The 133,982-nt window shown below is 34.2% G+C and overlaps 2 protein-coding genes across 2 annotated transcripts; one reads left to right on the plus strand and one right to left on the minus strand.

The window, feature by feature from the left end:
* Positions 1 to 938: 938 nt before the first annotated feature.
* LOC125075018 lies at positions 939 to 43,791 on the minus strand. The gene is made up of 50 exons (XM_047686559.1): positions 43,658 to 43,791; positions 42,572 to 42,691; positions 41,528 to 41,654; positions 41,175 to 41,312; positions 39,670 to 39,763; positions 38,441 to 38,590; positions 37,890 to 38,031; positions 37,391 to 37,561; positions 36,800 to 36,932; positions 35,871 to 35,999; positions 35,379 to 35,480; positions 34,431 to 34,558; positions 33,825 to 33,968; positions 31,263 to 31,398; positions 30,318 to 30,413; positions 29,603 to 29,713; positions 28,905 to 28,994; positions 27,930 to 28,101; positions 27,287 to 27,450; positions 25,897 to 26,107; positions 24,688 to 24,858; positions 24,062 to 24,249; positions 23,048 to 23,152; positions 22,398 to 22,512; positions 21,751 to 21,914; positions 21,219 to 21,300; positions 20,854 to 21,033; positions 20,045 to 20,137; positions 19,522 to 19,623; positions 19,040 to 19,186; positions 18,204 to 18,346; positions 17,623 to 17,814; positions 17,051 to 17,155; positions 16,487 to 16,704; positions 15,798 to 15,897; positions 15,298 to 15,371; positions 14,593 to 14,791; positions 13,494 to 13,597; positions 12,289 to 12,442; positions 12,121 to 12,176; positions 11,567 to 11,723; positions 10,973 to 11,099; positions 9,427 to 9,536; positions 8,847 to 9,008; positions 6,566 to 6,664; positions 3,429 to 3,516; positions 2,338 to 2,438; positions 2,175 to 2,249; positions 1,693 to 1,749; positions 939 to 1,189 (listed from the first exon to the last, which is right to left on the minus strand). The coding sequence occupies exons 1-50, from the start codon at positions 43,672 to 43,674 to the stop codon at positions 1,106 to 1,108; spliced, it is 6,327 nt and encodes a 2,108-aa protein (XP_047542515.1). The 5' UTR covers positions 43,675 to 43,791; the 3' UTR covers positions 939 to 1,105.
* A 2,478-nt stretch (positions 43,792 to 46,269) lies between these two features.
* On the plus strand, positions 46,270 to 71,943 carry LOC125074930. Its single transcript, XM_047686413.1, has 3 exons — positions 46,270 to 48,244; positions 67,857 to 67,978; positions 68,428 to 71,943. Exons 1-3 carry the CDS (start codon positions 46,607 to 46,609, stop codon positions 69,014 to 69,016), a joined length of 2,349 nt encoding a protein of 782 aa, XP_047542369.1. The 5' UTR covers positions 46,270 to 46,606; the 3' UTR covers positions 69,017 to 71,943.
* The last annotated feature ends 62,039 nt before the right edge of the window (positions 71,944 to 133,982 follow it).

The raw sequence follows: 133,982 nt of genomic DNA on the forward strand, positions 1-133,982 counted from the left end.
AATAAAAATTGTTCAAATTGTAAACAAAGTAGGTGGTTAATGATTATGTATGTATGTATGCATTACACAATTCCGGTAATCACATGTAACCTACAAAAGTTTTTTTATTTTATCGTTGTCATACGTATAATATCAGCCTTTAATAAAAAAATTAAACATTCGATTTAATTTTTTTTTTTATTAATATCAAATAATAATATTTGATATAAAAAACGTGGTATCTTTGATATGGAGTGCAAATTTTTTTTTTATGTACGTTGTCAATTTAATTTCCGAATCAACATTATAATATAATATGTATTATAAATATGTTTAACAATTCGTGAATCGGTTAATGGGATATAAATTACCAAAAATATATTATATCTAAAAATCAACTCGAAACCAATTACATTTTCACGTTGAAATTAAGCATCCGTCTACTGTACAAGACTAACTTGTTGATTTAGGATACGATCAAAATAATATCACAAGCTTTTAATTAACTTGCAACACTTGTTAGTATATGTCAAATATTCCGAGCTGAATTAAGAACCGTATCATAATATCGTATAAAAATCGTATCCTACATAATTGAACTATCCACATATATTCAGCTCCGATAAAAATGTTTTTTATTTTTTTATGATATGCGCGACCTGATTGTAATTCTACGTGCAGGATTGGCTCCAGACGAAAGGACTCCTCATCGATCAACGGCAGAAACGACTTTTGACGTTTAACATTCAGTTTACAATCGTACCTTTGTTTACATTTTGTACAGTTTAATATAGTAAATCACGTGACGTGACAAGTCTGTGATCTTCACAGATTACATCGATAATAATTATTGTAACCTTTGTTAACAAAATTAGATTTCGTTCAAAGACAGATGCTAAACAGTGTCTTTATGTTCACGATAAGGTAAATCCTTACATCCGTCTGGTGTTACAAATTAACTAGTTTTAAATATGTTTTTTCTATAAGACAGGATATGAATCAATATTACGTCACAAAGCGTTGTTAGGACAGACATTTTACAAGACAAACTATCCAGAACGGTACGAGTACGTTATATATACGTATGTATACATAGAAACGTCTAGAATCCTGTCCGTTTATTTCATTATTTCTCATATTTATTAAGCCTTCTCAGACTTGTAACTTCCATTCCGTATATGGTGAATGAGGCCGGTTCTTCAAACCTCACCTAAAATTAATATTCAACATAAATTAATTAGATACATATATTCGTAACATCCTGCAAATATTCCAAACCTAGGCTAAGTTGAAGGTTAACGCAGTCTCTCCTTTTGAGCTGCTCCAATTTCGACACGAGATGAATTATAAACTCAAATTCAGCATATCGCACCCCCGGTGCGAGACCGTCACTTTTGCAAAAACTTAAAAAATGAGTTAAATGCGTAATAAGTGTCCTGGAGCAACCGTTTACTTGGAGCAATAACCTTACTTTTGTAGTAGACATAGGTTTTGGCGCGAATCACGGCGACGCTTGGAGAATGTCAAAATTTTGAATGCTTCTCCTGAAAAATTGCATTGCAAAAGTGACGGTCTCGCACCGGCGCGGGGGCGCGATATGAAAAGTACTGCTTGCACGAAATTGAAAACACGACATTCGATTCAGATCTAATCACTAGCAAATCTCGATAAATAATTAATCTTGTAGTTTTCGCAATAAACATGGCTACCAACCTCCTTATCTTCATCTTTCTGCGCTTCGCCTTTCGATTTATCAGCTACTACAGTTACCTATAATAAAACAAATTAAATTAATTAATTAATGTCAAAGACAAATACAGATAGAAATAGAGACAGATATTTAAAGGAATATTACTGATTCAGTTAACTAAGAGAGACAGAACTGTGTACATATATAAATTCAGACAAAGCCATTTCTTTCATCGTTTAACGAAATGTACCATATTAAATCATCCATGTAAAAGTATGAACCATAAAATATGGGAATAAGGCATTCTCTCATTGTTAAGCTTATTTCACAACGCTGCTCCAATGGACTGGACTGGTGGATTCAATTGAAATTCTATGAAATTAACCAAGTGCTGCCCAATATAACAAAAATATGCCATAGTTTCAATTATAATTGGCATAAATGTTGGAACATTGGTGTACCAACTTGAAACGTCAAATATAAACCCTAGTATTGTGTTACATACGTCTTTTGCATCGTCGTCCGTTTCTTTTACAAGTGGCGGTATATTCGAACCTAATTTCTCAACCAACGATGGTACCTGAAATATATCAAATGGCATTTGATAAGTATCCTAGTTATCTAAACTATATGAAAGATACAAAAAAAACCTTGAAAATTATACTAACGTTCGAATATTGAGAGAAGCAAGCGCGAGCGTGTCCGATGCAAGGTGGTGCCACCGCGCGACCGTAGCGGTCACGATCAGCCGCGTCGAACATATAATACCCTAATAATGGTCAGATTAAGTTAACGCTTGAAAGACATCTACTTATCCCTTATTTACTCGTCCATCTCTTGAACACCACTCAAGTTGCTAAGCAAGTGAGCTTTTGAAGAGAAAATTTGACTACTCAAAAAAGTTGGATCAAGAAGTCAAACGATATATTACCCATATAAATAAACCTTTACTTCGTGTTCTTTTTTATGTTCTGACATTCTGAGGTTATAAGACTTTGGGAATTCTCATTGAGGCAAGAAAAAGGTTATAAAAAGGTTACAAGACTCATGCTCCTACGTATATAACCATATCTGTGTGCACAATTCATGATACAGGCATTTCCTTAAGTAGATTCCACTACGCTACCAATCCAATGAAGGTTGGAGGGTTCTTGAGATAAATGTAATGGAATTCCATGAACATTTCATGAAAGTTACGATAGTTTACTACCAAGCACGAGAATCATTTTGATTTCAGAATCTTCGGTAAGGATTCTAATCGTGGAAGATATAACCTCCATTTTGTCTTTAATAATAATGTGTACTGTCATACATATTTTCCTCAGCTGTAATATCGAGCCAACATTAACAGCCGGTAAATTTTCAACAGCTTTGAGGAGAAGGTTTGAAGCATGTTCCACCGCGCTGCTCCAATGCCGGTTGGTGGATAATCGAGCCATTTGCAAGATATTGGTTTAAAAATAAATATAAAAATACATCAATATATTAACACATAAACAAATTAAGGTGCACAGAGACTTTTCATGGCATAGGTAGGCCAACGGGAAATCGATTATCTGATGATAAGCGATCCACTGTCCAAAGACATCAGCGCCGTATGTAATTTGAAACATTCCTTTTCAACCTTGCATAATCAATGCACCACCAGCCTTGGGAACTGAGATGTTACACTCGGTCTTTCCCAAGTTCACTACACTCACTCACCAAAACGGAATACAACAACACTAAGTCACTACAAGTATTGCTGTTCGACACTTACCTCGTGGTGTCCTAAAGAGTGCTACAGCAAAATCACCTTTACCAGCAACGAGAACACCAGATTTCTCCTCGCGGAAGAACTGCATCATCTATAAATCAAAACCATTTTCTTACCACACACTATACCCTGTTCAAGTTAGCTTGATCTTTGTGACAGACGGGCTAGTGATGAGAAACAGAAGATATAACATATATAACAGTCGATGGAATGATGGAATGCGTAATTCAAATTAGAATTCAATTTTTTTTTTCAACTTATTTTTCTAAAAAGAGTTATATCAGCTAAAGAGACCCCAAACACTAGCCAAAGAGACCCTGACCAGAAGGTTCGTAGCAATAACTTATCAATGATCTTTAATAAGGATTTTTGTAATCGATATTTGTAGCAGTCACTGCCTGTTATCCGCGTCCCTACCGTCCGACCGATGTAACATTGTGCAAGCGTCTATTATTTTCAGCGTTTCTATTTAATTTTAACTTTGAAGCAATAATTTATAATAGAAAAAGTCTTAAAATTTTCGGATAACGCTTTAATCCTTAGGAACTTTTGTATCATAAGTATTTTTAAAAATGTTTTTACAATTTTTAAAATGATTAAATTAATAAAATAATATATTCGTCATTGCAAAGTTGTGTCGATCAAAAAAATTTACATCTGTCAAAAAGATCGAGCTATCTTGTGTACAAGATAATGCTGTACCCTGTAGGGTATGGCACACATACAACCAGCACAGTAAAGTATTGCATTACATATAGTTAACACAATATGCCACATTAAATATTTAAATGCAAATAACGTCAAAGGTTAACGATAATAAATAATGATAAGTTGAACATAAATAAGTCAATCCCAATCGATTTTTTAAAACAATGATGTTATGATGTTCGCGGAACAGACAACAGAGTTCGTAAGCGGACTGAAGTGGAGAATCGCGGAGAGAGGTGAGGCGAGAAGAAGAGATAAAAGAATATACAACTGTATTTAACCAACATGACTGTATTTATAGATGTTGAAAAAGAGTAACTACTGACTTTCTTGCCGGTTATTCTCGGTAGAATCTGCATTCCGAACAGGTGGTAGATCCACTTATACTCATATAGTTTGTTAAATGACGATTCAAAAGTGCTCGTAACAGCCTACTTGAATAAAGTCTATTTTTATTTTGATTTTTGATTGGAACTGTGATCAATGTAATGTGTTAGCGAAGATGGCAATTGATAACTATAAATTTAAGCGTCAATAGCGCAATAGTTTACGGGCCACCTAGAGATATAAAAAGTCGCAGGATACTGCAAGGCGTCAGTAGGGGGCTACTGACATCCCCACTCCTAACACAAGCGATAAGCTTAAATAGGAATATTAGTAATTCCTTTATATAGGGCAGTATCCTTTAAAAAAAAGAGAGTAGTTAAACAATCGACAATCAAGATCAAATTTTCTTCACTGGCTGAACCTGATTATAACTTAGCTAAATTTCACCCATTTCACACACTTCACCCTCAATTTTACCCACTCGATGGGTGGTTTAAAAAGTAGCCTATGGCCTTCCCACTCAAACTGTCTTAATACCAAATTTCATCTAAATCGGTTCAGCGGTTTAAGCGTGAAGAGGTAACAGACAGAGTTACCTTCGCATTTATAATATTACTATAGATTCAAGTACTTGGTGGTAGGGCCTTGTGCAAGTCCGTCTGGGTTGGCACCACCCCCACTCATCGATATTCTACCGCTAAACAACAGTAATCAGTATTGTTGTGTTCCGGTTTGTAGAGTGAGCCAGTGTAACTAGAGGCACAAGGAATATAACATCATAGTTCCCAAGGTTGGTGGCGCATTGCAGATGTGGCGTCCGACAACCTATGCCATAAAAAGGTAGGCTAGGAATAGTACCGAATTAAATGTAAAACTAAGATCGGTTTGGAAAAATTCTAAATGAAAAAATAAAATTCTACCATGAAGAAGCGGCAAGAAAATCAGTAGTTACTAATTTACCTAGATTACTAGAATTATTTTATTTTTAATTTATTTGATATTCAATGACAATACAGGTTACAGTTTAAGGATCGCCGCCTTGAATTAACCATTTTGTAATGAATTGATTTGTTTTGAAACTGTATAATTCTCCTTAATGTTTGTCTAGACTATTTTAGCTTCGATTTAATATTGAAACTAACCTCTTTGTGTTTTTTAATAGCAATCCACCCCAGCTTCGCACAGGTGCAATAATGCTCAGGGTCATATTGATCCATATTAAATACACAATGTATTTAAAGTACTTAATTGGATATGGATTCATGCTGTATTGCTTTGAAATCAATTCGTAAATAAGTCATTATTTCTCATAAAAAGTAAAGAATAAAAAATTGTTGTTGTGGGCTATTCCTACGGGATAGACATTTACCATCGCGGACTTTTTGCAGACCTCTTAAAGGTGTACAATACTGTATTACATTATTTTGATCTATCTCGTAGGGTTCAACCAGCGTTTACAATGTAAGCGCAAAAAATGTGTTTGTTTACAACGTCACATTTGAAAACTCTAAAATCATCAGTGTTCTCTACTAAATTATGCATGTATTATACGTAAAAACCTTCCTCTGGAATCACTCTATCAATTTAATAAATATGCATCAAAATCTATGCGTCAACTCTAAATCACAATCGCGAAATATACCGTCATTCACCTATTTTTTGTAAAAAATATTTCCATAAACCAATCCAAAAGGGTACTTCTTGACGACCGCATAAAATAATTCATAATAAAATAAATAATAATAATTAAAAAAATATAAAATATAATGAATTAATTTTAATTAAATAATAATTCATTTTATTTAAACACCTAAAATACCCCTCCCATGCCTACGGCTACATGAGCAAACGAAACCGCACCACAACTTAACCTCGCGCGATAATTTCAATGAGCACCGACTAATGTAGCCATGATCTGCGACATGTCTCTGGGGACCTTCCACGTATATTTTATGTCATTTTCCGAATATTATCACGGGAATTGTTCCTTTAATTTCATGAAGATCGTTCAGTGCTTCAGTCGTATTGGGATAGCAAACACAAAACTTTACATTTTTAAATTATTAGTCCGATTAAACTTAATTTAAATAGAATATCATTAGTACCATTTGCTCCAGATCATTATCGACGATCCCCTTCTGTCTCGGCTGGTACACGACGACGCGACACACGCAGTTACCAGGCGTATAGAACTTCCGCAAAACCTGGGAAGAATAATGCCACTATCATCACAGGAGTCAGGAATCCCGTTACTGTTCCGAGTCAAGAGTCTTAGAAAACAAACATAATTAGTGGAAATCACAATATATTTTGTTCAAATATAGTTAAGAGCGTAGTTTGTAAGCGTGGGAATTTATTTTAGAACACACACACATAGGTACTTTCCAATAATACAGTTGCATTATGCCGTGTATCGTACGCATCCCCGGAGACAATTAGTTGCTTGTTTTAGGTGCAACGAATAAATTAAATTTTCATTGCGCGTTCATGACGTAGGATTTATAAAAATACATTTAATTACGAGTAATGTATTAGCTATAAGGTTGTCACTCGCAAACACAATTATAAATTATTTGTTAGCATAGGGTGCGGTCAGAGTGCATTAAGATGCTTAATATACATTATGATTTTTATTGTTTCAACCGCATTTGTCTAACTAAACAATTAATATTTTCTGGATATTTTAAGGTTGGAAGGTATACCGAATTAGGGCGTAAAGAACATAAATTTTATAAATAAAAATAGGTAAATATGAATCAAATATTTTTTTTAACTAACAAAAAACTAAAGACAAAATACTTTTTCTTGGTTAAACAAGTCTTTATTATTAAAAATTTAACTACGTATTTTTATGAAATAATTCAATTAAAATTATTTTATATTACACAAAAATCAGGGGGGGTGGGCCGTTAATGGTATCTGGTCATGAAACGAACTAACTAAGTATAGCATCAATACACAATGGAATGTATATTAACCGTTTTTTCTAAGTACTATGCACTATTTTAATAAAGCATTTAAATAATTAGAAATTAACCAGACGAACTAAACGACATGATTAATGGTATGAGTTGGCGTTTGTTTTAAATTTAGAATTTAGAGATTTTTCTCTTCTATCCTGCTAATTTTTTAATAAGCAGGATAGTGCAAACATTACATTACATTCAGGTATATTCAGGTAATGTTCATCCTTACAATTTTGTACTTTTAATTCGACATTAGGGGAAAGAGGTTACCCTTCGTACACTTTTTAGATTTGATTTTCTTACTATGTGATTAATTGTCGTATTTACCTAGTTTATGTACTTAAGTGTAACAAATATATTATAGTTTGTTACAAAAAAGTCCAAAACTATTATAAAAGTAAAAATTAACAATTGCATCAAACGACACTCGCGTAGGGTGGGGCCCTTATGCTAACTTATCTATGTGTGCGTAGACGTTTCGCGAAATTATAAGACTCGGCTCCAAATAAAAACTGACGTGCTCTCATCTTGGGCTCTGGGGAGGGACTGAAAAATTATTGACAGAAATGTCGAATAATAAGTCAAAACCGTCAAATTATTTTCTCCATACTAAAAAGTATGGACGACGAATGCCATAAAGTAAGCAATATTTAAATAAAAATTACTATAATATTGTGTGATATAATAGAAATTGAACATGGTGAATATATTATTAACACTTTTGTGTCCCCATTTAACCAAAAATACATGTATAAACTAGCCGCTAAATAGCTTATAAATGTTAATAGAAAAGGTCGATTTTAGTATTTGGAGTGATGTTGACGATGAATTTACTAAGATATTGATATATATTTTATAAATATGATCCGGTGAAACTTGAGATATATCTATTCAGATACTGAATGTATTTTTTTATCCATAATCAATGCTTCAGTTTTAAGATATTTTGAAAATAGTAAGCGCTATTTTGGCGTTCCGCAAGGACTGTCCTCTTAAGCTTAAATGGTCAGTGAACTTGTGTAACTGCGAGGGACAATAAATCTCATCTATAAATAAATGTCTATGGGCGGTGGTGACTACCATCAGCAGGTCCATATGCCCGTCAGATTATTTATTTTTGAATAAAAAAATATAAAAAAATTACTTCCGTTATTGTATCAGAAACCAATTTGTATTGCTTTTATGACTTTTACTGTTTTTTACTTACTTTTTTTATTGCTTTTTCATTATGGGATAGGGGTATAGGGATATCGCCATGTATGGTACGATTTTGGTTATTGGACAAAAAGTCGAAAACAAATTTGAATGTATAGAATTTCAATTAAAACTGATTCAACATTCGTAGCTAAGATAACCTAACCAAAATCAGGGTGCCTTATAGCTGTGTATTATATATTATTTACTATATTATAATTTATACCTGTTCAATGGCGAGGATCTTTCCAGAGGGTCGGAAGTGTAGATAACTGTCCTGGTAGAGCTGATCTCCGCTTTCCAGTATTTGATCCAGAGTTGAGGAACACCAGCGACAGACATCCTCGACCCGGGACATAGCTACAGCCATTATCGAGCACGCCAGAGCCTTGGAGGAAATCAAATAAATATTAAACAAATGCAATTCATACCAAAATAAAATATATCAAAACTTTTATTTAATATTAGCATACGAATTAATATTTGGGTCAAAATTATTATATACTATACTACTTAACCGATGATTTCGGGTTCAAACCCAGACATGCACCGCTGAATTTTCATGTGCGGTGAAGGAAAACATCGTGAGGAAACCTGCATGTGTCTAATTCCAACGAAATTCTGCCACATATGTATTCCACAAACCCGCATTGGAGCAGCGCGGTGGAATATGCTCCAAACCTTCTCCTCAAGGGAGAGGAGGCCTTAGCCCAGGCTACTAATGATCCAAGTTAAACATATTCTAAATAAAGTTGTAACAAAAGTTAGGTAAGTAATTCGAGTTAAGTGAGAAAATTCAAACTAACTTGATTCCCCCTTGAAGCGTATGGGAACTTCCGACAGCTCATCGAGTGCTGTGCCGACAGGAACTGCGTGCCATCATTGAGCACCAACCATCCACTGGTGTTCCGTTGACCTTAAACATTTTCATGAGACGTTTGATATACTACCAATTATATACCTACTGTATAGTCTATTCCAACCAAAACAGGAGAAAAGCCAAATAAACAACATTTGACAGCAAATTGATATCTTGATTAATCTATGATATTTAATAACGATTTGCGAAAAAAATAACGTTTTGAACGTTAACGAAACTGTTATCGGAATTTTGGAAGTAAAAATAAAGTGGAAAAAAGTAGTTAAGTGTAATAATGTTTATAAAGTATAAATAAAGATATATTGATAATAAACTCTTAGTAGTGCACAATATACCTCAGTTATTAGCGAATCGCATGAAAAACCTAAAACTAAGATTTGTTTATCTTTTTTCCTACTTCCTTTGGAACAGGCTATACAAATGTTTCTTTACTAACTGCCTCGTTGATCCAAAGACATGATATGAGATCAGAGATTCCGAGGATCTGGACTCAAATACCAAGTCGGACCGATAAAAGATATTAAGTTTTTCCGTCGAAATATTCTCAGTAACATAGCCAAGTCTGGAAATTCGAAGTATGTACATTCCTGCGCCTGAACACTTTTCGACATTGACGTGTCGGTTTTGCCATCCCATCGGAGTATTAGAGTGAGGGAATAGAGTGTCCCTGTGCTTGGACGCACATTTCTGCACTATAAACCTATATATCCTGCGTAGTTGGTTGGTCATCCATGAGTCTGGCAGTAACCGAAATCGGTCAGACGACATCATATATTATTTAAAAAATATATCTAAATGCAAGATGCATGATAAATAATAATTCAATTGTACTCAATAATCTTAGTTGAATATCGGAAAAATGATTTTGTCTTAACTACCGAGATTTTTCGATACTACGGAAAGCATCCGAAAAATCTTACAATTCGAACCGGCAGTAAGTCTTAAAGAAAAAGTAGTAGTAGTTTAATCTAAAAATAATGACTATTCAATGGTGCTCACAAGATCCTAGTCGAATAAAGTATAGTTAGATTTTTCGATATAACAAAAACTAAAATTGAAACTAAACGAAACACTGAGACGTAACGTAGCCTGTGAGAATTTATGGAGCAATTTCCCATTCCTATATAACAATACGTTTAAATCCACTCTTTCCACAACAAATTTAGAACCTTTACTTTCCTAATGAGATTGTAAAGTTAATAAATTTGATTACAATAAATAAAAAAACAGTTCCTCAAAGTTCTCAATCAATTTATCTTTTGTAGTGTTGTACGGCTTATATAGTCAATTATTTTAGAAAAACTATTGAAGATGATATTATAAATTCGAAATAAACTATGTCTGTCCGCCTATCGCTCAATCACGATCAATCATTTGGGGACCCCTTGGGAAATGCGAGCGAAGCCACAGTATATGCAACTAGTTCATACAATAAATTTGGAACGAAGAATTTGTCATTGACATCATCTAACCTTTCAACTTCCCTTCTTCCTGATCCTTCTTCTCGGCGGCTCGTTGCGCGTCGACGCAGGTGGCGCTCCCTGGAGGATGCTTTCTATCGCCCTCGGATGCGCGACGCTTACTTCCGTCGATACCAATCTTCAAAATTTTCAATAATATTTACATATTTACTCGTCAAAATTATATACCTAAGTCGTTTATTGTATTTTATTATTGATATAATCACCACACATTTGACCTTTCAGTACTTTAAAGCCTAGGTCAAAAAGAAGCAAATTATTTTACTAATTTCTTTCTTATCTCGAATGAAAAACACATTTATGCATGCACGTATACATAATATTATAATATGTGGGGTATGAGATTCGGACGCCAGCCACTCATGCTGAAATACAATCCAAAAATCAACGGCACCCTTTCCGTCTCTTCGTAGGATGTCACGAGACCGCTAGCACGTACTAGCGTGTCATAAATTCTGGTAAAGGGAATCCCCTAGATCTGGCCGCACCTAAAGCGGTGGAATTCCTGTAGTAACTAATAGTATACCTTCTGTTACGAAGAGCACTGACCAAAGAATCCACGCAGTTAATACTTTTTTACGTTACCTTACTCGTTGCCGGTACAAGTTTGACTCCCGGCGGCGCTCGAACTAGAGGCGGATCGACTCCGCCCAGTTTCTTGATCGGCTGAATCGTGACCGCCATTGCGTATAATTGAAAGTCGTATTTAGGTCGCTCTGTGACCGGTACGTTTTGTAGATATCTATAAACACAAAAAAATTACTTGCTGTAATCCAACGGGAAAGTGAACCAATTCAGAGAATTCAAGTACAGGACGAGCAACTTTCCATGCGTTCTAACTCATGGGAGCGTCAATACTGCCAACTTACAAAAATCTACCATAACATTTTTATAAGCTAGCTTAACCCAAGATGAGTTAAAATTGGTTGCAATTCTATTGCTAAATGTCAATATATTTTTAGAGGTGTTTTCAATTCTTACATAACAGCCGAGATGCTGTAGCTGGCGTCGCATTGATGGAATATGAAGTGATTTATATTTTAAGTGGTACCAGTGTCAAAGATCAAAAGTTAAAACTCACGAGCTCACGTGACTCGTTTCGATCACAAAATAAATAAAACAAATGTGCTTTTACTCACGCAAACGCCATCATCTTTGCCGATGTGAACGTCAAAACGCAAGCAGCGCCATCGTCCTAAAAATTAGTCAACTACTATTATAACATAAACAAAAATACAAAACATACAATGTTAAGTGCCAGGCAGGAACGCTCTAGATAGAAACTAGAAGTAAGTAAGTAGGTTTACCTGCGCGTCGACACGCAGACCGGTGGGTCCGCAGGCGTGCGGCTCCAGCATGTAGTAGGGCGGCGCGCCCGCCACGCGCCACAGCGACACGGCGCGCCCGCACGCCCACAGCACGCCGTGCGTGTGACGCTCGAAGAAGCGCTCCAGCGCACATCTGCGACCCCCGACAGGCAAGTTACATTATTTATTTAGATAGGTAGGTGGACTGGTTTTTAATGTCCATGCTGCTAAGGGTTTTGGCTTAAATTTTACGCGAATGGATAGAGTAAGGAATGAGTACATAAGGGGAAGTTTGAATGTGGCACCGGTAACCGAGAAGCTATCTGGAAACCGGCTGTCATAGTATGGGTATGTTATGCGGAGGAATGAGGACAATGTTGTGAGAAAGGTTTTGAGAGTGGATGGATATACAGGTAGGGAACAACCAAAGAAACGATGGATGGATTGTGTGAAAGACGATATAGTTTGAAAGAATGTTACTTGTGATGATGACGTCCGACAGATAAATATGGAAGAGGAACACATGCTGCGCGATCCCAAGTAAAATTGGGATAAGGGCAGAAGGATATTATGAAGTAGTTGGACTGGCGAATATGACACCTGATCGTAAATGGTCACAACTGTCCATATAAATTGACGCAGTAAAAAGTGATAACCATTCATTAGCGGTTTATCTCTTGTGCATGTAGTTACAGTGGCTCATTAAACCATTCTAATCGTAACAAAACAGTACTAAGTACTGCTACTTGGCGGTAAATGAGTGGGTGGTTTCTACCCAGACAAACTTGCACAAAGCCCTACCACCAATCGCAAAACCCTACCACCAAATAGTATATTTAAAATATTCGTGACATATTTATATCGTAAGTCTATAGATTTAAATAAATAACAATTTAACAGATACAAGTATAATTTGCTATTGAATTATACCCTGTTCAAGTTAGCTCGATCTTTTTGACAGATGTAAATTTTCCTGATCGACATAACTTTGCAACGACGAACATATTATTTTCTTAATTTAATTAAAAATTGTAAAAATATTATAAAAAATACATATAATACAAAAGTTCCTAAAGATTCAAGCGTTATCCGAAAATTTTAAGACTCTTTCTATTATATATCATTGCTTGTGCAGGGTATAGTCAGAAAATTATCCTCAACCTGCTTACTGCACCATTACACTCGTTATAATGAATAAACATTACCTGACAGTCATCTCAGTGGGTTCTCTCTGCTCGAGTTTACCAGAATAAACCAGCTGCAAGTCATAACGCACATAGTTGACCCCTAAGATAAAGCGTTTCAAGACCTGAAACGGAGACATGGTCATCGAAAACGTCCAAATGCTTTACTGTACTTACTGCACTGTACTGTACTGTGTACTGAACAATAGTTCATCTAAACACAAGAGAACAAAAGCCAAATAATCAACATTTGACAGTGAATCGACAAATATAATTGGTCGAGGGCTTAAATAAAATCTATGATATTCATTGAGCCGAGATGGCCCAGTGGTTAGAACGCGAACTTCTTAACCGATGATTGCGCGTTCAAACCCAGGCAAGCACCACTGAATTTTCATGTGCTTAATTTGTATTTACAATTCATCTCGTGCTCGGAGGAAACCTGTATGTGTCTAATTTTAACGAAATTCTGCTACTTGTGTAACCACCAACCCAAAAATATGCTCCAAACCTTCTTCTCAAAGGGAGAGGAGGCCTTAGCCCAGCAGTGGGAAATTTACAGGCTCTTAATGTAATGTAATGTAAAGGATATTCATTATGAATTAAAAAATGCAGTTTTGAACGTCGACGAAACTGCTATCGGAATTTTTGGAAATAACATTAAAGTTGATTGGAATTCGTTTTGTATTATAAATAAATATGTATTAGTCGAGACCTGTTAGTAGCGCACAATATAATTGAGTTACTAACAAATCGCATGGAATACGGTTCGTTTATCTTCAGTCCTAAACAAGATTACAATATAACTAAAAATAATGCATTAAATTGCAATCATATTTCACGGTTCACAATATTTCGACAGTTTACAATCTGACAAGATAGATTATAATCTTACGATATTTGTAATCTTACGATGTTTGTAATCTAACAGTGACATATACATTTAAATTACTTTTACCGTCTTGAGTATTGGAAAGCTCTTTAAGGGATAAACATGTTTTCTAACCACAGCTAACCATATTTCCTAAATGTTTACATCACGACTGTGCATTTACAATAAAGCTTCAATACACCGACCTTTATTATCCAGTTACAAAATACATAATATTTTTAAACTTGCCTGTAACGGAGACAGCAAATCTTCACCAGGTCTAAACTCATAGCCCAGGGCACACAACGAGGCGGAGAACAACTGTCCAGCCACGACCATGACCTCGTCCACTGTGTTCCTGGTCCAGAGATGAGGTCTCCTCACATGCGACATACAGACGCCGACAATCGCCCCACAGGACGATTGGAGGATGGCATCCCGTGTAAATCTAGTATTATTGGTAATCAAAGAATTATTTAGTCCATTTATTTAATAATTTCACTTGGTGGTAGGACTTTTTGCAAGGCGATATGGATCGGTACTGTCTACTCTTTAGATATCCTACCACCAAAACGATAATACTTAGTATTCTTAAGTTTGAAGTGTGAGTTAGCTAGTGTATACAGGCACAAGGGTACTTGACATCTTAGTTCGGAAGTTGCGTTGTGCATTGGCAATGTAGACCAATGTCTATGGGCAAAGGTGATCACTTCCCATCAGGAAGTCCACTTGCAAATCAAATCAAATCAAAAAATACTTTATTCAAGTTGGCTTTTACAAGCACTTTTGAATATTCATTTAACAAACTATTTAAAGTAAAGCTACCACCGGAGTAAAACCGGTTCGGAATGTAGATTCTACCGAGAAGAACCGGCAAGAAACTTAGTAGTTACTCTTTTTTTTATGCAAGTTAACCTACCCATTTTAAATAAAGTAATTATGACATCCACTCACTTCACTAGGTCGGGAGGTCGTGTTCCTCGAAGTATTGTACGTCCGCGAGCCGTCTCTACAAACGCAGTCAACACCTACTCGACAGAGAATCACCATCGTTGGAATATCATTTTGTATTTATTTAAGATATTAGATAAGTCTGAGTAGATCTTCCTCCCAAACATCACATACTCCTAGTACCACCAAACGGTGAAGAAGAGTATTGGTATGATTTATGGTATCATTTATGGGAACGAACGACTTAGTTTAAACATTTCTTACAGTGTCCATGTCTAGTGGTGGGCTGTGGTGGTATTTATTTATTACGAGGCGAGGGTGACGTAGTTGTATGCGTGTATGTGTCTCTGTATCTATGTATGTATGTGTATGTATAAATGATTAACGTGCATGTGATGTGTGTATTTTTATTGCACCAGATGATCCAATTTTAAATGCCTTCCAAGTGGAAAAAAATGGTATTCATGAAATTAAATCAAAGTAAAGTAAATTCCTTATAGTACCTTCCACTCATAACCTTCATCGGGCACGGCTCCCTGCTGAGTGACAGCTCCGGGAGACTTGGCCAGCTCCCAGAATACTTTCACCGCCGATATCGAATATCTGGTGAATGAATTCAATTAAAACAATTTCAATTACTAAACAATTACTACAATATTAGACGATACGTTGTTGATATGAAGTAGAGAAGAATTAAGTAACAAGAATTAAGTATATTGGTTAAAAACATCAAAAACGACCCAAGAGAAGCATTTTGAGTTCAAATAATTTACACCGACTTTTACGTGTGCTTCATAATTTCAAGTTGAGTAAAGTCGAACTAAGGTAAACATTTACATATTCATATGTGTACTGAAAAAATCTCTCAATCCTTATACCTACGGTTGTGATTTAACTCACGCACAAGGCAATCATTTAACTCGCTTAGAGCTACAGAACAAACACTTCATGACATCGTACACGGGACGATATTTTAAAATAAACTAGATATAGTCCTGGTATCGGGGCCGCATCAAGTGTTTACGGTAGTACTTATTTATCTGTGGCGTGGTAGATCGGTGATTGAATCTCCAAATTTTGAACCATGTACTAACTAATCCCATTTAGAGGGTACTAACTAATCCCTCTAAATGGGATTAGTTAGTACAGAGGTGCCTGTAAGCCCCAAATACCCCTACGTAAAGTCACTCACTTATTGGGCCCCGGACGGGCGAGGCGCTCGAGGCTGGTGGCGAAGGTCTGGGCGAGCTGGTCGGGCGTGGCGAACAGCACGAGCGCGGCGGCGCCGCCGGGCGCGCTGACGCCGGCCGGCCCCACCGCGTGCGCGTCCCACAGGCACAGCGCGCGCTCGTCCGCCGCGCGCCACACGCCCGCGCAGTAGCCCTTCGCGCACACCACGCCGTACTTGTGCTGCGGACACGGGTAGCGGTTCGGATGAAGTAATTACTCTGTGCGATAGCTTTGCGAGGCTTGTTGGGTTAGAGTCGTCAAATTTATACTGTAACTACAGTAACTGGTAACTACTTCAAACTTATTTTATCTTGTGCATTCCAAACTCTTATAAAAATATATTGTACTGTTCTAACTGGGTTATGGTTTACTACGTAATGGTGTAAGTCACCAAAATCCGTCATGTAAACTACACGAGTAGTTCAAAAGAAGCGAGGAAACAAACATGCAGACATAGAAGGCAACGTCATTCATACGAAATAAAGACTACAAACATATGAAAGAACAAAAAGATGAATAGTCTTACCGACTCAAAGAATTTTATGATTCCCCTTCGAAGATTCAGAAGAGTTCCACTTTCGCCAGCCTTGATATCACCTGTCACTACATCACTCTCTACTTCCAACCTGACCTGTAGGTATTAAATTAAAAATTGGTACCTTAAAATTAATCTAACCTAAAAAAAATGGAAACTAAATTATAACTAACTAAACGAAAATCATATTGAAATCTAAGCTTTATTCATCTTTACCCTTTCCGCCATTGGAATATAGTTTAGAACCTTATGCCCCACTCTTAGTTACAGCATATAAATTTTCCACAGCTGGGCTAAGGCCTCTTCTCCCTTTGAAGAGAAGGTTTGGAGCATACTCCACCACGCTGCTCTAATGCGGGTTGGGATACAAATGTGGCAGAATTTCGTTGAAATTATACACGCAGGTTTCCTCACGATGTTTTTCTTCACCGCACAGAGCACGAGATGAATTATAAACACAAATTAAGCACATGAAAATTCAGTGATTATTGCCTGGGTTTGAACTCGCAATCATCGGTTAAGACGTTCAATTATACCAATAAATATAAAATCACTTTACTTACATTGAACGTAGTAACATGAAACTCCTTCTGTACTTCGTCAGGAGTTAGTCTGGGCGGAGCCGAAGCTCGGGGTAAGGACATCGTGTAAAGACGATCTCCGTACTTCAGTATTGCATCTAAGAGCTTCGGTTTCCAATATATGTAAGGCTCAATGTGCTCCACCACGATGCCCATTATGGCGTTAGCTGCATCCTGTGTAGGATATTATTGCTTAAAAGAGGACTAGTAATATTTTCAGCTGCTGTAAAATTTTGAATATAACATTTAAGAGCGTCGCTTTTATTTTAAACTGCCTATCCATCACAAGCTCACAGAGCAAGATATAATAAGGTTAAATGTAAAACGGATACATCCAGTAACCTTCGCATCGTACGCAGTAGAACCCACTAAATTTTCTTAATTTCGATTCGATTTCGAATTTTCTAAATTTTCTCCATTACAATGAAAGTCGTAACTACAAATTAACAACAACCTGTAAATTTCCCACTAATATTTTTAGGACTGAAGCAGATGTTTTATGACAAGAGACTATACCTCTTTAGAGGGCTTTAAATGATGATGACGATGATGATAATAACTACCTGATTATCTCTGTTTGGTTGATCCAAGAAGTAATCCTCATTTTGCGCGACACGACCTCGAACCGACGCAACCGCTCGTCCGATCCTCGTAAAATACTTGCCAATGGCTGCGTCGTCCAAAGGCTCAATGAGCAATTCTCCCTCTTGAAAAGAATTGTTAAAATTGAGAGAAAAATCAACGCTGACACACTCATCTCTCGAATAAAACCGACGAATCTATTCTTTTAGATGTAAAACATCATCATAAGCCTGTTGTAGTTCTGGATGACCATCATAAGAAACGTTCCCGTTTCACACAAACACGTTAAAGTATCGGTGTGCATTAGTATGAGTGACCTTCGTCATTCGTGCTTGCAAGACATCTTAATATGTGTGTGAAGATTAACATAATGTAACGCCAGCAAAAAAATCCGTAAAAGATTACATGACTAGCTTTGTTTTTAAGTTTAACGTGGTGGGGGGAGGGGTGGTGTTTGTGATAACTAGCCTGAACTATATCAACTGGATCTAGTTAGCAGGTAAGAATTTGAAATGCCTGTAATCGATTTATCCGAAACCTAAAATAAAACCAAGTCTAGATAGTTTTACAACTTCGAGTCGTTGCTGAGTAATTTTTGTTCTCTTGCAAGCTCTTGATAATCAATCACAAGATCAAACATTTAACGATCAGGTGGAGAATATTTTTGTCAGGTGACCTTCATTTAGAACTGTATTACTTAAAATCAGCGAGATTTTTGTCTAAAGCCTGTTTCACTATTATCAAATTCTAAACGACCGAACGAACGAACTTTTTATCTTTTGGACGGCTCTAAATACATATTTATTAGTTATTCTACCTTCTTCATCAGCGACTTCATCATCACCACTTTTGGGTACTGTTCCCTTCCTCTCCTTCAACACTGATGTCAATTCATTCGTAATCTTAACCGGATACAGTTTGTAGGGTGCCAAACATTGTTTCCTATCGAGTCCTCCTTGAAGGGCTGTTTGATAATTATAAAGATTTTAAAAAAGTTAAGATTAAAACACAAACTATTTTCGGTTACGGAGCTCCCTGCTTTACATTCAATCATTTTGTAACACGACAATTCAAAAGCACGTCAAGCCTACTTGAATAATTAATAATTATCTACCGATTTTGTTTTTTATATTAATAATTTGTCATTTGTTATCTTCCACAGATAATATCAAACAAGGGTCTGAAAAACGTGCGGTGTGATTATAAACATAAAATGGGGAAAACAACAAACAACAACTATAACAACAACAATAACAACAGATCAAACACATTGGTAAGTTTTATTATAGATCATCTTACTGAGTTTGTCGATGAACTCTCCGGGGCTGGCAAATACCATCAGAGCTGGACAAGACTCTGGTGGAACGAATTCTGGTTCTGGTTCTGGTTTCTCTTCGCCTTCTGTAAATTAGTCATCCATTTAAGAAGTACGTCAACAACATACAAAAATATATATTTGTATATTAATTCGGCAACAGTTTACAATTTATCAGATATTCTACTGCCAAACAGCAATAATTAGCATTATTGTTTTCCGGTTTGTAGGGTGAGTGAGCTAGTGTACTCCCAAGCTCGGTTGCGCATCGGCGATGTAAGGAATGTTTAATATTTCTTAAACTAATATCTATGGACGATAATAACCACTTACCATCAGGTGGCCCATTTGCCCATCAACATAAACAAAGGCTATTTTCAAGATATTACTTATGTTTGAAATTGCTTGTTAATGGCATACAAGTATGTTTATTAATAGCAAATTTATTAAAACATACACGTACGTACAGACGTACAGTCGATATTTTGTATTTAACACATCTCTCACCTGCTCCAGCTTCTTCATCTCCTTCCTCTTCGCCACCACCGCCACCTTCTCCGGCCATCTCATCTTTAATTCTTTGAATGCGCAGCTCGTCACCTTTGCAATGATTAATAATCTTTATAATAATAATCTGTAATTTTTTCCAAGCGAATCTAAACGAACCTAAAAAGACATTCCCAAAAAGGTGTCAACCCTTTTCGGGAATTGTTTTCAGCAAAGCGATCTACCAAATTATATTTTCATTCATCTTATGCTGTACAAGCAATAATTCATGGGATAAAAGCAAGTGTTTCTTGATTACAATAATCTTGTCATTATTATTAACTGTATTATTTTATGCTACAATTTTATCAAGAAATTATGAATCTAGTCTTATTGATAGATCATAACGCCGCAGAAAGGCGAGACCCTGACTAATGTCTACGTGATTTCAAAACAACACAGAGACACTTATTTCAGGATACGCTCAGTGGCAGGCCAGAGTTCAATCGTTGACAGTGGTCCCTAAACTTTATTCATATGTTGATTGAGGTAAAAGAGAGTGCGTTTGTGTTTGCCTGCCCACTTGTACACAAAATTATATATTTTTTACATTAATTCAACACTGTAAAATGATTATTCAAAGGGTACTTTCACGAATGCATGCTTTTATGAACCTACTAGAATAATTTTGTGTTTAATTTATGTTTGATTGCGTTGTGGTTTTATCTCCCGCAATTGCATACATTTACAATTGAAATTTAAATCGCCTCTTTTCTTTAGATATGTAATTATTTGGAAACTAAAATATAAATATATATTAGGTAACTCACCCTTGTGTATCCGCTGTGCTGTCAACATCCCCTTGGGCAAGGTTGGGGCGGGATCGAATGCAACTACTTTTCCTCCAGCAGACACCCACACTCCCAGCTGATGGTAGTCGCCAACAAGTAACGATACCGATGTAGGCTTAGTCGGATCGTACCACATTTTGAATAAAGCATCTTTAATTTCTGTTGAATTTTATTTTTTTTTAAAACAATCTTCACCGAATATTTTGAGGTTTCAAAACTTATTAAGCAGGCAGCAGAAATTGTAAATGCAATAAAAAATACATTTAAATTTTCCTTATAAAAATATAAAATTAAAAACACAAAATTCTCACGTAAGAACTGCCTGGATAGACAATATAACTTACGTTTCATGGGCGGTTCCTTTTCGTTCTCTTCTTCCTCTTCTCCAAGTTCTTCTTTTTCAGCTGCTTCTTCTTCGCCTCCTTCCTGTAAAGAGTTTTAAGCCGTTAAGAAATCATTTTACCTACATTTAAGGCCAGTTTAACTTATGAATCTATCACTAAGCACAGACAAAATAACTTCCATTTTTTCATAATTTTAGTAAATATAATAAATTACCATCAACGCTAACTACAACTGGTCCTGAGTAATAGAGCAAGCGGCTCCGTCAGCATTATGGATTTTTTTGTCTGTGCGTCCATTCGCAGTCCAGACACTCGAATAATTGATACGTACCTCCTAATGGACACTATGTGCCATGACTCATGACGCAGACCAAAAAAATAATAATTACAACATCACCAAATTCATATTTTTCATTACGAGTTCCTTCGCAAATATATGCTCAACTCGGTAGCTTTTAATAGCTCAATCCTATACACTCACTGCACCCAAACTAACCAAGAAACCTCATACTTGCTCCATCAGACCACTTACCCCTGCTGGTTCATCGGGAAGCCTTAACGGTAGCCGGATAGGGTCGTCAAGTTCAATAGAGAATGTGTTAGCACCCATTTCAAACTTCTCCGTCAGATCATTTGGCTCAATTTCCTTACGGCCAGTTTTCTTAACGTGATTCAAATAATATTCAACACCAGCATCTGGGGTTGACAATTTACATTGAAATTGTGCAATTAATATCATTTATCTGTTTTCTAAAACATCAGAAAAGTATGATAACAATGCACGTGCTTTATACTCCAGAAAAAAACCAGATCCAGAATGGAAACTCATCCTTTCTGATAGCTTTAAACAGTATAATGTTTTTACAAAAGCTCACTCAATAATAATAATTGAAGGTATTATAAGAAAATCAAACGATGAACACGAAAATGAATTTGTTATTTTTATAATTGAAAATTTAATGGAAATATTTAAGATTATTTTGGCAGTTGATTAAAAAATTAACAAATGCAATTTTTAGGCCAAGTATCTTTAAAAGAAATTATTTATGTATCAACGCAAAGCAAATCCAGTGTAATTTTACAATACCAACATAAATTAATACCGTCATTCATGGAAATAGTTCAATTGATGCCTTCGGTAGGTATTTGAGTGCAATTGAACAGTAGAATTTAACCAACCGAGAAAATTGTACATGTGATCCTGATGCATATGCGGTGGCGGAACAGCCTCGGTTGCAGCTGCAAAGGCGGCCACTACTGGCAGCGCTAAAGTGCGACCTGCCATATCTTCGTCCTATTAAATTCAAACAACAAAATCAAATTTATCATCATTATCGACTTTCATACATCTTGAAAACAAGACAATTTCCTTGAGGCCCCACAGATTTTTTTAGTTTTAAAGTACCACAGGCTTTAAATCTACCACTGCTGGGCTAAATCTGTCTCTCCTCCTTTTGAGGATAAGGTTTGCAGCTTATTCCAAGATGTAATTCAAGCATCATAGCGCAATGGTAAACGAACCGGCTTGCGATGTAAAAAGTGATAAAACAAAGTATTTCCTTCATTAATCAGGGGCATTGCTACTATTCTTTTTTTTTTAAATAAAAAGAAGATACGCATGTCTCATAAAGATTTCCTTCACAATAAAACCTTTAGAGGTGCTCTCTATTTTTTATCTTCGGTTAGGATTCACGTATTCTTACGAGTGAGTTCTTCAAATTGAGCAATAAGTGACCTGTTAAATAACCAACGGATTTATTTCCATAAGAAAAAAAGTTACTTATTTAATTCTTTAGATAGTTTTAATAACATTTTATATCACAACTCACGGTGATGCCGGCCTTCTCAGCAGCTTTACCGATTGCTGTGTTCTCCCCCCTCGGTCCCATCATGATGGCGGCGCTGCCTTTCGCTATCCAATTGAATGCTTTACTCTGTAATCAATAACAGTTATCAAACAAACTAGTGGGTTTTTTGCGAAACTGCGTTTATTCAAAATATTCTTTAGGAATTTCAAAATTTATGACAGGTTTTGTTTTGATTTAATTTCATTGTAAACTGCTCACTCATCTAGATTTGGCGCCAAAATGATTTTACCTTGTTTAAATGATTTTTTTAATGTCAAATCGATTATATTAGTTGAGTTAGAATTGGAGTTTGTCTATAATCTTTACTTTAATTTTGTACATATGTACATCCGTAGCACCGCTATCTAACCGGTCAGTAACTTGTTACTCGCTCTCTAAAATTAATTCTTTATTAAATTTCGTCAAAATTGTGTCAAAATAATAAATTACAATCAAGAATCCTATTTATTTTTCTGCACATCTACAGCTGGAATGAATCTTGAATCTCTTCAAAATGAGACCATAACCTTTTATGTGCAGCTATCATCTGATAATCAATGAGACAAAAATCGGCTTACGCTAATAACATATAAGATATCGGTTTCTCTATTTCATATCTCCAAGAGAAAGAAAGAAATAACAGTTTCTGATAGGCACGTCTTACATGAGATCTTGACTGAAACACTAATCATTTCTCTGTGGTAGTATGTTCTGGTTCGAAGCATTTTTTAGGCTTCGTGGAATTGAGAACACGAGAAACATAATTTAATGACTGTAGTTCCGACTAGCTCACTCACCCTTCAAACCAGAACAAATCCATACTGAATATTTACTTTTGGCAGTACAAAATCTGATGAGGTACCACCCAGGTATTCCCCAGATAAACTTACACAAAGCCCTACCACGAAATAAATATAAAAGCAAAATATTATTAACAAGTTCCTAGTCGTTTGTTAAGTAATTTAATTGATCGTCTTCAATCAAACCAACACTCACGTCTAGTTTCGTTTCTGGCGCACCAATTTCCGTATTAAGTTTACTTGCATTAACTGCCACTGGTGATATGTTAAAGCTATCGTCAAGTCCCGGAGCCAAATTGCCCAGAATCACATTGGCTAAGTCATCAGGTGTTCCCTTTACTCTAACCAGGCACGCCGCTGATCTTGGCTCTTCGGACGGATAGCCTAATATTTTCAAAAATTAGCTGTTTACTACGTGATCAGACCAGTTTATTACTCTAATCATATAAAAAATGTATCTATATCTCGACTAAATATTATAAAAGGGGTAAAATTTATTTGTTGGTATGTAGGGGATAATCTCCCGAAATGATGATGCTATCCGATTTTATGCCATATTATTCCTGAGTGCAGTAGGGTATAAATTGTATTTATATATCATTTTCGTTATTAACAAACTACACTCGTGCGAAGCCTGGGCGAATCGCTAGTCAACAATAAAGTACCTCACAACAAAGCGACTATCATATTATCTGGCTTAAGTATAGGTTAAGATTGATTCCTGAATCCTTATAAGAAAAATAATGAACAACATTTTCCCCAATTAAAGTATAATTAACGATCATTGTAATTAAAAAAAAAAAGTCGATCCAAAACACTTACCATTCTCATCACAACCGTGAGGATCAAAGAAGTAGTAGCTGTCATCGAATCTCCAAATAGCCGTTGAACCTCCCCTGGCCGTGATAACGGCGTGAGTGTGTTCTTTGAACAGTTGCCGAATCGAGTCCTTAAGAGCGACGATACCACTACCCGGTTCTGGGTTTAATTGACCTGGAAGATTAACGTAATAAGTCATCTTAGATATCCATGTAAACTATCTATACATAAGGTAAATAAGCATTAAATTTTTCCAAAGTTGATAATCTCTCTAGTAAGTTTTTCAGATAGAGAAAGGTCGATACTACCTACAAAGACCATTCAATATTTTTTTAAGTTCATTTGCGTAAAAAAATATATTGTTCGTCGCAAAGCTGTGTACTGTGTATTCCAATTATGTCATGATGCCCAGAAGAGACAATTTATAATTACCATGTACCCAATAAATGTTAATAATAAATGTAAATGACTTAATTTTTTCTAAGAAGAAACAACTCCCAAATAACCTCGTGGATACAGTCAGACTTAAGTCGGCACTTAAGGTGTTTTGTTAACAATAAATATCATCGAGCATTCAAGAGCCTTAATCATCTGTATGATAAAGGTAAATCAACCCACAAGCATCACCCGGAAACTATCGGGTAAGTTTATCAAATCCTTTTTTATGCAATCAGCGACGATCACAAATAAGCGGAATAAGAGCTAACAAATGATAATGATGAAGGTGATGATGATGATGATAATGATGATGATGATGAAGAAGATGATGATGATATGAAGATGATGATGATGAAGAAGAATATGATGATGATGATGAAGTAGATGATGATGATGATGATGAAGAAGAAGATGATGATGATGAAGAAGAATATGATAATGTTGATGAAGAAGATGATGATGATAAGAAGATGATGATGATGTTGATGAAGAATATGATGATGATAAGAAGATGATGATGATGAAGAAGAATATGATGATGTTGATGAAGAAGATGATGATGATAAGAAGATGATGATGATGAAGAAGAATATGATGATGATAATGAAGATGATGGTGATGATGATGATAATGAAGATTATGTTGATGATGGAGATGATGTTGATGATGGAGATGATGATTATAATGATGATGATGAATATGGTGATGAAGATGTTGATGATGATGATTATGAGGATGATGATAATGATTTTCAAACAAAATAAAATGTCAAACCGCTATACGCGCTGTCCATGACCTCAGTCTCGATACAATCATACTCCGATATCTTGAACCTAGTCAGTACGTCAGCTGCTGCCAACGTCCCCGTTGTACCCTTTTCCTCTTCTTCTGCCCCCTCTTCTCCGCGGGGAGTCTCGAGTGTAATGCCCATACGATCGAGATGTTCCATTGTATTTTGGTAAAGAATGTCGCCACGAACAAGGGTCTATTTCGAAAACATTTAAATTAAATGAACTATACATGTCTTTATTGCTAATCATAGTATATTATGTCGTGATTTATATCCTCAGTCTATGGCATTTATATGTCTGGCTTAATATATATAGTGCTCATGTTCTTGGAAGAAGAATTTATGGACCAAACGCCGCAAGATATTGTTTACGTTAAAAATGTTGCTGAAACATTTAGTGTTTTCTATTGTTTTTAATGCCAAGTCCATATTCATAGCTATTTTATTAGCATTATTAGCATTAGCAGCCTGTAAATTTTCCCACTGCTGGTCTAAAGGCCTCCTCTCCCTTTGAGGAGAAGGTTTGGAGCATATTCCATCACGCTGTTCCAATGCGGGTTGGCGGAATAGACATGTGGCAGAATTTCGTTAAAATTAGACACATGCAGGTTTCCTCACGATGATTTCCTTTACCACCGCAATTATAAATACAAATTAAGCACATGAAAATTCAGTGGTGCCTGCCTGGGTTTGAACCCGAAATCATCGGTTAAGATGCACGCGTTCTAACCACTGGGCCATCTCGGCTTCATATCTATTTATAGTAAGAATATATGCTTGCTAATATGGCTAAAATTTAAGTAAAATTAGGTACATAATCTAAATGCCCTGAACTGAGCCATAGATTTCTTATTTACATTGCGGATTTTAAATTGTTCTGCTTCTGTCACGTGATTTAAATATGTCGAGAGTTTGAGACTTTTGCTTTTAGTCCCATGAAAATGAGAATCAGAATCTATTATTTAAAATATATTTGTAGCAATTAAAACACTTCTTAGATTCTTAGATTATATATAAATATATTAAAATCGGAGTGTCTGTTTGAAATATTAAGATAGCCGCGTTTTACTAAATGCATATGTATGTATACACGGTACATATAACTAAATAATTTTTTTTTTAATTTTTGTCTGTCTGTCTGTTTGTTCCGGCTAAACTCTCGAACGGCTGGACCGATTTTGACGGGACTTTCACTGGCAGATAGCTGATGTAAAAAGGAGTAACTTAGGCTTACTTACTTACTTTTATTTTAGAATTATTTAGATTTATTATATGTAAAATAAAAATAAAGTCACGCTTTTTTATTAAATTCAAACGCGTACGAAGTCGCGGGCACTGCTAGTTAGATCATATAAATATGGAAAAATATCTAACCTCATCAATATCGTCAGCTGTCCAATTCGAAGGTTCTAGAACATGCGCCATAGCGATAGCCGCTATGGATACCGGCGTCGCTTGCTTTCCACGGTGTTCCTCCGGAAATCGAAGGTCCGATTCGTGAAACCTACCACGAATCACCCACCGGTTGGGGGCTACCGCTGTTGAAAAAGAATTTGTCTGGCTTTTAACTTTACGCATATGGGGCCTTTATTTATAATCCCAAATCTTATTCTTCGAGTATCAACGAAGGCGATCTGAATGAGTATGATATTAACTACTTAAATTTAAAATTATAATTCCGAAAAGAGTCAATCTATATTGGAACTAAGACGATCTGATTGTATATGATTTAGATGAGGCCTTTTCTAATATAACCACTATACATCAAAATAATCTTATCAAACATTTGTACATATTCTTGTATTCTATTTTCTTGTGATACACATACAACTGATTAATGGCGACAGCGCTGGATTTGCGATAGGGACACTAATGGCTTAGTACCAAGGACCGTAAAATTAGGAGGGTGACAAAAAAAGGCCTTTACTTATCGAAAATGCTTTACCTTCCAAAAGAACATCAACTAAACAATAACATGACTTTTTTTATCACACTATATTCTAAAATATCGTCTCACGTTTCAACTTATTGACCGGCTCCGGCATGTCACCCCTCTCCGTGACGTAGACATCGGATATACTGAACGGCTTCCTCTTCAAGTCTGCGACGCTATCCAAGAAATGCTCGCAGAGCCGCGAGACACGGTTGAAGTTGAGGATACAGGCCTTACCGCCATCTTGTAGGCCAACCTGTTTTATTACATGATAGAAGATAGGCGACCGAATGTTTATCTAAATTTATAACATTACATTCTGAATAGTTTTTCTATACAAAAATAATCAGTTCATCAATTAAATTTCCTTTATATCTGTTTGCCATATAAAACTAAATATATGTTTCAATATGAAAGAACAAATACAACATTTGTATAAATAACATAAATTACCAATAATGTTTAGATACTTAAATTCCTCTTGTATATTAATAACAAGCTTTTACCCCCGACTACGTATATAACCTATCCTTTGCCCTTCATAGGGTCCCAAAACATCTAAATCAATTCTGCTCCTTAAGCATGAAAAGGTAACAGACAGACTTTTGCATTTATAATATTAATTAGGATTACAGCTTACTAATTTCAGAAAAAAAAAAAAACAAAATGTAAATTTAAAAGGATTCGTTAAGATAAGTCAGATATATTATCAACTACAGAAACAAATTGGAATCAGCAAAATAATAAAAAATACTATTAGATTGTAGACAATAATAAAAGTATTATTTTAAGCAACACAATAAAAATAGCAACAAACCATTAAAGTTAAAGAATATAACAGTTACAGCCTATAAATTTCCAACTGCTGGACACATGCAGATTTCCTCGCGATGATTTCCTTCACGCCGTGTACGAGATGAATTATAAACACAAATTAAGCACATAAAAATTCAGTGGTGCTTGCCTGGGTTTAATCCCGTAATCATCGGTTAAGATGCACGCGTTCTAACCACTGGGCCATCTCGGCTCTCAAGTTATATAAATTAAAGTTAAACTTACCTTATACCCATATCTATCGGCCGGCCAAGGGTGATACACGTAATATTTACCACCCTCGTTCCAGATAGCAACTTCAAACTCCCCAGGAATCTAAATATATCGAAGTCAACATTACACAAATATTTTATAGAATATGAGTGGCAGATAAGTGATCGCCAATGCCCAACTGACCTTGGGAGCTAAGATGTTGTGTCACTTATCATGCACATTAAAGAAAAATATTCTTAAAGTAAGGAACCGTCGATATTTGACACAATAAGTTAGCTAGTTTATTTTCCGTTCGCCACGCAGAACATGCACCACAACTAGAGCATCCACTACATAAGCCTTTTGTATTGAGGTGTGCTTCTAGAGCAGCATAATCATTTATTTATCTTATTTAAAAATCCGATAGGTAGCAGGACTCTCGAGTAATATTCCATCACGCTGCTCCAATGCACCCATACGTATCCAGTGGATATACATCCATATCCGATTTGTGGCAGAGTTCCCTTGAAATGAGGAAACATCCAGGTTGACCATCGAGCACGAGATTAATTTATAACACATTTAACACAATAATTCAGTAGTGCTTGCTTTGGTTAAGATTTATGTACGCGCTCTTACCACTGGGCTATCTTAGCTCCAGATATATAATGTTAATTTTTAAATTAGTTCCGTGACTGTTGGTGATAGCAATTTTAAACCATGAAACATACCTGGAGTATACCGGTATCCGATTCCTTGAAAAAAGCTTCGATCCCCCGACAGAGGTCGAAAACTTTTGTATTGGTAGATATCAATTTACCCCAAACCGCTATTCCTCGCTCCTAAACGGAATTGCAAGTAAATGGATTCCCATAAATTATTTCTTTTTTTAATTGAGATAATTACACCAGATATCCTCTTAAGAATTAATTGAAAATACAAACTCGAAAAAAACTTAATTTATGTTAACTTACATAAAATATAGGAAATCCTCTTCTCCAAAAAAATAATAATATTAAAAGCAATGGCAATTAAGAGAAATAAATATGCAAGTACCCTCTAAATTTGTTATTAAAAGTTTTCTAATAATATTAAGTCGCACAATACTAATAAACCTTCGGTTTATTTTTGCGATTTCTTTAACGATTACTTTACGAAATCGATACGTGGAAATCGCGATGCAACCGCTTTATCACCATGATTTATTAGGAACGGAACGAGACATTGTGTTCAACGGACCAGTGACACTTTTTCTGCAATTACAAGACACAGGGGGTGAGGTTAAAGCCCAATCGAACAAGATCAACGACATATTGGTATAGCCCTGTATATCAATATATATTTTAAGTCACATTTAGCTTTTGTCTGTGGGATAAATTTAACAACTATTCAAACCAAGAAGACTCTAACCAATCCACATTTCATCAAGGTGTAAAGTTCAGTTACCTTATGCATGTAGTCCTTGTCCCTGATCGTGAAACTTTCCTTCAATTCTCCTAAAACGAGCCGCCTTATCGGACCGCCCCTTTCGACCAGTGATTCCTAAAACATCAGTTCAAATATTAAATATTTAAATAATACGTGAGCCCCCTTAAATATTTATTTTATCCTTTTTATTTTTTTAGTATTTTTTGTTATAGCGGCAACAGAAATAAATCATCTGTGAAAATTTTAAATGTAACTATTATGGTTCATGAGATCCTCGTGACTGACGGACGGGCAGTGAAGTCTTAGTAATAGAACATCAAAAAACAGTTCGAACATAGTTTTATATGTTCGCGATGAAACACTAAACATAACCTTTTCTGTTCTGGGTTTCTGTGTTTTCCCAAAACACAGAAACCCAGAATTCCCTCAACATGGAAAGGCAAATGTTACAAAAGTTAAAAAATTTAATAACGACATGTGAAACCTTATTTTTAAAAATAATCTTTATTGCAAACACACATACACAACACACAAAGACAATAGAAGAATACAAAAGAAGCTGTAATTTTCCCAGTGCTGACATAAATCCTCTTCTTCCTGAGACGGTTTGGAACTTATTTCACCACGCTGCTCCAACGTCAGTAATCAGTGAATTAAGACACGTGGTAGTAGACTTTAACAAACTTTGTTACAATGATCACATTACTTCGACCTTATATTGGGAAAATGTCGTACACACACATAGTATTTTTCTATCATATATGAAGGCTCATCATCTTAGCACAGGCCATTTGTGACTTTTTTATAGATTGTCCAGAGTTTCCTAATGATTAGGTATTTTGAGTATCTCTGACCTCCTGTAAACACCCTCTAGTATTCTAACGTTAAATCGTTGAATATTATGTTAATAATAGAGAATAGGATCTGAATTTCTTTCCCTTAAGCTATAAAAGCATGACTAACCCTAAAGAAATTATATCCAATGTCCAAGGTCTCATCTAGGATGTCCTCGTTCCAAGCCCGAGCTCTCAGTCTACGCAACATCGCCAAGGCGGCGACGCAACACGAAACGCCCGTATATGTTTTAAATGTTTGGTATCTGTTTAGTACAATAATTATTAATATGAAAAATCTTATTGTGAAAATTGGTGCTCGTGAATAAATTTAATCCACGGTGATTAATCCTAAAACTAGACATTATAAAAGAATGAGTCTATAAATGTCCCACTGCTGGGCTAGCCTCCTTTCCCTTTGAGGATAAGGTTTAGAGATTATTCCATCACGTTACTCAAATTTTCATTGAATACACATGATTGGTGGATAAACATATCGCGGCCGAATTTTATTGAAATTAGACATATCATATTCCCTGATTCTCATATTCCGATGGACAGCAGACTCAAAATCAAATACTTCAAACATTTTCCGAGGACATGGAATAACAGTGCCAACATCTCTATTAAAAATGTATCGCCGAACAGGAGAACAAATTACTTTTATGACCCTACCCGGTATAATCTTGATCTCCAAATCTGCAGTTAAAATCGCTGTTACACCAACGAAGCTAGAAAGTTATGGTATTCGAATAGTTATTTTAATTCAGTTCAACATTATACTACACCGATCAAAAATATTCTTAAATATCACGTCACCGTACACTTAATTCGAAGCTATAATATATTATAGCCTTCTTTACGAATCTGGGTACTTAGTTGACTTGTCCAGTACTTTTCCCGCAAGCATACTTTACATGCTGTTTTTCTGTTAGAATAATGAATTAACCAGTGTAATGAGTTGGCCAGTGTAATTTTATAAGGTAATGACATTATAATAAGGTATTTATATTGTTAGCAGAACTAATGTCTATGAGCAAAAATCAAAGATCTGCATCCCTAGAAATAAATTGAAAAAATACACGTATATTTTTGTACACTGATAGTCTTATTCATAATAAAACCCTTGTCGAAGGTATAAACCTATATTATTTAAAACGTGATTTAACCCAATCAAACATTCGATAAGATCTTTATTCACAATCGTTCGATAAACCTCCGATAACTATAATGCCGTTATTGTACATAATATTGCCATTTCGTAAAAAAATGGTAAAATGTGAATGGTAGAAAATGGTTTCAACGATTTTTTATCTGTGGACAAGTACAAAATAAACAAAAATTGCATCAAACATAGTGTCTTTCGTTCCCGATTTATTTTTTAAACTTTTAAAGTACATAGTTACGTTAGTTAAATACAATTATATATTTATGTAGTATATCTTGTCTGTAACTAGTATTTAAACACACAGAAATTACTTATTTATCAAACCATTTACATATTTTCAGATAATTATTAATGTGGTCACAGTAGAGGCACCACCTCCTCCAATATATTCGGGATCACCATTGTTAGATCCATCATCGCCTCCAATGCCTTCAAAATCACAACTACGGGGTCCAAATCCTAGTAAAATTAAGAAAAAGGTATATAAAAAATATTTTAATATCAAGAAAAATATGTTGTAATGTTTAACACATGTTTAACTTTATTTTAGTGTGTCAAATCCACGAGAAATATTGCTTCACCTGCAGAAAAAGTTGCCACTTGTGAGCTTAAATGCAGGAGGGAACTTCATGAAATTCAAATTAAAAACGAAAATATTAAAATGGAGAATTTAAAGTTGGAGGCAGAATTGCAAAAATATAAAATAGAGTATTATAAAAAAAAAATTTACTTGATTAAATTTTTATTATTTATAAATTTGTTTTATTTATTCGTTTGCCTGTATATGGAGAAGTTTATTCGTCGAAGTTACTTGCAGTAAAAGTTTGCAAGATTGCAGCTTTTCTACCTCGCCTATGGTTCGAGTCCATCTTAATGAGCTGTTCTGGTAGCCTTCTAGACAGGGCTCATAAATGTCTTCCATCATATGTGTATCTTTATGTGCAATTGTAATATTGTGCTAAACTGCAAGTGCCACAAAATGCCATGGAGCAGGCAACGAAAGTGCTGTTTCCATACGTCAAAGCAATTTTCTACAACATTTCTTGTTGCAATATGTGGCTCGTTATAATTTTCTTGAGCCCGGTTATGTCGATGTAATATCTGTGTAAACAAATATGTCTCTAGTCTGTTTCCAGAGTAACTTAGCATTCTTCTTCTAAATTCCCCTGTTTCAAAGTTTTTGTAATGCTTGCATATTTAAGAAAATACATAAAATTTCTGTTAACACTAAAAATTTGTCATCGCGTCAGCTGACCAAAATCGGCAATGTTTTTTGCTAATCTTCTTAATATATTAAAAGCGTAAGGCGATTTTTGTCCCAGTGATTATGGGATGTTGCATAAACCCTTTATCGGAGAGTTATCGAACGATTATAAATAACACTTTTTGACAATCTACTTGTAGCGAGGTGTTAAACCTCCGACAAATTATTATAAATAAGACCGTGAGAGTATACTGATCCATGATAGCGTACGTACCAACGTTTGCATATCCACCACTACCCTTGGCTACCCCCTTACCTACCTGTAGCTAGCCATGTGTCTCGTAGCTCTCAGGATCCACTTGTCCACGTCCACCTGATGATATTGAGAATGATAATTCTGATCAGCAATCTCCACGACGCTATGCAATACCGTCTCGGATTTTGGTCGAGGTATCATATCGTCTCTAAAATCAATAAGAACTAATTACAACTGATATTATAAATGCGAAAATATTCTAATAGTCTGTCTGTGTGACGCTCTTTCACGACCAAACCACTGGACCGAATTTGATGAAATTTGCTATGTAGAAAGCTTGGACTTAAAGGAACAACATAGGCAGACATACTTTTTATGCCTAACACCTGACAACAAACCCTTTAAACGCAAGCAAGACCGCAGGCTAAATCTAGTACGATACAAATATTAAATTAAGCTGAATCAAATCATGGTAGTTTTGTAATGTAATTTCAATCCCCATTCAAACCCTACATGTAGATAATACTGCAAACAAATAATGTACATGAGTTTCTTGGGTGTAAAAAAAATATTATTATTCTTGATTTGAAATTGGTAAAATAGAAGTGAGTATTTAAAAAAATAAAAAGTCGGGAATCCGATCGGAACGCAAGTGCACTTTCACGCATACCTGCCATACGCATGTCCGTCTGACTTAGGACAGTACAGGAAAAAGTCCTCGCCTCGCAACTGCATTATCTGTTCCTGAGTCGGAGCTGGAGGAGCTCGCTCCGGCGGAACAGGCAGTTGAGGTGGTGGCTGCGTAAATAGAAATTAAAAGATATTTTTAATAAAATACAATTGTATACACATGTTACCCAAATTTATGTTAACGAAGAGGTTACTTTTTTTTTAGCATTAGCAGCCCGTAAATGTCCCACTGCTGGGATAAAGGCCTCCTCTCCCTTTGAGGAGAAGGTTTGGAGCATATTCCACCACGCTGCTCCAATGCGAGTTGGCGGAATACACATGTGGCAGAATTTCGTTGAAATTAGACACATGCAGGTTTCCTCACGATGTTTTCCTTCACCGCCGAGCACGAGATGAATTATAAACACAAATTAAGCACATGAAAATTCAGTGGTGCCTGCCTGGGTTTGAACCCGAAATCATCGGTTAAGATGCACGCGTTCTAACCACTGGGCCATCTCGGCTCTTAATATTTATTAGATAAAACATAATGAGAAAAAAGACGAAGTATTTTACTTATAAGAGAAGTTTATTAAGGAGGATAATGATTTAACGCCATTAATATGATGCTGTTCATACACATTTTAGTTCAAAATTAACTTTAAATTTTAACATTAAATTCTATCTTTTATTGTTTAATTTTATTAGTACTAACAGTATTTAAAACGGGATATTTACCATGTTTTTTTATTTTTATTTGTTGGAGCTCGATATTTCGACATTATCTACGAATGTCTTGTTCACGAGACTGTTCGTAGATAATGTCGAAATATCGAGCTCCAACAAATAAAAATAAAAAACATGGTAAATATCCCGTTTTAAATACTGTTAGTAATAAAAATAACCATGTTAATTTAAAATCTTATTTATTAGTACTACATGTAATAACCTCTTTCGGTGTTTTTTGATAAAAGTCTTGAACCTTCTTCCTGGAAGTGGCTCTTGAAGTTGCTAAACTGACAGCGCTCAACGAACCATGCGGATATTTACCCTGAAATAGACGATCACTCTAATACTCGAAATAATCTTGAAGAATATAATAATTTGTCTATATTCAGTCATATTTTTTTATAAAAGTCCCCATGGATCAGTACCACCCATACATTGCTTATTCAACCCCAAAATAGCAACACGTAATATTTTTCTCGTTAGAATCGTCATTAAAACAGTAACTACAGACAAAGCACTTAACATCTTAGCTCCAAAAATCGGTGGTCTATTTTCCAAAGTATCTACCTTTTTTGATTACAAAAAAAATTAAAATAGCAAACCCCCCTAACATCAGACACTGGGTTTTTATTGTCACTGTCATCTATTTCTAAGACATACAGAGATAGATTCATCTATTATATCTTTGTAATGACGTCATCACTCCACTTACCTCTTTCAACTTCTTCTCAATCAGCGCGTTCCTGTTCATGCTCTCCCATTCGCTCTTACAATGCACCTTTAAAGCCTTCAAATCCAGTTCATAGTTCGGATCACGGAGAAGCGGTTCTTTTTGCACCACCTACGGTTAGTAATGGTCATGAAAATATATAAGTAAGCCATTGGGGTAACATTAAACAATTTTACTACGCGTGTGATCTAAAGTTTTCTTGGACAATATTTGACAAATTTTAAGATATTCTGAGTTTCCTATTCTCCTTTTAAAATTAATATAGTTTCTGATATTCGTGTATCAATCTAGAACATTTTGGAATTATGGTCAGATTATTATCTTTAATTATTTATTTTTTTAATTATTTACACATAATAGTTTACAAAACAAAATACATCAGAAAACCGCCCGGGTTTGTAATAAACGCATTAAATCTAGGTCCGTTATCTACAGAACATTAATGCCAGTTAAACATGTGTAGGTATAAATTATCATACCTTTCTTAAATGATTTTAGTTTCTTCTTAATGTTACGAGGAGTACAAATATGGTCCCGTACATCAGTGAGTAATTCATTAACTAGGCGAGGAACTAGGTAAGTATTCGTACGCTCGCCATATATACATATAATTATATCTATCTGTGTAAAATGACTTTGTTTAATGTGTATTATGAAATTGAATGTGTCTCGGTCTTTTATATCTGTCCTTGTAGTAGTTATTTTAGCGGCAAAAGAACGGCGATTCCTGGACTACTAACACGCAATGATGCCATACCTCTCAGATAAATACGATTGAAAATAAATTGCAAAGTTCTTGAAGACATACAAACAAACCCACGAGTGGCGACAACAAGTTCGAACAAGTATACATACTTTTAAGATCGAACGATAAGTACAATTTTTTTCAGAAACCTTTCCATTATTTTTACCTCGATATTAGTGAGGGTTATAACAGGCTTCGGCGTGCCCTTCTTAGCAGCATCCAAGTCACCGTAATTGGCTAGGAAGTCCAATACAAATGACGTTATCCCTGCGTAACGGAGAAACGCACCAGCTCCGAACCTTCAACATTAATATCAGTCGAATTAATTTCTCAAAAATCTTCACCGTCACCCTTCGACATCTGTTTCATGATAATATTGCAAGAAAAAGGCAATTATTATTGATGTGTTAAGTTTTTAAGGAACGCCAAGGACAAGGGAGCTCAAAATAAATAACTCTTCCTCCTATTTATCATTAAATACTTCACTTATCTGCGTAAAATGAACAAAGCACTTTCTTCGTCAAAACAACCCCTCATCTTTTCCATTTTCTTTCAATAAATCCATTATTTATTATTAACATTATCGCTTTAATACTAGGCTATGAAAAACACCCTTAGGACCAATTGCCATAGTGACGTCAACTATTGGAAATAATTAAGGTTACTAAGCAGACGGTGTACCTTTACCTTTAAAAATAATTATTAATCTACATTTATAAGTAAATCGAAAATAAAACCTGGAATATTAGATACTTACAACTTATGCGGTTGTCCTAATTCATTCAACATGTGCGGGTCTAATATGTAGCAAACGGTTTTCACTTGACTCCCACTCTCCGGTGACGGGGGGTGGCCCCAAATCAGAAAGTGGCGGTCCCCGGCTGACAAAATCATCATATACGAAGTGCCTACACGTTTCTCCATAAATCTGAAGACAAAATCGTTTAAAGTAAGACTAAAAGTGACTTAACATTTAAAATATAATATAAATAGTCACGTATGTCATCTTTAAATAAATCTATATTTATGACATGTCACGTTCCTGTTCTACGGTGAATTCTGTTAACGGAATAGCTCTACAGTTCCGAGCAAGTTTTTACTATTATAACAGATAATTACAACATTGATGATGACCTTCACGCTTCTAAATTTTGGACCAGAACTGAAAAATCTTAGACAATACTTTGGAATCTTAAAGTGATAACTAGATCAACAAGATAATATCAATATCCAATTAGACCATCAAATCTACTAACGCCATCAAATCTGGCTCAGCCTGTATGTTATCCGGATGCTTTGCTAACAAACCCCTCTCTATCTCGACCATCTTGACAGTGTACTTATTGTCGTGGAAGAAGAAAGACGTTAAAAGCTGATTAAGTTGCAATTGAGGTTTTCCTGTAAAAGATGATTGGTTTAAAACAAATCGAACACTGCTCTGATTGGTTCATTTAAAAAAGTATTTGTTCATTTTAAACTAGTGTAACGGTAATATTGTGACGTCACGAAAAACAGGCTTAAAGCTAGCACCGACCAACTAGTCATATATAGACTAGCTTATGCTTAAGGGCTCTACCTTCACACATAACCAGTAGCCTGATACTGAGTGATACTTTTTCCTTATCCCAAACTTTTTTTGGGCTAACCAGCTTCCGTCTATGAGGGTCCAGGGGGTAAATATTAGGTCAGAAACAATTTGAATACAATTGCGTGATGATCGACTAGTCAGTCGATCAGTCAGTAAAGCGTGAAGGCGTCACAAACCAACTCACATTCGCGAGAATATAATAAAAAGAACTAAGGTTACCTTTATAGCACTTAAGAGACAGCATACACTGTCTATAATATCTGTCACCAGATTCAATGAGCTCGTCGACGTCTTGCCTAACGAATTCCGCTGGAGTTTTCTCTTCTAGAAAAGCTCGGCACATAACCGCTATGCAAGCAGTTTGGGCGCCTTTGTATAATAGAGAAAAAATACATATTAATCGATTACATAACTTATTTACCTACTTAAAAATTTGATAACCATTTAAACCCTTTATTTTGTCACATGGTAAACTCCACGCTGCCCTTTACAATTTAAAGAGATAAATACTACTTTATTACTAATGAAAAATACCTACCATTTATGAGATAGACAAGATCATAGACTATTAAAAATCGCGATTATTTTTTGGACGCGATCGCGGTTTTCATGAGCACGCCACACCGAGGTCCCGGGTGTGATTCCCGGCCGAGTCGATGTAGAAAAATTTCATTACTTTTCTATTTTGTCTTGGGTCTGGGCGTATGTGGTACCGTCGTTACTTCTGACTTTCCATAACACAAGTGTTTTAGCTACTTTCGGATTTGAGTAATGTATGTGATATTGTCCAATATTTAAATTTAAAAATAGTGTCCAACAGTTGGCTACTAAACACACACACTAGTAAACTATAATGACGTTCAGCGAGTGTCAAGAATAGCTGTCATGCATTACTAAGATAATAAAGTTGACTCGTTGGTTTTATTTCTTTTGTAGTGCGACTATATCTAGTTTTATAAATAAATAATCTAAGTCTAAAATATCTAACTAAAGAGAAGACTACTAAATCTATAAAAACAAACTAAAGTTGATTAAAAGGCGACGCTGCTGGGACAAGGAATTCGCGGAAATTAACGTTACCGTGAGAAAAATATTGCGTATCGTGATTCAAAAGATATAAATAACTATCAAAATGCAACACCTGAAGAGAATGAAAAACATACGATGGCTCTACTACGGATAGGACATGTGGACCTTAAACCTTAAAGATCTCAGGCAGACGTGACTGAAAAATACATCGTTCGAAAACCTGCATGTATTGAATAAAATTCTATCGAATGTGTATCCACCAAACCGTAAAGAAACGAAAGAGAATTTTACCCAGCATTGGGATATTTAGGAGATAAGCCTTAACTCGCCAATATAATAAATTATCCGAAAGTACCATTTATTTTAAGCATGATTGTGATAGCTAGCGCGTGTTGCTACGTAAATTCTACCGTCCATACCACAAGCAGTCGATGAATATTTCTTCGAGTTACATCCAATGTTCCCTTGAAGTATCATCTTATTCTTCTCCACTTGACTGAAGTTATGCCATATCTGACAAAAATATTCATATATTTGTTTTTATTTTACGATATAGGTTGGCGGACGAGCAAATGGGTAACCTGATTGTAAATGGTCACCATCGCCCATACGCAATGGCGCTGTAAGAAATATTAATCATTCCTTACATCGCCATTGCGTAATCAACCTTGGGAACTAAGTGTTATGTCCCTTGTGCCTGTAGTTACACTGACTCACTCAACCTTCAAACCGGAACACAACAATACTGAGTACTGGTTTAGTTTGGCGGTAGAATATCTGATGAGTGGATGGTACCTCCCCATACGGGCTTGCACAAAGCCCCACCACCATAACATATTGTATAAAAATTTTATATACTATACATACACATATACAGTTAATGTATAGTCTCCTATAAACCAAGTCTGCTCGTAAGACTTCTTGAGCTTGAACTCTTTCCTGACGTGTCATAATTACCATCAGAGAAAAGAGTGCTCTTGCAAAAGTGTTTGCGTATACACTTGTGCACTTTACAAGAGCCGGCTAACCTTGCCATTAAAGCAAAGCTCAGGTAAGGAGCACAGATAACAATGTTTACTAAAACTTATCAACAGTGGATCATAAACGCGTATAATGGACCACGCGAATGCACGGAGCGTATCAGTACCGCAAAAAATATTCTCGTCGACAATGTTGCATAGTGTCGTATTTTTCAAAAATAATCGTGTTTTACTGACACGTTCCAAAAATCGTCGTGGTATGAAAAGATTTAGTGTGGACAAGGAGACTATCCTTGTCAATTGACGTCATAACTGAATCTGAACTGTTGAAGTTTCAGTAGTCCTATCCCTACAAAACATTAGTACTTCTGAGACTTAGGAGAATCCCCATCGTGGCCGAAATCCAGCAGAATAACTGTCTAAACGATATCATCACAGGGTCATATACTGAACCGTCCTTCGGTGAGTACCATAAATTAATTTGCGCCAAACATCCGGTACATTATATTTAGACATTATAATTTTGAAAACTTGGTACGGTATAAAATGACATTTTCCTACAAGTTGGAGTGATCGGCACAGGGTTTAGGATCATAGGTTACATAAAGCACTATTCGGGATGACGTAAGAGAAAAAAAATTGGCAAAAAGTAAATATTTGTAATTTTTCTGATAACTGGTGCGGCATTACCTGTCAGGAAATTTCGGCTTGACGTCGACTTTTGGAACATCCTGTATATAGTATATCAGATACCATGGTCGAAACATATTCCTAGAACTTCAGAACGCGCATTCTAAGTTTCGGATAACTAAGCGGTTGCTAAATAAGAAGCATCAGTAATCTGTTAAACTTTTTCACCCTAAATAATTATTTTTTAAGACTGTTAGGTACTACTAAAGCTTCACTTAAATTTTCAAAATAAGAAGGTACTAGGAACTGGGTACCTTTTTTAATTTAGCTCCTTCGTACAACGGCTGCGTGATCTCCTCGGGCGCTATTCTCGGCAGCTTCCTTCGTCTTCTCCTACGCCTCATATACGGAGGTACCCATTTACGGGTTGTCAGCTCCGGTAGATCGATCATCTGTTTTATATAATACAAGCTGTTAATTAAACGCGTACGTAACATTGATCACGTAATATTTATCAACGAAGGAGATGTTTTGTATTCGCTTTTGTTGATTCACTTCAATGTTAAGCGTGCTCCATCTACATTTTGTTTATCATCTGTGGTCTGAATAAAAACGCACGTATGAAACAGTTACTTATAAAATCAAAATTCACAATTCACATTCTTACAATACGTGGCAATCTCTGTGGTGGTGGTGGTGGTCTCCAGGGTCGTGTTCGAATCGTCACCTTGGTGACCTCCGGCCATCGTCGTTTAAATCGTTGTTTACGTAACATTGATCTGTATTCTGCCTCTCTGTAAGAGATCACATCATTTCAATCGTATAATTCACATCTCGCTAAAACTAACCAACAAAATCAGACGTATACGAATCAGAAATAAAAAAAAACTTAAGATTCTACCCCAGCAGTTACCACTGCACTATTAATAGACTGTTATTTTACATGAAATTTGGAAAAAAATCTATAAACACCATTTTGAAATCACCAAACTGTGACGGTATGACTAATAAATCATCAGTAGAAGGAAGAAAAGCTTAAGCACCAAAATGATACTATTGCGAAATGACTTTTAACTTTAAGTTTGTAAACCACATTTTTCAAAAGTACATTTTAGCACTGCAGCTTTTCTTTTCTTTCTTTCCACTATCGTTTTCATTTTTAACATTCCCCAGACGAAACCACGCAACGGAGCAGTAAGGATAAATTTTTATAATAATTATTTTACATTGATTAAAGTCTTAAACCTTCTCGTTGATAACATTCAATATAAAACAAATCTTCCTCAGCTGATGTGAAATCGATTTGGCTATTTAAATAATTTACAATTAAACTAACTACCCATCCCGATTTATTCCGGGTGAAATAAGAATATCATTTACTTCCTGACGTCGCGACACCTACCGGTTCCAATTTAAACCATCCTTACTTGAGTAAGACGCAAAAAAACTCATTGACATCGGTGCAACCACATAGATGTTCATGACACACACGCATACTAAATATGTATAATAATAAAACCAATAAATAAATATGATTTAATAATAAGTACATATATAGGAACGAATCATAACAAAGTATACACAATTTTACACAAAATGGAGTAGAAAGCGGTGAAAGGCAAAGGGGGTGCCCCCGATGACAAAAGAATCGTTATTACGTGCACCAATAGATGTTACCAGATCAAAATATAGATTAAATAAAATTACATACTCGCGTGCAATTTGCGACGGTGTCTTAGGGAGCTCCTCAGGTTCCGAAAGCGGTTCCTCCCTTATCCTAGTTTTACTTTTATCTCTTTTCTTATCTGGTGCATCGCCAGCTGCTTGTGACCTTGGAAATATAATTTATTTATTTACAATTTTATTTCGAAACACCATCGGCATAATTATAAATAAACATATATACCAAAATACACGGACTCTTGCAATGAGATATACCACTACTGGTAATTACAACACTATAAAATTAAAATAAAGAAATAATACACTCTTAAATTAAATAATTTAAAGGCTTTAAAACAAACACAAAGATTGTAATCGGGACTTACGTAATAATGCCACCTCAGCAAAAAAAAAAGGTTACGTAAGGTTAGTTTTATTTATTTCTCTATGTTTCTAACACATTCCGCATACGCAGTTTTTTTTAATGCCGCGGTCGCGTTAATAAGTAAGTACCTTATAATCCTCTAGAAAAACAAATATAATTAAAATTACCGGTTTATATCTAGGTACTTCAAAATCGTTCAGACAAGTTAATAATGATTAACGTGTTGTTAAAGTGATTACTTTTATACAGAGTAGTAAATCATTTTTATTATTACTATTTAGTACGTAATGTATACGTTTTTTTATAAGTCTTAAATTGACTTTTGTTTTAGGCAAGTAAATTTTAAAAGGCTGTAAATCCTAAGATCGTCGTAACGTTAGAATTTTTTTTATGAAAAAAATCAAACAATAGAAAATTTGAACCTATATCCAGCACTGCTGAACTACCCTGAAATGAAATGAAAAATACTACCTATCCTAAATTTCACGTAAAGAAAATATTATTTAATATTGGATAGCATTCTTCTGTATGCCTTTCTAAAATGCTATGATCTATGTCAAACATCACTAATAAACAACTATACAATTTTAGCGGCACTTATAATAAGCGTCTTTTTCTTTTAAATACATTGCGTCCTTTGCCATGCATCTTTTAGGAATTTTATAAATATTTAAAAAAAAACTATAAATTACAGTACTGTCATAGAGCGAAATAAGATTTATTTTTACATTAAAATAAAAAATATCTTACTTGTTTCTGTCTGCCATTTCGTATTGTTATTTGCTATCAAGACGACAATTAAAACAGAAAGCTAAAGATTTAAATATAATTTAGAAAATAATTATTTTTTATTTTAAGTTACACTTTTATATTAGAATTTTACAATTTTTTTTTGGTTTTTTATATATTTTTAAAATAATAACCACATTTCGTAAAACACGTTCATGGTTTTCAAGTTTTATTTTTGTTTTAACTGTCAAAAAGAATATTATATTTTTTTTAAGTTGCCGGTATTTTAAGATTTCAATTAAATAGTCAATTTGTGTAAAAAACAAAAAGAACTAGACAGAACACAGCTTTTTTATTACTAGAAGACAACACTAGTGGTATGTAATGTAAGCATTTTAAAACTTTATTAACTAATCCACAGAAAAGATTTTTTTTTTACATTTTATATTCGTAGGTATAATAATTTATTATTATATGAATATAATTTAATTATAACTTTGATTCAGCGTTAATAAATGATTGCATCAGAAAAAATAAAAATATGTCTATGGTACAAATGCCCTTGGACTTTGAATGAAATTATTCGTTGAATATAAAAGTAGAATCGAATAAAATTAGTAACGAATTAATACTTAGTTTGAAATATTGATTATCGATTTAAAATTTTTACAATCATTGCGATGGTAAAAATGTATTAAAAGTTTGCAAATAATAAAGACAAAATGAAAATGACTACGAATGATTAAATAAATCTTTATTGAAAACCTAGGATGTATTATCCTGTGAAAAAATCTCGAGACGTGTATCCATACAATTGTATTATGTATAGCATAATACTGTCGGATAGAGCATATTCCAATAGAAGGATAGAAAGTAGATGTTCTTGATATCTATTTAACATATACATATATTTAAAGAAATACTAGTATTAAGGTGCTAACTAAAAAAATATGTTATTGTACAAATCATAACCGCGTAGAATGGTAGCATTCTTGCTACCATTGTAGGTAGCAAGAATGCTAGGCTGCTAGCAGTATCTCTCCGTTGAATGGCAAATTCCAATCTACTAGGCAAAAAATGTTCTGGTCATCTGGCCACCAGTGGAGGCAATAAGGCGAGGTGTTATACTTTTAATGAACGTTTTGACACTACCACTCCAAGTGTTTCAACTGCAAATGGGATAAAGGGATAATTTGAAAAAGTAGACGAAAATTTGGATCGTTTGTTCGTTTCGGCTCCGGTTCTTAACATTTATTTTCTGATATGAGAAATGAAAAATGAAATGAAATGAGGGGACCAGCGTGTCAACGCATTTAGCGTTCCACACTGGGGTCCATTCTCGTTTCCAGGGAACCAAAATTATTGTAACAATAAGATAACCGTGGCGGAAAAGCCTACCTGAACTCCTTGGACAAGAAAGACCATCTAATCCGAAAGAGTCCACCTTCTTTCCAAATGAACATAATATGTGCTCAAACACAGCGGTGTTCTTAGTCGGAGCCTTATTGATATGCGAAAATATTCACTGTCTAAAAGTGTCCCAATAGTAATTAATTTTATATAGTAGCGTATGCAACCAGTTATGTGACTCATCGGTTGATAATATTAGAAGCCAGGCACGCTTTTTGGTACTTGTTACTATTAAGTGCAATGTGGACCAATCGCGAATCCCAAAGTTTTTTTTTTTTAGTTCTATATCCCATCTGTGACATTAGTAATTTTGGCTAAATTTGATTTGCAAATTTGTGAAATGTATAGAAGAGAAAAAGGCTGTAAGTGTTGCCCAACAATTGACATTTTTCTCACGCCGATGCAACCGTATGGAATGGAATGTTTAGCTTGAATCCAAAAATACGCATCAGGCGCAAAATTTAGGATTTCTCTTAATGGTTTTTTAAGAATGGCATCTATTTGATCGGTAATACTAGAAAATTTCTAGATTGGGCCCGCTTACAAAATGTATATTAATTTTAGAACAAAAAAACAGTGTTTTAATGTATATGCGAATTTTAGATCTCCATCATTTAGAATAGGCTCTATGCCTTCATCAAACAGTGGTGTAAACAAGAAGGCAAATCGTATCTTTATAAAGATTTTTATGCTAGGTGCAATTTTATTAAAATATTTCCTTTTGTGAATTAATATCTTTTGTAGACAAATTGTCAAACCATTCGTTCATTTTAATCAAAAAAATCATTAGTTCTTGATTAATATAAATGTATGTATAATACAACGCTCTTTCACAAACCTCCTTAAATTCCAAAGTTCCGATAAAACTTCGCTGATATCATAAAGTCTGAACGCCGTTTTTTCACATGTCCATAACGAATAACATAGATTATTTAAGATCTCGACCAATTATATCGCGTTAATGCAATTTTAAAGTAGTTCATTTGGTTTTATTCTTGTGGCTAGTATAGGCTGATAAGTTGCTTAATTTTGATTGGTGTATAAAATTTATAAGTTTTCCTTTGAATATTATTACTTTCAGAACATGTAGCTAATAAAAGAATAATTTATAGCTAAAAAATAATCGAGTAAATGATATCGACTTTTCACATTAGTTATTAATAATCTGTGCTCACATTTATATCAATTCGCAAAAGTCAAGAAATGGTATTATTTTACAAAATGGCTGAACTGTAAAGACGTGTATTTTCTAAATATCGTTACAATGGAGCTAACAAACGATTATTATTCTCAAGAAATCGAATTTACAAGTTATTCGGACGTTACAGACATCGTCAATTGTGGTGATACAGTGTGTAGCGCGATTAACAAAGTGAATATTTGTGACTCGGGACCGCGGAATCCCCGAAGTGTTGAAGTAAATTACAAGTGCTCTAGAACCACTCACAAGCCTTTCCCTGATTATATTGAGTGTAGATTTTACGTTTTGAACATGTACGCGTGAATTAAAATGGCTTAGCATCCTCTTTGATCTTGTAAAGTTATTGTATTTTTGTAAAAATGGATAATTTTAGTGGTAGTCTTATGCGTAATAGGCGCAACCTTCTAGACATAAAAGGTTTCACTCCGAACCATTTTCCTAGATCTAATTATTCGACTGACGCTCATATAAAGTCAGATATGAAGCATACGTTTGAAGACGATTTGTTTTGCAACTTCCATCTACTATCCGATCCGTTGAAGAAAAATTTGGCCGATTCTGTGATAACAGGCGTGGAAAAAAAGAAAAATATGTTAGAAACAAAGGAGTATGCAACGAAGGAGGCTGTTAAGCCTCCAAACACTCAAAGAACGGATTATTATCCGTCACTGGCTGGAATTACAAATTTCTTTTCTGGAGTTCTCAACATAATGGGTACTATTTTTCATAAACGCGCGAGCTCTCCCGCTTCACAGTACTACGATAGTTTTGATAGTGATTACGATGACCAGCAGTTGGCGCCGTCGATAATATGGCAGACTTCCAACTTTGAGGTTCAAAATAAAAATGAACAACCAGACATGCTGTTTGAAAGTAACAATGATTCTCATACAAATTTGGATTCAGATATGAACGTTGATTGTAGAACAGCAGCCACCCATTGTGAAAAGAAATTAAATGAAGTAAGACTTCTACTTAGCAATGAAAATAAACAAAATGTTCAACATTCGAAAAGCAGTAAGTATTCAAGAAGACCAAAGAAAGTTTTCATAGAAGCCAGTTCCGTTGAAGAAAGCTTTGAAGATGCTTTCTCACCAGAAAACTTTCTACCTCTCCCGAATGATACATTTATAGAATACTACAGTCCGTTTAGTTATCATGATGAATTATTGGTTGTGTCAGATGCCCCACGAATAAAGACTGATTTGAATGTTTTCAATTCTATGGACGTTACTATAAATCTACAAGAAGATACAGAAAATAAACCTTCAGAAATAAAACAAAATTTAAACACTGAAAACTGTTTAAAAGATGAAATCATCCTGACTAAAACAAACGATGAAGTTGTATCGTCATGTGAGGATAAAATTAGTAAACTCAAAGCTTTGTTACAGTCGAAATGTCATAAGTCTACAGCCAAAGAAACAAATAAGGAAGTAGATATAACAGCACCTATTCCCATACCAAGCCCGGAACTTCCAATAGAAACTGTATTTGGTTCTGAAATTAATTCGTCGGACGTACAGAATTCAAACAGTTCTCAAAACAGTGATTATTTCAACGAAGTAACTGGGAAATTTAATTCTTCATCAGTCGAGAGTGACGATTCATTTCAAATAGTCTTTACGGATAGCCCAAAGAATTGCAGAAAGCGGTTATCATCGGATTGTGAGTCCGAAGACTCTTTTATTGTGTTTGAGGAATCGCCAGATAGCTGTTACACATCGAATGAAGTGTTCGGTGATGAAATTGATCTGGATAATGATAGCTCAGATGCCGACTCTAATTACGATGAAGATTCTGGATGTGGTGCTACGTGTAAATTATCACCGAATCTGTCTAGGACGTTTTGTGATTTGACAGACAATAGCTTATATAGCCAGGATGTTGTGGACAGTGTGCAAGTGAGTGTACCCAATGTGGCGACAAAGGAGAAGACAGGGTTACTTCTCGATGAAACAAGAAAGAATCAAAAGAAGAAACTACCAGCTAAGAAGGTGAGATGTTTGAAAAATAACTTTTTGATATTTTTGATGTGTGATACCATAAATATTTTTTTAACATGCTTTTATTAGCTTCGTCTGTATGTATTTTCTAAACAGAATCCTTGAAATATTCACTTACTTCATTGTTAAGGATTAATTTCAAACTTTTCATCTTTATCAAGGACCAATGACAATACAATTATTTAATAAGTTTGTGCTATAATCGTTATCATGATTGTTAGTATATAAAAACATACTGATATTTCACTTGTTATTTTAGTTATTTCAAATTATAGTATTTATACTTGTGTCAAGAAATAGGATTATTAGTAATGTTTTATTTTTTGTGACATACAGTTACAACATATAATTACAATTTTAATTATATGAAATATTATAGTAATTAAAATCTCGTAATATACAGTTCTGTCACATAATAGTTATATAATTCAAAACTTAATTTCTCAACAATTCAATTTCAATTATTTGAAACATATTTTCAGAAGAATTTATAGAAAATTCAATACAAAACACATTTTTTAATTGATATAATAAATAAATAAATTAATAAATTTTGATATAATTATCATGGCATTATGACTTTTATCAATCATTGATAAATATGATTGATACAGAAGTCTTGCTTATTGGCAAAAGTTAAGTGCTTATGGAAAATTATATGCATTTATATCTTTAATTTATTACAACATATTTTTATACTTGAATTATGACATGAACTATAAGATTCACCGAATGCAAAAACGAATGTATTGTATAGTATGGTATATATACTCGAAACACCAACAATTTTGTTCAATATTATCATCTATTCCACACCAAAACCAATATAAAATAGTAAACAAAAAAACAAGATGCACAATATTCCTTTAGGCCTTTATCCCAGCAGTGGGACATTTACGGGCTGCTAATGCACGATATTCAATACACAGGATGTGGAAAAGGTTTTATTGATAAAGTATTGTTTTTGTTTACTCTTCAAACAAGGCAGTAGCATCTTTACCTATAAATATATCAAAGATGAGAAAGAGAAATCATTCTTGTAACTTAACAACGATGTTGTTGTGTATATATTGCTTATCATTATTATATATCTAATGATGATATAAATGGCAATTACATACTTTATTGATTTAACTAATGATGTTATAATTATAAACATTCTTGGGATGTCTATGAGGTTTATTAAAAATCTTTAACGAGGGCGCATTATTTAATATTTAAACACTATTGTAGTTGGCTTTATGTACCTACAGAGATTGGTCATTATTTTTGATTAATATTGTTGGGTGTTATAATTTTGATCTATATGTTTATAACATTAAAACAAAATATATTAATATATAACTCAATAATATATCTATACTTCTATTCTTGTGTTTTTAAATATATTATAATGTTTATTTATCGGGTTCCGTACTCAAAGGGTAAACGGAACCTATTAATAAGAAATCGCTGTCTGTCTATCACCAGCTGTTTCTCAGGTCTAATAGTTATGACACTTGAAATTTTCATAGACGTTGATTTCTGTTTCCGCAATAACGACAAATACTAAAAAACAGAATAAAATAAATATTTAAGGGGACTTCCATACAACATACATGTTTTTTTTGCCGTTTGTATAGATCATGGTAGGTAAACCATTCGTCCGCGAGTCCTACTCGCACTTGTTTATTTAAAAGTAGTAAATAACCTATTATCAAGTCTACGTCTGTCTGTATCTTGACACCTCGGCAGTTGAAATTTTCAATGAACACGTGTATACGTTGCCGCTGTTATGAAAAGATAAAAAATAATAATATGATAACAATTTCAAACCCAGGGGTGATAAGGAAGCGTTAGTACGTTACGGCCTCATTTGCAACTTTTGTTTTTTTAATATACAAAAAAAAAGTTCTCGAACTATAATAAATATTGATAGTACGAATCTTAGATTATTTATATATGTATATAGATAAAGGGTCGCAATGATAAAGAACTAAAACCAACATTATTATCTTGCTTTGTGTGTCAGCTTGACACTCCCAAACGTCCCTGATTTATTAGTGTGTACTGTGTACTTAGTGATCAATTCTTCGACACTATTTTTTTCTTTCGATGTGTTCTCACTCTCTTGTACAATAACTAGTAATAAACATGTACTACAGCTCTCGGTTAACATAGTAATAAAAGTAGTTTTTATATTGTTATGGAAATTAACTGGGTACATTGGCTAATCGGCCTCGTGATGCTGAGGTATATCTTTGAGAAAGTTTGTCTGTGTACCACCAAAAAATCAGATATTCTACCGCCAAACAGCAATGCTAAGTATTGTTCAATGTTTAAAATTTTTCAATTTCTTATGGTGTAGACGTTAAAGCTCAACAGACAGACAGAGTTAATTTCGCATTTTTAATATTAGTATAGATTTTGTGTAAGTACTGACTCGTTGATAACGATTACGATAAACGAAAATTTGATTTCCAAGGTCAAAACTTACAAATTAATTTGTTATGACTTAACTACTCAGCCGATACTCTTGAAATTTGCATATTAGTTATCAGTGCTACAGAAAAAGACATCGGGTTCCATAAAATAGTCACATCGACCCCCCCCCCCCCTTCTCTGCTGATAACAATGTTATCGTAAATATATACGCTAATTGTTTTTCAAGGTCAAAACTTTTAAAATATCTCGATATTGTATCCAAGTGAAATCTGGTTTGGTTGGTACTAGCTAGGAGTGTACATCAATTATTGGGGAGACATGTAAGTACTGGTTTGGAAAGCAGGTTAAATTGATCGTATCTTTGTTACTGTACGATATATTGTGAAGTATGATTATAATGTAGTTAACCATAAAATCAACTCGTATATACCATAGAACTACTAAACCATTATATACATTCCCCTTCACAACTTGTATACTAACTATACTAATATTATAAATGCGAAATTAAGTCTGTCTGTTTGTTGCTTTTTCACGGCCAAACTACTGAATCGAATTTGATGTCATTTCGTATGAAACCAGGTTGAGCTCCAAGGTAGAACATAGGCCTAACTAGAACACAGACAGAAAGAACAGGAAGATACTACTTACTTATGCCAAACAGCTGACGAGTGACGACCAACCCCCTAAAACGAGTAGTATTTTTGTTTGTGGGCTTGAATATTTTTGTTACCAGACAGTATCACATTCAAATTTGAAGGGGTGCTATTTGTCGTCTTGGGATTCTGATCCGGCCAGTCTGTTTATTGGTCGTTGTCGTCGCTGGTCCCGATGATCTGGGTACATCCGACAAAAAAAGGTTTTCCTGTCAAGAAATTATAAGTTGTAAGGGTTAACTTTTCCGTGTCTCAAAAACACGTAAAACCGACGTGGGATTTATCATTGGATTATGATAATGAGGAATGAAATGCACTATCTCTATCTTTGCTTGTGCACAAATTTTTGCACTATAATTTATCCTGTGTTAGGATTAGAATCCTTTAGGCATGACTTTTTTTTTAAATTCTTTTACTCGTATGAAGTAGGGATGAACAACTAGTATATTATAAATGATAAATCTCACAGATTGCTCGTTAAAAATGTTGTCTGTTCGCAATCTAAGTTGCGTGCACAAATTCATTCTACTTTCAATAAAATTAGTAATTATTTATTCTATAATCATTCTTGTTGCTCAATTATAAGGTTCGTATTGCAATGTCAAATTGAAGGTCGTTAGTTAGAACGACCTCAAGATACAAAACAGGACGGAGTTAAGCGTTAACTGTTTCTCGTCAATTTACCTTAATAGTTTTTTTTTTGTATTTCAACTGGAATTCAATGAATACAAATATTCTTATATATAAATGCGAAAGTAACTCAGTATGTCTATCTCTACGCTTTCTCGGCTAAGTTATTAAACCAATTTGGCAAATTTGGTATGAAACAAGTTTGAACCCCCCAAAGAAAGGACATAGGCATAGGATTCTAACATACTAATAATAATGGAAAGTTTGGATAGAAGATTTGGATTTTCCTTACTCAATCACATTAGAACGGCTGAACGGATCTGAATGAAATTTGACACAGGTAGATTATAGTCTAAAATAACACATACCAACCCTACACCTGGACTATCAACACAACCCATGAAACGATTTAAACGCATAATGTTTCTTTTTGAAATGTTTTAATAGGCTATTCCTTCCCGAATTGCACAGATACAAATACTCTGAATTGTACTCTACATTTAAAAAAGCAGTTGTAACTAAAGGTAGACGTACACAAATATATTTAGGAAATAAAAGGTATTTGTACATTAATGTCGTTTCTTTCGTTTTCGTTCTCAAAATGTCTATCGTAATGTTCTCTAAAAAGTTCTATATGCAATTTCTCAGAACATTTGTGTTTCAAACGTTTCGAATTACATTATTTTGTCATATCTTTTACACGTCATCTTTGCTGCGAATCGGGGCTATCTGCCACGTCATTGAGTGCAATGCCATCTATTCGCAAGTTTTGTTTATTGTGGTGTAAGATTTGATTTGTTTGTTGCGTTAACTTAACGCTGGTTGCGTTCTTTACAACCTTGTCATAATCGTCGTACCTCGTTATAATGAACATTATTTCTACGAATAAAATCATTCATCTCTTTCTCTCTCGTTGGATCTATTCGTTTAAATATTTATTATTTCTTTAATTTATATGCAATATTGAAATTATGTCACAGTGACAGAAAAGAGAAAGAAAGTACAAAGGAAGCCGAGACGACCGCGCAGATGTGTCACAATAGTTTTTATACTCTCCCTTTGTCTCTGACGGTATTAGTGTCATTATTGTTATATTGTAGTATATTAAATGGTCATAATTATTGTAATGGTATTTAGTAAGTCGATCAGACAATCATTAGAACAATAACACAACCGATATAAGTTGAAACCTAGAAGAAGATACTTACGTAAAAATGTATGCCCTTTGAAAACTTTATTGTTCTCTGAGAATATTTTTTACAGCATCGATTTTGGCAATTTACTATACAGATATTTTGATCTTTCACGCGCCTTTACACGTGGGAAGAATACCGGGTACGTTGGTTGCGTGCCAATATATCACTAAAAATCAGCGTTATCCGCCGTAATTGGGGGTCGATTGGGTTTTTTTTTTGTATATATATATTCTCAATAGTCAAAACGATTTGTATGTATAGTTCATCTCGTGCTCGGCGGTGAAATAAAACATGGCGAGGAATTCTGGATGTGTCCTAATTTCAATGAGATTCTGCCACTTGTTTAACCATTGCGTGGTGGGATACTCTTCAAATCTTCACAATAGTAGAGGAGCTCGTAGGTGTTACGCTAAATACCTTTAAATTATTTAAAAAAAAAAATGTGATTTTGTTACTAACTACGTGTTGAATTAGTAAAAACTTAATCAATTTACAAAATGTTTCATCATTTGGTTTCCAAATAGCTTGTAGGTACATATGTGCTATACAAAACAACTTTAATTATAATTTTATCTTTCCTTCCCTCATGTTTCACCGATATCGTAATATAGTCGCCATTTTTATTATGTGGTTTTCGTTTGGGAATTATTATCATTATGTTACGCGGTCTAATATGAGGCCTAGTTGGTCCAGCTGGTTCCATGAAGTAGTTAGTCGTGGATTCGGGATTGAAAACTGATGCTTAAAATAAATAGAAGATTTGTATTAAAACTATTTTTTGCTATATTAATTAATTGATTAAAAATGTCGATAGTAATTATAACAAATCTAGTTATTATTATATATTTATTGGAAAACTAACAGTTTTATGGTAATGTATGCAATATTAATTAGACCCAGATGGGTTAACACCAAGCACTACCACCAAGTAAGAATCATATATTAGCGCGGCATGCTGCGTGTGTACTATTTATATGTACTTAGGTACATAGGTTAGTCCTTTGGCGGTTCTAAATGCGCGTAAAAATCGTGCGTGGATCGCCAGCGTGTGTGACCTTCGCGTAGGTGGGTTATGGTCGAAACGAAAGTCGAATGATGCAATAGTTTTACATTAAATATATTATATGTAATACCATAGTAAACATACATGTATATATGCATGTAAACACGTTTAATGTTGTCATTTCAATCACGAGAGCAGTAAAGTAAAATAAACAATATTTGACATTGAGCTGACGCGATATCATCGATCGAGATCTTGAATTGTCTATGATATACATTATAAAGTTGGTCGAAAGAATGGGGTTGATTGAAGGCGAAGTTTTTGTCAGGTGTTTGGAAGTAGAATTTAGTTGATATTAGTGGGTAAGATTAATGGCGTATGCAGTCTTAGATACTTTCGGAACCGCTGATCGTTTTACATTTAATGTAACACTAACATCACGATTCAAAAGTGCTTTTATGAGTCTACTTGAATGAGGTATATTTTGATACGTTTATACTCCAACAAAACATACTGAATATATAATCTTAAAATTAAAGAACATAAGGGTTACGAGTTGTGTGCTTCGTTCGATTGTAGGAGATCACAACAAGAAACGTTTGTAGTGCTTAATGTATCGTATTTACTTATACCCTCATCATTCTATACATAATATAATAAAATTGGAGTGTCTGTTTGTAATATTAAAAAAATAAACATTTTTACTAAATGTGTATGTTTAAAAATATAGTCAAAAAAAAACATTTTTTACAATTTTTGTCCGTCTGTCTCTGTCTGTTTGTTCCGGCTAATCTCTGGAACGGCTGAACCGATTTCGACGGGACTTTCACTTGCAGATGGCGGATGTAATGAGGAGTAACTTAGGCAACTTTTATTTTGTAATTATATATAGATTAAAAATAAAATCACGCTACAATATCCAAATAACGTAAATTCAAACAACGCTCACGAAGTCGCGGGTACAGCTAGTATCATATATACATACATATAAGCAAATTGCATGGAATATGGTCCTATATGTTTTTTTTTAATCTTAACTACTTCAATTACAGTGGGGCTATATTATATATATTATTTGTAAATATATGTGTGTGTGTGTGCGTGCGTGAAGCAAAGTGTATGATATGATTTTTTGTTATTGTCTACTAGTTTTGTTTGTAAACAATTTTATCGATATGAGTCGCTCGGCTCGTATGTCGGATACCTTCACACGATTGTAAACAAATATTATGAAAACTTTGAACTCAAACGGATTAATCACATATATTCGATGAACGAAAAATGAATTGGCTGATGTCATCCAGGTCGCTGGTTGAGCGGTGCCGTTAGTGACTAGGCGTTTCATTGAAAAGCTAATTTAATCAACTGGCTGCGACATATTATAGACTATATATAAACGCCCGTCCCTACATACAGATTAACTTGGTGTTTCGGCTTTCTACTAGCCCAACTGGGTGGGTACCAACCACATAGATGGGCATATATGCAACCACCAATCAATTCTCATTATTGTTGTGTTCTGGTTTTTGATGTGAGTGAGCCAGTGTAACGAGTTACTTGACGTTTCCGTAAGCCAAGCCAAAATTAACGTTTCTATTTACGGAAGTCTTCAATCCATTAAGACTTGAAATTTCCATAAAATCCTTCTTGAAGACGCTGAGCTACGTAACATAAAACATTTTTATTTATACCTTCGATACGCACAATTCATTTACGTTTTTATATAATTTAATCTGACTATGAAAATGTATTACACAGTTCAATTCAATTATAACAAATCCAGTATTGTCTGTCCGTTGATACTAGCAGACATAACATACGATATAACATTTGACAGCAAATTGAAGCGATATCATTGTTCGAGAGCTTGATTAATCTATGATATTCACTATGGTTTTGCGAGAAAATGGCGTTTTGAACGTCGACGAAACTGTTTTCGAAGTAAAATTAATAAAAATATGCCTTGGGGTAATTGCTCAGATATTAGTACTTTACTTAAGTATTGGATAATGCTATTCGAAAACTTTAATTGGATAATTCGTAATAAACAGAATGCATATTTGTATATTTTTCTATATCCGCCATGATTTTGAATATTTTTTACCACAACGTTCGTGGTTTACGTACCAAGACAAAACAATTTTATCTTAATGTATTAAATCATAACTATGACATTATCTGCCTAACAGAAACGTGGCTTTTGGAAGGTATTTTTGACGAGGAATTATTTGATACCCGATATACTGTATATCGTAATGACCGTAAATATGACTGTCTTGATATGGAGAGAGGGGGTGGAACATTAATAGCTATTCGTAAGGAATTTTCTGTAGACATGTGTATTAAAGAATTTTCACCAACTCATCCTCATGTCGATATTACATACTTAAAAATTATATTGCGGCACAATTTACCACATAAGTCAATATTTCTTTTCTGTTGCTATTTTCCACAAAATTGTTACCAGGCTGAGTCACAATTGGAATTTTTCGAGTTTGTTTCTGACTTAATTATTCATCATCCATGTCAAGACATTGTGATGGTGGGTGATTTTAACATAAGTAAATCGGTTTGGTTATATAGTGATGATAACAGCTCTCTTAATATTTCAAATCCTTCTGTGGATGTTATAACATATCAGTTATCTGCATTTATAAATTTTACAAGCTTGCGTCAGTTTAATCACGTTCTTAATGTAAACGGTAGGTTATTGGATTTAATTCTTTCAAATTTACACTGTGATGTATCTCGTACCGCCCCTTTATCTGAACCAGAGGATGCCCACCACCCTGCTCTCTGTCTTATGATAGATATTTGTTCAATTGAAAGGAATTTAAGACCTAATAGGCGTATTGTTCGTTTATATCATAAGGCTGACTATGAGGTTGTTAGTGCTGAATTAGATAAAGTTAATTGGGAGCTTCAGTTAAATAATAAAAATATAACCGAAGCAGTTGATATGTTTTATCAAATCGTGGACCAGATCATACAACATTTTATTCCATCAAAAGTTATTACTGAAAACAATAAATATCCTTGTTGGTACTCTCGGACACTAATTACCTTAATAAATAAAAAATTAAAATGGCATAGGAAGTGGAAAATTTATGGACGAATATATGACTACAATAAATTTTCGGACCTTCGGGCTCAAACAAAAAATATTGAAACGGATTGTTACAACTTATTCGTAGAGAGAGCAGAACAGAATATATATTTTAATTCTAAGCATTTCTGGACTTTCATAAAATCTAAGAAAGGTCATAACAGTCTGCCGGATACTTTATATTATAATAATGAATTCAGTTCTGATGGACAACAAATCTCGAATATGTTTAATCACTTTTTTAATTCTGTTTTTGAATTGGATTCAGGGTCCATGTCGATCATATCGTCTAATAACTCTTGCAATCAGACAATAATAAATTCAATTGAGGTTACTAATAACAAAGTAGAGCATTATCTTTCAAAGCTGAATATATCTAAGGGTAGCGGCCCAGATGGCCTACATCCTATTTTTCTAAAAAATTGCAGCAAGGCACTTTGCACTCCTTTAACTATTCTCTTTACAAAGTCCTTGAACACGGGTTGTATGCCACGGGAGTGGAAGAAATCTTTAATCACACCTATTTTTAAACAAGGCGATAAAAATAATGTTAAAAACTACCGTGGCATTTCAAAATTGTCTGTGATTCCTAAGATGTTTAAAAAAATTAATTTTTGATACCTTGTTTCCGTTATTAAGGCCTTTACTTATACCAAATCAACATGGATTCATCAATAAACGCTCAACTGAGTCAAATCTTTGTGAATTTCTTGATATAGTATTGAAAGCTATGGAAGATGGTCACCAGGTGGATGCCGTGTACACCGATTATTCGAAAGCTTTTGATAAAATTTCTCATAATCTGTTGCAAAAAAAACTAGAAAACATCGGTGTACACGGCGATCTCTTGCGATGGTTGACATCCTACCTTCGTGATCGTACTCAAGCTGTCGCAGTTAAAGGGTTTACTTCTACTTTTGTACCTATAACATCCGGTGTGCCTCAGGGTTCCCACCTTGGTCCCTTATTATTTAACGTCTTTATCAATGACTTAACATGCTGCTTCTTAAACTCACAGTTTTTACTCTATGCCGATGACACAAAAATTTTCAAAGTTATAAGAGATAACCAGGATTGTATCGAACTCCAAAATGATCTAAATAGGTTAGGACAGTACTGCAAATCTAATGGCTTACAACTAAATTTGGCTAAATGTTGTATTATAACATTTTCAAGAAAAAAAATGCAACATTCTTTCAGTTATTCAATGTTTGGTATTAAATTGCGAAGGGTAACTGAGGTACGGGATCTTGGTGTACACCTTGATAGCCAACACGTGTTCGATAAGCATATTGAAAAAATTACTTTAAAATCTTACCAAATGTTGGGCTTCATCTCAAGGCAAGGTATTGACTTTAGGAACCCTAATACACACATTATACTTTATAATGCTTACGTTCGGTCACACTTGGAATATGCATCGACTGTATGGAATCCATGTTATGCTAAGTATATTCAAGAAATCGAAACAATTCAAAATAAATTTCTTAAAAAATTAAAATATAAATTTGGTCACGATTTGCCTACTCTACTGTCCTTGAAAACTAGACGAGAACATAGAGACCAATTGTTTCTATTTAAAATTATTAACAGCCTTATAGATTCGCCTTATCTCCTAAATAAAGTATTATTAAACTGTCCTCGCTTAAGTGCTCGGTACAAAGCCACTTTCGCAACTCCAAATCATAAAACAAATTATTACAAAAATAGTTTTATAGTAAGATCGTGTAGCAACTATAACGATAAATATAACCACATAGACTTGTTCAGCAGCAGTCTCAGTAAGTTTAACTCGATACTTAAAAATAATTAGATTAAGATTTGTTATTAACTTTTTTTTTTTTTCCTTTTTCATATTTCACATGATATAAGTTTGGTTTATATACATTTTTACACTTGTTAGTTTATTTATTTTTTTTGTTTTTTTTTAATTACTATACATTTAATTTTTCTGTTTTATATATATGTTCACTTCCAGATTAATTATTTGTGGAAACTGTATTGGCATGTGTGTTATTTAAGGTTGATTAGTTTTATGTAATATAAAATATGCTGTTTGTTTCACTTACTTACAAATAAATAAATAAATAAATACAAAATTAAATTAGAAATAAGTAGTTAAGTGTGATAGTGTTGTATTATAAATAAAGATATATTAATCATAAATTCTTAGTAGTGCACAATATAGCTGAGTTATTAGCTAATAGCATGAAATACGTAAAAAAAAAATTGTTTATCTTTTTTCTGACTTCCATTGGAATAGGCTATACTTATAAATGTTTTTTTTTTTTTTTACAAACTTTGAACTTTATGAAAGGCAATTTCTGCATGACTTGGGTGTTTTTTAAAAGTGGTTTCCCCAGCTGTCCACGTGGCATTCATTAGTCATACAGTGTGATTAATGTTTACTAACATTTGATAGTAATTTTGTTTAAATATGATGAAATTTTACTACCGCCTTCAAACGAATTCTATAGACATTTTTATACTGATAGTTTTTAGATATATAGGTGGGCCATTACGTAATATATATATATATACCCAAGTCGTTAAGGCGTGAAAGAACTTATGAATAATATTACAAATTAGCGTATTTTAATTAAAATGGTGATAATTTGACATGGAGGGGCGTGTTTTTGTGAATGAAAAGATTCGTAACAGTCTCAGGCCCCACTTAATTTGGAGTTTCTGCTGGTTCACACGTTTCAAATTTCGTCAGACATCCTCATGTTGTTATCACGAGATGAATTACAAACGCATATGCGTAATTAGCGATTTAAGTGCATAGCATAGGTTGCTTGTCCGGGTTTTACTTAAAATATTTTGATTTGATTTACTTAAGATATAGGTATGTGTAACTGATATAATATATATAAAAAATTGAAGCGTTTCGTATGTCATGGACGATGTGACGTCAGAAAGAATTTAAATGGCGGACGGATGTTAGCAGAAATACTAAACCCATTACAAATTGTATATGCGATTGCGTTAGCCTTTTGTTTGTTTGTACATCAGGAAAATTTTATATATGTCTTTGTTATCTTGTTACAAACATTATTGTAATGATCAATGCGCTGTTTACAACAATTGAAGCCTTTGTTGACTGCCGCTGCGAATATTTCCTGTTGTAATATTGAATTGACTGCCTCGTTGGTTAGTGGCTAGATTATGTAGCCGTAAAAACCAGGGTTCTGGGTTCAAACCCCAGAGCGAAGCTATAAAACAATTCCGAGTAGCAGTCCGGAGTCGGACGTAAAATTGTTGGTAAAGCATCGAATTATTGGACTGGGGGAAGAGAGAGTGCATCTCTGTTTGGGCACACTTTTGTGCACTGTAATATGTCTTGCGCAGTTGACTAGCCTCCCTCGAGAACCGACTTCCTCCTGACAGATTGCGGTATCAGTCAGGAGGAACTCGCGTCAAATATAATTTCAAATTCCTGTTTGACATATGACAATCACAATCGTAGGCTACGTTGAAACGACTCTCTTAGGTCCTTTTATAAAATCAAAATATACTTTAATCGAGTAGGGTTTTACAAGCACTTTTGAATCGTCATTTAACAAACTATATCAAGTGAAGCTGTCACCGTTTCGGAATGCAGATTCTACCGAGAAGAACCGACACGAAACTCAGTAGTTACTCGTGTTAGCTAAATATAGTATTACGCACTGGTGCTTACTAATAATCACCATTATGGAACAGACCTTGGTATCTAACATGTTGTGTCTCTTGTGCCTGTAATTATTCTCTACCCTTCAAACCGGAATACGGCAATGCTAAGAATTGCTGTTTAACGAAAGAATACTTGATAGTGGGTGGTACTTACATAGACGGGTCTGCACAACGCTCTACCATTTAGTAATAAATATGTTCAAAAGGAACCAATTGTATCTTATATTAATTAATGGCTTATTTCAGAGCCTATGGCTCAGTTGTTAGAACGCATGCATTTTAACAGAAGATTGCGTTTTCAAACCCAGGCAAGCACCACTGAATTTCCATGTGCTTAATTTGTGTTTATCATCTCGTGCTCGGCGGTGAAGGAAACCTACAAGTGTCTAATTTCAACGAAATTCTGCCACATATGAATCCACAAACCCGCATTGGAGCAACGTGGTGGAATATGCTCCAAACATTATTTTCAAATAGAGGAAAGGCCTTAGCCCAGTAGTGGGACATTTACAGGATGTTAATGTTGTTGGTGTTGTTGTTTATTTCCGACTCTAACGCCGTTGTCCGGTCACAGGTGTCCAACCTTCGGAACTAAGAAGTCATGACCCTCGCCTGTAATTGCTATCACTTTCGTTTACTATTCACAGATCAGGTTTTCAGTAACTTTGTATCAATTTTACTCGTCTATGAGAATTAATATGTTAATTAAGTCATAAATATTCTTTCGACCGACGTAGAGGACGTTTGGCTGATTTTTAATATTCCTTTGAATTTTTAATAGCGTTTTGTGTCAAGTTCTCAACTCGTTCTAAGGTCCGGTTCTGCTGGTTTATTAGCGACAATATTATATAATTCTTGGTGTTGTCATATAGTCCAGGATCCCGTGTCCGTTTTTACTATTGATTACTGTCAAGTTGATTCCGTGGGAGGCTTAATTTTGATGAGACACTTAATCTTTTTCTTCATAAAAATTCTCGGGCAATTTTTTTGTAAGTGGTCACTACCGTCCATAGACAATGGCGTTGTAAGATATATTTACTATTTCATACATCCCCAATACGCCACCGACCTTGGAAACTAAGATGGTATGTCCCGTGTGCCTGTAGTTACACTGGCTCGCTTATCCTTTAAACCGGAACACGGAACACTCAGTACTGCTGTTTGGCAGAATATCTAAGCAGTGAGTATCTAAGTGAGTATCTACGCAGACGGGCTTGCACAAGGCCCTACAACCAAAGCTTTTATGAAATTAGTTGGACATTTTATATGTTTTTAAATTACTAATGAAATTATCCCTTGCCCTCATAAAAGCAGCACGGTGAACGCTCCCTAATTACTTTCAAATATAAATCAATCTGTCCGGTAATAATCTTAATAGCATTGGCGTACAACCAGACACGTTCCTTTATCTCATTTTGCGCACTGAATTCTGTTAATTTACGTTTAGTTTGAATCGTTTAAAGCGTTGTTAGCTGCCAAAATTTTGTACTTATGACAAATTGTATATTCACTTCGCCAATGCAGCTGGGATATATATATACTAGATAAAATCCCGGCTTCGATTAAGTAAAATAATTAAATCTAAACGAATTTAAATATGCTCCTAATGATGAGTAGTTTAGGAATTCTTAGAGAACAAACATACAGACATTTCTTTTCGTAACTGCTTCCCATATGACTTGACGTTAAGTTACTAATATTAAAAATGCGAAAGTTTGGATTGATGGCTACTTGTAACTCAATTACACCGGAAGAGGTGAACGGTTATGAAATACTATAAATTTGGAACAGAGATAGACCATAAGGTAACCATTAATCCCGAAAAAATCTGCACCAACTCCGTCTCTGAAACGCGGACATAGCCGCGTGCAGACTATTAGGTAAAGATATATTATGTATCATTACTCGTATATATACTATATCATTACATTAATAGATCCTTATATTAGCGAGTTCCAACAAGCTGCGACTTTGTAATGTGTGTGTTTTTGTGTTATTTTAATGTGTCCGCACATTTCGTAGTCGTTAATATAAATCTGGTTGGTTACGAACGTTTTCAAGTCATCCGGTGACCTTTAAGGCGTATCGCTATTAATAATACAAGTTGTCTAATAATACTCTCGTGTTTTTTTTATTGAGTCGAATCGGCCTAGTGGTTTTAATGCGTGAATCTTAAACGAAGATTACGAGTTCAAATCCGCGTAAATCAGACGACTTTGGGTTTCTAATTCATTCAACCTTCGAAAACAGGTTCCAAAACCATTAACTAAACACGCTCACACAGCTTAAGCTCCTCTTAAAAGTAAATAAAACAAGAAGAAAAATAGTAAATAAAACAACCATGAGCCATTTATTATTATATGCTAGATGAAAACCCGGCTTCGCTCAGATAAATTAAATAAAACTAAACAACTAAACTTTTCATTTAAAAAAAAAGTTATATATAACTTTATCATAAACATTGTGATTATCAAACATCTAAACATCACCCGTAAACGTAAAACATGGCCGCCCGTTGAAATGTCATGTCATTGAATTTCATGGATTTAATATCGAATTATCTCGATTATTCGAATTTTGCTGATATACGTTATCGACTGAAAAATGATTATTTTTTAACGATCTACAATTGTGGATAGGTTTCGATCAGATCTATCGTAGATCTGTACGAAATTATTATTACATAGGGATGCATCCGATACCGATATATCGGCGATACAGCAGGCTTTCCGATATATCGGTATCGGCGATATTTTTTCTGGCCGATACAACGACACTGTTCAAATTTCATGTTTTAAAAAAGTAATGTAAACGCGCCTCTTGTTTGTCATTTTCGTTGCAAACGAGATAATACTTTGTTTTTTAAACAAAAAATTGATTAATGTATTTTTTAGTTACTAATTCTTATCAACGAACCTTAATTACTGAGCTTAATTACCAATATTCACATTTCAAGTCTGTAACGTTTTATTTTAATATATATTTTTTTTTTAAATAAAAACAATCAATCAGCATGTCTTCTTACATTTATTTTACCTTTATTTAAATTCGATAAGTGTATCGGTATCGGTATCGGTATCGTCGATATTTTTCTAAGAGTATCGGTATCGGTATCGTATCGGCAATAATGCGTATCGATGCATCCCTGTTATTACATATTAAGAGCTACAAAATAAATAGATTATTGTTTCCATTTCGTTTTAGGAATAAATATATGTATATTAGAAGCCAAGTGCCAATTTACCACCAGTTGGTGGCTGATTTCGGTGAATATACTAATACACACACAAGATGGTATACGATATCATTGTTGCGAATATCTCCTTAAACAATCTACTTATGTCAATCATATTTTAACAATTGTAACCCAGTTATAAAATCATCCGTTAGTCACGACTGAGGTTAATGATCTGACGCTCACCAGTTAATTTGGACTAGCTGCTCAGCGGTGACGTCACTGGTGACGTCTCTGATGACTCATTCGTTTTACGATGACGTTCAGCTAGAAATAATTTCGTATTCATCGTATTCTAGGCTATTCTAGTAAACAACATTGCTTTATGTTATTATATGCTCACAGTATATATATATACATAATACATATATTATATTTATAATTGATATGTAGACTGTTGTTGAAGTTGAAGGTCTAACATAAAAACATTCATTTTTATGCGTGTATTTCAAATCACGTGTTCTTAAGTATGTCACACACATACATATGTTTTTATGTGTATTTGTAATGTAAATTGGTATCTATATTTTTTGGCTTACCTACAGACGACCTTTACTGCAATTCCTAATGTCAAACAACGATTTCTTTTTTCATATAGTTAAGCGTGCAAGCTGACCTGATTGTGCGAAATACTAACCTTTGCATCTCTCCTTGGGATAACTTTTTTTTTTTCACTGGCTGTTTGGTGGTAGAACATGAGTCTATGTTTGAGTCAAGTTATTCTTTGTTGAACTTAGGGTTAACTAGAAAAACAAGCATCGGTATTATTGTCTATATTTGTTTAATTTTTGAAAGTAAATAAATATTATTTCCAATAAGCAAAAATCGATTTGACGACGATGTTCTCATGATAAGCAGTACATCAATAATTTGTTACGACGTAATTACGTTACGTACATGGTGGTCGAAAATGTCTGGTGCATTCTTTCGATTGAGTTATTTAAGCGATCATTTATTTCGTACCCGGCATCGTTCGGCTCTTATATCGATACTTTCAATTGTAACTATTGTTTTTATTCTAGTATTTTTAAGCGGCCTTTATAGGCCTACATGCCGGCCCCGGTGAGAAATTAGAATATCTAAAAAATATTCCAACCGAAGAAGGAATTCCATATAAACAAACCTCAGATTTAAGTATTCCATGTGATTTGATTCTATATTGTGCACTACTAAAGTAATAATTCTTGAGCAATATGTCTTTATATATAATATAGAACATTTCAATTTTACTACTAACCACTGTGATTTTACCTCCCAAAGTTCCGATAACAGTTTCGTCGACGTTGAAAACGCAATTTTTCCGAAAATCCATAGTGAATATCATAGATAGAGCTTTCGACCATTGATATCGATCAATTCTATGTCAAATGTTGTTTAGTTGACTTTTGTCTTTTTGTGGTTGGAATAAAATATGTATTGATTGTAATTAACATAGTATATAATTTTATCAAATATTTTTCTAACTCTTAAATTCTATAATATATATTTTTTCGATCTTGTCTTAACAGCCAAGGATCCACGGCCGTATGCCTGCATATATACGTGCAAAAAAATTTCAGTCTACTTCTCGAAAAAAGAAGATAAACCTAGAAAGATTGATGGTTCTCATTTGGGTCCGACGATGCCTTTAAATTATAAATCTTGCCATCATAAAATCACATTTATTACACATTTAAATAAGTAGTAGTTCAAACAAGTATAGCTCAATACAATGAGTCTATCAATTTGAACAATGTACATGTTTACAAATATTCCAACGGCTGATGTCATGTCCAGTATGACCTCACATGGTGGTCCGCCCGGCCTTATTCAAACGGCAATGAACGAGACCTATCAAATTGTACAAGGCGATTGAGATTACTTGGAAAACACGACAGTAACGAAGGCGTGCCCCTCCACGCTAAATTATCGGCGTGCATTAGTGTTCGCGAGATGCCTTAGTGTGCGTGAGATGGACGAAAAAATAAATACACAATGGATTATATTTGGATATATTAGGATATAATTACATATATCCTAATAATTTATGACAACAATATATAAAACACGACGGTAGGCAGTTCGGCAAATGTCCTAAGACATTTCGCAACCACCAAACTTGGGATCTAAGATGGTATGTCCCTTGTGCCTGTAGTTACGCTGGTTTACTTACTCTTCAAATCGGAACCCAACAATTATTGGCGGTGGAGTATGTGGTGATTGGATGGTATCATCCATACCTTAAAGACTAGAACAGGATTCTGTCACCTAGTAAATGAGTTTGTTTTGTGAGAAATTTTAGTATATATTAATAATTGTACATCGAAGGAATTATTAATAAACGATAAGCAACCTAATGTAGGTATAAACTTGTTTATTATGATAAGTTTATAAGTACTTCATTTATGTACAATGATAGAGTATATATCTATTAATACACTGGCCGCTTCGCGTAGTTTCATCCGGTTTAAACGTTCCAACTGAGAGGATCGTAGCGTGATGTCAAACAGCCTGTACCTTCATTACGAATTGGACTATAATTGAAAAAGATTTTTTAAACCCCCTTGGTAGTTCCAAAGATTATCATATTATATTAGTATTTTATTATATTAGAAAAATGACAATTAATATATAAATACATATATTGTTAATAATTAAAATATAACTCTTGGTAAGACCATATACCCGAAAAAAGGCTAGGAATTATTATTTGTTGATTTTTAGCTATTTTACCTATTTGTAAATGTTATCGTTTTTTTATTAAAATTGACATATAATATTTAATTGGTTGGAAAAAGTATTAAGTTCCTCGTCGGTTATTAGTAGAATCTATATTACTAACCGGTGTCTCACTTGTGTTACGTTTTCACGGTCAAACCAGAGAAGCGCATTTGATGAAATCTCCTATGAAACAATCTGGAACTCCAAGGATGGAAATATGCTACTTTTTACACCCAAACATTTACGAACCCCTAAAAAGAGAGGGAATCCGCGAGCGATCAATAGTTTAATATCCTTTAAAATGACTGGTCATAAGTGCCAACTTGAATAAAGTGAATTGTCTACATCATTGATAATTATTATTACTGTAAATGCATCATATATATCTATATACATATACATATAAATGAAACCCTACTTACCTTGGTCACGGCATCACCCGTTAACGGCTGAACCAATTTTGCTAAAACTTCTTTTATTGTGTCAGGAGAAGGTTTTCGTGAAGGGAGAAATTAAAAAAGTTACGAGGAACATTGGAAAGTTGGTTAAACTTTTAACGTTTAAATTGACGATCATATTTATAGATTTTTAAGTAACAGCATAGCGATTGACACAACTGTCAGTTGTTTGACAGAATGCACACTAAAAGAAAACCAAATGTGGAATATTATACCAGGTCTGTGATTACTAGTCGTTTGATATTATATGGATCGATTTGTTGTAGCTTCCAATTGAGTATCTCGTCGATATGACCAGTTTACTTATAAGATATAGAAATCCAGGTATCCCGGGCTCAAACCCTGTATCGTGTCAGTAAAGTATTATGGAGTTATTCTGTCAAGAGTCTAATTTTCAAATTGATTTTGATAACTGGTATACTAGTCATTGGTGCCTGAGCCCGAACTATGGTCGAAAAAATATTTTGTCACAAGATGTTTCGGAGGCTTATCTCTAACTGGTTTAATTTACTTTTTCTAGGTCCACTTTTCAACATTGCCACCAAAGGTGCACGTGATGAGGGTCTGGGCGTTTGCAGCGCGTCAGGCCAGGGCCGGACACTGGGAGAGACACGCGCTTGACCGGGAGAGATTCAAGAGGAGGTAATTTCTATATGAATAAGAGCAGCTACGCTAAGTAGGCTTGGATGAGCACGACAATCTTAAGCAGAGATCGTGGGTTCATGTATCACGTCTTTGGTGAAATACATGCGGAAATTTACATTTGTGTGACGATTTTCTACATGTGTGATGTGTATCCTCCGATCAGCACTGGAACAGCATTGTGGAATGTTCTTCAAACTTTCTCATTAACAGTTTTATGACTATTACTGGCAATAGAATCATTTATGTTGTTTGTATGCTTTGATATAATTTAAACTTTACGTTTAAAACATGTATCACGAGTAACTATAATCACATACATTTATTGAAAATCCTTTATATATTTTTTTCTTTTAAAACTGCAATTTCAATGATTTTAATTACAATTAATAAGTGTCAAATGTCAAATGGTTTCCCTTATTAATTTTCTCTAATCTATTCCGTTACAGGATAGCGGATGTAGAAATGGCAATATCGTGGGTTCTCAAGCCCCAACATCGTGCGAGAGTCATATTCCAAAGATTCAGACCGTGGTGGAATGCGCAGAAGCGGAAAGAATTAGCGGAGAAGAAAGAAATAGAAGAAAGAGAGAAGAGCCTTAAATTGCAAACAGAAGATCAAAAAGAGGCAGATAATTGTAAGTTAATCAATAAATCAGACGATAATGGCAGTAAAGCTAGTTTAGACGAAAACACAGGTTCAGATAAAAAAGATTACGATCAGAACGAAGAACAAATTGTTAAAAATTCTAGTGACATTACAACAGCAAATGTTGACCAAGATTATATTCTAAACAACAACACAACTCAAGAGAAATGTAAAAATACAGATTTGCCTATTGATGGATACATTTTTAAATCACCAAATAATGATAATGATAGGGACCAAAATGATTTAAATACTCAAGCTAATGATAATGATAGCAATGACATTGTTTATTCGAATGAAATAAATAATTCTAATGAAACAACAAATAATGATATGTTATTTATTAAAATAGGTGATTTGTTAATAACAGACGGCCGTGTTGATACTTGACGAATTGTAAACGTTTTAAAGAAGTCATTCTTTCTATAGCAGAAGTTGATATTCTAAATGATAATGGTCCCTAACGTCATATTGATAAAACCATATCAATGCTAAATATCTTTGATAACGGCCAATTACGAACTTCGATCACACAATAATCCTATCCTACCTACGTTATTACAATACAGAGAAATGTGTTTTATGCTATAATAAGGTGTATTGACGGCTTCGCTAGTAAATCTATAATGAAAGAATAGTTACACAGATATTTTCATCTCTTTCTGACATCAGTGATTTTACCACAAATATCGAGTAGGCTAGATAAATGGAAATCAAGCTTGTCATCTTTTTTATACCTCCGATGACGTCACCTCAGCCGCACGTGAACATCATGAATGATTTTAAAATTAATTACAGCTATTTGAGCAACAAAATTATTTACCATACTTCCATTGTCTAATTATTCTCTACAAGAGTTCTTACACTTTATAACAGAACTACTACACGAACCCAAACTAAAGTAACATCTAGCTTACTCTAAGCCTGTGGTATTGCCATATAAAAGTAAAGACGTCACTTTGAATCAAAACAATGTTAGATTTATTTATGTTTTAAATATAGAAGCGTTAGACTTTCCTTAGTGACTGTCAATAATTAACCAACGGTCAGCAGTCAACGAAGATATTCAGACTGTGTAACTATACAACCACTATTTAATGTTTGAGGAAGAAGGAAGGGAGGGGGGAGGGGCGGTTTCTAGGGCTGTTAGAGTATTTCAAACTTACTCGAGGATCTAAAAGCCTCGACTGGAATTCAAATTCTCGAATTCTTAATGTTTGATTGGCGGATATAAACGATAATTGCAGATAAATGAAAAATTTGACCCAATTAAAACTAGCGAAACGAAATGATTAACATAAATAATAAAATAATTGAAGTTCAATATATTCAAAGAATGACTTGTATTTTATGTATATAGCGATAGAATTAAAGTGTTTGTCTGAAAAATTTAAAAATATGAAATGCAGATAAAAAATTGAAGCAAGAAAATGTGTCGCCAGCACAAAAAAAAACATTAAAATTTAGTAATAGTTTGAGTGAGGTGAGTCGTGCCTCGCAATGACACGATCCTGGCGCTTAAATTGTTGCTAATATCGATAAAAATAAAATTCTGTCAGAATAAAATTGTTTATTTAAACTTCAAGATGAGTAAGTTGATATTTTGAATAAAGTATGGTAAAGGTAAAGGTATCGATGTTATTGCAAGGAAATTCCAAAAAAAATGGAAGTTAAATAATATTTATTAATATAATTTTCTCAACACACCACTACTACATGCGTATAATAAAACTATATGCAAATTTATATATTATAAAAAATTTGGTGCAATATTATGTCATAGGGCAAATTGTTCAAAAACATGTATGTATATACACTTAAAGTAATATATACCGTCTTAAATGTCGATATATACGTTATTGTTTTGTTGTGTATTGTATATTGTCGTCATCAGATATATGAAAAGAAATAAATATCACGTCCAGAAATATAAATAATGATCTGTACACGGTCTCAATTTAAGTGAGAGGAGAATGCTAGGAGAGGAAAAGGGATTTGAGTAGTTTCAAGGTCGAATTCGAATATCATAAACGTCTGTCTCATACAAGTTGCGGAGGTTATCTTCGAGACACGGTGATACCAATTGCTAAGATTACGTCAACCAAGAAGGGCACACTAATTTAATAATATTGTATAAAAATGAGGATGCTAAGTGCCTAACATCTTAGACTGAAAACGATTTACGAATTAAGAAAAAAAAAACAGGAAAACGGAAAAAAAAACCGCAAATTGGAAAATTGTATGATGTATAAATACATACAGTTTTTAATAGAAACTATGTTTTATATAAAAAAAAAAATGTAATAAATTAGATGTAATCTAGTTTTTAATTGTTTATAGTGTAAAAAAAAAATTATATACTTGTTTTTTTTTTTTTTTTGTTTAAATTCACTTTGCTTTTATTTCATGTGTTTTTGTAATCAGATTTAAGTTTTAAGCGACAACTCATTTTTTTTTCTGTCTGTCCAGGTTTATGTCATTGCATTTATTTAGGGCTTTCTGCAAAAAAAAAAAACGAAAAACAGTATAAGTGTATCTCTAGAAAGATAATATTTAAAAAGCTACGTATATGCTTTCAAATTTATGGTTTGTTTAACAGATGAGCATTTTTTTTTTTTGTATATTTCACAATTGTTTTTTTTTTTTTTTTGTAAAAATATTATATATGTGTTTATATTGTAGAAACGTTTGCCGATATGTAAATATTGTATAATTATAAAGAATAATAATATATTAAATTTAGATATACACATACTATGTTATATCAATAACGTGCAGTTTTGGTTTATATGTAACATAGCAAGTCTATGGAAAATTTTCAAGGCTAAAGTTCATGTAATAATTCTAAACTATAAAGATTTTATACTTGTAAAGTTTTGAGCGAAAGAGACGGAGCTATTGTGCGAATTTTTCTCAACTACGTATTGTAGTCTTGAACAAAGACGACCAGCTCTGACGTCACGATCGCTTTGTCTCTTTCTCGTTCATGTTCATGTATGTGTCAGTTTTATTGCGAAACTCGTGGTAATTTAATCAGTTCTGATAATTTATTTATAAGGAATTTTGTCGTTCGTTGTAATTGTATTTAAATTTGATTGATTAAATTTCTTGCAATTTTAATGTCACTGATGATATTTTAAAATGGCGGTTTTGCGAATAAAACTGTAACAATTATTTAAATTATTGCAAACTGCATGTAGTTGATATCAGCGCTTTACGCTCAGTATGTCGAGTTAGTAATTGTAAATTTATAGTATTTTAAACAGAATTGTGATTTTATAACACTGGGTTTGGTTTAAATAAATAACTTAAATTATTTTCTTGTTTTAATAATACTTTGTATTGAATATCATAACTTCTGGCTTCTGATATGCTGGCTACAAATACTGGGTCACGCTACTTGATATTACAGCCACGTAATTCTCAGTGGCAGCGCCAAAGGTAAAAGCTTAGTTAGGCAAGGCTTACAATCCAGTGGAAAGCACGTACATAATTCCCTGTACTTAAACTGGCTCCATTCAAACTAAATATGGGAGGGCAATATATATATATAAAAAAAAAAACGTATAGCCTATTTCAATAGAAGTAGGAAAAAAAGATAAACCTTATATTTACGTATTTCATGCTATTTGCTAATAATTCACATATCACACTTAACTACTTATTTCCACGTTAATTTTACTTCCAAAAATCCGATATCAGTTTCGTCGACGTTCAAAACGCAATTTTTTCGCAAATCCATAGAGAATATCATAGATTAATCAAGCTGTCAACCAATGATATCGCGTCAATTTGCTGTCAAATGTTGTTTATTTGGCTTTTCTCCTCTTATGGTTGGAATAGAATATAGGTATAAATTCTGTCAAAAACAGACTGTTTATTATGATAGAAACTATAATAATACGAATAAAGGAGTGAAATTTGTTTGTTTTTATGTAGGAGGTAATCTGAGGATCTAAGGGGGATAGATATCATTTCCTTTTTATAATAAATTGCACCTGTGCCAAGACGGGGCTGGTCGTAAGTGTTTAATAAATAATACCATTAAAATAAATATACCGAAACTTTAGTTAAAAAAAAAATAAGTGTGTAGAGTGAGGTGATCTTACGTCAGAATTACATCCGTTAAATTTATGTTTTGAAAACATCTATAAAAATATATCTAAACTGCGTTAGGTAATTAATTGTCAAAGTATAGTGATGTGATTTGATGTAATTTTAACTAAATATTTTATCTGGATTAATTACGGAATACATTTTGTAATTTTACTATTTATCACTAGATGGCTGTTCATTGACAGTCTTGTGAAAACTTTGTTATTAAATATATGTACATATATAGTATTACTAAGATATAACACCGCTTTTTTTCATTTACTTCAATTTTTATGGATTCAAAACAGCTCCATCTAGTGACAGAAATCTGAATTTCTGGAACTATTTGTGACAGAGACAATTTGAGTTTATTACCGTTAACGAGCATTGAAAATCGACTATCATTCGAAAGTGACAACGGTAACGGTCGTGATTGGTTATTTCTTGCATTCTGCGAGCGTGCGGATATTTTGACAATTTAAAAAGTAAAATTTACGTTAACGCGACGTTGAAGTAATACGAATAATTCTTTAAAACTAGAATTACGCCAAAATAGCCTGTTTCAAAACGCCTATCAAATACAGATTAACTACATGTGTTTAGCTTTAATCTGAACGCCTAGAGTATTGATCGCTAATTGCGTCATTGTCATCCGTCTAATGACTGTTATTTAATTAGTTAATCTGCCTTTGATCAACGTTTCAGAAACTGTATGTTAAAGTTGATGATTACAATTAAAGGATTTCAGATGACTAAAATTGTCGTGTCTTAATGAAAAATGAAGGACGTTTCGATAAATCGAATAAGAATGACTTGTAATTCTGTTACCGGCTGGTACAATTCACATTCATAAAGTCAAGCTTACTTGATAGGACTTTTTATAGCATAGGTTATAGGTAGGCAAACTTTTAAACTAGCCATTTATTGGTAAGTGGTTACTACAGCCTATAGACATTGTCGACGTAAAAAATATTAACCGTTCCTTACATCGCCAATGCGTAAACCTTAGCAACTACAACGTTATTTCTTAGTGGCTTAAGTTGGAGTTTTTTTTTTATGGTATAGATTGGCGGACGCGCAAATGGGCCACCTGATGGTAAGTGGTCACCACCGCCCATAACCAATGACGCTATAAGAAATATTAACCACTTCTCACATCGCCAATGCACCACCAACCTTGGGTACTAAGATGTTATGTCCATTGTGCCTGTGATTACGCTGGCTCACTTATCCTTCAAACCGGAACACAACAGTACCGAGTACTGCTGTTTGGCGGTGGAATATCTGATGAGTGGGTGGTACCTACCCACACTGCACCGACCACAACTAAATGAAAACGAAAGATGTGTTCATCTTGCCCTTGGCGAAGAACAACGTCGTTCGAACCCTTGTAACCTCTGTATCGGAAGTATTGTCACAAGTCACAATCCATAGTGGAAGAGGGACTCAAATACTTCCTTGACCTCCGTAATATTGGTAATATCTGGTTTAGTATCCCAAAAAAATTAGTTATTACAAGATTTCATCAAGAACTTTTTAAGCGGTTATCCAGATTAAATATATCTGGAGACGAATTATTCTGGAATTGTTAAGATTATCGTGATATTTATTTATGATAAATAGTTTTGTCTATGTCTGTATCTCATTGTCTATGAGTGTTATGGATATTATATTTGACAGTGTGCCAGTAGGCTACATATATTAGAGTAGTCTATGTGGGGTCTCTGTAGTAATCAGTGTATTGTCTAAATAGTAACTTAACAAGATAAATAACTCAATAGTGATAATTATACAGCAGTAATGACTATTGGTTATGACTGGTACGAAATCAGTCAAGCTCAAGGCAGAATAGAATAGTGGTATACTGTCATCGGGTTCAATGGAGTCTTAGGACTTCAAGTATCGAAATGATTTCTCGTGGCAAAAAGTACCGCATTCTTGTATCACACAGTCACCAACGAATTTCGTTAAAGTATTTTTACATCAAGGAATCCTATTAAAAATATGTTAAATGGGTAAATTTTAAACGCATTACAACAAAATTTTGTGTAAGTCATTCCTAATATGGTGCCACGGCTACTTACAGGGCGTAATCAGTACTTAAGCTGTTAAAAGCCTATTTAATTTCTTGCCGCAGGTTTATTTACTATAATTAGCTCATTTAATGCTGCTAAAATAATTACTTTCACGTTATAAGCGTTTGTGAGCTAAAAACGTATCGGGTTTTTATACTGTACGATTTGTCGTACGTTTTTACAAAATATTATTTATTTGAGTAGGTTCTGCTAAGTCTTTTACTTGGTGGTAGGGCTTTGTACAAGCCCCTCTGGTTAGGTTAGGTTAGGTTATCAGATATTCTAACGCAAAACAGTAATATTTAGTATTATAATATATATAGTATTATATAGTAAAAAAAAAAACAAAAAAGAAATATCCCGCTTTCACCGGTTCTTCTCAGGTCCGAGGTGTTTAATTCCGAACCGGTGGTAGATTTTTGACTATCAATAAGCAAGTGTAAACACTTCTATATTGAATAAAGATTTTTGACTTTGACTTTATTGTGTTCCGGTTTGAAGGGTGAATGAGTCTGTGTAAGTACAGGCACAAGGGAGATAACATCTTAGTTTCCAAGATGGCGCATTAGTGATATAAGGAATGGTTAATATCTCTTATAGCAGCTATATATATATGGGTGGTGGTGAGCTTACCATTAGGTGACACAAAGTAAGATCTTTTTGATCGTCTTGTCTTACTGTTGAACATTACATTTAGTCTTAAGCTACCGGTTGGAAACATATATTCAACTGAGACAGATACTTTTATTCTCAAATTAAATATATAATCACTGTACTAATATATCGACTACCAACAGTCAGTTTTTATTTTTTACACATTTTTACTAAAATATGAGTTTTTAATTTAATGAAAATGCCTTATTATACTCTAACCTACAATCAGCGCTGTGTCCCATCATAAATCCCACTAATCCCACTATCCCTGTATTTGGTGGCTGAGCAATGCAAAGATGAAAGTTAAAATCGCTCTCCTGAAAAATCACAAATTTTGTCATACGGCGCGGATGTGTCGATAATTCCACTGCAAGATCGGCCCGTTAACACAAGTAACATGCTTCATATCATTTTCTCTAAACATCCACAACAGCCCGATCTTAAAGCATTTTACTGCCTCGCGCAACCACTCTGCGCGACCGTGAACCGAGGCCACTTGGGAACCCTCAAGAAAAGAGCCTACACATTTCTTAAAGGCCGGTAAAGCGCCCCGGTGTTGCAGATATAGGTGGTGGTAGTCACTTTCCATCAGCCGAACCTCCTGCTCGTTTGCCACCTATATCATTAAAAACAACTATGCCAAGTGCAGTCCATTAATTCTAGGAAATAATACATATACTACAATATTCTGAACATAATTTCATATATCTCAGTATATAGTTCAAAACTATGTTATTAATTTAAAGGTATTAAATTCGTTTACAAATTGATTTGTGTGAAAAAAAGGTTTATAGTTATAGAATTATAGTTTTTGTGTAGGTGCCCCGTAAATCCGCCCTTGGACGAGAGAGGGAGAAATCTCTACCTAAACACCCTCTGAGCTACTGTTACACGTATTTTACTTTTGTTTTTAACTCTGTCTGTCTGTCTGTTTGTCTGTTGCTCTTTCACTGCCAAACCAATGAACCGAATTTAACGATTTTGGCTATGAAGCAAACTTGATCTTCAAGGAAGGACATAGGCTACTTTTATTGCCTAACACAATGACAACTAAGCCTTCTTGGGGCAAGGTATCCATTTCTACAATAAAATGCTGCAGACATTTGTAGGGCGCCCTCCAGCCAGGTGGACCGATGACCTCATGAAGGTGGCGGGGACCGACTGGATGCGGAAGGCGGAGGACCGGGAGCTTTGGCGCACCTTGGGAGAGGCCTATGTTCAGCAGTGGACAACGATTGGCTTTTGATTGATTGATTGAGACATTTTTAAGTTTACCGTTTCATAAATTCAAATCATTTGTAAAAAATACATTGGTAAAGAAGGCATATTATTCACTACAAGATTATACAGATGATAAAAAAGCGTGGAGTTAATGCTTATTGACTTCCAGACAGGATATATTACATACATATATAATTGTTTTTAACTTGACTTTGTATTTTAAAAATGTTGAAAAAAAGTAACCACTGAGATGCTTGCCGGATCTTCTCGGTAGAATCTACATTCCGAACCGGTGGTAGCTTTACTTAATAGTTTGTTATATGACGATTCAAAAGTGCTTGTAAAAGCCTACTTGAATAAAGTATAGTTTGATTTTGATTAAATAAAGACACAAGCAAAACCGTCGGCAGTCTCTTTCTGCTCTTTCTGCGAGGTATTATAAACTCAAAACGCGACGCATATTCTGATAGAAGAGTACTGTTATGTTTAGTAGATTTTATTTTTGTTTTTTTTTTAGACAGCGCCAATGTCGTAAATTAAAAAAAACGTCCTGAGGCACGGTGGAGTGACGATTTGCGCAAGACGCAGGCAGGAGCTGGATGCGAATTGCCAGAGACCACAGTGGCCTGCATTTAATATGATGATGAATGTCTATGGGCGGTGGTTACCATTTAACACCTGGTGGCCCATTTGCTGATCTACCTACTTATTATATTTAAAAAAAATACCGTTTGAAAACAAAGAAAAAATCTCTTCGCTTATAAATTTAACAGTATGACGTCTTCCTTTTTTACTATATACTCATATAAACTCTTGTAAGTTTAGTTTTAACAATTTATTATTGAAATCAAAATCAAATAAAAATCTAAATATTCCTTATTCAAGTAGGCTCATAAAAGCACTTTTGAATTGTCATGTTACACTGTTGAAATATATTTAAATGTACCACCGGTTCGGAAAGTAGATTCTACTTAGAAACTCAGAAGTTACTCTTTTCCACCATTTTAACTACAGAGTGTGTCAGTGAACAACCATTTTTTTTATATATATTCTGCCTAGAAGTCAATAAATACCATTTATATTTAATATTTCTGAACTTTTTTTTTATAATAATAAATAATAAATATTGGACAACATCACATACATTACTCTGATCCCAACGTAAGTAGCTAAAGCACTTGTGTTATGGAAATCAGAAGTAACGACGGTACCACAAACACCCAGACCCAAGCCAACATAGAAAACTAATGAACTTTTTCTACATCGACTCGGCCGGGAATCGAACCCGGGACCTCGGAGTGGCGTACCCATGAAAACCGGTGTACACACTACTCGACCACGGAGGTCGTCAGCTTAATCGTATCGTCGGTTATAAATATCGTTCCGACCAATTGGTGTCTCAGCATGCAAGCAAATTAAATCAAAATCCAAACAGCAACTGTCACATTCGTTTAGGCAACAGTACCTCAGACCTTGTACGCCTTGCCCCGCGAAATGCAGCAAAAACCAGGAGGCAAGCGTACATATTAATTTATTTTGAGAATACGCGCTTCGGAGTTATACGGACGTTTGTGATTTTGTTTCTTAAATGTTATTTTTTATATGTATGACGTAACCTTATTTCTTATATGATCATATTTATTTATTAACTTAAAAAGGTTGTACGTAGGAAGTAGTTCTCTTTGTTTAAAGACTATTTTTCAAGAAGGTTTTCATCAATTTTTGTACTGTCACTTGGGAAGATTATTTAAAGATAATAATATTTATTTACATGAAACATGATAACATTAAATGCATCTTTTGAAATCAACCCTGAACACAACGTGACTAATAGTATTTATTCTAGGTGGTAGACAGTGATGAGTGCTTCCTACCCAGGCAAGCTTTCACAAAACAAATACTACCCTACCCTATTAAATATGACTTGAAACGATGACAAAAAATAGCAACCTTTTAATTATTAACAATGATACATTACTTGTTCTAATTAAAATTCACAAATACTTCGTAAAAAAATTGCTTTAAAAAACTCGTTCCTCAAAACTGTCCTGTTCGCTCGTATGTATTCTCGGGTCAGCCATTTTGTTTCCCGAATTCTTAATTACTCAGTTTTTCTGAGCCCTCCAGCCCATTGGCTGTGCGAACCGGCAGGACGTATTTTTTGCAAACCTCGCTCTTTCTTCGAAGTAAATTAACAAACGACATTTAATATCAAACGTTTTAATTTTCGGCGTCACAGAAACTATTAGTATTAGTAACGGGGAGCCGCTAGATGGCGCTATTCGACGGCAAACGATCGATTTATTAAGAATAATTTTAAAAGGAAAATACACACATTGGTATAGGCTATATGCCTATTCCAATGGAAGTAGGAAAAAAGATAAACAAACCTTACATTTAGATACGTATTTCATGCTATTTGCTAATAACTCACTAACTAATACTGTGCACTACTAAGAGTTTATGTTTATTATATCTTTATTTATAAAATAACACTATCACAACTACTTATTTTCACTTTAATTTTACATCCAAAATTCCGATAACAGTTTCGTCGACGTACAAAACGCTATTTTTTCGCATATCCATAGTAAATATCATAGGTTAGTCAAGCTCTCGACCAATGATATCGCTTCTATTTGCTGTCAAATGTTGTTTATTGGGCTTTTCTCCTCTTATGGTTGGAATAGATTATAGGTTTGTGTGAAATTATAAGGACTTAATGGTATTCGGACTAACTGCAAACCAACTTGGGTAGGTACCACCCATTATATATTCTATATCCAAACAAAAATACTTAGTATTTATTTATTTGACACCTTATTATGTAAGTACCAGAAAAAAATATCCGGTAAAAATCTATTTCCAAAACACGTCAAAGAGAATTTAAAGTAAAAGGTAGAGGTTGCGCATTGTTAATCATTCTTCTAGTGCCGGAGTTTATGGGCCCTCACCATCAGGTGGCCCATATACTGTATACCTACCTTTTAATAGAAAAATAACCTCAAAATTAAGATCGTAATAGCGTTGAGAAGTTTTCTGTAGACATTTGAATAATCTACCGATTATCTGATCAAAGTTTAAGGATATGTGATTTAGTTTTGTCAACGTTACGACTTGGGAAGAGACCAGGGTTCAGATTTATTCGCAAGCGTGACATGATGACTTATTTATGGTAACCCCTGTTCTCAACGGAGACTGTAACAGAGGGATATTATAGAATGCAACGCGAATAATATGTGCAAAACCTGAGTTTGATCTTCTATTCCCTTATTTTTATGGTTGACGACCACATTTCGGGAACGAACTGCTCCGTGCTGCTTGGAAATGTCGTTTATTGATCCGATTCTCGGTTTTATACTAGGACAATGCGATCTACAGGCTTATAAGGTAATAACACTTGCTAAATCAACATTCTCATCTCAATTTTCCGTATATATATTAAACATATTACTATAAATATATATGTTACTGTAAAGGCTTGAATTACGGTAAATCTGAAGATTTAAGAGTAAGTCTTAGGGTTTACTGACATGAGTTGGTAAATGTAAGTATTTCTGAAGATGGGACGATTTTTTCGGGCTTTTACCATTCGAATTCAGTATATGCTAGGCTTTACCGCTGTTAGCTGGTAACAATGAGTAATTCTTAATCACTTATTTCAATTAACTATTAGTCATAACCTTTGGTATCAAAGGATAGTAATTAAATAATTAATCTAACCTAACTTATTTAAATTATTTTCATTTCGGATATTACTTTATAACACGTTATGACATGATTTTTTTCAACGTTTACTGCGCCTTAAATGTTAATCCTAACATTTACTAAGTGAATGGTGGCAAAAGTTCGAATGGCCAACCTTTTTGGACATATACCATTAAGAATTGGTAAATCTTAGGTTTTACTGGAAAATCTTAGGATTTACCATAGTTCGAACATTTACAGTAACATATACATATCCATCAATAAACAGAGTAATTCAAGGATAAGGTTTATATGTATAGTACATGCATATTACAATAGATCATTTAAACTTTTTCAGCCGAAAATTAAAAACCAGGAATTTGTCAAAGTAGATCATGTCAAAACAGTATCCTTTACTTTGTTTGTCCTTTTTTTTTTTTTGTATTTTGTTTTACAGCTGTTACCAATCTATAGCGCTTTCGAGAGCAAACACTTTGGAAACAAAATGTCTTAAATTTCAACAATGATTATGGTCGAATATCGACCATTATTATATCAGTTGTTGGTGAGGCAGTCTGCCTGTCATCTTATATTTTAACGCCAAACAACAATACTTAGTGTTGTGTTTCGGTTTGAAGAGTGAGTGAGACAGGGTAATTACAGGCCCAAGGTGCATTGCTGATATGAGGAATGATTTATGTTTTTAACAGTACCAATGGCTGTGGGCAATGGCCACTTAGCATCAGGTAGCCCATTTAAAAATACGCCTACCTATATGACATAAAAAAGTAGCTTTAACCTTAGAAATTTCAGGGAAGGAAGTATGTGGGTGTGCAAATGAAAAATAAATGAATTTACATTACAAATACACATACATATGAAAATGTTTGTGTGTGTGATATACTTAACATCACGTGATTAAAAATTATGGTATGGTATATCTGGGTAGGTACAACCCACTCATCAGATATTCTACCGCCAAATAACAGTACTCTATATTGTTGTGTTCCGGTTCGAAGGGTGCGTGAGCCAGTGTAATCACAGGCACAAGGGACATAACATCTTAGTTCCCAAGGTTAGTGGCGCATAGGTGACGTACGGAATGGTTAATATTTTTTACAGCACCTTTCTCTATGGACGGTGGTGACCACTTACCATCAAGTGGCCCATATGCTCGTCCGCCAACCAATGCCATAAAAAAATGTAGGTAACAATTCATATTTTGATATGTGTTCTTCAATACAATATAGACCATATAAACCTTGAACCTACCCGTACTAAGAAACAGGTAGATGGTACCAGATACAAACAGTTTCTTAACGTTTAATGGCGTCACGTGACACGTGAAGCTTTTGAGGAATTTTATCAATGATTTGTACGACCGCGATGGACACAGGAAGTTTTTAAAACAAGGATTTACGGAGTAAAGTATTTGAAAAATGAGATTTCTTTCCGGAATTGAACTCACGACCTGATTAAGAATTGTTCAATAAATTCTAAGTAAAAAGTTTATATATTAAAGTTAAAAAATAAAAATTAATATTAATAATATTTAAAGGTTGAAAAATTTAACTGAATTTCCTAGAGCCATTTCGTCACAGAAAGGAAAATTAAATGAGCCCATTAAAATAACGATAGTGTTGTGCCGTTGAGAAATTTATTGAAAAAATATCGATTTTTATATTATGAATAAAAAACAAAAATGATATTTAATTTAATGTAATATAAAACATAAGCCATTTAAATGCATATAATTTTTATAATTATAGGTAAATAAAATCGTATTTTTTATTTCTAAATGTGTGCTATCAAAGTTGCCACTTGATGGTACGAGGTCAGCACCGCCCAATAGACAATGGCACATTAAAATATCAACTATCCCTTAAATTGCGAATGCGTTACCTTAAGAACTAAAATGTTATGTCCCTCTATCAAGAATTTTATAAATAAATGTAATAACCTTAAAAATATCCTTCAATTATAATCTATCGCGCGAGATTGTAAACCCTCGAAAGTCAACGGAGATTCAACATACAATAAAACGTATACACTTTCGTTAGTTCACAATATATAACAGTAGATATATATTTAGTATAGTTAAATAGTGTATATAACAGTTATTATCTGACGGAGAAGATGTCCCGGCTTGTTTTAAAAAAACATGACGTCAGCATTGCTGACGTCACGAATGTCAGTGTTTGGATTTCTATCCATCCTCGAAGGTGTGAAATAAACTCAGGAAATATTCTTCTCTGATTTATTCCAAACTGAGAAGGTCCGATCGCTCCGACGGCTCGAACAAGCCTCCCGATACCGGCAGGCGTTCGGCCTTTTATAACAAAATTAGGTGGGGGCACTATTCACTCAATATAACAACTATTTATGGACGGTAAAATATTTCAGACTAATTTAACATCTTAAAATACACTAAATATTATTAATTTAATAATCAAACAGTTTTCAATTATTAAAATAATTAAAATAATTATTTTCGGGCACGTGGTTTTCTTTAATATGTGATTTTCCGCCGACATATCTTATAAGCATACTAAAATATAAACAAAAAACGTGTGCGTTTCGTGACGTCCGACAGCTGTGATAACTTAAACGAATCTAAGTTGAACTATTGAAATTGAAATTTGAAGCCTGAGTTGTGCCATGACGCGTTACGTAACGAAGCGATATATCCTCCCATAAACAGTTACCACTTCAATAAATTAATTTTGTAAAAATCAATATTGCATTTTATCGATAGACATCACATCACTAGCCCCCATGACTAAAACCACGTCTTTGGTATTGTGTTCAACAATAAAACCGAATGAAAATAAAAGGTTACAACAGTATGGTTTCGCTTTAACTAAACGTTTCTGAGGTGTATTTAAACAATACGTTTGCTACGTATACTTTTAAAAAGATTAATATTATTTCTGGTTCAAGGAGTTTTTACTTATGACCACTAGCAACACGCCCCAGCTCCACACGGATAATCATTACATAGTATAAAACAAAGTCGCTTACCGCTGTCTGTCCCTGTGTATGCTTAGATCTTTAAAATTACACAACGGATTTTGATTCGGATTTTCTTAATAGATAGATTGATTCAAGAGGAAGGTTTATATGTATAATACATGCACAATATAGTTGAGAAACACTGATCATTTTAGAGGTTTCTAAAGTGATGTCGTAAACAAACACTTGTTTTTTGTTTAAACATTGCAAACGTTGGCTGAGACGTACGAGATAGACACAAATAATGTACTACAGTATTGTACACCTTAAAAAGGTCTTCAGAAAAGTCCACGATGATATATGTCTATCTCTTAGTGATAACCCACACAATAACCATTTTTTATTCTTTACTTTTTACGTTTTTTTTTATAAATAAAGGCTTATTTTCACAGCGATTTTAAGCAATACAGCATTAAGCCTTATGCAACTAAGTACATTGTGCATTTAAAATAAATCAATTTGGCCCTTTACAGCGTGTAATTTAAATGAATATTTTCGAAGATATTACAGATTTAAAACGCAGGGAAATAGCGGTTTGTATTGTCTAATGACAAAAAGCTATGAACTTTGTATACGATGACATTCTGTAGTATATTTAGTATCAGTAAAGCACCAGTGCGGAACCGGACGGGTCGCTAGTTTATTAATAAAGAAAGTATATGATATAAATATTACACCCTGTAGAACTCAGAGATAATGTAGCTCTCTACCAGTGTTTTTTTTTTTTTTTTGATGAATCAGCAACGGATTTAAAGGTCTGGAGGCCCTGTGGCCGCAAAGGAGTGGAGGTCCTGGTGGCACATTTGATTTTAGGCTTCTTAATAATATATTACAAATAAATTCGAACATTTTCATTTCTGTCAGTCAGATTTTTGTCAATAATAATTTTTGTATCGGTAACTTTGAAAGCGGTATCTAGTAATATTTTTATAATTTGACTGTAGATATCTAAATATATATTACGTTAAAATTGTTCGTCGGAATATCTATGGTGGGGGCCCCGGTTCCTCACTTAAATCCTTCCCTGAGGCGAGTTGTAACAAAGTGTATAGTATAAACGTATTCTACCACCAAACAGTAATACCTACAATATTGCGTCCCTGTGAAGGTTTATCGGGTGGTAACTACAGACACAAGAGACGTAGGCAAAGGTTATTTAATATTTCTTAACATCAGGTGGTATTTGCCAGCCTGCCTATCTTTACTAAATTTCTTCATGAATTCCTCCACTTATGTACGAAGCTTCAAGGTAATCCGGATATATTTTAGATACAAGCATTACTGTTTATGAGTTATATACATGAGATTAGGTACCTATAAGAGTGATGATCGTAGAGGGAGGAAGGGGAAGAGGACGACCTAAGAAGACACGGATGAAGTGTATGAGGGATGTGAGATAGATGGATATGAACGGTCAGATGACTAATAATAGAGGAGAATTCAAATAAATTGGGACACGGGCAGGGAAAAGGAGAAGATGAGTCGTTGCTGATGAAGATGAGAAGTACACTCGTGTATAGATTCTGTTTCAAGTGTTTAGTGTGGGAGATGACTAATATAAAAATAACAACGTCACAAAAAGGATAAATTAGAATGATAAGGCGTGACGGCGCGTAAGTGAACAGATCTATACGGTAATTAGGATAGACCCTCAATATAGACAAAACACTTCAGCAGAGCTGTAAGAATTAATTTCATATGTCACTCATGAAATGACAACCGACTTACAGTGACACGCCATTTTGTATAATGGATACATACCTATGTATATATTTTATAATTATTTTAGTCTATATCACAGACGTTTCACAGTTTTCGTCATGATGACGTTCAAATATCGACCACAGAGCGAACAGTTAAAAAAACTTATGTTTATATATTTTGTAATACAATATATAAACGCAATATATATATTACGCACTTCGAATGTAAAGCGAAGAGGGGGGGAGTTTGTTAATAATATTAACAAAAAAAGCGGCCAAGTGCAAATCGGACTCGCCCATGAAGAGTTCCGTAGCAGCAAGTAACAAGGCTTATGTTTATGAAATTAAATGTTTTTTTTTTGTATTTGAGTTGATTGAATGAAAGGTAAATTGCGGTTTTCGATTTATGACGTATTAAGAACTACTTACTAGATCTCGTTCAAACCAATTTTGGGTGGAAGTTTGCATGGTAATGTATATCATATTTTTTTTTTTAGTTTTATCATTGGGGGCACATTTCACCACTTTGGGGGGGGGGCACATTTCACCACTTGGGGGGGGGGGGGGGGGGCACATTTTACCACTTTGGACTCTAACGTAAACTATTCAGTTTCGAAAAAAAATATATTAAAAAATCTTTATCATTTTTGAAGACCTATTCATAGATAGCCACATATGGATTCGATGAAAAAAAAAATTTCGAGTTTCAGTTCTAAGTATAGAGAACTCTAAAATTTATTGTTTTTTTCTATTTTTGTGTGAAAATTTTAATGCGGGTCACAGAATACATCTACTTACCAAGTTTCAAGAGTATAGTTCTTATAGTTTCGAAAAAAAGTGGCTGTGACATACGGACGGACAGACAGACAGACAGCCATTTGCCATATGGCTACGGAACCCTAAAAAGGACGATAGCGTGAAAAATCTTCATAATGATTGGCAATATTTTTTACTTTCATTATTTCTATCAATTGGAATATTGATGACCACCCTGCTGACCGTTTCTAATCACAATGGCCAAGAGACAGTTACCCAGGGGATGTTACAGAGCACAGGTATGTGTGCAAATAGGGCACAGTCTATTGGCCAATATAATAAAAGATACATACATACATTCGGCAAATGGATACTGAAAGGAATCAGATATATATCGGATATATATCAGATATACATCGGATATATATAAAAAAATCTGATTTTTTCGAACCCTGGTATCACCATTTTTATTATCTGTTTCTTAATTTTATAAATCTTTACAATTCGAATTCAATTTAAATTTTTTTGCCATGTGAAAATCTATATTAGTAAAAAAAAAAAAAAACTATAATATTTAGTATCTGTGATTTTAAATATACGCCGATTTTATTGTTCAGAATGTCAATGGGATTAAATTCTTCACCGTAAGAATGAATGAACGAATTTTCTTTGTTGTTTTTTTTTTATCCAAACTAACAAATCCATCATTATAAAGATTTATTGTCGTTCTCGTAAACACATAGCGGTGTAACACCTTGTGCTTATAGGATGCGGGTTCAAAGCCTTTTGTTGCAAGTTTTGAACATTTTTAATTTATTACTTACTGCGTGTTAAGAAAGGTACGTAGGTATTATAACATAAAAGGCGGACGTTCTCCTTTCTGTACATACTTCGTACTAATATTCAAACTAGATGGAAACTCGAGAAATGAGCCGAGCCGAACTATGATTTTTTTTTAATTTAATTTTCATGTGCTTAATTTGTTTTTATAATTCATCTCGTGCTCGGCGATGAAGGAAAACATCGTGAGGAAACCTGCATGTGTCTAGTTTCAACGAAATTCTGCCACATGTGTATCCTACCAACCCGCATTGGAACAGCATGGTACTCCAAACCTTCTCCTCAAAGGGAGAGGAGGCCTTTGCCCGGCAGTGGGAAATTTACCGGTTGCTAATGTAATGTAAAAAAGATTGAAACTCAGCTTCGCTCGGGTAAAATATATAAAACTAAACAAATAGGGTTTACCCTTTACTTTTCATATAAAATATTACTTTTTCATAAACGTTGTTCTATATTTAATTGTGGATAGGTTTCCATCGAGTCTACCAGTACCGAGTACCTTTCGTGCAGGGGTACTGCACGAAAGTATTATTTACTACACAGATTCCGAACGCACCCGTAAACGTCAAACATGGCCGCCAGTTGAACTGTCATGTCATTGAATTTTTTTGTTTTGATATGAAAATATCTCGATTACACGAATTTTGCGGATAAATGTTGTCGATTAAAGCAATCATAATTTTTTAACGATCTGTAATTGTTGATAGGTTTCGATCGGGTCGTAGACCTGCATGAAATTATTAATATAGATTAGTCACCCCCCATTTTCCTTACTTAACGTTGAAATTTCTAAAAAAACTTGTCCTTAGTCACGAAAGGGGTAACTATACTAAATTTCGCATCATTTGGACGAATGTTTCAGATCTCGATCAGAAGTGAGATAACTTTAAAAAAATAATACACTAAATACTTTCTGACTTTATAATAACAATTAACAATTACTTTAAATGAATTATAGCAAAAACTACAAATAAATTACAACAGAAATATATGTTGGGACGAAGCACCCAAAATTCGCGCCAAAAATTAAACTTAAGCCTCTGTGACAGGCGATCGCGCGCTTTTTTTTTTTAATTTTTATCGCTTCAAGGTATTGATGTATTAGGCGATAAGAAAATATTTGTATATGTAAATATTTTATATTTTTTTTTATAATTTAGGTAGCGGGCGAGCAAATGTGCCACCTAATGGTATGTGGTCAACATTGTCCAAGACAATAGCACTGTAAAAAATAATAACCATTCCATACATCATCAACGTTCAACCAACCCTTTCAAATAAGATGTTATATCCCTTGTAAGTTGTACCTGTAGATATACTGGCTCACTCACCATTCAAACCGGCACACAATTATACTGAGTACTGCGTTTTAGCGGTAGAATATCTGTTAAGGTACAACCCGAACCTACCAAGACGGGCTTGAGTTACCAAGTGAATTGTACGGTTACCAAAAAATCAAGTTGTCGTGATAAATGAATGTCTTCATTCGAATATTGAGTAAAAAGACCAGTTTAATTTAAAGAGGTTATATTATATACGTTATTATTATGCTAGTATAAGTTTAAGATCGATCAATGGTACGTGTGTTTGGTAGAGGGGGAGTTGGCATCACACGCTTGGCGTCATATCCTTTGAAAACGGAAAATCCGCCACAGATTTGTAATGTCAGTTTCAAAGTACAACTTATTCCTTAAACTATATTACAAATAGTTTCATTTGACGCTTCAAAGTTATTCGTCTTATTTACTAACTTAGTTACTTATTATTAAAGAGTCTTCCGATATACACACAACTCATACAAAGCCTTATAATTAGTAAAATATAATATATAATATATATACAGAGCCGAGATGGCCCTTTGGTTAGAACGCGTGCATCTTAACCGATGATTTCGGGTTCAAACCCAGGCAGGCACCACTGAATTTTCATGATCACTTCGTATTTAACTCGAAAAATGTCGAAAACCGACGTCAATAAATTTAATAATTATTATTGTTACGGCAAATTCAAATCGACTGTAAAGATCAATAATTCTACGTACTTTCGGAGAAACATGAGTGTAATATCTGTAAATTTCCAGACTCCGAGCTACCACTGAGAATTAAAATAACATTCTTAGTGACTTAACCCAAGGTTTGAACTTTGGAGTCTAATGAACTAGCCTTATGATAGCTACATCACTAAGCCTTTTTTTTTTCGCTGGATAAAATCTGCATCCGTTCCCGCCTCATGAATGTGGAACTCGCCGGTGTCCAGGGCGCCTAGTACGCTCTTATACACTACCCACATAAAAACCAGCGGTACGTACTACGTACATCACTAAACCTACATTATTCTACGAAATTCTTAAGACTTTACTATATTTTACATAGGTGGTAAAAAATTCAGCAAGTCATTAAGTCATTGTATGTCACAGGCCTTATTTTCACGGTCATCGGACCCTGTTCCAGATCCCGGTAAGCATATGCCCTTCATTTATAGAATGATGTAGAAAAAAATTGCAACTTCCTGAGAACACAATAGTGGCGAAACATTCTTTACGAAAATATAAAACTAATGTCGTAACTGAAGCTTCGCTATAATTTCATCGTGCGATACGATTTTATTTTTAAGTTTGGATATTAATTCTATATGTAAGTAAATTATTTAGAAAGTATTTCAATGGAGGAAAACATCTGAATAATTCAATTATAACGCGTCAACGCTCAATGGGTCGGTTCAATCTTGGACAATTGTGATGTCCACTTTTAACGATTGTTTACGCTTAACTGGAAGAGATAATAGGAATATTAGTAATTCTTTGAGGACAGACATACCTTTAAATTTACTTAAGTACTGTATAGTATTTTAAAGTAAATTAAAATATACGTTATTATAATTACAATTATTTTCCCAGAATTGTAAGGTAAACTATAATGTTAATTAACTTTTCATGAAATATGCCATTAATATGTTTGAATAGCAATCAAATTATCTTTATATTATAGTATCGCAAACAAACATATCCTCCCATATACAGCAAGAGCCTTAAGTATTGTGGGCATTTGTGACTAATTTAAAGATTTACCGTCGACCCGGACGCCATTTGTATTACTCGGAAAGATGTCTTTTGATAAAATACTTTTGACGTTTTAATTCTATTGATCGAACCGTCAAAGTTCCATATAACGTAACCTTGTACCGATGAACAACAACACGAGCTTTGTTGGGCGTCGGTCTTCGGTCTGTGAATTAGAAAATTTGATAAATGCCTCAGTCCCTTTTTGTAAATATTTTATGTTTAACGATGATTCGCCGCTTGCGAAGATAAAGTGCTTAAAGTACATTGAAAGCTTGGTCATAGCTTAGAATGCTCAAAAGTTATGTTTAGGTGGCTTAAGTACAACCACTACGTTCAAGGCTTAAAATATAGATGTACAGTTTCAGACGATTGAGGAGGATAGCCGAGTTGGCCCAGTGGTTGGAACGCGTGCATCTTATCCGATGATTTCGGATTCAGACCCAGCAGGCACCACTGAATTTTCATGTGCTTAATTTGTGTTTATAATTCATCTCGTGCTCGGCGGTGAAGGAAAACATCGTGAGGATGCCTGCATGTGTCTAATTTCAACGAAATTCTGCCACATGTGTATTCCACCAACCCGCATTGGAGCAGCGTGGTGGAATATTCTCCAAACCTTCGGCAGTCCGTATGTTTACGTGGTCGTGGCATAGCAGGCAATTTGCCATAAATACTGGTAGTAATACCAGTAATGTACTAGTTCTCGTTAGTTTAATGCCTTGACATAAGGTCACAGATCTCGAGGTTCTAAGTTCAATGCCCAGGTCGAACCGATAAAAAAATATTGGATTTTTAAAAAAAAATTCTCAGTAACAGTTCCGAAGTCTGGAAGTGCATACATTCCCATGCCTTGGAAAGCACGTGAAGCCGATGGTCTGCGTCTGAACACACTAGTGCACTCTAATATGTCCTGCTTAGTTGGCTGGTCTCCCATGAGCTTGGCCACCGTGACTGTATCCGGCCGAACATCACCATCATCAACTTAGGACCTACAACTAGTCCCAATTTTTAGATTATAGTTATGTAATACATTCATTCAATCATCATTCAAATCGGAAACGCAAAAATAAAAAGTTGTTGTTTGGTCGAAGAAAATCTGATGAGTGGGCTATACATACCCAAGGATTAAAACATATATTAAATCAATAATTGTTTATTGTACATAAAACGGCTCAAATATATTCTCATCTGTATATCTAAGGTTCGTTTATCTCTCGAAACATTCTAAAAGGATGAAGTTGTGGTAAACACCACCCAGACAATGGCGCTGTAAGGAATATTAACCATTCCTCTCATCGCCAATGTTCCACCAACCTTGGGAGTTAAGATGGTAACGTTATGGCTATAGTTACACTGACTCGCTCACCCTTCAAACCGAAGCACAACAGTACGGAGTACTGTTGTTTGGCGGTAGAATATCTTATGAGTGGGTGGTAACAACACAGACGGACTCGCACTGAGCCCTACCACCAAGTAAATATAACATTACTATGAATATAAATGTATGCGCTCCGCAGTTACACTCCTGAGGCACGGTATTCGTTTCTATACGATTCCACAACTATTTTTAACTTTGTTTATTAAAAAATTTAAAGCTCATATAAGATAACATTGAAAAATAAGGAATATTACTTAATACAAGATTATATTAAAGAAAAAAAAAGTGTAGACTTAATATTCTAAACAATTATAAAAAAATAATTGTTGTTTACTGACATACTCTGTAATTATAATGGAGGAAAAGAGAATCTTTTGAGTTTCTTGCCGGTTCTTCTCGGTAGAATCTACTTTCCGAACCGGTGGTAGAATTAAATCCAATTCGACATTGTTACATGACGATTCAAAAGTCCTTTTATGATTCTACTTGAATAAGGAATATTTTGATTTTGATTTAAATCATAATTTGTTAAAACTAAACTTACAGTAGTTTTTTTTTTTATTTTATTAAGGACAACTTACAAAACATACACCATTTAAAGGTTATTGCATTATATTTTAGCTGAGTGTTGTTTCAATTGAAAGTTACCACGGCGTAAGTAGGTTACTTGAATAAAGATTTTTTTTGATTTTTCACTCGTTTTAAATTTCGACTTTTTACGTGACAAGCGTGATTTAATATATCGAGCGAACACAATCACAGACGCGGTTTGAATCGTACGTCTAATAAACACATCTCGTGACAGTCAACATGTGTGTACGACGCTTTGCTTACTTCCAAGGGTTTTTTTAACCGGGCTCGCCTCATTTGCGTCCCATTGTACACGAGTGGTTTGACTTAGCAGCATACCGGACATTTAGTTCTATAATAATTATTATTTTTAAAATTATCTAGCAGTCAAATTATCTTGCGGTTGAACAAAAGCTTTTATGCTATATCGTTAACGGTTTAAATATGTATTATTAATTGCAAACTTGAATATTTTGCTATTTTAAAAATAATTTTAATTAATGAACGCTTGCAGCACTTCCATGATAAATTCTCGATTCTCTAAGCGAAAACTAAAAGCGCTTTAAGCTTCAATGGAGGCGATAAGATAGGATTCTGTATGTTATTGAAATTCAATGTAAACGCCAGTTTTTTTACTGAATTTAGATCCACTTCTAAATGGTGTCGTTTTATAGCTGAGCTTAAAAATACTAATTTTTTTAAACCAGTATTCACCGGTCATATCCAGTCTTATCCGGATTTATCTGAACTTATTTTGAATATTTGCACTAAGGTGCACTAAATGACAGTGTTCTTCAATGAAGGTACACGTCATCTTTTCTTCGGACAATTTAGATTCTTAAAATGAAAAGGTTGTTGGGAATTAATTACTTCATCTTTGTCGAAGTCGGTTAAACAGCTTTAAAGCGAACTGTCCGTTGAACTCCTGCCATACATACGTAGGGACGCGTGTTTACTTAGGATCGTAATTATGATATTGTTGTTCGGTGGCAAGGCAACTCGTCCTTTTATAAGAATGCATATATAAAATTATATACGTGTCTCCGTGTTCGTTTTGTCATAGTTTTGTGAGTTTTACAAGCTTTATACGAAGTTGATCTGTTAGTATTTACGTATAATGTGATATCATCCAATTTAATTTTAGTTCATATTAATTATTTTTATCTTATTTTCTTTAATATATTTATTTATTTATATTTTACAATTTGTTCCCTGACCACAGGTTGCCTGGAGATCTTTGGCGATGAGGCCGCCTGTTACATTTCAAACAACTTTGTAAAATCCGTAATTAATTGTGTAACTAATTAAATATTTTGTTAAAAGTGTATGATTTGTACAAATAAATAAATAAATAAAAGTATTTCTGATTTGCTTATGCATAATGATGACTTATTGTCAACCCTTTGAATCAATTAGACCTAATATTTTAATTGCTATGTTTTTTTTTTTAAATAAAGAAACGAAATTAAAACTATAAAAATGTTTTCTTTTTTTTTAATTCTAGATTAAAAAACTTTTCCATATCCGAACAACGAAGAACAATCGAGACAACAAATATAACAGATTAGATGACATTACGATCTTTATTTAAATGGTTTTTTTTTTTACTGACGGCTACATTAACCATTTACGAGTACATAGCCAATATACTACCAAGACAGACAGACCTTAGTTAAGTCTCTTGTACACTGGTTATTCAAACCGGAACTCAACAATACTATGAATTGTTGATTGGCGGTAGATTATCTGGTATAGAATATGGGAATAAAGTTAAACAAACCTAAGATTTACGTATTTATAGATAACTCTGCTATCACACCTCGTAACACTTATATTGTTTAATTTTAAGAATATGTATGTAGTAATAAATTTATCAGTCTCCAACGAATAGTTGGACACTCATAAATTAAATAAACAAATCCACTTCTTTATCGAAGTCAAGAGTGTACCAGTGATAAGGAAAGAAAGAAAAAAATACTGATAAAAAAACTGAGTTACATAAAGACTAATCGTTTGTTAATTAACAACTGTATATTTATGATTTTGTCTAGGTTATAGATAAGCTCATGTTCTCTTTTGGGTTTGACGGTTATTTCGTGACAAATTTTACCAATTTCTGTTCAGTGGTTTAAACGCGAAAGAGCAACAGACGGATGTACTTTCGCATTCATAATACAGGGCCGGATGTACCATATAGCTTTTTGGGCATCAGCCCAGGGCCCCGTGTTTCAAGGGCGCCCCAGCTAAGTCAAGTCAAAGTCAAAAATAGACGATAATGCGAAAGAATCCATAAGTCTATTAAATTAAACAGATCGTATGATTTGCAGCGCTGCGAGTCCTTATTAATCAAACCCATTCAATTAATTTAATTCAAGTCTACGTTCAGATATGTCTTACGTGGGCCCCTAAGTAGTGTTAGCGCAGGGCCCCCTAAACTCACGGTCCGGCTCTGTGAATATATAAAATAAATAAAGGTTCCTAAACTGTTTAATCGTTTAAGGCTTTTGAGTAACAAACAGACAACCTCACACATTTATAATATTAGTTATATATACCAGTGATTTATATAAATTTTATTGATAAATAGTTTATTTATTAAACGCTGTAAGCGCTACAGCAGGATACAGAACTTATGTCAATCTATAAATTAAAGTATCAATTCTTCTGAATAGATCACCGGATGCCTGCACCTACCGTCTCCCGGCTACACCTTCGGTGGTACCCAGGTGGTCTTACCACCAGTTATTTAAAAATAACTGTCACAAACAGTAGTCGAACCGAACTAAATATATTAAAAATGATTGATATTTTCAGAGCTCGAATTGTACACGTCAAGTCACATATTCTGTATTCTGAGAGGTTAAGGGTTATTTTCCATAGCGTGCTAACGCTAAGCTATAATGTGCGTTGCTATACAACAATATATTCATTATTCATTTGTTTTTATCTCGTTTCATCTGTCAATATCAGTCAGATGTTGGAAAAGAGTAACTACTGAGTTTCTTGCCGGTTCTTCTCGGTTGAATCTACATTCCGAACCGGTGGTAGCTTTACTTTAAATAGTCTATTAAATGACGATTCAAAAGTGCTTGTAAAAGCCTACTTGAATGAAGTATATTTTGATTTGATTTGAATAGAGCTATAGGTAGGCCGCCTAGTGATGTAAAACGTCGCAGGTGAGATACCCTATTGGGTTCGTCCCCACTCCTAGTATGCTTTAACCCTTATTGGAGGGGTAAATAGAAATATTAGTAATTCCTTAAATTCCGAGATGGCCCAGTGGTTAGAACGCGTGCATCTTAACCGATGATTTCGGGTTCAAACACAGGCAAGCACCACTGAATTTTCATGTGCTTAATTTGTATTTATAATTCATCTCGTGCTCGGCGGTGAAGGAAAACATCGTGAGGAAACCTGCATGTGTCTAATTTCAACGAAATTCTGCCACATGTGTATTCCACCAACCCGCATTGGAGCAGCGTGGTGGAATATGCTCCAAACCTTCTCCTCAAAGGGAAAGGAGGCCTTTAGCCCAGCAGTGGGAAAATTAACAGGCTGCTAATGCTAATGCTAATGCTAAATGCCTTAAAATAGGGTATTGAGACTGTTATTTTTTAAAAAGAGAGTCAGTGCAGTGTCTGGTAATGTAAATTGAAAGCTTGGTAATCACGCCTGGCTACAAATGCATGGAACGGGAATTAATGGTGGGTTAATTTGTCCCCTAAATGTTCTCGTGGCTGATTAGGATAGAGTGCTAAATACCTAGACAAATGAGCAGGACCGCGCCAAATTGGTATCTATTTGAGTGAAAAATCTTACAAGCTCCTTTTATAGATAAAACCCGACGACCAATCCCTTAATGCGAGTGTAACCGTTGGCAACTAGTAAGTAATATTTGTATTGTGTTGTATGTTATGTATGCGACCACCCTATGGAGATACATTAGGACATCGCGTTCCCCGAAACCACCGACGACGGCCCGGTACCAACACCCTTGCGCAACACCACGCCATCCAACAACGGACCACACCGATCTTTCTTTATAATTTCTGTGTCTCTTAGAATTAAGAAAAGTACTAATATAAATAATATTATAATATAAATAATTGGTTCTGCGGGCATTCTGTGTTACAACTTCAACACATGAAGTAGTCTAATTAATTTAGTATTAATATTAGTAAAATAAGTTTGTGAATTAAAATAAATTCACTTTTAAAGTACTTTCGGTTTTTTTTAAGTCCTTCGGCTGCGAACGACGTAATTTGTATCACAGTGAAGATAAATAGACAACATAAGGCCAATGTATGTTATTGTATACATGTATATTATTAGAAGCAAAATTAAAATCACAAATGCGACCGGATATATAAGGACGACGGTTGGCGGTACTTGTCTATCCGCTTAGCTGTCCGAATATCTAGCGATGGCCTGTCTTAGGAGGAAAATATCTGTTGGCCGCCATTAAAATATTTTTAAAAAAATATCATTTCATTTTCTATTTGTAATAATATACTAATCCTTTATATAGGATGCATATATAAAAATACCTAACTAACCTAAAATGTAAAAATCTTGTAGCAATGTAGTGTATTATAACATTGTATATTATTAGTTGAGCAATATATAACACGCATTTGGTGGACGAGAGCCCGAATTCGCAGAAGTACATCGATTCTCGGTATATCAAAAAGTGAAAGATCTTCTTTTTATATTTTCTCGTATGTGCTTGAGTTTTTGTTTCCAGAATCGGTAAAGTTTCTGCAATGTCTATATTGCAAGTACTAGTTTGCAACACGGGTTTGTCCGACCCCGCTGACTTTGTAAGACAATATAAACGCACACATATTAAATGAACTAGATTCTATTTTATTTTTTTGGATATATGTATATACGGACTGATGGTAAGTGGTTAGGCAGTGGGCCTATGACAATGACCATTTCTTACATACTCCACTAACCTCGGGAACTAAGGAATGCTTAGTGCCTGTTGTTACACTAGCTCAATCAACCTTCAAACCGGAACACAACAATACTGAGTACTCCTGTTTGGCGGTAGAATTTCTGATGAGTGGGTGGTAAAATGTACAGCACTCCGCTGAATATTTAAAATAAATATACTAATTCAATGATCACAGATTTAATGTATATTTTATTACATTTTTTTAATCAAAATCTGTGGTTCCTTTTTTTTTTTTTATATCTGTCAAGAGGGCACAGATTATTTCGCAAATGTCATTGTTCTTTTTAAATTACTTTATTATAATTGACTTTTCAGTTAAGGCGGTTGATATATTGTATCTTATCGACTAAAATCGATAAGTATTTAATAACGATTTAGGCTTTTATTATCTACATAGTATAAAACAAAGTCGCTTCCCGCCATTTGTACGCATAGATCTTTCAAACTACGCAACGGATTTCAATGCGGATTTCATCAGTAACCAGAGAGATTCAAGAGGAAGCTTTATATGTAAGATACATGCATATACTAGTAGAAAAATCACTATTAACTAATAGAAAAGTAATGTTCTAAATAATAAGTTATAAATATCATTATTAGCCCTCGTAAACATACGACAAATTCAACCTAAACATAATTCTTTATTTTTTATTATACGGTAGGCGGACGAGCAAATCGGCCACCTGATGGTAAGTGGTCACCACCGCCCATAGACAATGGCGTCGTAAGAAATATTAACCATTCCTTACCTCACCAATGCGCCACCAACCTTGGGAACTAAGATGTTACGTCCCTAATAATGAGCAAACTACAAAAATAACTGCAAGTAATTAAGATGTTTAAAAACAAAAAATAGCAACTCAATATAATATTAGGAAATATTTTCTAATTAGATTTAAAAAAAATCGGCCATTTTTAAATCAATACCGAGAATAGCAAAATTACTACAACAAAATGGCGCCAAAAAACTCTTGCCGCAATGTTATATAATATGACTGAAATACATTGTATGCTTTCGACGTTACGATGGTCCTTATATCGAAATAATAAGGTCCAAATTCGCGTGTCCCTAAATATTAGGCATCCGCGAAATCTTACTCAGTCGAACAATTAAAAAAAATTACAACAAAAAGTCTAAATCAAAAGGAAGGGCCGTCTCACTGAATGTTTTCGACTTGTATTTAAGCAAGTTTAACATATATCGCATTGCGTTATAAACACACAGACAGAATGCTATTTTAATTATGCGTGTGTGGGTCGGTACAGATTAAAAATATTCGGAAGATACGGACGGCGGCAGAGAATCGAGTGAACTAACTTTTTTTAATTATACAATATTATCACGATATTGTACTTAAATTTTTGTATTTAAATGTTTAATTTGTAATTGTTTTTTTAATGTTAAGTTTGTTTTTTTTTTTAATTTTTATCGTAACTAAACGTTTTAAGCTATGTTTAAAATAAAAAAAAAAATTTATGCCTATTAACACGTGCTATGTTAACTCCGTCTGATGATTATTCTGAACGTCTTCTAGAGGAAATTCTACAGGCGCTCTAACCCCGAACCGCGAAAAAACCAGAAGTTCATGAAACTCAGATATTTTGGATCACTCTGCATCGTCTTCCGAATTTTTCACGGGGAATGTTTCGAGGAATTGTTTGGATTGATTCCGGCTGCTGAATTTCACCTGCACCTAGATGTCCGAAAATCAACAACAGCGCGATTTTTAAGACATTTTCCTCGTACAAGCACTCCGTGGAACCAGCATTCGCCGGCGGTTTTTCCGAACCGATACGATTTAATTCACCATTTTTAAAGGCCGGTCATTCTTAAACACACCTGCAAGCCCTTCGGTGTTGCAGATGTCGAAAGGCGGTGTTAGTCACTGTCTATTTAGGTTACTTGATGCCTTTAACTGTAGATTTGGATCGAAGTAGTCGATATCGATTCTTTCTGGTAATTCGGTCAACAGCTCCATTTCCCTGAAATCATGGTGGAGCTTAGGGTTATTGAGCAGGAGCTAAAGACATGGTCGTTAATGGCATTCGAATCTTTGGCTTCGACGGCTACGTCCATATTACCACGTTTCTTAAAACCTGGAAGAACACACTTGGATCTTCAAAAGTAAGATCTCTTACTGGGTATTATCCCAATAGTTTACCAGAGCTTGTCGATTGGAAGATCACTTCTTATCAGTGAAGATATCAATCTCTGTCATGGGGACTCAGGTTAGCGTATCGTGCATCATCATCAGCTACTTGCTGACGATGAAGAATCCTTACCTGAATTGTCACACAAACGTTCATTAATTTTACTTTTTAATGACTATCTTGGACTCCAAGTTGTAAATTACACCAATAGGTCTCTTCTGCACAAAATGTATTTGTATTTACTCTTGCTGTCTATAATTAGTTTACTTAGCTTTTTTTTAAATTCCTGATGCAAAAAGAGATCATATAATCGTTTTTATATCTGTTGCATCGTTGCATTTAATTTTGATTCAGTTTTGTTTGAAAAATTACATGATCGAAAGTGTTCTTTGGTGTGTTAAAAAAAATTCTATTCTGCCTTTTTGAAGATCATCAGCTCTTTGCTAGTCGTTGAAGGAATGTGAGCAACTTATGCTATGAAAGCCAATGATATTACAAAACCATGGTAACCTCTTACAATCTGCAGGATACCTACAAGGCAACTTACAACTGAGGTATTTGTTGAGCTTATTGGAATGGTCTCAATAAATAGGTTATAGACGTACATACATTTAAAGGTATACTTGAGACAGCGTCGTTTTTTAATTAAAAAGATGTCTTGTTATTTAGTTCAATGGCGGAAGAGCAATTGAGTTACTAGATGATAAATCACCTAACCTTTCCTTATAGCTTCCATAAACCGTGAACCACGGCATCTGAGAAGTTCCATGTGCCTATTAATACACTAGCCTATCTATATTTCCTACTGTTTAGTGGTGAGGATTTGACATATTTCAAAGACACCGCTGGTACCTTTACGATTATGGACCTCGATCAAGATTCCCATATAATACAGTTGTGCTATAAATATTAAGCTGTTAAATAGTAGTTTATCAGCGATTGAATATCTCGAAAACTATAACACATGTAGATGGTCATATCTTATGATTTTGCCTGACATCGCTTATGATATTATCGTCCGTTTTTAGAACAGTCTGTATAGTTAATACGTCATAGAATCAAAATATAAACTTGGTGGTCGGGCTTTGTACAAGCCACTCATCAGATATTCTACCAAGCAGCAATATTTGGTATTGTTGTGTTCCGGTTTGAAGGGTGAGTGAGTCAGTGTAACTACAGACACAAGGGACGTGACATCTTAGTTCCCAAGGTTGGTGGCGCATTTGCGATGTTAGGTATGGTTAATAATTCTTACAGCGCTAATGTTTATGAGCGGTGGTGATCACTTAACATCAGGTGACCCATTTGACAGTCCGCCTACCTATATCTTAAAAAAAAAAAACTACTAAAGAAATCACTCTGTAATTAAATACGTCAAACGAAGTGGATTTTTTTTTAAGTTTACTAAATCAATATACTAGCCACCCGCCCCGGCTTCGCACGGATGCAATGCTAAAACTTAATATACTACAGATGTCTTACAACGTTTACAGTTTTTCAGTCACTAGACAATACAAACCGCCGTGTCCTGCGTTTTAAATCTGTAATATCTTCGAAAATATTCATTTAAATTAGACGCTGTAAATGGCCATATTGATCTATATTAAATTCACAATTTATTTCAGTTACTTAATTGGATAAGGATTAATGCTGTATTGCTTAAAATCGCTTCGAAAATAAGCCATTATTTCTCGTAAAAAGTAAATGATAAAAATGGTTGTTGTGGGATATCCCTAAGAGATAGACATATACAATCGCAGAATTTTTGAAGGCCTTTTTAAGGTGTACAATACTGTAGAACTTTAGTTTGATCTATCTCATAGGGTTTAGCCAGCGTTTGCAATGTAAGCGCAAAAAAATGCGCTTACATTTACGATGTCAATTTAGAAACCTCTAACATTATCCCTGTTTCTCTACTATTTTTTTCATGTATTATACACGTAAACCTTCCTCTTGAACAAATCTACCTATTAAAAAAAACCGCATCAAAATCCGTTGTGTAATTTTAAAGATCTAAGCATGCATAGGGACAGACAGCGGCAAGCGACTTCGTTTTATACTATGTAATGATAAAGACACGCCTGTCGTGTTACTCTACATAACGTTTTAATATTTTCGTAAATATGAATAGCTCGTATTATCTATGTTTTCTGTAATCTATGCCACACAGGCGGCATAGTTTGCGCGCTTGTATCCGTCGTTTGATATACGCCGACGTCCTGGCATCCTACATAATAAAAAAGTACATTATAACAAATTAAGGTTAAACAGTTTGTTTGTTTAATCGTCGGTTCGACATCCCCGTTACAATTAACGAAATATTCGTCATTTTTCTTCTAAACGTTATTAGGATTATAGAATTTAATATTTGTTTGTTTATATTTTAACGTTTTTGTTTTTTGTTATTCTTAGTGTTATTTTAATAAAATTATAAATAGCTTGCAACAAAGTTAAATATAGTTTAATAATTTTGATTCATTTAAGTAGTGTGTAAAATTCCTCAGCGGCCAGTTTGTTCGGGTTGTCTTTCGACATAGGCCTTCCCTAGGCTGTTCAATTCATCTTTGTCGCGTCTTCTACATCCTTTTGGTAAATCATCCTCTCATTCGTTTTGACGTCCCCTTTTGTCTTTTTAATTCCTCCGATTGTTTTTTCAATATACATATATAGATTTTATTTTCGAGATGACAGTAGATGTCATATAGGTGTCACCGATTAGCCAATAACGATAGAGATATCATTGTGTGTGTGCACTAACACTGGTGCGCTCGGATAATCCGATGGCAATACGTGATGTACACACTTCTAACTTCCAGACACAGAAAAAATATATAACTTTTATTCTCTGTGGTCCAGGATGAAGCCACGACCTCAGGACCTGCGACCCCATAAGCCTAACGAACAACGCTATCACATGCACTAAAATTGTAGTTCTTATTAATTTTTACTGAATAAGTTTTAGTCGCACTAATGTAAACAGAAAACGGCCTCAAATATCAGACAAGATTAAGAAAAAAAAAAACAAATTGTCTCAAACGATCTATCGCTACAAACATTTAAATTCTTCGAAATAAAAAATCAAGGTCCATGGGCCCATCAGCCCATCAGTCAAAATTCCATGGACAAGACGAGTTAGGATTAAGTCGAAATATTTTATCTGGTCCCGTAGGTTTTAAACATTTTGGATTGCATTTATTATAATAATCTTATATTCAACTTTATTTCGTACTTGTGAACAGATTATAAAATAAAAGGGAAGGAGCGCGGCGAACATTAAAGTGAAGCGACAAAAGCGAATACAATTCCCGATAAAACGAAATGTCGCGATTTCTTGTAAATATATTAAAAGTGCTGACACTTAATTACTAATTATTGTATTAACGAATTGTTAATCACTACACACACTACTGGGTATTTGAAATCATTTATCATTTTGTATTCGGTGTCGTTGCGATAAAAATTGCGATCAAACGAGCAAGCACCTCCTTGAGCCGAGATGGCCCAGTGGTTAGAACGCGTGCATCTTAATCGATGATTTCGGGTTCAAGTTCAGGCAAGCACCAGTGAATTTCATGTGCTTAATTTGTGTTTATAATTCATCTCGTGCTCGGCGGTGATGGAAAACATCGTGAAGAAACCTGCATGTGTCTAATTCCAACGAAATTCTGCCACATTTGTATTCCACCCTCATTGGAGCTGCGTGTTGGAATAAAAACCTTCTCCGCAAAGGGAGAGGAGGCCTTAGTCCAGCAGTGAGAAATTCACAGGCTGCTAATGAGCAAGCACCACAGAATATTCATGTGCTTAATTTGTCTTTTTAATTCTGGTACCACTAAACATTAAACAGCCTAGACTATTGTCGTTAGAAATCAAGGACTAAGACATCGCCCAACCGGATAAGTATATTACATTCTTTTATCCGTCACAATTTTAAATTTATTTAACTTAACTTTGAATAAACTATAATTCTGCAGGTTATAAGCGTAGCAAACTAATCTTATCGTTTTGTAATATACTATAACTAGAAGTGCAATTTTTACTTCTTTTTATATATTATAATGATTGCTGTGAATAAATAAAACATCGCGAGGAAACCTGCATGTGTCGGAAGAAAAGCAACCACATTTGGATTAGCGTGGTGAAATAAACCCCAAGCTGTATTCTCAAAAACGAGGTGATCCTGTGCTAAGGGGAATGTACATATCCAATTTCCAAACTGGAAATTTCCGGGCTGTTACTGAGAATACTTAGGAAAACAACCCAATAGCTTATTTCGGCCTGACGTGGGGCCTGAACTCAGGACTTCGGGATCAGCAGCCTTATATCTAGCCAATAGACCAAAGGGGCAGTCCCACGTAACCCACGTTCACCTAGTTCCCCTTGAATGCTTTTTATCTCTCTCCTTTGATTTCCCTTACTTGATAAAGGATAAGTAGGTTAAGAGCGCCTTAAGCCGCTTACAGCACTTTATTTTGACGCTACATTTGTGATAGGTGCTTAAATACTATATTTTAAAATGGTGTCGATTATTATTTATAAACTTACAAGGATTATGATGTTACTGTGGTATATTTCAAACGCAGAATCCGTTCTCAAAGGAACAAGAGTGTATATGTACTTTTAATCCGATGAACAGCAATTGAACGCGACTAGAGAGTATTCAGGTGAATACTGTCAATTTTCAGAATCTTGGCTGAATAAATCTCAACCTTGAACCTTGGCTTTATAAGTTAGCAACTAAAAAAGCCAGACATTTAAATAAAGAATGAATTCTTTAAAAAAAAAAAAACAAATCTCGATATTCACATTCGACGCTTAATAAAATGTCTCAAAGACACAAAATCAACAGAGACATTGTTTGCCGAGCGTTTTTTAATTGCTAGAACTGTTTTCTTATGCAATGTAGATGATTTTAATGCTGGGAGATTATGGGTTTAAAATAACAGACCACCATAGGCAGACGTGACGGTGTATACAGGGTGTTATTCGTTTATTTGGAATTTTAAGGAAGACACGAAATCACAAAAATTATTTTACACTTTTTACATAAACATATTAAACTAGAGTAAAGGTTTATTTCTGAATATTCTTCTCTTCTTTTCTTTGTCATGGGATAAAACTTGATCGGAAACAGTTCAGGCGCAGGCCAACGGCTCACGTGCTTTCGATGCATGGGAATGTCGACACTGGATTTTTTCTATCTAACAATATCGGTTGATTGTATATGTGTTTGAACCTAGGACTACGAACATATATATCACTAAAGATTTATATCTACTCGTGGTCGCTTATTGGTCTAAATTCGTAACAAACATTAAATAGTATAAAACAAAGTCGATATGTAGAAGATCTTTAAAACGATACAATGGAATTTGATGCGGTTTCTTTTGATAGGTAGATTGATTCAAGAGGAAAGTTTATATATGTTACACAATATACACACAATACTCACAATTACTATTTCTTATCGTTTACTTTTTACGAGAAATAATGGCTTATATTCGATGCGATTTTAAGCAATGCAGCATTAATCCTTATCCAATTAAGTACCTTAAATACATTGTGCAATTAATATAGATCAATATGGCAGCATGTAATTTAAATTAATATTTTTCAAGATATTACCGATTAAAAAAGTAGGGACATAGTCGTTTGTAATGTCTAATAACTGAAAAACTGTGAACGTTATAAGACGTTCTGTAGTATGTTTAGTATCAGCACTGCACCCGTGCGAAGCTGGTGCGGGTCGCTAGTTCTTTATAAATTATGAGATACATTTATTGGAAAATTAGCAAAAATTAGGCTCAGTTGAATGATACTGTGTCTTTATTACAAAAAAAAAAAAACAATAAAATATCAATATAGATAATATTAGAAGGCGTGGCGTGTTGCGAGGTTTTTAGTACATAATATTTTTGCTTAGCTTTGTAGTTTCACTTTGGAATTACGACTATTTACCTAACAAGCGTGAATTACAAGCTTCCCTAGTCTTTACGTCGGCCTGTATAAGATATTTGTTCAGGGACTTGTGACATTCGTCAACAAACAGACGAACCGAAATCACATACTTACTAATTTTTATTAAAAACAAAACTCACAAATAATGACTTCCACTAAATATCACACTTGTGCATGCCGGACTGATTAGAATTTTCTTAAACAGAATTACAGATTAAAAATGTTTCAATTTTTTTTTTTATTTAATACTTTTTAGACGTGTTGTATTATTTTTACTACCATTATTGTTTTTTTTTTTAAATATACTGATAATATTCCTAACATCATAAATTATTACATAAATTATAGAAATAGTTTTGACATAACAAAAACGAAATAATTAGTCCTGCTTCGAAAAACTGCGTTTGTTAATTCCTAACTATAAATAATTTGACAATTCGTCTGGAATGTGAGGTTATAATATAATTCGTAAGGAAAAAAAAATCCTTATAAAATTTAACAGCAAAATATTATGAGTAAAATAGTATTATATATGTAAAAAATGGCACCCTTGCAATTATCATATTTAATTTGTACAATAATAACGTAAAAGAAAGACAAATATCATACACTTGCTTACAGTGACGTGTGTTCGAAAGTTTTTTTTTTTTATAGTCCTGAAGCAAAGGTCGATTTTATTAGATCATTTGATTTTACAATAATTTTTATAGCTCTTGGTATTTAACAATAATTTCGTGAAATTACCCAATTACGTAACTTTAATGAAATATTTTATTTTAAAAACCAAACCGATCCGAAACTAGTGATTAACATATTTCATAATTCCATAAAGCAAAGACAGTTATTTAAAAAAAAAAAATATTATAAAGAAATATAAATAATCTGTAGGGTTTAGTTGAAAACTGACCTTAATACAACGCCTTTGACAATTTAACAGAAAATACAAGATTCAGACGAGAGATTGGCACGCCGTGTTTACGGACCTTTGACGGTATCCTCCATTGTACTTGTCTTTGGATCCATCGACAAATTTAATCTTGCATCTCTAGAATTACAATGTGATCTCTATCACAAAGTTAATAGAGTCGAAATTCGTTCGAACCCAGTGTGATGTATTGATGGAGAGATTAGATTTTTTTATTTCTTTTATAGAAATTGGAAGGTTTCGTTCTATAGACATCGGATTAGCGCTGAGAATAGTTTCTTTTTTTTTTTATAACCGTAACCTAATATCACGTATTCCGAGTCTTTTGAGAATTAAGAATTGGATGATTTATTATTCTCGTACGAAATAGAATATCGGAATTAGCGTAAAGGTGTTATTTGTTGAATGTTTTTTTTTTGTCAATTTTTTTTTTTTTTGTTAAGCATAATTGGATTTTACACAATGTGAACCCATATATGGTTTGAAATAAGAACGCACAACACGATCTCAGAGAGTGCTTGGAATTTCTGGTATTGCAGTCCTTTGGTACTACTAGAGATGGAGGAAAATTTTCACTCAGATAAGGTTTTTAGTGGGTTAAATGATATACAGCTTTAAGCTACGGCCATAATAACAGGGCCGGATCTACCATATGGCTTTTTGGGCTTCAGCCCAGGGTTGGATCCAAGGGGGCCCCAGCTAAGTCAGGTCAAAGTCAAATATAGACGATAATGCGAAAGAATCCATAACTTTATTAAATTAATAGGTCGTATGGTTTTAAGCCTACGTTCAGATAAGTCTTAGATGGGCCCCTAGTGTTAGCCCAGGGCCCCCTAAACTTACGGTCCGGCCTGCATAATAAGTGGATCTGTAACATTAAACTTAAACAAATTTAAATTAGATTAAAAGTCAAAAATCAAAAATCTTTATCCAATACCGAAGTTTTACACTTGCTTATTGATAGTCAAAGCACACTACTCGACCACGGAGGTCGTTAAATAAATAATAATAATAAATTAAATGTAAAAAAACCCGTTTACACAAAACGCAATTAGATTTTAGACTAGTCGTATATATTACTAATAAATGTTTTAAAACTGCTCGCGAAATGCAGGACACTGACCTGCCTATAGTCTATTCCTACCACAAGAGGAGAAAAGGCAAATAAACAACATTTGACAACGAACTGACGTGACATCATTGCTTGATTAGTCTATGATACTCATTATGGATTTGCGAAAAGATGACATTTTGATCGACGAAACTATTATGGGAACTTTGGAAGTAAAATTTAAAATGATGTAAGTAGTTCAGCGGAACAGCGTTGTATTATAAACAAAGATATATTTATCAACAACTGTTAGTAGTGCACAATATAGCTGAGCTATTTGCATATATATATATGTATATGTCGGAGGAGCAGGATGCCGAACAGTTGGGTTCGGGGATTGATCCGACATTTGGAAGACTATGTGGGCGTGCAATGGAGATATACACAAAATAAAACGGTTTTAATATCGTCTAATCACTGTATTAATTGATTCAATAATCGTACACCACAATAATATCAAAGGATTACAATAATACATCTCGATTAAGAGCAAAAGGGTTTGCAAGCAACCATCGCATTCGAGTCGCTTGTCAAAACATAACGACTCGCGTTGCCATGACACTTACAACTCCATTCGGGGTGACCCGCTCTTAAACGTAAATCAACCATCAAACGTTATTGCTAACTATTCATTAATTATCCAAATCAACAATCAAAGTAATCTCGCCCCGTTATATATATATAAATTAGCTGACCTGCGGCATTACCCGCGCAAATTTGGAAAACATAAACTTTCAACCTAGGGGTAGAATTTCGTAAAATTAGCGGATGTCTATAGGGTTATAAGGAACGCATCTGCCAAATTTCAATTTTGTTGGTGTTATAGTTTCTGATATTTCGTGATTAATCAGTTAGTGGTATTCCGCTTTTATATATGTACATACATATATATATATATATATGTATATATGACGGAGTGGCTTGTCCCGGCTTGTTTTTAAAAAACATGACTCAGGAAATATTCTTCTCTGATTTATTCCAAACTGAGAAGGTCCGATCGCTCCGACGGCTCGAACAAGCCTCGCGATACCGGCAGACGTTCGGCATTTTATAACAAAATTGGGTGGGGGCACTATTCACTCAATATAACAACTATTTATGAACGGTAAATTATTTCAGACTAATTTAAAATCTTAAAATTCACTAAATATTATTAATTTAATAATCAAACAGTTTTCAATTATTAAAATAATTATTTTCGGGCACGTGGTTTTCTTAAATATGTGATATTCCGCCGACATATATATATATATATATATATATATCACATTTCCTACCAATTTTCGTTCGCTTGGACTTTATTGAAGTTTAGGTGCTGCAGCGCCATTGAGGTCAATTGATGATAAGAGTCATTTGCCATTACTTTGCCATTACATTAAAAGGATTTGGCTTTGTCCATTACGAATGGTCTCGATGGCTCAGTGATTACATCACGGGAATCTTAACTGAAGATTGTTGGTTTAAGTCCGAGAGCCTAGGGTGAAGAATGACGTCACATGCTCGTTGATTAAGTTACACCTTCGTAACCAACCCACATCAGAACAGCGTGATGATTAATTAATTTAAGATGACCTTGAATTATAATTTAAACACTCATTAAATATTATGTATGTAGGTAAATTGTAACAGGGACGACTTGCCCGCAGTGCGACGCCGTCATTTTGTTTCCCGATGTTATTCTCGAAAACCTTTTAAATAATTAAGCACTTATACATATAAAATATCAGGCAATTTTCACGGGCATTCAAAATACCATGCGGAGGTGACAGACAGACATACAGCCGAGATAAGCGCATAGTTTAGAGGGTAATAATAAAACTGTCCCCATACGCACTTACGGGTTTGACCGATTACAAGGGAATCGTTGGAGCGTGAACGGTTTTTCGAAAAGGGATTCCGTATATTTAAATAGCTTATATTATATATAAATAAAAAAAAAATTAAAGTAGTTTCTATATATAAATATGACATCACGTCTATCTAAAGAGTAGCTAGATCGTTTGCAAGTGCAGCGAGTACCAATCTGATTTTGTTTAAGATTAAATGTCACCACGCACCGTGACAGCAAGCATTCGCTATCGACCATTTCATTATTTATTGTTTCTCCTTAGTACAGATTGTTTAACAATCTACACCCAATATAAATTCCAATAAAGCATTATAAGCTACAAATAAAAAAAGCAAATAAAATTATTAGTACACATTTGTTAATGTATGTCATTTTCATTGATTACCCAAATATAAAGACTAGCCATGATGAGTTCTGATGAAAGCCATCTTTCTCCTTTGAATATAAATTAAACATATGAAAATTCAATCGTTCTTGCCCGGGTTTCAACAAAACTCACAAATATCATGTGTACTGATACTCATCTAGTTAAGAATTCAGTTGTACTTTACATTTTGTACATTGCATTAGCAGCCTGTAAATTTACCACTGCTGGGCTAAGGCCTCCTCTTCCTTTGAGGAGAAGGTTTGGAGCATATTCCACTACGCTGCTCCAATGCGGGTTGGTGGAATACGCATGTGGCAGAATTTCGTTGAAATTAGACACATGCAGGTTTCCTCCAGATGTTTTCCTTCACCGCCGAGTACGAGATGAATTATAAACACAAATTAAGCACTTGAAAATTCAGTGGTGCTTGCCTGGGTATGAACCCGAAATCATCGGTTAAGATGCACGTGTTCTAACAACTGGGCCATCTCGGCTCGGCTCGGCCATCTCGGTTGTATCTTAATAAAAGGTTATATCGACATTAAAGTAAAATAAAAGTAAAAAAACACAATATCTATATAAAAATAAATCTAGATATTAAATAATGTATATGTCGATTCAAAACAATAAAGGGTTTTACACATTAAAAAAGGACAAAGGGATCTCCAAAACTTCGACCTCTAGGACACAGCTTAATGCATACATTTGAAATAAAAAAACTTTATGAATCATGGATATTATCGGCGTCTTTAAACCTTTCGATAAATGGAGTAAAGTACTGATCATAGACTAAAGATATTCAGACAAACTGAATTTATTTTTAGTTTAATTTATACTGTATTTCTATAATGAATCTTTTTAATATACAAAGTCTGGAGAACAGACGAAAAATAATGTCGATTAACTTTTTATTTAATTTATTTAACAATAATATTGACTTTCCGAAACTTTTCCACTTGTGGGCTAAGGCCTCCTCTCCTAAACATATGAAAATTTAGTAGCGTTTGCCTGAGTTCGAATCCGCAATCATCGGTTAAGATGCACGCGTTCTAGCCACTAGGCCATCTCGGCTCCCCATTTATATAACATCGATACTAGTTAAGCTAAATTTAAATGTCTCGATGAAATAGTATTTTATAATGCTGTATATATTGTCCTGACTTTACACCCTGAGTCTAACTTAAGTCATTAAGTACTTATGTCAGAAGTTCTCACCCCATCAACATTCCTCAAAAAGCACGCATCGGCCGCTGGTCCGGCGTCTGAAGTCCCTCCGGACGTGTCGGACCTGCTGTCCGATTCTGAGAGTGAGGGAACACAGAGTGCAACTGTCTTTGCTCGCACACAAGCGCCTATGTTAAGAATGACTGTCTTGTACAAAATAAATCAAAGGGAAGTTGTCATTGTATGTTATCAAATTATTTAATAGTTTGGGTTTATCCAAGTCGGGGTAGGTATCATCCCGTCATTACTTATTCTGCCGTCAAACAGCAATGCGTAGTATTGTTGTGTTCCGGTTTGAAGTGTGAGCGAGTGTGACTACAGGCACAAGGGGCATAACATCTTAGTTCCCAAGGTTATTCCCAATATTTCTAACAGCACCAATGTTTATGGGTGGTGACCACTTAACATCAGGTGCCTTATTATATATTCACTGGGAAGAAACACTTGTATTTTCACATACGAAATACATCGGTGCAATTGACTTTTTCAAGTTTAAATATTCCAATTAATATTAATTGTTCTATTACTCTGTTCATTTCAATCATTCCTTTAAGGTAATTACTAAATAGATCAGAAATTAATGCAAAGTTGTACCATTTCTGCGTGCTTATTCTTTGACCTCCCACAGTATTTGCCGGGAGGTCCAGCGATTTGACGAGCCTTATGTAGTTAAGTGAAAACAACATATAACAGGCACTTAGTAATACTAAAATGAGCTAAAAGAACAAAAAAAATGGCGACGAAATTGAGAAAAACGCGAGTTACATTTGACGTTATGAACGATAATTGCAATTATCTTGAAGTTTTTGTCACCAGAAAAGTAAGGAGTTATTTATTTAAATTGATAATGTATTTCTAATGTTTGATCTTTCAACTATTTACTGAAATAAAAATAATTAAATAGTTGTTGTTATAGAGGAGCCAGGATACCTTTAGTATAGGGCAACTTCGTTTTTCAGGGAACCACGGTAAGATACGAAAGAGATTTCGTGGCCTCCTCTGTAAAGACGGAGAGTATATCGCTAGTTTTTGAGTGGGTATTCAAGTGTACCGTAGCGCACTCGGAGTCCAGGGTACCGGCGAGTCCCACATACCCCTCACTTCCACGCGGGAGAAACGCGTAATGCGTATGTCCAGCGAGATCAAAAAAAAAACGAGGGCAACGCATTTAAACTATAATATCTATGGGACACAATAAATAAATTATTATTATTAATTATTTCTCCATCTATTTAAAAAGGTATGTTAACAAGAAAACATATTTCACACCAAATAAGAAAACCATAGATTTAGTAACTATCAACTAAAAATTAACACAACATTTTAACATGTAAACTAATTTAAAATTATTTCATAATTATATAATATAGGAATAAATAAATAAATTACTCTTATAAATGAAGTTTACTTAACGCTGGTTTAAGTATGTTATAATTTTCGAAATTTATTCAATAAACGAACCGGAAGACGAAGCGTTGGTAGGCCTCCGTAAATTAACTTCGTTCCAATAAAAAAAAAATTACGAGTAATACATGGTTGGTAGTGATCTGATGACGTCCCTGTCCCCATTTCATGAGAAGAACTAGCAACTCACGACTAAATTGTATGTTCTTAAACGGGAAAAAAGGTTAACAATTCAGTTTGGTTAATAAATTGATTGCTATCGTATATTATACTAGCTGAAGCTGCGGCTTTACCCGCGCGAAATTTATAAAACACAAACTAGCCTGTTTTACTCCCTCAAGGGTAGAGTTTCGTAACATCCGTTCCGAGCGGATGTCTACACCCTATTAGAAACCTGCCATTTTAACATTGTACGTGTTATAGTTTCTGAGAATTAATCAGTGAGTGATATTACGTTTTTATATGTACATATATAGATTATATACTAAGTACATGTTATTGCGTTTTTACCTCACAACTACTAACCAATCACTATGAACGAAATACATACATACTAAAAAGAGTACCAGGCACATTCTTACCATACAAGCACACACACGACCGAAGTTGCGGCATAAAACTAATTACAGGACATTTAAATTACAAGAAAACACACAAACAACGAGATATATTGACAGTAGATACCACTAGTCATTATAATTGTTTTCTAAATATACAATTACTTGGTTCATAATGAAGTTATTGTTTTTCAAGTCTAATAGCAAGCACTTACCAAATAATGAACTTGGCTCGTAACTTAAATTGCCTCGCAAAGTTAATGCGTCCTTTCTGCCACGGTATTCGTTTCTAGAATAAGTTTCCATAATTATTCTTAACTAGCCCTATTAATTTTTTTTAAAAGTTCATGTCAAGAAACATTGATAAATAAGGTATATTAATTAATACAAGATTATATTAAATATAAAAAAGCGTGGACTTAGTAATTATTGATTTATGGCATATTTTTTTATATCCTGCCTGATATAAAAAAATGTGCCGAGATGGCCCAGTGGTTAGAACGCGTGCATCGTAACCGATGACTTCGGGATGAAACCCATGCAGGCACCATTGAATTTTCATGTGTTTAATTTGTGTTTATAATTCATCTCGTGCTCGGCGGTAAAGGAAGCATCGTAAGGAAACCTGCATTTGTCTAATTTCAACGAAATTCTGCCACATGTGTATTCCACCAACCCGCATTGGAGCAGCGTGGTTATAATATGCTCCAAAACTTCTCCTCAAAGGGAGAGGAGGCCTTAGCCCAGCAGTGGGAAATTTACAGGCAGCTAATGTTATGTAATGTTATATACAAAAAATGTACTTAACTGACATAATCTGTAATTCAAATGGTGGGCGAGTGAATACTGAGTTCCTTGCCGGTTCTTCTCGGTATGACCTACTTCCGGTGGTAGATTTACATTTATTCAACTCTATAATATGACGAGTCAAAACTGCTTTTATGAGCCAACTTGAATAAAGTATATTTTGATTTTGATTTTTTATTTTATTATCTTATCTGTTATATTATCTTTCATAGTCCTCTCTGATGATCCATGATCTACATATTTTCGGTGTTTTTGGTGGTTTTCTTATTGTTTCAAGAATTACTAGTTTTTCGTACCCGCTGCTGCTGTTTTTTTTATATTTAAAACGTGTTTATGTGGTCCATGTCCATCGCCCATTGGCTTCGCGATAATTTTTAATTATTCCTTACATCGCTTAAGCGCTAATTATGAGACTTATAATTTTATGTTCCTTGGGCCTGTAGTTGCACTGCCGAACTCACCTTTCTAAGCAGTGATTAATTGTGATTTGTGGGTTATATAACTTCTTGCTTGCCGGTATAAAGCCATATCAAGTAATTTTTTATAGTTTTTTCAAACAATGCTTTAAACCTTCTCAGTTAGTAGTTAGTTAGTAGCTTTGTTAAATTAACATTTAAGTAATCATTTACATGAAACTTAATTTTATATTAAATGGTATACATCAATATTTTTTTTGTCGAAGTTCGCACTTGTTTTAGTGAAACTGAACTTATAAGCCGGTAGATGAAAAAAATAATTACAACGATTTTGTTATAATTAACTCACTTCTACCGTCATCAGACTACTATGTGTGTAGGGAACTTTAAATTCATATAATCCTTGTATAACGTCATCGGAAGAGACTAGCTCAGAAGACACAGACTCGGCCTAGTTCAGGCGCTTTTACTCACAGGATAATTGTACGTACAATATTGTAAAATTGTACATAAGGTGTGGTACATGCATATACATTATTTGGTTGTAATTTCTAATAAACAATACATAATAAACTCAAATAAATAATAATAACGCTGACACTAATATGATTATGACATTCATTGATAACATACTAAAAGTTAAATTATTATTATATATATGTCGGATGCCGAACAGTTGGGTTCGGGGATTGATCCGATATTTGGAAGGCTATGTGGGCGTGCTATGGAGATATATTATATATACAAAATAAAACGGTTTTAATATCGTCTAATCACTGTATTCATTGTTTCAATAATCGTACACCACAATAATATCAAAGGATTACAATAATTCATCTCGATTAAGAGCAAAAGGGTTTGCAAGCAACCATCGCATTCGAATCGCCTGTCAAAACATAACGACTCGCGTTGCCATGACACTTAGAACTCCATTCGGGGTGACCCGCTCTTAAAAGTAAATCAGCCATCAAACATTATTGCCAACTACTCGATTCATTAATTATCCAAATCAACAACCAAAGTAACCACGCTCCGATATATATTATATGTAATTTTACAGTTATTGGGCAGTAATCGTAAGAAAACAAAATGGCCGCGTCTACGCGAAAAAAGCCGCGATCAGTTTCTTGTACTAAAATAAACAACAGGAATTTAAAATTATTGAAATGAATTAAAATTAACATGTTTAAATATCTTATTGAATGTTACGATCGGAGATGTAATAGTTTTGAACTGTCAAATATTTAGCTTTCGCGCGTAAATCAAGCAATATGGCGCGGCCATGTTGACAAATTATGTGCCATAGAGTTACGAACTGTACTCTTCGGACAGAATTAAATAATTAATTAATTTATTTTCTTTTTATGTAATGTTTAGCTTGAAATTAGTCATTTAAAATGTACATTTTTTTTTAAATAATACAATCATTTATTTTCTCTCTTTCTTTGGTCTCATTATCAAAAAACTTTTTTTGATGTCAGTCGATTATAAAAGTTAATTCAAAACAGATCTATATTCTTACTAATGATTTCACATAACATTAAATATTCGTTATTATACAAAACATGTGCATTTAAAAGTAAAAAATGATATTTTCTGGCTTACAAATAACTAGGAGGAATCAATATAAAGCTACCTTAATGATATTTTTGCTCTGAGAAAGCAATGTAAAATATTTTTCTATCGAAACAAATAACACAAATATCTAATCTAAATAAATGATTCAGTTTTTAAGATAGGATAGCATCGTCGTTATTATATCTTAAAACGCAATTAATTACGTCTTGTCTGTTGCTTTATTTAAATGGTGTTAAGTAAGTGTAACAAAAAATAATGTTCATCAAGTACTATATTTTAGAAGTGATAACTTCTTACGGGAGTTTAAACCATTTCGTTACGTAACGCGTTACGGCACCAGTCTGTCTGGCTTCCCTTCCTCTTATGCATACGGCAGCGGTAGGTAGTCAATAATTATACTAATGTACATACACAAAATTCTAATGTTCAAGAATTGTGACTAAGAATAAAATAGATTTTATTATCAATAAAAAAAAATATATTAATAAATAATCTTTCCTTGCATTATTATACATAAAATTTAAGTAATAACCTAAGCTTTTCCCAAGTTAAACAATATCAATGTTCACCTTAGATTAGTTTCACTTAGATAGTGTTATCATTAGAGAATAAAAAAACATTTGAAATTATTGTCTATACGTGTTTAGCTTTTAAATTATTACATTCTATAAGAAACTTAGTATGAATTTATATTAAAAATTAATTAATAGGTTTAAAAATAACCTTACTGACAATACAAAATTGTCGGTCAATAAGCATATCTAAATATTTGTATATCTTCATTTTAAAATCGTCGTTATTGCGAAATTATTTAAATTTTATTTTTTAATTTATTACAGTGATAGATGTATGCGTACTTAAATTTGTGTGTTATGTAAAGCGCGCGATAAATTCAACTAAATGATGTTTCCGAAAATATTATAGATAGTTTTATACGACATGTAGCATAAAAAATAAATTAACGATTTTTTTTTATTGTTGATAAATGCAGATTAATAATAATACGTTCTAACATATCAATATAGTTTTTTTTATAGATGGATAAAGAGAGGAGTCAGTTTATTAATTCTAAAGTTTTAAGTTCAATTTGTCATGTTTAAAAAAATATTTGATTTCCAGTGTCAATAGTGAATATTCATGATATTGTTGTAACAATACTTAGATGCAACTATATATGTATGCGTAATGTATATATGTATGTATTTAACCTCTGATTTAATATTTTCTAAAGTTTATTATTCGTAGTGGAAAAATAAGACATACGTGTAAAATGTACTTACGCGCGTGAAATGTTGTTGTATTTCTTAGACGTTATTAAATATACTTTTTTAATTGCATTCAAAAAATTAATTACAATAAAATAATATATTTAATAATAATAAAATTTGAATTATTATAAATTTATTCGCCACTAGTTTAACATGCACTCAGAAAAACGTTCACAATTTTAATTTGTATTAAATAAAACATTGTAAAATAAAATAAGGTGTGAAGTTCTCTATTTCGAGTGTCTTGACAGTTAATTGGCGGGTTAGTGAACAACTTCATTGGGCAGTTGCTACCGCGTGCACACATCATGAAAAATAACTCTCTTGCTGTTTTCATAAGGGGCCATTCATTTATTACGTAAGACGTTTTTCAATATTTTTGATACCCTTCCCCCTATTATAAGAAAAAAATAAGAATAGGCCGACCCACTACAACCCCCCCCCCCCCCGCCTCCTATTTTTATTTTGTAGGTTTGGTTTAATTTAATGTTTATATTTCAAAGAATCAATTTTTTTAAATATTTATTTTCATCATATTTTCAAAGGTAAATTTCAAAGGTACTCATAAATAATCTTTATTTTTTGGCCCGCCCGTTGCCATGGAAATGGAAATATCGTTTTATACGCATCCGAGCGAATCTGGACATTCGAAGATTTTTCAAATAATTATAACTTTGCGCATTTTTTTTATCTTACCTAAGAACTCCTCCTTCCCACTTCTCCTTCCCACCCCCTTGTAAGAAAACATAAGACATGGTCGACCCCCTCCTCCCCTAAATCGTCTTACGTAATAAATGAATGGCCCGAACGCGCAAAAACAAAAATCAAATTCAAAATATTCTTTATATCATGTTACAGGGTTGATTTAAATGTAAAGCTACCAACGGCTCGGAAAGCAGATTCTACCAAGAAACTCATTAATCACTCTTCAAAAATTAAAAGAAAGAGCTTAATGCTCATTACAGCATATAACCATCCATGTGACATTTGAACGGAATTATTTGCGTTCAATAAAGATCCGTTTACAGAATACGAACAAAGGAATATCTAATCTAATACGTATGACGTAAGGTTCATTATATAATCATATATATAAACATTGTACGTCTGTAACTGAACTCCAAAACTGTTTGACAGATTTCGATGAAGTAAATCGGTGGCGCTACGGTAATTAAATAAAATATTATTTAACCCGGACAAAGTTGGGGTGGCAGGCTAGTTGAAATATATAAGCCCTAAAACATATAATGTAACGGTATCTCAATGTCCCACGGTAGGTACCACCCACTCATCAAATATTCTAACCAAGCCAGACTTATACTTAGTATCGTTGAGTTATGGTTTGAACGGTGAGTGAGCCAGTGTACACATTATCATTAACAGCCTGTGCATTTCCCACTGCTGGGCTAAGGCCTCCTCTTCCTTTGAGGAGAAAGTATGGAGCATATTCCACCACAGTGCTCCAATGTGGGTTTTTGGAATACACATGTGGCAGAATTTCTTTGAAATTAGACACATGCAGGTTTCCTCACGATGTTTTCCTTCACCGCCGAGCACGAGGTGAATTATAAACACTAATTTGCTTAATTATATTAAGTGGTGTTTGCCTGGGTTTGAACCCGCAATCATCGGTCAAAATGCACTGTTCTAACCTGCATAAAGGAGGTACAAAGAACATAAAATCTCAATTCTAAGGTTGGTGAAGCATTATTTTTATTGGTGACATATTGGTGAAGCTAATTAAGAGACTATTAATATATCTTACGATATCAAAGTCTATGAACGACGGTGATCACCTACCATCAGTGAATAATTTGTGAGGCTACCTACCTATTTAAAAATGATTAGCTTGAAGAATTCATATAGCTTTAATTACTCGTCTTCAACTGCGAAAATGATGAGTAGCATTTTAAGTAACGGCCTGTTAAGACTTTCTACTGGGCTAATTATGCCTCCTATTGTTATGTGGCACAGGCAGTCTTCCTCACGATTTTCCTCACATGAAAACTCAGTGATACACGCCCGGGTTTGAACCTGGTTTCGTGTTGTAACCACTGGGCCGACTTAGCTGTACTATATTTAAAACATATAATTAATAAATACAATAAAATTATTGAATAAAATAATAATTTCCGTCTGACATATTAATAAAGAGATATCTGACATATAGTTTATTAATATTGACGCGATAGTGGGAGGAATCTGAATTAATTGATGACTACTGGAAAAATATTATATTTAATACATTTTTTTCACAATATAAAGGTCAAATGTTGCCATAAATCATAGAAAAATAGATATTTTATTGTATTATGTTATGGTTATTTTAAGTTAGAGTTGTCACATTATTTTTAACACATGCTTAAGTATTTTATTAATTTAAATCGTTGTTATACGCTCCTGTCAGTTTAATAAATTGACATCGTCAAAGTTTCTTTTTTTTTGTGTTTTTTAGTCTTTTATAACTCGCCACTAGATGGCGTTGTTGATCGACTTGGTATCACTACATAGGATAAAATTAAGTCGCTTCCCGCTGTCTATCTGTCCATATCGATGCTTAGATCTTTAAAACTACGCAACGGATTTTGATGCTTTTTTTTTAATAGATAGATTGATTCGAGAGGAAGATTTATATGTATAATACATGCACAATATAGTTGAGAAACACTGATTATTTGGAGGTTTCTAAAGTTATGTCGTAAATAAACGCATTTTTTTGCGCCTACATTGCAAACGCTGGCTGAACCTGACGAGGTAGATCAAAATGATGTCACAGTATTGTCCTTAAAAAGGTCTACAAAAAGCCACAATAATCATTTTTTATTCTTTACTTAGATAATGGCTTATTTACGAAGCGATTTTAAGCAATACAGCATAAATCAAAATCAAAATATACTTTATTCGAGTAGGCTTTTACAAGCACTTTTGAATCGTCATTTAACAAACTATTTAAAGTAAAGCTACCACCGGTTCGGAATGTAGACTCTACCGAGAAGAACCGGCAAGAAACTCAGTACAGAAACTCTTATTCAACATCTAAAAATATAGTCATGTTAGTTAAATACAATTATATATGTATGATTTGTCTCCTGCCTGGAAGACATCAAGCACTAACTCCACGCTTTTTTATCATAAAATACTTATCTAATTAGGTAACTTAAATAAATTGTACATTTAATATCGATCAATATGACCATTCTTTAGTATATCTAGTATAAGCATTGCACTACATATGATTACATCGTATATATTTTGACAACTAAACTCTTTATTTTTTTTATTTTTTATTAGCAGCCTGTTAATTTTCCACTGCTGGGCTAAGGCCTCCTCTCCCTTTAAGGTTAAGGTTTGGAATATTCCACCACGCTGCTCCAATGCGGAAAACACATGTAGCAGAATTTCTTTGAAATTAGACACATGCGGGTTTCCTCACGATGTTTTCCTTCATCGCCGAGCACGAGATGAATTAATAAAACAATTCATCTCGTTGTGAATTATAAAAACAAATTAAGCACATGAAAATTAAGTGGTGTCTGCCTGGGTTTGAGCCCGAAATCATCGGTTAAGATGCACGCGTTCTAACCACTGAGCCATCTCAGCTCATTGGAAGCTATGTTTATGATAATTATGTTAATGTTAATATTGTACAACATAAACATAATAAACAGAAACCTTAGGACTACAACAAATATTTGATGGGTTGTACAACGTGCGGACTTATGGCTATCCCTATAATAAACCTTCCATACAACCCAATCTGAGAGAAAGACAAAACGTACTTAATCTGGATAGGCATGAACATAAACTTACATACAAATACTTATACTTAATACATGAATTATATATTAATATTATACACTAATAAATATATTATAATTATGTAAAATAATTTGTCTTATACGTAAAAATGCAGACATAAATAACTTATAAACGCCGAGTTTGAATATATACTAGGTATTATTGAATTAATGACTGATCTCAGACTGAGATCAATAATTCAATATTGAACGAAAGATATATTGAATATACATATATATACATATATATATAAAACGTATTTAAATAAAAAAGCGATAAACAGATTAGACTATCGCCCGGCGAATATGTAACTCGGATAAAATGTAAATGTATGCTCACTTGGGTCTTGAAGTTTTGGAAAAAATACGGTTTTGCACATTGGTATATAAAATATTTTAATACTTAAGTTCTATGCTCGTAAGTAAGGTTTGGCAAGGGAAAGTTGAATGACACCACCATCCCTTTTGATGGTGATGATGGTGTCCTGACCGATTTCGAACGCAGCAGCCAATTTCAAAGGAAGCCAGGCAACGTTTTAGTGTATGTGTGAGCAAACACACGTGCAATTCTAATCCCTTATTCTCATAACCCGACGGGACAGCCAATCTGATATGACCGGAAAGGCTTCAAGTGCAATGGACAGATTCACGTGCTTTCCGAGGCATGGGTCATACATTATCAGCCTCCAAGCTCTGAGCTGTTGTCACAACTTATCAGAAAAACCCGATAACTATTTATCGACGCAATCTGGGGTTTGAAACGAGAACCTGGTGATCTGTGGCGTTATATCAAGCTACTAAACCAACTAAGCGGACATCATCCTCCCTTAGTAGTATTGGGGGTAGCCCATTTCAACGGATTGATTTATCTTTATCCAGATAAAGCGAAGTTTTTGACGCCATTTGGCATCAAAGGGAACACGACAACAGTATTGCTGTTTGGCGGTAGAACATCTAGAGTGACGGTTCTTTTGGCTTTACCATTTATATATTGATATTTTGTCCGTACGTGTATGAGTAATTGAATGAAATGGCTGGACCGAATTTTATGAAATTTTTGGTTTGTGTTGAATGACGCTGCGATCGGCATCCAGGATATTATTCTAAAAAAAAAACAAAGTCGTAACGGACAGCGAGTGAGAATATATAATTTACTAATATTTCGGGGTTGGTTGTATAAAAATTCTTCCGTTGGGACTTGCTTCATGACAAATTTCATCTAATTCGGTTGAAGTTCGCCGTGAAAGCGTAACATCAAACAGACAGACGGAGCTATTTTCGCATTTATAATATTAGTATAGATAACATCAAATAAATAAATTTATCGAATCATAGATAAGCATAAATTAAGACTATAATATAACATCCTGTATCTAACCATAGAAAAAAAAAACATTCTTATTTTTAAATCGATGTCATTTCGAATATCGAACGTATTCTTTTAAAGTTCCTTCCCACAAACGTTTATATTTTTAAATATTTTCGTACGTAAAGCGGGCACGTATGATCGTGTACGCTTCAATTATTTGACAGCATAGCGTGATGTACTCGTCTTGATCGTTGCCTTTTTTTTTGTTTTGTTTCTCTCAAGACAGGATCTTATTGTGATTTTATTTTGTTTCCTTTGCCGTTTTCGATTTGCAATTGAGGTGTGAAGGCTGCGAATTGCAACGTCTTATATTTTTATTACTTTGTGATTTTCAACTGAAGCGACGTCACGGACAGAGTTTTTTTTTAACGAAATTTATAAGTATTATATTATGAATATAAGTTTGAAACAAATTAACGTATTATATTCGTATAAGCAAACCGGTTGATTGTACATATATTTAAGACGTCTGGGCTTATCAGCGGATAAATTTATAACAACTTATCTTCTAACAAGCTCTAAGCTAAATCTGTAATCACCTTAACGTAGGATATGCTTGCCATCGCAGCGTCTTTAAAGCCAGAAGTCGTATCATCAAATTTTTTGGTTCGTCGATTTGGGTAGGTGCGGTCTTCACTCCCTATGACCGCGAACAGACCGCGCTTGCCTTTTACTCGTGTAGGAACCGTCTGGGTAGTCACTAGCACTCGAACACAGCGCGCGCTCATTGGTCGAATCAAATATCGCGCTTCTTCGTCTTCCTGTTACAAACTTCCGTCCCTTTTCACAAAGTCACTCTTAAAGAAGAAGACGTTGTACATCAAAAGGTTTTTTTTTAAAAAATACCTGTCAATTTTCACAGCTTATCGTTTGAAAGATGATTCATTCATAATGACGTATTATTAGATAAAATTCTCATCTTTTATTGCACAGCAATTAACATAACAAAGATGTCTAGACATACAAATATTTACTATTATCTGATTTATTTAATGTCACTGAACGTGGCATTCAAGGCAATATGAGCTTTGTACAACAACGAATACAGACGAAATTACATTGGGTAACACATTTGTTTTTAGAGAAGTTTTTTTTTTAAATTAACATAACAGAGTGCGTTTAAAAAATCTGTATAGAAATAAATTATTTTATAAAACATGAAATAATTTGAGGATCATTTGAGGATTGGTCTCTGTGTAAGCTTGTATACCCAGACACCACCATCAAATACCGGTAAACAGCAATGCTTAGTATTGTTGTGTACCGGAAGGGTGAGTCAGTGTAACTACTGGCACAAGGGACATAAAATATTTGTACCCAAGATTTGTAGCGATGCCGCTGTAGGAGATGATTAATATTTCTTACAGGGTCAATGTATATGGGCGGCGGTGATCACTTACCAGGTGGTCTCTTACTCAGTCTGCCTACCTATTTTAAATTATCTAGGTTATTTGAGGTCATTGATCTTTCTATTCTTCCTGCTCTACTTTTACAGATATCCTCAGTTACTCCTTTTTCCACACCCTCTACAACCTAGAAGGAACTTTCCTGGGTCTTCTTGTCACACCCAATTTCTTAAAAGAGGGATTGTGAGAATTATAGAAACAAAACCAAAATCAAAACATACTTTATTTAAGCTTTATTTACTTGGGCTTAAACAAGCACTTTTGAATCGTCATCTTACACTTAACTGTATTAAACATGGAGCTACCATCGGTGCGGAATGTATATTCTACCGAGAAGAACCGGTGACTCAGTAGTTACTCTTTTTCAACATTTGAAATACATTACGTCAGTTAAATACAATTATATATAGTATATTCTGCTTGAAAGTCCACAAGTGTAATAATATAATGATAATGGTAAGAGCCATCTGTCCAATGTTGGGAAGGCTTTTTAGGAAAAGGTTTTGGAGCGTATTTATTGGTGGTCATACTAGGTCCTCGCGATCTTTTCGTCACTGTCGACCACGAGCTGAATTATGAGCAGAAATTAAACACCTGCAAATTCAGTGATAATTCGTCGAGTTTGAATCCATCTTTGGTAAGTTCCAGGTGTTGTAACCACTAGATCATATCAGTTCTGTGCACCTTAAGTTATACCTATATATATAGAAAAAATTGTATCCAACAGTTGCCCGCTAAATACACGAACACTATACCCTGTACAAGATAGCTTGATCTTTTTGACAGACAGAAAATATCTAGTATTCCAAAAAATAACGTTTTAACTACGTAAACTAGTATGAAATTTGGCGAGTGTCAAGTACACCAAGCTGTCACGCACACCAAGATAATAAATTCGGCTCATTTCTTTAGTTCCTTTGCACTGTGGCTAAATAAAAACAAATCTTAGTTACATCGATGTGTCAAAAATAGGTGTTACCATATAAAAATAAGAAACAAAACCAGTCAAAGATATTAATATTAAAATGTTTTAACGAAAAGCCATTTAATTTTAGCCACAGACAGAGAGGTTATTTATTAATTTTGTATATACATAACTTGTTTAAATATCCTAATAAAAATCACGAAGATACAATTCAATGGGATAGGAATAGACTTGTACAATTCAAGTCGAAAATCTCGTTCCGAATACGTTGGAAGAATTATTTTGTCATCGAGATATGTATTATATTTTAATAAATACATTAATAGCGAATATATTCGTTACGTTGACATTGATTTAAGAATGTTTTAGAATAAAACGATGGGTAACAAAAAAGAAAATACTTCGAAATGAAATTATACAGACAGACTTTTTCAGTATATTAAAACGCATACCTATATCTTAGTAAGTTAAATACCTATATCGTTACTTAACATAAGAATTTATAACAATAAGCGCTTAAATATTAAATATTATAAAGATTTACCTATATCTTGATTGCGTGGAATGGTGGCAAGAATGCTAGCAGCATTTCCCCGTTGAATCGCAATTCCGATCCTCTGGGCTAAAAACGAACCAGCCCTCCTGACACCAGTGGAGGCAATAAGGCGAGGTGTTGTACTTTTGATGCAGCTTTTTGCACCAATACTCCAAGGCCAAACACTTGGCGTGTTTCGACGGCAAATGAGAGAAAAAAGTAATTTGACATAAGACACGAATATTTAGATCTCTTTTTTGCTTCAGCTTTTTCCGCAGCGGCACCTGCTCTTAAGATTGTTTTTCGGAAAATTGAATTATGATATAAAGATATTATTATTAAAATAAATTGAATCAAATTCCATTATTTAATATAGAAGCAATACACTTACTCGGTTGTCAACTTGAACAGCCCCCCAGTGTTGCAGATGTCCATGGGCGGTGGTAGTCACTTTCCATCAGGTGAGCCTCCTGCTCATTTGCCAACTATGATATCAAAAAGAGTCGGAAAAGATCACCTGACCAGAAGAACCGGCGAAAGAAACTCAACGGGTTTTTCTTTTGTCAATTTGTGATTGTTTTGTTTGATTCAATAGCACAGAAAAATAGCCAGGAGGCCATCACTCCCAAGGTGTGTTATCAACAACCGTTCCGCCAACAATCGTTCTTTTATATATTTTTTATTATAATTTTGGCAAAGGACTCATTTTTGACGATCTTGTTGTAAAACCATATAGCACAACAGTTACCAACTCTATCCAGTCGAGTAACAGCTACGCGATTCTGTGACCGGCATTTTCGATTTCGCAACTGCATTGCAATTCGATAAGTCATTTCGCATCTCACTCGTGAAACAGTTAATAGAAGTACTGTGATACGCCATTTTGATCGTATCCTTTAAACGTCAATATTAATATACTCATATTTATACTTGGTGGTGGAGCTTTGTGTAAGGCTCGTCTGTGTAGGTACCACCCATCACATATTCATCCACCAAACAGTAATATTAAGTAACGTTGTGTCCCGGTTCAATGTCTTTGCAGGTTGGAGTCAATGTAACTACAGGCACAATGGACATAACATCTTAGTCTTAGTTACCAAGGTTGGTGGTGCATTGGCGTTGTAAGCAATGGTTGATACTACAGCGCCAAAGTCTTTGGGTGGTAGTGGTGGCCAATAAAAAAAAAGACAATTTACCGTATCACTATAGGGCTCTCCACAATCGTTTTCCGTGACGTTATTATGGTTAGAGCAAAGCAACTGTTCCTATCAAATATTTGTTGCTGATTGATATCAAATCAAATCAAAAAAATCCGTAATATGGATGCAGTAGCATTACATTAACAGCTGGTAAATTTCCCACTGCTGGGCTAAGGCCTCATCTCCCTTTGAGGAGAAGGTTTGGAGCATATTCTACCACGCTGGTCCAATGCGGGTTGGTAGAAATGCAGTAGCATGATACTCCTTAATACTGATTTATCGACGGCAAAATTTATCCATCCGCAACAAATATTTGATAGAAACATTTGCTAAGCTCTAACCGTAAAGGCTCCACTGGAGTCCCAATACTATTACAGATTAGTTCCATTGACACCCATAACAATAATCCTATAATTATTACCAGACGCAAAAAAAAGAACATATGCCCAAAATGCCTAAATTAACTTCGCCCAGTTAATTTATATCGACAAAACAAATTCACGGTGAATAAAATATAAAACGGGCAATACCATAAACTAGGCGTTACGAATTAAAAAAATCAAATCACACATTTAAAAGACGATAAAAAAGGGTATTTTAATTATTTAGTCGATAACGGAAATCGATGTTTTACTAATTCGTTACATCGTTACGTTTTATTATCTGTGGCGACCTCCTGCGCTTAATTTATACTACTGTTCATTTTTACAACCAAAGGTTATAAAAAAAAAAAACTAAATCAAATTTCATTGTGCAAATAATATATATATATATATATTTAAATATACTCGTTATAAACTAAAAAAAAATTGAATGAATGGTTGAATGATATGATCGTTTTTAAAAAATTAATTACAAAATTTTAACAATTCGCAATATGAATCAAAAAGGTTGTCATATTTTTTGCAAGAACGATATATTTATTTAATATTAATACGAAATTAGTAATATCAATAATAATAGTATGAGACAAATGAGACAGTATACCTTATAGATATCGCTATGCCTAATACTCATAACATAGTTTCAACTTTCACCGAAAAAATTGCCAAGTATACTGATTTGTCTATCGAAAGTAAAAGTCGTAAAAACTTTACCCATTATCATTTCATCAACTGGAGTCATTCCTCACTCACTTTTCTCAGTTTACAGGCGCTTGGTATACACAAAGTCACTTTTATTTTATTACAGAAAGCAGTCATACTCAATACATGTAGAATTGTTCGGATATTCTTATCTAATGATTAGGTAGTCCTAACCGTTTTTGTTTGGACAAAATCCCGCAAAAACGGAAAATTAAACCTCGATAAAACGAGAGCATTGAAAAAGTAAAAAATATAAAAAATAGTAATATAATAATAGTATAAAGCAAAGTCGCTTCCCGCTGTCTGTCTGTCTTTAAAATTACGCAACAGATTTTGATGCGTTTTTTTTTAATAGATAGAATAATACAAAAGGGAGGTTTATATGTATAAAACATCCATAATATAGTAGAGAAATACTGATAATTTTAGAGGTTACTAATGTAATTTAATTATGTCGTAAATAAATACATTTTTTGCGCTTAAATTGCAAACGCTGGCTGAACCCTGCAAGTTAGATCAAAATAATGTCCTACAGTATTGTACGTGTTATTATTTTGCTATATATAATCAAAACATATTATTTTAACCTCGTTACTTCACAAGATTTCAATAAATTCCAAGGTTCAAGTTTCAGAATGGAGAATCTACCGCGAAAAGCCGGCAAGAACGCATTAATTACTCTTTTCTGATAATCAAATAACATTGGTAATTAAGTATATATTAATTATTATTTAACCTTTATGGAAATCAAATAATATCATGTCACCGACTTTATATATTTAGATTTAAATACATTTCGGAAATATACAATACATTAATAAATCACAAACTATATCCTGAAAATATTTTAGTATTTTTATTGATTCTTTCCGTTTAAATTTGAATATATATTTCGATTAATAATACGGTTTTTATTTTGACTAGAAATTAACGAACGAGAAAGGTCTGCTTACAAATAAAAAATACTATAAAAAGTATTGTTTTTAATTACAAATAAATTCCTAACGTCGAAAAGTATTAGTGAAAAACAAAGTGTCTTGCAGTTTGAGTGATTAAAATAATATGTCCGTTAAAAATTAAATCCACAATTTTAATATGATTTATATAACATATCTAGCATATAACACTCGGGGATAATGTAGTTTTCTACCACTGATAAATATCATTCCATTTGGAATGGTTTTTTTTTACGCGGTTTACTGTAGTGATTTGGCGATATCGACACTTAAGGAATAAGCGTTACCCAGGCGACCTCTTTTTTTCTTGTTTAAATATTTAATTCAGACAGGATTTTAATAACAATTTCATTTATTCAAAATCAAAATGTACTTTATTCAAGCAGGCTTTTACAAGCACTTTTGAATCGTCATTTAACAAAATATTTAAAGTATAGCTACCACCGGTTCGGAATGTAGATTATACCGAGAACCGGCAAGAAACTCAGTAGGTACTCTTTTTCAACATCTAAAAATACAGTCATGTTAGTTAAATACAATTATATATGTATGTTATGTCTCCTGTCTGGAAGTCAACAAGCATTAACTCCACGCTTTTTTATCATCTATATAATCTTGTATCGAATAATGTGCCTTCTTTGCCAATGTATTTTGCATTGTCAGTTAATTTCAAACAATTTTAATTTAATTGCTTTTGTTAATGTATGAATTTATATTTATAGTTATTTAATCAATCCTGTTGAAACCTGTGTATATATATATATATTTTTAAATATGTTAGATAGTAAATTATATGTCAAGGACATAGGCTTCTATTTTATTTAAAACGCGAGCGACGCGGCGGCCTTCAACTAGTTCACCATAAGTTAAAATCATACGTGTCTATAGATAACATGTCACCACAAATGATTTAATTCAATCGAATGCTCTTTAAAAAACCACATTAATTGAATTAATTTCAAAATGAAGTTTAATGTCCCAACGTTTTCCTACAATTCGAATATAATCCGTCAGAATTAAATAGCTCGCAACGATTTCTTTATGTTTACGGAACTTGGTACCAAATTCAATGGAATCCGAATTCCAACTCAATCGAGGCGGTTTAAATCACGTTCCTTTTTCAAATGAACGTTTTTTTTTTCTATTCGATATTTGACAATAGTTGAATTCGGTTAGTTAGAGCCAGTCACACGTATTTTTTATTTTTCGTCTTTACTACAATGTACGCAAAGGATTATAAACTTTATGCCGTCACTATAAATATGAATTTGGTTTGAATCTAAAATTCTTTAAGGGAAGTTTCGTACAAACGATTTTGTGATTTATTCCCGTGATAATTAGATGCGAATTTGCCTTGGATGTCAAAGTATGAATAACTCGATATGTGCCAGTCATTTCTGTGTTCATTATGAAAGGGTTGCTTGTTAAAAATAAACTTAACTTCCTTGCCACGGTAAAATACACCTTATTGATTTAACTCAAGGTCGAAAATCATTTGACAATTTAATCTCTTTTATAAAGTACCACCATTCAGATTTTTTCCTTTATTGGCTTTTATGGGAATTTTTCTTTTGATATGGATTTGCAAAATAAAAAAAAAGGCATCACGTCATGTCTGTATTTAAGAAAGGCATTGAACTAATTAATAGTATGTCATCTGCATTGCATTAAGAATGTTTAAGGTTTGTTTAAAAAATACTAACCGACTTTCGAGAGGGTTAATTTATCATGCGTTTATCATTTTTTTATTTATTTTTTTTATTTGGCTGTTTAATTTCATTCTTTGCTTTATTATTTGTAAATAATAGTTAATAGTTCTTCTAGAGCCAATGGATACTACCTTAGTAGTACCACCTTGTAGTTTATAATTATATATGTGTGTATTACTTGGATGTAGTTATGTGCAGTTTATTATTATACTTCAGTATCCTACAATAAAGTATTTTAAATAAAAATAAATACCTCAGTAGCCACCAGTCTCCAAGTGCAACTTGAACTCCTGATGCAATCTCTTCACTTGGTCAATTTGCATGGACATACCATATAAATATATATATATTTTATTAATAACTCGTCTGGATCTGAACTACTCGACTGGTCATCATGAAATTTTGTCCATGTTGATGAGGTCACATAAAGGGACGATATCAAAATTAATGTATTTCGGAACGATCTACGCGGCTTGCAGTAGTGTGAACTGGCAGAAGTCGTCACGTAGAGAAAAAACACTGTAACCCCTTTACGCGACCTTCTGTCTCTTTCCCTATCACTTTTTTTTTCCAACGGTTTATAACAATTTAGTCATTGTTACTTAATTATTCTTAAACGTCGTTATTTTATTGTCTCCGTTATTTAAAACGTAATATATTGGGAAGCTAACTTCGTTTCAACTGAGTGTTAACGTCATCGATCGTTTTTTTTTAAAATAATAACATCGTTTTTAATTTAAACGTAACTGTCAATGTCTATATATTTTATAACTAGTCAAATGATGTCTATAAATGTTGAATGATTGTTGACGTTTGTGTTTAGTCCAGTTTGTCCTTTTTTGTGTAAATATATTAAATGTAATAAAATTAAGTTGTGACTAATCCAATTGAGTGATATATCTTATTATATATAGTTTGGAGTACTAACAATTATTTTTAATTTACCTTATTATTAATTATTGTGTTTTTGTTGTATATTATTAATGTTTGTGTTGTTCTAGATTAAGGATTAACAAGGAAATTGTTACTACTATGTTAGTCTCAAAAATTTAATTGAGTTGGTTTCCTCAACCGTACCGATCAATCTCTTTCGTGTCTTTTCCATCCTACGTGACATCCGCGAAATAATCTGTGCACTGTCGGCACAATTAAAAGCCATTAAAATAAGAATTGAATTGTCAAATGATTGGCCACAAATGTTGGAATACGTTTAAAGCTTGTTTAGTAATGTAACGCCAATGTTTGGCAATTTTTTTGCCGCCCATAGACATATGCAGCACCGGAGAGCTTTCAGTTACATTGCCGGCCATTATGAAATGTGTACGCCTTTCTCTAGAAGGTTCCCAAGTCATATGGGTTCGGAAAAACTGCAGGCAAAAGCTGGTTCCCCAAAGTGGTTGTGCGTGGTAGAAAATGCCTTAGAAATCGCGCTGTTGTGGATTTTCGAGCATCTAGGTGAAATTTGGAATTTTGACTGTCCGAAGATTAAATTCAGCAGCCGGGATTAATCCAAACAATTTCTTGGAGCATTCCCCGTGAAAAATGCGTTACAAGACGCGTATTATTGTTACAGCCGAGGTGACCACAATAACTGGTTTAACATCTTATGAATATTTATTTAAATTGTCCTCTTGTCTATATTATGTTAGTAGCTAAGGGCGTGCTTCTGAAGGAGGTTCTATTGGTTTTGCTTAAGGCGAAGCTCTTTAAAAAAATAGCCTTCACTGAACAATTATTGAAATAATTTATTATTGAATAGTTACCAATGAATATATGTACATATTTGTTATAAAATAAATATTTCGTTATTAATATATATAAGCTTTTACTTAAGTAAATGGAATATGCGTTACGCACATATAAGGAAGCGTGACGTCGTAAGACGTCATAAGAGAGTGCCATGACGTTTACCGTCACGGCATTCGAGTCGTAACTCCAAGTCACGCTAATAGATGCTTAAATCTTTGATTATGTATGTCTAAGTAGACTGTCAAAGTTGAGAACGCGTGGCCAGCAGGTGGTCACTGAGTACACGCACACTATTGAAGTGACGTTTGTTGATTGTCAAGCGTAGCCGCCACGCACACTAAGATAATAAATTTGGCTCGTTTTTTATAGTTTCTATGTAGTGCGAAACTATTAAGATATATAAATAACCTACGGTTTACTTTGCAAACGAAATGTTTTTGTTTAATTATCAATTATGAGTTCTTTATCTTGTTTGGTTACTACTTATACTATATACTGAGTATTACTATAGAGAGGGGGACGTCATGTGGGACTTACTCTAATATAGCGTTTTGGCGCTGTGTTAAAAATTATAGATAAATTATCAAAGGAGGTTGGTCATAGACAATTTCCTTTTTACTAATCTATATTAATATTATAAATTCGAAGGTAACTCTGTTTGTCTGTCTGTTGCTCTGTAACGTTTACACAATTATACAAATATGGTATGAAGCACCATTAAAACCAAAGATTCCTTCCATGAGCTACCTTTTTAACCTCACAACGAACCCTTAAAACGCAAGCGAACCAACTGGCGAGCACTAGTATGGTAATAGATTCCTGACCGTTTTGTAATATGAAATCAATCCTTATGACAACTCAAATTTAACTTAAACTTTGTAGCTGAATATAAATATACTGTTTAAATGTATTCAATAAATCTGTATATATAAAAGCGAGATACTACTCAATGATTAATCACGATATATCAGAAACGATAACACCTACAAACTTGAAATTTAGCAGGTAGGTTCCTTATAGGTCGTACACATACGCTAAAATGCATTTTATGAAGGGGCGGAATCCTTAAGGGGTAAAACAGGAGTTGGAAGATTGTGTTTTATAAATTTCGCGCGGGTAAAGCCGCAGGTTCAGCTAGTAAGGTGAATAGAGAAGATTTAAAACAAGATTCTTTTAACATTAACAGCATGTAAATTTCCCACTGCTGAGCTTATTCCTCCTCTCCCTTTTAGGGAGAAGGTTTGGAGCGTATTCCACGACGCTGCTCCAATGCGGGTGGATACAGATTTGTCAGAATTTCGTTGAAATTAGACACATGCAGGTTTCCTCACGATGTTTTCCTTCACCGCCGAGCGTGATATGAACTATAAACACAAAATAAGCACATGAAAATTCAGTAGTGCTTGCCTGGGTTTGAAGCCGCAATCGTCGGTTAAGATGCACGCGTTCTAAGCACTGAGGATATTCAGACGGCCTTTATAAATTAATTTGATTGAACTTAATTGAAAGCCTGGCAAGTAATTCAATCGTTACTCTTCAATCAATTAAATACCGGACATTCTTGCCGGTTCAGTAGAATCTACATTCCGGAATGGTGGTAGCTTTACATTCTAAATACGAAAGTGTGTTTGTTTGTTACGCTTTACCGTCTTACAAACATCTTAAGAAACGTTGTCATGGGTATTGAAATTGATATAATACAACAACCCCCACCCCTTCCATCGGTTCGCAATCGCGTGTTGAAACTAGTCGAATGTAATGCAGTGCAATGACCTTATTGAATAAAGTTTATTTCGTTTTCTATTTAAAACAAATCCGAATGACTAACTTTGTATTGTCAATAAATTATGAAGTCAACGACCTATTCATTACTACAGCGTCAATAAACGCTTGACTTTTTGCTTAATCGTGACATAAAGTTAGATATTCTAAAGTTAATGGACCATCAACTTTACCTTACAACACTATTGAGAGGACACACGCGAATTTTACAAATACCTAATGTTATTTGTTCACTGTGACTGGTTCTTCGATATGCTTTAGACCGACGTGGTCTAGTACTACCAACTCATACAATCTACCGCCAAACTGGGTCGACTTAACCATCTAGGCGCCCTGGACAGGACATGCATTCGGCGTCCTTTTATATAACCAGGGTCAGACCAGGAAGTTCCAAGACGGGGTACATGTCAGTCACCTCCTCGTGGTGTACCCTGGGCAACGGGGCCGGCTTGAGCATGCTCGTCGGCCACGGCTAAGACTGGCGGGAGGGATGCCGCGGGGCTGGTACGTCCCTGATCGGCGTCAGGGCGGACCATGTGAGTGGCCTCGTTGGCTAGGAAGGAGTGGGAGGGCTCGCTACTCGAGCCTGCGTATATGCATTTCCTCCTCGTTAAACAAAAAAAAAAAAAGGAAGTTCCAAGACGGTCCTTAGAAAACATGGGACGACTTTTTTTTTGTACGTAGCGAGTATCTCCAGATCTCGCACATTTTTATACTACATATCTCAAGACTACTTTCACTGTTCAAGAATACACACATATTCAACTAATGCAGATTTTTTTTTTATTTTATACTTAAATTACTTTTCTATGTATTTACTGTTACTATTAATAGTTCATTGGGTATGGGTTAAGTATCCTTAACACACATATAGGTATAACATAAAAAAACTTCACTCTTTCTAAAGTGCAAAACCGACATGGAAAGCTTAACCTATTAATAATTATTAAAAGTGTTACTTACTAGTTGTATTACTATGTTGTACGAAGTGTATACTTTACCGATAGCATCAACAGTTACTCCCTTGAGGGGTGAATTAAAAACAGCCTATGTCCTTTCCGGGACTCAAACTATCTCCAAAACAAATATCATCTAAATCTGTTCAGCAGTTTAAGCGTAAAGAGGAGGACAGAGTTACTTTCGTATTTGTGATATTAGTATAGATTTTTAGTATAATATACTGTTCGAAACGGTAAAACTTATCGCCTTAACGATGA

Source organism: Vanessa atalanta, chromosome 29, assembly GCF_905147765.1.
Source record: "Vanessa atalanta chromosome 29, ilVanAtal1.2, whole genome shotgun sequence".
Taxonomy (NCBI): domain Eukaryota; kingdom Metazoa; phylum Arthropoda; class Insecta; order Lepidoptera; family Nymphalidae; genus Vanessa; species Vanessa atalanta.

What these genes read in the sequence shown, in the direction of transcription:
- LOC125075018 (XM_047686559.1), bottom strand. An exon ending in GTCTCTTAAGTGCTATAAAG is followed by an intron (nt 38,032 to 38,440) that starts GTAACCTTAGTT and finishes CATCTTTTACAG; the next exon opens with GAAAACCTCAATTGCAACTT. An exon ending in GCTGAGCCAGATTTGATGGC is followed by an intron (nt 37,562 to 37,889) that starts GTTAGTAGATTT and finishes TTTTGTCTTCAG; the next exon opens with ATTTATGGAGAAACGTGTAG.
- LOC125074930 (XM_047686413.1), top strand. Translation starts at nt 46,607, where the DNA reads ATGGATAATTTTAGTGGTAGTCTTATGCGTAATAGGCGCAACCTTCTA. An exon ending in AGAAACTACCAGCTAAGAAG is followed by an intron (nt 48,245 to 67,856) that starts GTGAGATGTTTG and finishes TACTTTTTCTAG; the next exon opens with GTCCACTTTTCAACATTGCC. An exon ending in CGGGAGAGATTCAAGAGGAG is followed by an intron (nt 67,979 to 68,427) that starts GTAATTTCTATA and finishes ATTCCGTTACAG; the next exon opens with GATAGCGGATGTAGAAATGG.